General features: G+C 52.1%; 3 protein-coding genes across 12 annotated transcripts in view; 1 reads left to right on the top strand and 2 right to left on the bottom strand.

The window, feature by feature from the left end:
- Nucleotides 1–35,978: 35,978 nt before the first annotated feature.
- Mgat5b (alpha-1,6-mannosylglycoprotein 6-beta-N-acetylglucosaminyltransferase B) lies at nt 35,979–90,643 on the bottom strand. Its single transcript, XM_051181345.1, has 17 exons — nt 90,373–90,643; nt 86,698–86,810; nt 79,134–79,281; nt 68,759–68,874; nt 68,135–68,208; nt 67,173–67,343; nt 66,467–66,631; nt 65,727–65,896; nt 51,572–51,703; nt 50,254–50,387; nt 45,817–45,947; nt 43,098–43,253; nt 41,543–41,689; nt 41,284–41,400; nt 37,857–37,931; nt 36,512–36,768; nt 35,979–36,194 (listed from the first exon to the last, which is right to left on the bottom strand). The coding sequence occupies exons 1-17, from the start codon at nt 90,438–90,440 to the stop codon at nt 35,996–35,998; spliced, it is 2,373 nt and encodes a 790-aa protein (XP_051037302.1). The 5' UTR covers nt 90,441–90,643; the 3' UTR covers nt 35,979–35,995.
- Nucleotides 90,644–123,730: 33,087 nt separating this feature from the next.
- On the bottom strand, nt 123,731–142,461 carry Mfsd11 (major facilitator superfamily domain containing 11). Of its 5 annotated transcripts, none has more exons than XM_051181264.1 (14): nt 142,314–142,461; nt 141,003–141,176; nt 140,455–140,510; nt 137,773–137,880; nt 136,926–137,005; nt 136,716–136,812; nt 134,966–135,024; nt 134,368–134,512; nt 132,530–132,570; nt 130,431–130,496; nt 129,044–129,169; nt 126,884–127,058; nt 125,194–125,329; nt 123,731–124,674 (listed from the first exon to the last, which is right to left on the bottom strand). In XM_051181264.1, exons 2-14 carry the CDS (start codon nt 141,096–141,098, stop codon nt 124,510–124,512), a joined length of 1,350 nt encoding a protein of 449 aa, XP_051037221.1. In that variant the 5' UTR covers nt 141,099–141,176; nt 142,314–142,461; the 3' UTR covers nt 123,731–124,509. The 5 variants fall into 5 exon arrangements, with proteins under 5 accessions (XP_051037221.1, XP_051037227.1, XP_051037235.1 ...); XM_051181270.1 differs by lacking the exon at nt 142,314–142,461 and adding an exon at nt 141,254–141,349; XM_051181278.1 differs by lacking the exon at nt 140,455–140,510 and having other exon boundaries at nt 136,926–136,980.
- The window catches only part of Srsf2 (serine and arginine rich splicing factor 2), a 3,046-nt gene continuing 2,673 nt past the window's right edge, over nt 142,178–142,550 (top strand). For 4 of the 6 annotated variants that reach the window (XR_007834281.1, XR_007834278.1, XR_007834280.1 and 1 more), the window contains exon 1: nt 142,178–142,550. This exon is cut by the window's right edge and continues 56 nt beyond it. Coding sequence is in view for 2 of the 6 variants with exons in the window: in XM_051181315.1 (XP_051037272.1) it covers nt 142,245–142,550 (306 nt within the window). In the remaining 4 variants the exon portion in view is untranslated. The other 2 variants (XR_007834279.1, XM_051181307.1) reach the window with 1 other exon arrangement.

Genomic DNA, 142,550 nt, shown 5'->3' with positions numbered 1-142,550 from the left:
TCCTTAGTGGATAACGAGGCAGGAACTGACATACACTCCTTGCTGGGCTTTCTGTATAAGCAAATGGCTAAATAGAGACGACATCTTCGGGCAGAGCTTTGAAAATACAGTCACCTAGCAATGTTCCCATGTCAGCCTCTAAAACCAGCAATGAGAGCAGGCAGGCGGGCAGGCGGTAGGCGGTACATTGCTCTCCCTGAAAGCCTACTCTGCCCTGTGAATCACCCACTCCAACACACACACACACACACACACACACACACACACACACACACACACACACACACACGGGGCAGGGCACAGGAACACACAGTATCTTTTGTGACTTGGCCTGCATTCATCTGCTAGGGCGGCTGTAAACTCAGGGCAAGATGTCAGGAGGAGCCCACTGGGGCTTCCTGGAGGTGTCAATCTTCACCCACAAGTGAACCCCCTCCCTATCTCCTGCATGCTTTTCTAAGATGCTCTCTCTCTGTCTCTGTGTGTGTGTGTGCATGCGTGTGCGCACGTGCATGCGTGCATGTGTTCTTTCTTGCCTGAATACACAGGGATGGATTTTACAAACACACTATGCTCCTGCTGTTTTCTCTTGGGAGAACAGCTGCTGTTTATTTAACCAGTCCTCTACATGTTTTGTTTTCTTTTGTTTGAGACAAAATCTCACTATGCAGCTATGATTGTCCTGTAACTCACTATATACACCAGGCTGGCCTCAAACTCATAGAGATCTGCCTACTTCTGCCTCCATGAGTGTAGACAGGGTGGTGGTGGGGAAGGTAGCTCCTTTACCAGTCTCTACCTGACATCTATTCTTCCCTTCTATTGCAAACACAGTAAAACTGTCATCACCAAACAGCATGGGGTTCAGATCCCACCACAGCTACGGCAAAGATCTTGGCATGACATTTACACTCCCACTGTCATAGAATCACTGGCTCTGAGGCCATCCCTGGATCTCACTGGTTTATAGTTGGTTGTTAATAGTAGTTTTTCCTGCCGCCAGACCCACCGCGGCGCCAGCCCCAATGAACACACCGAGACTCTGTATTTGATATAATGCTGTTGGCCTGTTACTTGTTTCTTATCAGCTAGCTCTGTCTTAAGTATTAACCCATTTCTATTAATCTAAGGATTTCCACGTGGTCTTATCTTACCGGGGAGTTGTGCCAGCGTCTGGTCTCCCCAGTCTCTCCATCTTGACTCCTCCTTCCTACTTCCTTGAATCCTCCTTGTCTCCTAGTCCCACCTATCTTGCTTTCCTATTGGCCAACAGTGCTTTATTCATTAACCAGTATGAGAAACATATTTACAGAATGACATCTCCCATCAGTTAGTACCGAGGCACACACTTCTCTCTCTCTCTCTCTGTGTGTGTGTGTGGGGGTATGAAGTGTTCCTGTGGGTACATGTGTTTGAAAGGGTGGGTAGTTGTGTGTGCCCGTGGAGGCCAGAGGTTAATGTCAGGTACCTTCCTCAATTGCTTTCATCTTTTTTGAGACAGAGTCTCTCATGGAACCAGGAACTCTCCATTTCAGCTAGCTTGGCTGGCCAGTGAGAGCCTGGATTCTCCCACCTCTATCTCTTACTTAGGGGTAGGGGTTGCAGGTACAATTTCTATTTGGGTGCTGAGGACTTGAACTCAGGCCCTTGAGCTTAAGCAGAAGGCATTGCACCCACTGAGCCATCTCCCTAGCCTGAGTCCTGAAAGTCTTGTTATCTGCAGAGCTGGTGTGCCCGTGCCATATGCCTGGGCACTGGTAATGGGCAGTGCTCAGTGGAGGGAGCTTCCTGTGAGGCAATGTGGGAAGTGACCACAGGCAGGGAAAGCTGGGTCCAGGCAGACTTGTTTGGGCTTGGACTGGTGTTGAGTAAGTGTTGACTCCTGTCTGTAAGCATTATGGCAGCTCGGATCAGATGGACGGGGATTCTGGCACTCAGGAGCCACAGAATACTGAGTGTTACAGCTCAGATAGAAAGGGATTCTGGCAGTTGGGAGGAATACCACAGTCACAGTGAGCAGAGCAGCTTATAGCCCTGCTTCAGGGAAAGGCTTCCCCAGTGTATCAACTCTGCTCCGGCAGGGGAGGGCTTCCGGGAGAAGTTGTTACAGTTCTGCTCAGGTCCCCAGAGTGTAGTGTAACAACTCCACTTTGCTAGAGGAGGGTTTCCCCAAGTGCATCCCCCTCCTCTGCTCTGGCTCAGGTGAAAAGCCCGACAGCCACAGCTGAACAGGCACAGGGTTACATAGGGCTTCTTAGGGGCAGAGTTTTTCCAGGGAGATTTCCAGGGTGGGGATTGGTCAGATTTCAATCCCTGAGCTCAGATTGGCTAGATCTCCCGCTCAGGGATTGGTTGGTTTTCTGCACAGGTTCAGGGTCAGATTTGGCTCTGGTTTCAGGGCCAAAATGTGTTTCTTTCACGGGTCCTTTTTAGTCTTTTGGCTCTTATTTTAGGACCAGGGTGTATGTCTTTCACTGGCTCTGATTCCAGGGACAAAGTGTGTTTCTCTGGCACTGGTTTCAGGGTCAGGGTGCATTTCTTTGGTTCTGGTTGCAGGGCCAAAGCATGTTCTTTGGCTGGCCCTTTCTCCCTACACAGGGTATGTCCCTTCCATAAGAGTTGCATTCACATAGGATGGAAAGTCTGCAAACTGGCCCCTTCTATTCATTCTAGAAGCGGAAGACGTTTGACTAGATAGATAGACCCTGCCCTGTCATCTGATGGCTGTGTGCGGTTTAACCAGTCAACAGTCTGGAATTCAATCTTTCCCCTTAGGAACTCAGGAGCTCCGCCCCAATTAAGAGTTGAATATGGAGCCCACCTGCCGGCCCTGGTTCCTGCTTGGGAGACCACCTGGAGAGCCCATGGGAGGGTGCTGTCCCCTCTCCAGGTGTAGGCTCTTGAGGATGCTAGGACTCCGTGGAAAGCAAACTAACGACTAATGTCTCCAAGCTTGGCCGTCTCTTCATTTCTCTTTATCCCCTGCAAACTGTCAGGGACTCCAGATGCCAGGAACATGGTGACATCTTCTTTACACTTTATTTCTAGCTGACAGGGCTGCGAGTCCCTTCAGTGCTCAGTGGATGACCCCTCTGATACTCCCCCCTCCATCCTCAGCCCCCACCCCACCCCCTTGGTCTTCGAAGAGACGGAGTTTGATCTGAATGCTCAAGAACATGCTAGTTAATGGCCCTGAGCTGAGAGCTTGGGTTACGTCCTGGCTTCTGGCCCCTGTGGGCTGTGGGACCTTGAAAAACTGCCAGGGGCCTCAGTTTCCCCATCTGTAAAGTGTGGGTTACACTCATGTCACAAGGCTCATGTCACAAGGTAAGTGTAAACATCTGTTGGATCAATAAGGTGAATTTCAGGCCTGGGGGCAGAGCTCACTTGGTAGATCGCTTGCCTCGCACACCCAGTACTACACAGACCAGGCATGGTGGCACACGCTTGTAATCTCAGGAGGCAGAGGCAGGAGGACCAGACTGCAAAGGAAGCATTGACCACATAATGAGTTCAAGGGCAGCCTGAGCTATGTGAGATCCTGTCTCAGAACACACGTAACAGGGGCTGCACAGATGGATGGCTTGTCAGCTGAGAGCACTTGCCTCTCTTCTGCAAGACCCAAGTTCAGCTCGCAGCACTCAGGTCAGGCAGCTCATAATCACCTGGAAGTAACTCTAGCTCCACCGGATACGATGCCTTCTTCCGGCCTCCACAGGCATGGCGTGCATAGACACATAAGTAAAAATACTGAAATAAATCTTTAAAAAAAAGTATACACACACACACATATAATAAATGGTAAATTTCGTAGAGCAGTTCCTGGCCCCAGGAGCGCTGTACCTAGATGGTTGTTAGAGTTATTCATTATTCATCCCCTCATCGCTTAGTAACACGACCCCTTTCATTCACTCTTATTGCTTTCTTCACTTATTACGCATTCACCCCACTGGCACTGCACCTGTCACTGCCCCAACTGTGATTTCAATAACGGGAGCACGCAGGGAACAAGTAGTCATGGCTCCTGCCCAGAGGCTTTAGCGGGAATTGCGTGTGTGTGCGCGCGCGCGCACACACACACACACACACACACACACACACACACACACACACACACACACACGTCACTCCAGGCTCTTCACACTGAAGGCCTCTGAAGCTTCCTGCCTGGTGAGTGGCCCAGGCCTCCCAGCTGACCCAAGGGCAGAGCCTCGGTCAGTTCCTCAGGCCTCCTAGGGACATCTGAATGCCCTGTCGAGTGGCAGTCTGAAGGTGCCAGCCATCCTCGGACAGACAGATGGGGCTCACCCCATGCAGGGCCTGGCCTCTAGTTCCCATCTGGGCTGCCTAAGGCAGAGGTGGACACAAGAAGGCCTGTGTGAGCCAGTGCTCCAGGGGGCTGTGTGAAGTTTGTCACAAGGGAAGTCACAGCAGCAAACCCTGGACCAGCCATGGCCTGTGAGGGCGTGTTCACCACGGCCTGTTGGTATTCAACACTGTGATTGCTTAGCACTAGACAAGCATTCACCAGCATAACACACAGGCCCTCTGTATGGTGGAACCAAGGTCCAAGGGGATGGAATTGGGACAGGATACCCTGGGAGGTGACTAGGGCAAAGGCAGAACTCCAGGGGTAGAATGAGCACCCTTATAAAGGTCCCACTAGCTCCGGTGAGGACGTGGGGGGGGGGAACAGTCTGTGAGTATGGCTCTTACCATACAGAAACTACCAGGACGTCAGGCCGCCAGGCTGAGAACGTTGTCTTTCTGGTGTGTTTCACCACCTAGTCTGGGACTGTGGAGTGGCTTCTGCAATCCCTTGTCCCAGCTCCACCTCCCAGCAGCTCTGGCATGTGGCCAGAGAGGGACTTGTCCTCTAGTGCAGGGCATGGTGCTGAAGACTGAATTCATCGGGACAGACCGGGCCCACAGCACAGAGCACAGGGCTTGTGGGTAGGTAGAGGAGGGTTAGTCCGGTGTCTGGTCTCCTCTGGACATCACTGGGCCTCAGCACAGGGGACCCATCCCAGAGGGCCCTGGAGGTGAGGCTGTGAGTGGCAAACAGCAGTCAACTTCTGTGTGTTGAAGACAGGCTCAGCCTTGTTTGCATGCAGGGCCCACCTCCAGACTGTTCCCATAAATTCGATATTTATTTTCATTAACCAAGATAAGGACCTAATTAGCATTGATTGCTCGGCGCCTGTGATTTAGACCGATACGCATTTCCATACTCTAAAAATAAGTGACAAGGGTAGTTGCTAACCCCCCGGCATAAACAAGAGTATAGCAGATATTATTTAATCTAAATATCCCTGTGCTTGTTCATTTTCTGCATATTAGGTTTTGTGTTTGTGTGTGAGAGGTTCTCACGTAGCCCAGGCTAGCCTCAAATCCTCTATGAGCTAAGAATGAGCCTGAGTTCCTAATGCTTCTGTCTCCGCCTTCTGAGCACAGGAATTACAGGTGTGCTCCCTCCCTCGGCACATCTGGTTTATGCTGTGAGACTTGAACCCGGCCGGGGTCTTTCGCATGCTAGGAGGCACCATGTCAGCTGAGCTGCACTCTCACAGAATATTTCGGTTTTTAAAATCCTTGTCCTGCAATATCAGACTTTGCTTAGCTGGGGCTCAGGTTCTTTTTTCTCAGCTCGATCTGCATTTTCCAGAATGTTCATCCTAGAGGAGAATGCGTACTGCTATGAGGATGTGTGAGGAACTGGCCGAGGACTACCTTAATCAACTAGTGCCCAGACCGCCGCCCCATGAGAAACAGAACGTGGTTTCTGTGCACGTGGAGACTCGATTTCGATCCATCTGCACCCATGAGCTGGCGTCTGAACCCCCGAAAGCCTCCAGTCAGCCATGGTTAACCAACATTTGAGCAGCTAGCCTGGGGCCTCCAAGCACAGCCCACTAGAGGGCACCTCATCCTTCGCCAAACACGAGTGACCACAGGCTAGAGCAGACCAAAGCAGGCAAGTGTGGGTGTGGGTTGTCCCCAGGAAGACCTGGCTTCTGGTGTGCAACACCACCTGATCTGGGTGGAATTAGAGAAAATGTGTGCCAATGAATAACAAAGGCTGGCATGCAAGCTGTGAGCAGACAGTGTTATGTGAGCCTGGCTATGAATCAACGCTCTTGGAACAACCTTGCTCTGCAAGAGCTCCGGATGAGCAGGGCTGGCTTAAAAAGTCCCCCAGGCTCCTCCCATCTGTGGACCATCTTGGGCTGCTAGTTTGATACTAGCTCACAGGAGTAGCTTGTGTCTTGGGGTTTCTCTGAAGCCCACCAAGGGGCCAAAGCACCAACAGGTTTCCAGATGGCTCAGTTTCCATGGCCAGAGCCTCCCCTCTACTCACCCAGTCGACTCCTGGCCCAAAGACAACCAGCCTGACTTCTTGGTCCCAGTGACTGTCACCTAACAGATGGATCCAAGCCTGGGTTTTGTCAATCTTGCAGGAATGATTGCTTTGGTCTGTTGATGTCAAATAGACAACTCTTGTTCACACCTCCCCAGGGAAACCACACCAGCTGGGATCATGTGACAGAGGCTGCACACCTCAAGGCAGACAGGAACCAGAGATGTCACAATGAACTGTACAATCTTCAATGCTCCCAGCCCCACTTCCAAAAACGTCAACCACCTACCTTCCAAATCAGGAACGATCTGCTGGAGACTGAGCAATCTGCATGCCCTTGCGGAACATTTCGTATTAAAAGTCTAGCAGCGAGGCTGCTGAGCACAGTTAGGTTACAACTGGGACCTCTAAAGGTACCGGCTGAGTACCGGGCTTCACAACACAGCCGAGCATTTCCTCAGCAATGGAGGGAGGCTGGGTCCCAGTCCTGGGGAGATGGAAACCTAGGTGGGGGTAGAGCTCTTCCTGATTCAAAGTTTGGAGGAAGCACCTGCTGGCTCCAGGCAGCTCCTCCCACAGCAGCTGCTAGAGAGGCCACTTCGGGTCTGCCTGCTGATCCTGTGCTGTGCTGTGGGCAGCTAGCGAGCATCTAGCCCAGCACACATCTCCTGGTGGAGAATGGAACAGCTGGGCAGGTGCTTGAATAACCCAAAGCCATGGCTTCCAGAGGACTCCGTGGGGGCAAGGCTGCAGCTCAGAGGGAAGACGCTTGCCAAGTGTGTGCATGATGAGCTCCCTCTTCCAGCCTCAGCCTTCTGCCTGACAAAGCAGGTGATGGCTAGGAACCCAGGGCTCAGAGAGGCCTTGGGTACTAAAAGTAGGGTACACACAAAAGAATAAGCTCCTGCTTCTGGCACTTTAATTTCATCTCTGTCTCCCAAGTTTCCAGAAGGAGCAGCTGCTTACCAAAAAAAGGTAATTAAAACAAAAGGGGAGAGAGGGACACCCGCAGTGCAGCTGGATCAAGCACGTGAAAACTGGATGCTTTAACATCTGCCCCATGGCCGCAGATACCAGCCCAGACTCAACCACACGGCTGCTCAGCCCTTCCCCTGGGATATGATTCATAACCCCATATCCCACCCATAGCCTCCGAGCTCAGATCAGATCAAGCTCTACCCTGCCCTGGCCACTCTGGGGCCAGGAACAGGAAAACTGGGGTGCCCAGGTCACCATGATGCACACAGAAATGGTTTAGTCACTAGTATAAGCAGCCTTTCCCCCCCCCCCCCCCCGGCTTTATCTATCCTTCCTTCAGAAACCTCCGTAAGGGCTCTTAGCTGTGATTCTCTACTCTACCCCAGCCTGATGCCCCTGCTGCTTCCCTAGTGTGTACCCACTCCCACCCCATGGGGCGCATGCTCCCCCTCCATAAACTGTGGGTAAAAAACTGTCTTTCAATGGCGGTTACCTCCTGGGCCTGAGGCTGAGTACCAGGCTTGGGGGCAGGTGGGTCCTGACTTCAAATTTTACATTAATGCATTGTTTTATAGCAGTCACAAACAGTCAGTATTCCGCTGGACCAATGTGGTGGTTTTGAAAGATCTCCCCGAGCGCGAGCGGTTTGTCTACCTTCCCGGTTGTGCTGTCTCTTTGGTTAAACTACGTTTGTCTTGTTTCTGTACAATTGTGGTTTCTGAATCTTAATTCTCTATGTTGATGGTAATGAACCTCATCTCTTCTGAAAAGCTTTTAAATGCTTTCTAACATTTTCGCCTTTTCTTATGTATTTATTTTGTTTTATGGGTGGTTCTGTGTCCTTGTATACATTAATGCAGGAGTACCTGGTGGCAAGAAGAGGGCATTGGACCCCCTGGAACTGGAGTTATAGGCATTTATGAGCAGCTATGTGCATGCTGGGAGCTGAACCCAGGTCCTCTACGAGAGCGGTAAGCGTTCTTGACCTCTGAGCCATCTCTCCATCCCCTATGCATTTACACCTAAGGCAGGATCTCAGGAATCTCAGGTTGACCCGGCACTGGACTATGTAATCGAGGATGACCTCAAACTTCTGATCCTTCTGCTTCTACATCCCGAGTGGTGATATTATAGGCATAGGCCACTGTTCCTGCTTCCTGGGATGCTGAGGTCCATCCCAGGCCTTCCTTTACACATGCTAGGCGAGGAATCTACCAACTGAGCTACCTACCCCCAGCCTCAAGGCCTTTAATTCACCTGTGCCTTACATGCTAATGACCAGCTCCTCGTGGTCGGCTGCTCTGAACAATCACGTGGGCAGTATCTCCCTCACTTCCCCTGATTCTGAAACACTCAGGAAACAAAGACCTGGCTAAGAGAAACTCAGATTAAAGACGTGTGTGTCTGGGCTCTAGGTCTGAGACAGTCCTCACAGCCGGGGCCTGAGGCAGCAGTCAGGAAGGGAACAGAGTGAGCAGCTCTTTCTCCTTTAGACACAGCCCAGGACCCAAGCCCAGAGGATGGCACCACCCACAGTGGGCTGTGTTCCTTCCTCAGTAAACCTAACCAGGACAATTCTTTCCCAACAGGCAGGACCAGGGGCCCCGTCTACCAAGAGATTCTAGGACTCATCTAGTTGACTGTTGACATAAAGTATCACTCGGGGGAGTGGGAGGGGGATAGAATTCCAAAACATAAGAATTTGTCCTGGAACTTGAAGTCCTACCTCAGCCTCCCGACTCGCCTCCTCCTCCTCCCTGGTGCTTGCATCACAACACTCGGCTTGCTTTGAGGCTTTCCTGTGGTGAATTTCTGTAGCAGATAATTTGTTGTCAACTGTTTTTACATTTCTGGGTTATCTTTGGATTTGTGATGAAGTGTTTCCATGGAGACTTGGTGGGCGTGGTTTGTTCCTTTTTGACTTGGGATCTATGCCTCGGTGTTCGTATTTTCCTCTTGGATACATACTGTTCTTGCCTGCCTGCCTTTGGCATCTAAGTTCCTGCCACCCTTATAATGCAGTTGCTGCCCCCCTGCTCCCCAGGAAACTTTGATGGAACAGTTTGTACCTGGTGAGGAGCTGAGCTCCAGGGGTTGGATAAGATTGTCTTTGGCTATTACTGACAGACCTGGAGCTCCCCATATTTTGAGAGTTTACCAGTCCGTGTGTTAACAGCGTTAACGTTCTATGACTTGTGGAAATGCCTTTGTCAACTTCTTGTGCATACGTGTGTGGGCACAAGTGTATGGGAACATGTATTCCTGTGCATGTGGGAACCAGAGGACAACTTGGCGGTGGTTCTGTAGGCATTGCCCATCTTATTTACTGAGGCAGGGTCTCTCACTGGCCTGGAACTCAGCAAGCAGCCTGGCTGACCAGACACTTCCAAGGGAACCACTTATCTCCACCTCCCCAGAGCTGGGGTTGCAAGCCTACACCAACAGGCTGGCATGTTCTGTTTTTAAACTTGGGTTTTAGGGACTGGGTTCAGGTAAACACCTTATCCATGGAGCTCCCTCTTCAGCCATAATTGATTAAAGGTGTGTGCCGCCTAAAATTGTTTTATACCGAAGTGCTTACAATGTTTGAATTTTTCTGACGTCTTCTACTATGAGAGGCTGGGGTTACACATACTAGGCAAGCACTGAATATTTGTATCTCCTTGATAATTTTCACTCATGGTTTCCCTGTCCCCCATAATCTTTATTTCCCTGAGTGCTGGGATTAAAGGCATACGCCACCATCAACTGACTACTTTCTGTTGTTTTCTGCTTAGTCATTTCTCTCCTTTACATATAGTTTCTTTCTGTCATTGCTACATTTTTCCCCCCTCATTTCTGGTGATGAGAATTTTACTTATTTTCATTATCGATTGTTAGTGAGTGAGTGAGTGTATTAGTCAGGTTCTCTCTCTCTCTCTGGTGAGGCTGCACCTTCACCGGTGGCCTCTCCTGGCCTCTCACAGTGCCAAGCCCCAGCTGCTCTCCATACCCCTTCATGCCTTCCAAACCAGTACCACCTGAGTGAATTACAGGTTACCAACCCTGACTTCCAGCACCAGGTACAACCTTGGCCACCTCTGGAACACAGCTTCTCTGTGCCCTCAGGAAACATTTCCCACGAGATTTTGCTTCAATGATGCTAGTCTCTTCTTAGTCATTGCTAATTTCTTAGCTCTGACTGGCCAGAATCAAGTATCCCAGCACAGCAAAATTTCGCCTTAGTAGTTCTGGCATCTTGTTAATCACAGCAGATTCTTCAGCCCCAGCCAACCATAACCACAGGATCTTAGTTGTGTATAATAGTTTAGCTAGGTATAAAACTCTGGGCTGACAGATACATTCCCTCAGTACTTCAAAGCTTTGCCTTCTGGCAGCCATTGGTAATGCTGGGAATTCTGCCAACAAGTTTGTCATTTCTTTTTAGGGACTCTTAGCTCTTTGGTTGCATTTAAGATCTTGGCAATAGAGGTTTATCCAGTGTCTAGATGTACATATATTCTTTTATTTCTCGTGTTTGGATGATATAGTAACTTCACTCTGGTGAGTTATTTCTTCAGTTATAGAAAACTCTGGTCATATTTGCAGGTTGAATTTGCCCCTCCTACATTGACTTTGTTTTTAAATGAACTAATTTAGGTTGTGTGGGTGCAAACACATATGCCATAGGTCAGAGGACAGCTTGCTGCAGTCAGTTCTCTCCTTCATCACCCTGGCTGGCCCCAGACTTAGGTCATCAGACTTGGCAGGAAGCACCTTTATCTACTGAGCCACCCCACCATCCCGGATTGTCTTTACTCTCTTTTAAATCTATGTATGTTAAACTACGTAACCTGTCTTCAGATTTATCATACTTGTGTGTTTGCATATTTCCATTAAAAATATTCCGTGTGTGCAATTGTTTTGGCTGCATGTATGTCTACATACCACATTTGTGCCTGGTTTCCACTGAGTCCAGAAGAAGGCACTAGACGCCCCAGAACTGGAGTTACAGACAGTAGGCAGCCACCATGTGGGTGCTGGGAACTGAACCCAGGCCGTCTGGAAGAGCAGCCACCTCTCAAGCCCCACATTGTTTATCTTTTTTGTCTCTATGCTGCAGTTTGGATGATTTCTCCTATTTCTCTCATCCATTGATGTCTTATAAACTTAATTTATTTAATATTTCAATACTCATAAAAGCAGAGAGGGAATGCTTCCGCTCATCTTGCCTTCTCCTTTCTTTATTCTGGCCCCAAACCCAGTGGAAGGTTCTGTCCACATTTTGGCTGTGTCTTCCCATTTGCTGAATCAAGACAATACCCACAGACACACCCACAGCCCGCCCGATTGTAAGAGTCGCCACCAAATGGCAGCCTGAGTGGAAGAGAACCAGCTCCCACAAGCTGTCCTCTGACCCCGTCCTCGGCCCCCCGGCAAGCACATCAAGCTTGCGAACGCACACACAAATACATGAATGTTGTAAAGCCACGCTTGGATGTCCTGTTAGCTCCAATTATTAGGAGCCTGTTTTCCCTTCGGGTGTTTTGCCGGTCTCCTCTTTCACCGTGGCTTATGGATGTGCATGCCTTCGCTGTATTTCTGGTTGGGAGTCTATATTAAAAGTGTTTGCCCCTGCCCTGCAAGGGTGCCCCACATCTGCGTTTGTAAAACTATCTCGGTAGGGCAGTTTCGTACCCACTCCTGCCAAGGCTCAGGAGGATGAAGGCTCAGGACCAGTTTCCTGTTGTCTTCATGACTGGCCTTCTCAACCTCTCCAGGAAAATCACACGGTGCCCTGGTTCTAATTCTGGCACAGGACTGAGATTTTGATCTTCCTCCTCCTTCCCCTCCTTATCCCCCCTCCTTTTTGAGTCAGGATCTCTCTGCATGGCCCAGGCTGGCCTTGAGGATCCCTCCCTCATCCTCCAGCCAGCTCCCCACTGAGTCCTGCTTTACCCTTGCCTGATCTTCACAAAGGTTCTGTGAAAAGTGTATTTGTGTTGAGACAGCTGAGTGCCAGGGCAATCCTCCTGCCTCAGCATTCGGAATGAACAGTGGGTTTTACCAGCATGCACCACCGCATCCGGCCCCTTTCTTTCTTTGGAGTGTGACTATTTTGTCTAATGTTGTAGTTTGATTTGTTCATCTTTGAAGAGAGCTGAAGAAAGCCCGGGTCTGTCGGAGGCTGAGCGAGGCAGGCGCCCTCACAGAACAAACTGTTGTGTTAGGGCAGCTTCAAGGGGTCCTTTCCTTTGGCTGCAACTCAACCACTTTTGGGAAAAGAGACTAAATATTTCTAGAAGCATTCCTCCTCTACCTTTGCGAGAAAAGCATATGGGGAATGTTCTTCTCCACCGTTTTAACCCTTTAGACATGGCCTCTGTGACTCGGGCTAAGCATCACACATGTATCCACCATCTTTCCTTCATGGATCGAGCATGCTCAGTGATACACTTCTTAACTGAGCATGCTCGGGAATATGCCGCTTCCTAAACGGCTTTCCCATGTGGATATACGTAGGATCCCCAGATAAATCTCATGCTTCCTTTTCTCAATGATGGTGCAGCTGGGAAGGTAACCCCCGTGTTCTCCTACCCTAGTAACAAGTCTCTGTTTTCCCACCTCTCCGATGTGCTTGCTTCTAGCTGTGTGTACCGTAAGGTTCGAGTCCACTGTATTGAGTTGCTAGTAACTTTAGTGGCCGTCTTGGTGGGACCCTTCTCCTTCACAGGTGCTCAACTGTGTAACACAAATAGAGCTGGTGGTGGCCCATGCCGTTAGTTCCAGCACCCGGGAGGCAGAGGCAGGTGGATCTCTGTGAATTCAAGACCAAGCCTGGGTTACAAGACCTAGTTTCAGGACAGGCTCCAAAGCTACACAGTGAAACCCTATCTCGAAAAAATAAAAATGAAACAAATACAGACACGTTTTAAAGGACCCTTGTGAAGGGCGGGCCAAGCGTGAAGGACAGCAGGCTGGATGATGGCGGAGGGAATCACTGCTGAGTGGTCCTCAGGGTGGATTTCAGGAGATCCCGTTTGAGATCAGAGAATAACCAGCTTTTGTTGGCAGTGATTTGGTGGCCCCAGAGAGCCACAACACCTTAGGCACGACTCATTCATCTCTTGCCGCCCTGGAAACCACGGATCACAGCGTGGTCAGCCACGGGAAACCTCCCTCCCCTCTCAGAGTTCCGGGAAGTAACAAGGACCACATTACAGACAAGGACAGGATGAGGGTGCTGGACGACTGGGCTTCACAGAAAACCAACATGGAGGGAAAGGGGCTAGGGAGAAGACATCAGTCTGGGGGGAAATGGAAGCCGACCCAAGGCGATGAGCTGGAAGAGGCAGCTGCCAAGCTCTGAAGTCACCGATGAGTAATCGCTCAGTACTCCGCATTGGGGACCGGGGGCTCCTCAGGCCATATTTCATGCGAGAGATATTGAGCCCTCATCCCGAAGAAGAAATATGGCTGTTAAACAGGCGGCTAATGGCACACCATTTATCTGCTGGCAAGTCGAGGAGGCTCATTAAGCTGGCCAGCTCAGCTCGGCCTCCACAAGAAATGCAAAATTAGCCAGAAGGGCAGAAATAGGGGGGAAATGAAAGTGAGGAGGGTGAGCGTACAGAAATGGGATCGTCTGAGCCAGTGGCAGGGAGGAAACGGAAGACTGCTTTCTCCCCATTCTTGAAGATGTGTGTGGATTGCAGCCTGGCTTTTGGAACAGATCCCCATAAATGCAGCGCCTTCTGCTGGACTCTACCCCGCACTCAGAAAACTGGTGAGCAGCACCTCTTCAGGCCACCAGCTGCCTGGGTAATCAGAAAAAAAAAAACAAAAAAAAACCCATAATGGCTCCACCCCAGCAGGGAGAGCAGGCAGCTCCGCCCTGGGAAATCTATATGTAAATCTGGGTGATTGCAAGTCCCCAGCCTGCCCAGCATCCCACCAGCCCACCCTGTGGTTTCTGCTGGGGAGGGGCTAAGGAGGGCAACCCAGGCTGCTTCCCACAGTCACAAGCTACCAGCACAGCCTATGCCCCACGCTTCAGTGCTTTATGCTGTGGTCCACACTTGGGGTGGGTGGAGTCCACCGGTAGAGAAAATCAAGTTGTTTGAGAATGTCAAAAAGTAAAGCTTGGGGCTGGAGAGATGGCTCAGTGGTTAAGGACCCTCTGTGCTCTTTCAGAGGACCGGGGTTCAACTCCAGCACCTACGTGGTACCTCATAACCATCTGTATCTTCAGTTTCGTGGGATCTGACCCCTTCTGGCCACCAAGGGCACCACGTACACACAGGGTACAGAGACTTACATGCAGGCAAAACACCCATACACAGAAATACAAGTTTTTTTAAAGCAGAGCTTTCTGGGGCTGGGGAGATGATAAAGTTAGCACCCGGGTCTGGATCTTCAGTGCCCCATAAAAAGTCTGGGTCAGAGGTGGAAGCTAGCCAGCTCAGATATAACAGCAAACCCCAGGGTACAGAGAGAGAGAGAGAGAGACCTTCTCTCAAACAAGAAGATGGAGAAAGATTGACCCAAAGCCAACCCCTGTCCTATACACACATACACTCACACACTCACCCACACAGACACACACACACTCACACATACACAGAGACACACACAGACACACATACACACTCACCCACACAGACACACACACACTCACCCACACAGAGACACACACACACTCACACACAGACACATACACACACACTCACAGACACACACACTCAGACACACACACACAGAGACACACACACACTCACACACAGACACATACACACACAGAGACACACACACTCACACAGACACACACACTCACACACACTCACAGACACACATACACACACTCACAGACACATACTCAAGCACTTACCCACACAGAGACACACACACACACAGACACACACACACACTCATAGACACACACACTCACACACAGACACACACTCACACAGAGACACACACACTCACACACACTCACATCACAGCTGCACACCCCAGTTCTCACACACTGATTCTCAAAACAACGATGGTTCTCACCCATGTCTCTAGAAACCAGGGCTCCCAGGCTCCCTGATTTCATGCTCTCTCCATACTCATGAGCTCATGGGGGAAATAGAGAGGGGAACCCTATATGAGGTCACAAGTGTCCCCCTGCCCTCAGTTCACTTGGTCAAATGAAGCAGTGACTGGAGTGCTTGCCACCTAGGAAGCCCTAAGGTACGTGACAAGGCAGGTGGCCCGTTGTCTGGTTCTAATCTGTTCTCATATTTGGCCGAACTGGGGCCCCTTAATAGAATTGAAATGATCCCGCGCAGGCGTGCCTAGAGACACCTCCCACCCCTCCACCCCCCACCCGCTGTTTCCCCTTGCTGACAAGGGGCTGGCATGGCTGGCCGGGAGCTGGGGCTCATGTTCACTACCTCATTAGAGAGGCATCAAAGTAAGTACCACCAGCCCCAGAAAAGACTCAAGGGGTTTCTGTCTCACACCCCTGCAAAATTACATCTCAACCATCTGCATTCAGGTGGGGACTCGGATCTGCCCTTCTCATTCCTGGACCACGAGATTCCAAAACAAAAATCAAAGAGCTGTTGTGCTGTGGTTAGGAGGGCCAGCAAGGCCGTGCCGGCTACGCCTGGGCTGTGCTGTCCAGTGTGTGCGTCTCGGAGTTTCTTGTGTTCGGAGCTTGACCCCAGGGCAATATGAAGACGTAGCCTGGGGCCTTTCAGAGTCAGAGTCTAACGGGTCCGCAGGGTCTTGTCCTGTGGCTTGGAGTAAGGGGCATTCCAGCCTGAGAATAACCATTTCAGAGTCTCCTCCCCAAAGCTGTCCCCACAGGGCACTCGCCCTCTGCCTGGACAGCCTTTACCACCTGCCACGCTATTTACTTACAGCCTCCGGAATGTGTTTCAGACTTCAGTAGGCGGCTCGTTTTAGTAACACAAAACGAACTAATGTGCCCCCAAAGTGGCGGCAATTTGGAGTGAGCATAGGACTGTAATAGGCTTCATTGTGTTCCCTGGGATTTTATTTTTTAATTTTTCTAAATTGCCAGACAGTTTCATAGGTTTATATAATGAGTTTTAGTCATTCCCCCTTCCCCCTTTCTCGCTCCCCTCCCTCTCCCACTAGAACCCTTTATTCTCAACCCACCCCCCCACATACCATGTCTTCTATGTGGACCCAGAATTGTTCCTGCCAGTGAGTGGGTGGGAAGTTATTCAGTGGATCAAGGGCAAAGACTCAATGCTACATCACAAGAGAGTAACCGCCCCCCAACAACTCTTAACTTCCTCCCTCGGGAAGGGTGGGGCCTGGTGGAGCCTCCCTCCCCTGCCCAGTCTTGTACAGGTCAACTGCATTGAGCCACATCAAACTTTCCACAATTTCGAGGTCTACGTTACTTACTTATTTATTTATTTATTTGTTCTGTTCTGTTTTGGCAGGAATGGGGCTGACTGGAACGCGAACAAGTTTTCTTTTGAAAGACCCTCAGAATGAGGAGTCTCCCAGTTTCGGTCGGTACCCCAAGAACTCAATGTCCAGTCTAGTTGCTGCAACACGCAGGAGGCTTTAATGAACAGGAAACATTTGCACAAACGGGCCCCCTTAGTGCGCAGGCTAGAGGGAAGCCCCATTCCCTGGGCACAGGTATTTTTAAAGGCAAAACCCACAAACTTAGGGAGCCGGTGGGACCCTCTGTCCATTGAGTACTGACCCTTTGAGGCCAGATGGTCTCCCTATTAGGGTCAACAGACCTTAAGGCCTTGGGGTGTGCTTATTAATCTTGTCTGGGCAAACCAGAGGTGCAGCTATCTCTTTGTTTCCTAAGGACCCTATTCACCACCTGCTGACTCACAGAAAGGAGGGGCCGTGTGAATTCTTGGTATCCTGCTATCTCAGGGCTGGTGGTTAGCAAATTCCGCCCAGCATTCCAATTATTTGGGCTTCATTTCATTTCTTTGCTAGTTTAATTCTTTCACTTTTACAGTGGGTCCACTCACCCTGCTCCAAGCTGAGGACACCTGGTTCTTCTGTCCACCCTGAACCCCTTGACAGCAGCCTCCAGTTTGGGGGGGTCCTGGGTCTGCTGCTGTGGGTTAGGGTCCATTCTGCAGCCCTCAAAGACAGACAGAGCTGCAGAAAGACAAGTTGAAGTGAGACACGGGGAGTAAGGGAAAAAGAGAACCTCGTCGTTTCTGACATTTCTGGAAGGCTCTGGGTTGCTCACCGTGCCAGGGGCTGTGTGTGGGAACCGCTGTGCCAGGGCGACTTCTGCAGCCTTCCTTAATTAGCTGTCTTTTTCTGTGGTGGCTTCTGGGTCTCTCATGGGACTGACTGAACCCTTCTAAAAACAAAGACCCACTCAGAGGTGCTGAGGATTCTGGTAATTTCTCTCTGTTCCTCTTATCTGGAGTTCGCGAGGAAGCATTTCCGATCAATTCCATTTCATGCTCACAAAAAGCACAGGGGAGGGGAGAACCGTTGTCATAGCAACCACGGGTGGGCCACCCCATTAATTTGTACAAGAACAATGATGGATGTCTTTGACCCCAGCGGGAAGTCTGAGGTTGTAATGACCATTGTCTCTCACATTTAAATGGATAAGAGAGCTTATGCAAATGCAGTCAGTGCAAATGCAAAGTAAGAAAGTCACCCCAGACCCTCCCCCAAACTCCAGACCCTCCCCCAGACCCTCCCTCAAACTCCAGATCCTTCTCCAGATACTCCCCCAAACTCCAGACTCTCCCCCAAACTCTAGACCCTCCCCAACCCCAGATTCTTCCCCAAACCCCTCCCCCAGACCCTCCCCCGAACTCTAGACCCTCCCCAACCCCTCCCCCAGACCCTCCCCCAAACTCCAGACTCTCCCCCAAAACCCCAGACCTCTCTTAAGACCCACCCCTCAAAACCCAGACTCTCCACCAGACCCTCTCCCAACCCCAGACCCTTCCCCCAAACCCAGACCCTCCCCCAAAACCCCTGCTCTGTGGTGCTCAGGCTCCTTCCCAAATAGTTTGCAAGATGCAGCTGGGTCCCACACTCTCCTGAGGACGTGCCCTGTGAAGGCACATTCAAACCAATTGCTCAGTTGCAGAGTGCTGGTCTAGTGTTCACGGAGCCCTGGGTTCAAGCCTCAGCATCACATGAACCATGGAAGGCAGCACATGCCTGCAAGCTCACCCTTGGTCCCATGTCTAGATTGAGGTCAGCCTAGCCAGGGATCCGTGAGACTCTGGAAGAATAACTTTCCCAGGCTGTGGGCCTCAGTTTTGCAGGCAGGGACTGTTGTGTGGCTGAGTGCTGTGCAGGCTCTGCCTGCTTCTCACTTCTGCAACAGCCTGCACACTCAGGGCTAGCACTCGTGTCTCTGACATGGGGTAAACTGAGGCTTGGAGGGTGAACTATCTGCCAGGGCTAGACAGCCAGGACCTTGTATCTCAACGTGTGTTTCAACCAGGCGAGCCCTCCTCCCCCCCTCCCTCCCCCCCCCCCCCGGCACCCAGACACCTACCTTTCTTCACACATGTACCCTGTCTGGGTGTTATTCAGTAAAGAGGGTTTTTTTCTCTAGACAATGGCACAAGCTGGAGAGGCCTGATGTGAGCCCTGGTTATTGCTGAACAGCTGTATAATCTTGAATTCATCACTTAACCTTTCTGACTTTCCTTGTTTCTCACATCAAGGTTGTCGGGATAGCCTTTAGCTCTTCGGGTACCTGGGGCAGATTTGAAGAGGGTGCCCCCTATGGGCAGTCGAGGCACTGTGAGTGGGGCTCCCGAAGAAAGAACAGAGCTTGGCCTGGGTTGGTCCAGCACCAACTTGGCTTTGGTGCAGAAAAACCATGCACAACTTCAGGTGGCAGCTCGGGGACTCACCCAGAACAGAGCAGGAAATTGAGGTCGAAGGTGAGGGTCTGCCTCACCAGCATCCTGGTGGGAAGGATGGCCAGCACTTTTGTTCCGCACTTCAATCCATACAGGGCCTGTGTCTGGCCAGGTGCAGAGGGAAAAGCCTTGCGGATAGAGTCCTTTCCCAGATGCCCCAGAGTCTAGCTAATGACAACATTCCATCTCCTTAGGCAGCTCTGCCCACCCGGCTGATCCTGAGAACCGTGGCCTTTAACTTCCTGCCGCATAGTTTAATCCTCCTCCTGTCAAGCCAGGTGCTGGGGCTCAGCGTGCCAGCATTCCAAGGGGCACAGCCATTCTCTCCAGAACCATCGGTCAGGAAAGACACTGGGTACTGGGTGGTAAGAGGCCTAGGGTGTAGTGACAGTGGGGGGTGGTGGCAGTGGTGGTGAGGGGTGGGGGATGGGGTGTTGGGGGGTAGCAGTGGGGATATCAGCCCTGAAGAAACCCACACTTTAGCCCCTGTGAACACGCCACCTTCCCTCACAGAGAGGCTTTGCACAGACACGATGATTTAGGACCTCGCCCCATCTAATCACCGGGCTCTGGGGGAGGGAGAGGGTGTGCAGCCACGCCGGAAGGATGGGGGAAGTTCGCCTCTGGCCTCCCACTAACCTGGTTCTGGGAGGCCTTTAGACAAGGACAGGACTTCAGGGGTGTACATGAGGGCACCCTGAAACCCGCCACAGCCGCTCTGGACAAAATGGCGGAAAAGCACGTGGTTTTCCAACAGTCAGCAGTCGGGTCTTCCAGATGATACGGGCAGTTCTGCTTGACGAGAGCCAGACACCCTTGCCAGAGGTTAAAGGGGGTTCCCAGCGAATGGAAACCAGCTCGAGGGATGTGGAACTTAGACTCAGTTTACCCAGGAACAACCCTGTTGTTTTCCTGGTCTCTGCTTTGGGACATTGCCCCTTGCACTGCCATTTTAGGGGGGCACTTTGGACCTAACAAGGAAGTAACCCCAAATTGGTATCAGTTGATCAGAAAGGAGGGTAGTCTGGGAAACCCTCCTGCAGACACATACTTTACAGCTAGTATCTTTTTTTTTTAATTTTTAAAATCAATTTATTTTTTTATATTCCAATCCCAGTTTCCACTCTCTCCTCCCCTCCCCCTCCCATCTGCCCCATGGAGAGGGTGAGGCCTCTCCTAGGGAGTCTACTAAGTCTGTCCCATCATATCTAGTTGAGGCAGGACCAAGACACCCCTCAACCCCCCATCCCTGTGTCTAGGCTGGGCAAGGTGTCTCTCCATATAGAACGGGCTCCACTAAGTCAGTTTGTGCATTAGTGTTAGATCTTGGACCCACTGCCAGTGGCCTCATATACTGTCCCAGTCACACCATTGTCACCTATATTAAGGGAGTCTAGTTTTGTCTTATGCACACTCCCCATACAGCTCGTATCTTGAGAGCAGGCTTTGGTCCTCATTCTGTGGGACTCTGGTGTCCCTCTGCCTTGATCTATGGTAGTCCCGAGTTTTACAGGATGCCTGTGTTTGGGGTGGGGTGGCCCACTCTTGGATGGTAGAAGGGAAGGGACTAGGTGGGGGCATAGAAAAAGGAATCTGCTCAACCTAGTAAGGTCACATCTGTGAAGAAACGGGAGGTCTCAAAGCCTTTGCAGCTCTTCTGCATGAGGTAAAAGGGGGCTTTATTCTCTACAGGTGTTAGCGTTCAGGCATGTGTGCTGGACTGCCCTTGGGGGTCCTGACAGGACACGCCCTCAGCTGCAGCCACTAAGAGCACCACCTGTGCACATTCACTATGTTCCCTTTTAAAGGGCCCTGCCCACCTCCCATCATCCCCTTTCTCCCTCTCTGTTTCCCTCTTTCCCCTCTCTGCCTCTCTCCTCTCCCCTGATGCTCCTGTCTCTGGAGGCTGGTCTCCCCCCTCCTCTCTCCCCTTTTTATGATCTCTTCCCTTAATTAAAAAAAAAAAAAAAAAAAAAAAAAAAAAAAACCCTCTGCCTGAACCCTGTCATGTGGCATCTTTCTCTTGTGCGCTGCTTTTCTTATATTACAACGGATCCTTGTGGATCCAACAGTAAGCCTGGAACCAGAGCCGGTTTGAAGGTGGTGGTTTTCTCCAGTGAAGACCTCCCACAGGCTTCCCAGCCCTGGGCATCCTAAAAGTGAATCTGATTCACCAAAAGAGTAAAGGAAGGGGTAGGAGGCTTATTTGTATAATAATGACATTCTGCTACCCCTGGGGCACTAACTAGAAAGGGATTTCAGCTTCGAGGCCCCCCCAGGTTTCTCAGACCCCCCTCATCAGTACTGGATGACTCCACCCACACTTAGAAGGTCATCTTAGGAGGCACAGGCTGTTTCCATCTTCCCTGAGGCAGAGTCCCCAAGACAGACATCCTCATCCAATTCATAAAGCCCCAGGGGTTTTGACTATTAATATTAATGGGCATATATTTTTGCAGAATATTCTATTTCTGCTCATGAGATTTTATTCGTTTCAATAAAAAAGAGCAGTTAGATACAGGGAAGAGTGAATTTAATGTTTATATGCTCTGGCTCCGGAAGATGCTGTGTTTGCTCAATCCTTGGGCTGCTTGAAGAGAGAATCATGTGTAGACAACCAGAGGCAGGAGAGACAGACCCTTTGCTTGGGTCTAGAACAAGGCACAACAGACCTGGTTCTTGTCATTTTTATGAAGATTTTATTTTTAAATTTTTTTTTGAGACAGGGTCTAGGTCTATGTAGTATTTAAATTTTTTAATTATGTATATTTTATAATAAAGCTTGTCGGGGACGTTGGTGGATTCCATGGCGGGCAAGGGTGACCAAGGTGGGGGACAAAGATGCCAGGCAGACAGAGCTTAAGTGAGAAGTTTTATTAAAAAGGGGCACATGGGAGGCAGAGGCAGGAGGATCTCTGTGAGTTCGAGACCAGCCTGGTCTACAAGAGCAAGTTCCAGGACACAGAGAAACCCTGTCTCAAAAAAACAAAAAACAAAACCAAACAAAAAACTAAAAAATAAACCAACCAATCAAACAAACAACTAAAATGGCAGGGGAGGGGTGGGAAGGGAAGAGAAAAGAGGTAAAGAGATGCAGAGACAGAGACAGAGAGTGGCGAAGAGGGAAACAGGAACATCCTGTCTGTCCCAGGGATCAGTGGGAAAGAACAAAGTGGAAGGGATTGTTTCTTTTAAGGAGCCAGAGTACATACACCTGCCGTTCGCAGGTGAGTGAGAGGCGGGGCCAGGTTTGCCAGGATGACGACTGTGTGTGTGTGTGTGTGTGTGTGTGTGTGTGTGTGTGTGTGTGTGTGTGTGTGTAAGGGTGGGTATACGCATGAGTGCAGGTGCCCCAGGAGGCCAGAAGAGGGCGCCAGCACTCCTGGAGCAGGAATAAGAAGAGTTGTGAGCTGCCTGATGTGGGTGCTAGGGAAGCCGTTACAGATGATGTTGACCAGTTACAGGACGGTTCCATGAACATGCTTTCATGTTTTTTCTATGCTTGGAGAACAGATGGCATCAAAGTCTTTTGATACCCGGGCCTTTGGTGGAAGCAGTAACCCAGCATGCCAGCCTGTCCTTTGCTTCTCTGCTAATGGGTCACCCCTTTATTTGAGGGTCCCAAAAAATGGAGACCTGCCTGTAACAGGCTTGCTTTTGGGCCACCAACCAGCCCCCGAATCATGACACAAAGACTTCCTATTAGTTGGGAATGCTTGGCCTTATCTTACGCCCCTCCTACTAGCTCTTATAACGTAATCTGTTTCTTTTTGTCTACATTTTACCTTTCTTTCTTTTGTACATCTTACTTTCACTGCTTCTGTATCCGGCTGCCTGCCGGCTGCCTGGCTTCTGGTCCAGGCATGTCCTTTTCTTTCTCCCTCATTCTCTCCTCTTCCCTCTGGAGCCCAGATTTCTCCTCCTCCTCCTCCTCCTCCTCATTCTCTTTGCCCACCAGCCCTGCCTATCCATCTTCTGCCTAGCTATTGGCTATTCAGCTTTTTATTAGACCAAACAGGTGCCTTAGGCAGGCAAGATGAAACAAACGCAGCGCAACGTATCCTAACAAAATTAAACAAGTGCAGCATAAACAAATGTAACACATTTTTACATAGTTAAAGTGACATTCCTTAACATAAACGAATGTAACATACCTTTATATAGTTAAACATTCCACAACACCTGCCACTTAAGAGGGAGCAACTCCAGCAGGAATATGTCAACTGACTGGCAAAAGCCACAAGATAATAAGAAAACATAGGGAGCAAAACGTCCGTGTTCTGTAAAGGATCTCACTCAGCCACATCCAAATGGCAACAAGACCCGACTGTGGAGTACTCCTGTTAGGGCCCCTCAGCCCCCAGGCAGGAAGTGTCTCTCTTATTTGAGGATCAGCTTCAGTCTGTCTGTGTGAGCCTAGAAGTCTCTCTGACAAATGCATTTAACAAGGTCTTGAGTTAAATGGCACATAGTGGTGCAATCAAGAAAACAATAAAAAGCCAGCTGTTCAAAATCAGATTGACACATTTCCCCAGACAAAGCCTGTAAGAGTAGTTATTCGGGTTGTTAGCAGTAAGGTTTTTCCTGCCGGCTGGTCTGGTCCCACCGCCGCGCCAGCCCTAAGTAACACACAGAGACTCTGTATTTGATATAATGCTGTTGGCCAGTTACTAGTTTCTTATTGGCTAGCTCTGTCTTAATTATTAACCCATTTCTATTAATCTAAGTACTTCCACGTGGTCTTACCTTACCGGAGAGAGGGGCTGGCATTCTGCTCTCTCTGTTCTCCATCTTGGATCTCCTCCCTAACACTTCCTTTCTCCTCCTAGTCCCGCCTATCCTGCTTTCCTATTGGCCAACAGTGCTTTATTCATTAACCAATACGAGAAACACATTTACAGGACGACATCTCCCATCACCCAGTGGTTTCGTGCACCTTTAATCCCAGCACTAGGGAGACAGAGGCAGGCAGATCTCAGTGAGTTTGAGGCCAGCCTGGTCTATAAAATGAATTTTAGAACAGCCAGGAATGTTACACAGAGAAACCCTGTCTCAAAGTAACAACAACAGAGCAGTATATGCTCTTAACTGCTGAGCCACCTCTTCAGCCCCAATTTTAAAAAATAAAAATAAATTATATATTCTGCAAGGTTCTTGCTCCTTTCCCAAGAGATCTTCACACTGCAGGACAGGCTCCCAGAACCCAGCTTGCAGGGCAGCGGGCTTGCTTTTCCCTTCCTTAAAAGCAGGCTAAGTGCAGCCATTACCACAGCAGGGCTCCTTTGGAAAGGCAGCCAGGGGGTGGCAAGATCCTTGATCGGTGCTTGTCTTCATTCTGCTTGGTGGGGATGACCCACCTGGTGCAAATGAAACTGTGTAGAGCACTTAGACCAAAAGCAGCACCATCCCCGGCTTACCCTGCCCCGCCCCACTCGCCCCCTGCAGGGGAACCCCTTTCAACCACTCCTGACTTTTGTCTATCTGGTGGTTATACAGAAGTTTTAGATAATGTCCTATACTCTTACCTTTTCCATTGCAGTCGAAAGCTATTGGCTTCACACTGGGAGCCGAGGAGTTCACTCCTCGCCCCCCCTTCCACCCTGCTCTGCCTCTTTCTTAGCTTCTCTCAGTCCTCACGCTGTTGTTTGTGTCCTTATTTAACTCTAGCCCATGAGACCCTTTATTTCACGTTGCAGCAACTTCTGAAGCTGCTTCTCTGACACCAGGACATATGTGCCCACCCACACTTTCCAGACCAGCAGCGGGAAGAAAAACCTTACTCTTTACATAGGGCACCTACGTGGCTAATAAGAACTCCCACTAAAAATTTAACAAAAGCTTAAAAAAGGATGTCAGAAACAAAAGAACAGAGACAAGCAAGGCTTCTTGGTAGCAGCATTTTTCTCGGTTGGACTCCGATTTGTGAGAGACAAGCAGATATTTGCACGGCTCCTTTAAGGGACGATTCCTGACTCAGCATAAATGGCAAACAACCTCACGGCTTTTAAAAAGCACTGCTAACAATTTATTAGTGTGTATGAGAGATGGCAATGGCAGCAATTTCAGGGAGAGGGGAATTGCTGGGTTCAGGGTTCGGAGGGCACGGTGCATCGTAGCCTTGTTTGTGGAGGCAGGACAATTCCTTCACATCTTGATGGATTAAGACGAATAGAGCTTGGGTCACAAGCAGAAATAACAGTCAAGGCCCCACCCTCGGTGGCCCACCTCCCCCAGGGAGATCCCACAGCCTCCCCAGAACAGGACCTCCAGAGCGCGTAGGGTGCCTGCCAGGCCGGGCAGGTGTGTTGCTGCTCAGAGGCCTTGAAACTTTGGCTCCTTTTCCAAGAAGGCTCAGGGGCACAGCAGGAACGGCACACCACTCCTGTACAGTTGCTTTAGAAACAGATCGTTCATGAGTCCCATGAGCTTGGCAATCCCACGTGCTCTGGTGGAGGTCCATAGTGGCCCTGATGTGCGAATCAGTCGTCTGACCTGGGTTTAGGGGTGAAACACCATCTAGTAGTTGGTTCCCTCTGAAGTTTCCCTCAGAGCTCTGGGGGTTCTCAGTGCCATGGAAGGCTGCCCTGGGCCGCAGCGCTCTCCACTGTGTAACCCAACACCCTCCATCCTGGCCTCTTTTCCAGGGATGAGTAAATTCACCTAGAACCATCTTTATGCCCTGGGAGTGTTCCTCCTATGTGCATACTACTTTGTTTTAGCAGGAACTTGGAAGATGCCCTCTACATCTGGTTTGGACTTCTATAATAGAACAGCACAGATACATTATAAACAGTGGCTACTTATTTAGTGCTTAGTCTGGAGGCAGGGAAGTCCAGGTCTGCACCACGAGGAGGAGGAAGAGAGAGACAGAGAGAGAAAGAGGTCAGAGACAAAGGCAGAGAGGGAAGACAGAAAAAACTAGAGAAACACACAGAGTAGATGGATGGAGGTATGGTTGAACTTATTTATTTTGGTTTTTTTGAGACAGGGTTTCTCTGTGGTTTTGGAGGCTGTCCTGGAATTAGCTCTTGTAGACCAGGCTGGACTTGAACTCATAAGGATCGGCCTGCCTCTGCCCCCACCCCCACCCCAGTACTAGGATTAAAGGTGTGTGCTACCACTACCCAGCTTGAATTTATCCTTTTGCTAGTAACCCATTTCCATGGTAACTAACCCATTCACAGTGTAGCCTTCGTGACCTAAGGCCACTCCCATCCACATTGTTCCTCTAGAAATTAGATTGACAAGTGTCTGGAGAGAGGTGTATATTCCCTTTTGTGTGTTTGTTTTATTTTTCAAGACAGGGTTTCTTTTGTGTAATAGTGCTGGCTGTACTGGAATTCACTTTGTAGACCAGGCTGGCCTTGACTTCACAAAGATCCTCCTGTCTCTGCCTCCTGAGTTCTGGAATTAAAGTGTGTGCCACCACCATGCCTGGGTAGTATTTTTTTTTTAAGATTAAAAAAATAAATGTGTGTATGAAAGTTTGCCTGAATGTATGTGTGTCATATGTGTGTGGTACCCACAGAGGCCAGAAGAAGCTTTGGGTTCCCCTGGCACTGGGGTTACAGATGGCTGTAAGACCTTTGTGGGTTCTGGGAACCGAGCCTGGGACCCCCACAAGAGCAGCCAATGCCTGTAACCCCTGAGCCAGCTCTCTAACCCACCTCCCTGTGGTGTGCTCAAATTCAGAAGGAAGTTACCCCAAGAGTAATGTGAACTAGGCAGGCTTGGAGGCTCTGGTGATACAGACAAGACTGGACATTTATTGATGCTCAGACCAAGACAGGACCTGTCTGTCATTTGCTTGATTCCATTTGCTTCTCAGCATTATCACACCCATTTTACATGGAGAAACATGTTCCACAACTCATAGCTAATTACAAACAGACGAAAATTCTAAGCCCCACTTATTTGGCAAGAAATCCAGATACAAACCACCCAACAGCCTCCCTCAGCCCTCCAAACCACCACAGGCTCATCCCTCAGAAATCAACAAAGTCAACAACCAGGCAGCTGAGGTTGTCCCTGCAGGCCCTTGCCTGGCTTTCTGGGTGACAAAAGCATCTGACTCCAGGTCTCCCTCGAGGTAGAAGCCTGCACTGAAGAAGGAGACTAGCGTTTGGGTCAGAGAGGCCACGGGGAGGGGCAGAACCCAGTAGGTCTCCCTATGTGCATGGAGCCCTGGGCAGGGGCTGGAGCCAGAAAAAAACCCTGCTAAGGATACCCACCTAGAAGGATGGGCTTCTTGGGTTTCTCAAGATCTTCGGAAGGGGGCTTGGGGTCCTACTGGGTGGCTGGGGGTCTGGGGAATCTTGCAACAACAACAACAACAACAACAAAGAATGTTCTCTGGTCAGTGGTAAAATGCTCACCCTGGGTTCCATCCCCTCCACTACAGAAAAGCATTTCCCTTTCTTACCACAAGGGGTGGCCTTGAGCTTCATGATCAATATAGTCCTCTGGGGACCCTCCTCACCTAGACTGCCCTCACCATCCCACCTGAGAGAAGGAGCTGGCAGGGATGGAGATGTGTTTGGAAGGGGGTTCCCCGGCTCCAGGCCTCATGAATAAAACAGAGAGACCTTTTCCTCCGCAGCTAATCAAAACCTGGAGCCTAGAGATTGCAAGTGAGGCCCGCCAGTCATTACACTTGCAAATGAGGCCCTCTGCAGCTCCCTGCTAACCCTCATCAGCACAGCAGCCGGCTCACAACCGGGGCAGCCACTTGGCACACACATTTCAATGAGCCTGACTGGTACCCAAAAGTAGATGAGGCCAGGTGGACCCCTCTGAGCCCTGGTTCCCCAGCCCCGCAGAGCCCTGCCGAAACCTGGAGAGAGGAGATCCTGTTCCCACTGGCCCTGAGCAGACTTCCCACTCTGTTGCCCCTGAGTGCTGGCCTTACACAGAGTAGGCCTGTGGGTCCAGCTGTGCCTACCACCACAGCCTTCACAAGTCGGGGGGGGGGGGTGGAGGCAGCAGGCTGGAGTTGGGACACCCAGGGTCATAGCCGGGCCTGGTGGAAGTGTGTGTGCTTACAGAGCCAGGCTCCACATAAGACGGGAAGAAAATCTGGGCGAAGCCTCCACATGCCCAGTCTCCCCTGTGTGGTGGAGGGCAGTGACAGCACTGTCCTTGGGGGGGTGGTTTGAGGGGCCAAGGGATGAGTACACACTTGCTTCGCTGTGTGACAGTGCTCAGCCTGGACTGGGGGTGTGGCTGGGCCCCATCAGCTGCACTGAATCCCCCTGGCATGGTGGAACCTGTTAACTTTCTTACGGGGCCTCCCCCAGCTCTGATGCCCACAATGCCTCCACCTCCCTACACGGCCAACTGTTGTACAAAATTGTTGGTTCACGGGTGTGCTTGGGTGTGTTGTTTGACCTTGCGGGGTCTCCTGTTAGGCTCAGAGTTTCTACTGCCCTCTCTGTCCTGGAAGTCAGACTGTGCCCCTCCCCACAGACGGGGTGGGGGTGAAGCCATGCTGTGGCCTTGCACCCCCTTCCTTTAGCTGCTGCTTAGGTTGGGATACCCTATGGCCCCAACCTAGTGTCTGCCCCTGTAGGCTAGGCTAGGCCAGGCTAGGCCAGTCATTCGGTGTTTTACAATGGTGTTTTTTTTTTTTTTTTTTAAACAGTTTCATGAAGTTTTTACAGTAAGAAAACAAAAGAAAGCCAGATCCTAAGTTTCTGATGATTAGGAAGAGGATATACTTTGGAGAGTGTGGGATATTATCCTACCTCTCATGTTTACTAAAATGAGATTATTCTTTTTTTTTTTGTGAGGTTTAAGGCTTTATTTCTTTTATTTATATTTTTAATTTTACATGTCGATCCCAGTTCCCTCTCCCTCCCTCCCTCTTACTCTCTCTTCCCCCTCACATGCACCCTGACCACCCTCCCCTCCCATCCCCCCACCCCCATTCCACATGTAGGGCTATGCCACCCAGGTGGGGCCGTGTAAATCTGTCAAGTCATTTGAACAGTGGCGCCTTACATTGCTTCTGTTGTTATAATAAACATGAAGACCAAAGCAACTTGGGGAGGAAAGGGTCTATTTAATCTTATAGAGCACAGTTCTTCACTGAGGGAAGTCAGGGCAGGAATTCAAGGCTGGAACCTGGAGGCAGGAGCTGAGGCAGAGGCCATGGAGGGCGCTGCTCATTGGCTTGCTCCCCATGGCTTGCTCAGCCTGCTTTCCTAGAACCCAGGACCAGCAGCCCAGGCGTGGCACGGTCCTTGGGGGCTGGTGCCCTACAGACTCCCTTCAGTGCAGACTCCCTTCAGTACAGACTCCCTTCAGTACAGACTCCCTTCAGTGCAGACTCCCTTCAGTGCAGACTCCCTTCAGGCCAATCCGATGGAGGCGTGTTCTCAATTGGAGTACTTGCTATGAAGTCGAAGCTCGCCCACCTTCCTGAAGAGAACCCAAACGCTCTTTGTTCTCTGGAACTGAAATCTGTCTCCCCCTTCAGGATCTCCACCACGCTGGATATCTGTACATCATGACCATTTCTCCTAATCTCTCCCCCTCTTGGCCCCATTGGGACTGTCTGAGGTCATGTGTCTGTCTGTCCTAAAACGCTCCTCCTGAAGGGTCAGCTCATCTCAGTCCCTTCCTACGAGCTGTGGACCTTTCCTTTTCCTGACCCCGCCCTGCCTCACCTGTCATTAATGTGCCTAATTTACAGGATGGGCTTGGGCCTGCCTGAGAGGTCAGAGGTCACACACCTCCGTAGCAGCAGGGCAAGGTCAGCACCCTCCACATCCCAGACTTCAAACCCAGCCCTGCCTGGGTGGTTCAGTACCAGGTTCTCCACCCTTTCTGTGTCCTGCAACACGAGCCAGCCTTGTGGGTTCCCACCCTGAAGGCTGGAAGATGTTACCCGAGGGCCATTTTCATCAAGGTAAAATCGAGGTTCTTTCAAGTACAAAATGACAGGCCTCACAGGGTTTTTTGTTTTGTTTTGTTTTTATGTAACTCATTAATTTGATGGGGAACTGACAAGGTGCCAGAACCCAGCATTCAGAAGAGAATTCTGGGAACAGGTAAGGTGTCAGCTGGGGATGTCAAAAGAATTTGCAGGCACGCTGAGATGAAGCCACAGACAGCTGTGGGCCCAGCTGTTGGTCTGAACTCTAACATAGTCAGTCACATCCATCCCGTTGGTCAGAGGTGGTGCTGTGTGAACAGGCCTGGGCTGTGGGAACAGGTTTGTGCTGTGGGAACAGGCCTGGGCTGTGTGAATTGGTCTGTGCTGTGTGAACAGGCCTGGGCTGTGTGAACAGGTCTGTGCTATGTGAACAAGCCTGAGCTGTGTGAATAGGCCTGAGCTGTATGAATAGGTCTGTGCTGTGTGAACAGGTCTGTGTTGTGTGAACAGGCCTGTGCTGTGGGAACAGGCCTGGGCTGTGTGAATTGGTCTGTGCTATGTGAACAGGCCTGTGCTGTGTGAACAGGCCTAAGCTGTACGAATAGGCTTAAGTTCTGTGAACAGGCCTGGGCTGTGTGAACAGGCCTGGGCTGTGTGAACAGGCCTACGTTCTGTGAACAGGCCTGGGCTGTGTGAATAGGCCTGCCTTCACATTCCTGTTCCAGCTCTGCCAGCTCCCCTCAGTGATGGGCTGTGACTTGGAAGTCCTAGTAAACCCTTTCCCCGCTAAGATGCTTTTGCTTGTGGTATTTATTTGTTTGTTTGTTTATACCAAGACAGGGTTTCTCTGTGTAGCCCTGGCTACCCTGGAACTCTGTAGACCAGGCTGGCCTCAAACTCACAGGGATCTGCCTGCCTCTGCCTCCTATGTGCTGGGATTAAAGGCGAGCTCCGGCTGCCACCATCCAGCTCCCAGCTGCTTGTGGTATTTGTCATAGCAACAGGATTTCGTCCAGGAGCCACAGCCTGACACCTGCTGTGGCTTTATCCTTCTGTGGGGCCTCTGCTCCCTGAAGGCTGTGAGTTCTCTAAAGGTAAGGCTGGGTCCTCCCACCTCCCCAGCATCGGCAAGAGGCCTGATACAAACCGGTATATTTTCATCTCTTACCTTGGGAACACACCATGCTGTCTGGACTAAGGAGGGGCTGGGCCCAGTATTGTGCTCTGTCCTGTCCCCTACTTTGACTTCATCCCACCTCAGAGATTCCTCTTATATTTTCATTAATATTACTGAGTAATTAAAACAGGAGATTCTTTCTCTTTCACAGCTGCCCCGCCCCCGCCCCAGCACGAGAGTAAGGTCCTGCTCCGGGAGGAGAGGCCGAGAGCTCCTCTCCAGCTTCAGCACCGGGCCAGCTGGGCTTTGTGCTCAGAAATTGCTTTTTAATTGATGAATGGAGGAATGAATGGGCAGACAGAAACAGCACTTCAAAGGCCGAGGCAGCTGTTTGGAAGTTTCCAGAATTAGAGCTGACTCCGGTCCCTTCTCTGCATCGACTTTGGTCTTTTGGTTTTGGAGGCAGACCCTCATAGCCCAGGCTGGCTTCCAATTTTCTATGTAGCCAAGAATAACCTTGAACTCTTAATCCTCCTGCATCTGCTCGCTGAGCGCTGGGTTATAGGTAAGGGCCATCACAGCCCAGCATGGCTTCAGTTTGCGCCTTTTATAAAAATGAAATGGGAACTGCAGGGGCTCCAGGGGTTTAGATACTAGCCTTGAGCATGTAATCTCTTATTTCTTGCCCCTCCAGGCTGCCTGCCCCCCCCAGAGGTTACTTGCTGTCTTCTGGCCTGGTCCAAAAGGTGGGCTTCTGAGACAGGTTTTTTTCTCACTATGCTGTCCTGGAATTGGATTTGTAGACCAGGCTGGCCTTGAACTCAGAGATTTGCCTCTGCCTCCTGAGTGCTGGGATCAAAGGCCTACACCACTGTGCCAAGCTAGGATCCTTTTTTAAAATATATTTTTTAGTTTAAATTGTGTGTCTGTGTGTGTGTGTGCCTATGAGTGTGGGCACCTGCTGAGATTGGAAGAGGCCTCAGACCCTCTGACCTGGAGCTACAGGCGTTATGAGCAGCCAGATGTGGGGGCTGGAAATTGAACTTAGTTTTTGTTGTAGTTTGTTTCCAGACAGCTCTGGCTGTCCTGGAACTCTCTCTGTAGACCAGGCTGGCCTCGAACTCACAGAGATCCACCTGCCTCTGCCTCCTGAGTACTGGGAGTAAAGGCGTGTGCCACCAGGTTTCAACTGGGGTCATTTTAAGAGTGGTGTTTTTAACCATGGAGTCATCTCTCTAGTTTTTTTTTTTTTAATTTATTTATTTGCTTATTTATTTTATATGTGTGTGTGTGTGTGCACCTGACTGTGTGTGTGAGTGTGTGTGTGTGTGTGCACCTGACTGTGTGTGTGTGTACCTGACTGTGTGTGTGTGCACCTGACTGTGTGTGTGTGTGTGTGTGCACCTGACTGTGTGTGTGAGTGTGTGTGTGTGTGCACCTGACTGTGTGTGTGACTGTGTGTGTGAGTGTGTGTGTGTGCACCTGACTGTGTGTGTGAGTGTGTGTGTGCACCTGACTGTGTGTGTGTGTGTGTGCACCTGACTGTGTGTGTCCACTGAGGCCAGAAGAGGATATCAGACGGATCCCTGGAACTGGAGCTACAGACAGTTGTGAGCTGCCATGTGGATGCTGAGAATTGAACCTGGGTCCTCTGGGAGATTAGCACAGGGATCTCACAAGCTGAGGACAGGCTGAGTGACAGCCACCACCCTTTTTCCTCTAGGGTCAAGGTCAGGGTCTGATTTGGGCATGTTGGCTTTGGTGCGTTCCTTCATGAGGGAGGCTCTGGCCCTCAGCCTTTCCGGTTTCCCTCTGAGGGCTCAGTTGTGGCATCTCAGACTCAGAGGCCCATTCTGACACTGGGCCCCTCCACTAGAAACTTCCTGACCCTCCGGGGAAGGCCCCTCCCCAGGTTCCTCCACAAAACTGGAAGCCGAGAGGCTGTAGGGGCTGCTGGGCTGCAGAGTGCTGGCTTCTATTCCAAACCACAGCTGAAAAGAGGCCACTTCTAATTACACCGGGGTGCAAGGTGCCCTGAGGCCTTTTGTAGTAAATGGTCCTCAATAAAATCAGTTTTTCATTCATTATTATTATTTCCCTGAGCCAAGGCAAGTGGGAGGCAGGGCCCTGCTCAGCCCTGAGCACTTGTATTGCTGTCAAATGCTGGGACAAACATGGGACTCTGACTGACACTTGAGCTGCTACCCATATGGTCTCCATGGAGGCTGGCCGGCCATGGTCCTGGGGGGAGGGCAGGGGGTCAAGCAAAGAGGACCGGAGCCCTGCAGCTTCAGTGCTATACCATGCTCACTGTGGCCGGTGTGAAGATGCTGGCCATCTAACAAATGGTTTGCAAAATTCCTCCAACCTCACATCCACCCCCACGAGCACATGGGCTACACAGGGATTTTGAAGCTAGCCTGCACATGGAAAATATATATAAGTAAATAAGTAGGATAAACATTAGCATATTGGAAATACCTCCAGTGCTCACTTGGTCTAGACCAGGGCTTTTAAAACCTCAGGCCACAGCTTGGTGTCAGCGACAGCAGCAGCAGCAGCTCCTGGGAACTCAAGGATCAAAGCACCTCCTGTTACTCAGACCTGTCAGACTCCGGGAGGCTGAACTGTGAACTGAGGGCCGCTGGTGACATCTGGGAACCACTGCCCTGGTGCAGGGCTGTCTTGCCTAGGTGCTGCTGGTGCTGTGGGCCAGATTGTTCTCTGTGTGGGGGGTGGAGGCAAATGGGGGGGCATCTTGTGAGCTACAGGAAGCTGACCTAACCTGCATTACCTGATTACACCCACTGACTGCCATGTAAACAGCCATGTCCCAACTCTGGACATAACCTGTCTGGACACTTTTCAGGGAGTAAGACTGCCCCCATGGAGAGTCCCTGGCTTGAAGAAGGTTCCCTGACTTTAGAATGTCTCCATGTATTTAAGCCCAGCAAAAGCCCAGACCCAGGTCCTCATGGAAGCTTTGAAATGGACCTGATGCCACGAGCCATGTGACCTGGGGAGTTACTTAACTCTGCCTGTTTGTTCTTCTGTAACATACACCTAATAGAATGACGTCACCTGATGGGACACCTGAGGTCGAAGCGAGACCTTGGGCATAGCCCCAGCCCAGTGTTTGCTCACCTGTAACAGGAGCAGGAAGGCATACACCTGATACGATGGATGAACCTGGATATCACAGCCCCAGCCCGGAGTCCTACGCACAGTGAGCCCCAAAAGTCCCGGCACATCTCTGATGGGCGACCGCAAGCTCTCCCACAGCGGGCTGGTGCTCTCTGACCTCACAGCTCTGCAGCTCACAGCTGTGCTGACTTCTTTTGGGTGCTGGCAGCACCTCATTTTCCTGCCCAGTCCCATCAACACAGACAGCATCTGGGGACCCCAGCAAGTCCCCACTATGCTGAGCAAGCCCTGGAGGTCCCAGGAAAAGACACACACACACACACACACACACACACACACACACGCGCGCGCGCACACAGACACGCATGCACGCACACATGCACACGCACACACACGCACACACACACAATAGCAGATTTCTTTATCATCTCACATCCCAATAAAATATTTATTTCAAGAAATAAATCTTTAAAAAAAAGAGAGAGAGAAGAGTGTCTCTATTGCTTTCCTCTGATAGTCAGATCCTCAGAGTCACAGGTCTCTTGCTGCCCTGGGCTCTGCTGCCACAGGGGCCAACCAGGCCAGGGGGCACCAGCAAGTCCCAGAGAGGTTGGTCCTTCCTACAACCTCTGGGCCCAGGAAGCCAGCCTTGAGGCTGGGGGGTGGCCATACATGGGCAATGGCAGTGTTCCTGGAGGCCTGGCTGGACTCGGCAGGCCCTGGAGTTAGGGGAGGGAAGGGTTACCCTGGACTGGAGGTGGGCATGCCACACAGAGATGGGTACTGAATTCTGGAAGTGGCCTGAGCTGCAGGAAGCAGAAGATAGATGGGCGGGAGGCCATGGAAGGTCTGGTAGGTCTGTGCAACAGAGCCAAGTGTGCCACGGGGGGGGGGGAAGCGCCATCCTAGCCTGGCTGGCATGAGATGCCGGAAGGTTGAAGAGCGGTGTCAGAACCTGCAGAGGATGCCTTGCTGATCTGGGCCTCGTCAGAGGCCGCGGTGCAGGTGTCCCCGGAGGGGCAGAGTCGGAGGCTGTGGAGTCACAGATCATGCCAGAGCTGGGTCTCAGGAGAGGCCAAAGTGAAGCCCGCTGGAGGAAGCTGGAGTAAGGGACGGGGAGGTGGACGAGGAGAGGAGGAGGGCAGGGCCCCTCCCCAGCCTCCCCGAGTTCTCTGCCCTTTGTCCACCCCAAACAACTGCGGATGGACACACTGGCCCCTGCATGAACTGCTGCATCATCGTAGCAAGTGTGGCTGTGGCCTGTCCCCCAGTCCTTGACACCTCTGGTGAACTAGGGGGCAACGTGGTCATGCTCTTGTAGATCGGAAGGCCTATCCTGGGCCCAAGAATGACCAGGGTCATGTCTCCAGCTGATCCAGACCTCAGAAAGCAAGGGGTCTCCATTCACGTGCTCCTGGGCCCACCAGACAGGTGGGTCAGCCCATCTGCTCGGCCACGAGTCCTGTGGTTAGGGCCAGGAGCGCCCTAGGATGGAGCTGCAGGCTTGAAGCTGCTGCCTCCTCGGCCTCCTCCTCCTGCTCTCGGCCAGGAGACACACCGTGAGCATGGCTGCAACCGGAGAGCGCAGGTGCTTGCCAACCGGGGGTGGGCAGATGTGGGCAGGGTGGCCTCCGGCCTCACAGGCAGTCCTGGCACAGGGCCACCTGGCCCTTGAGGAAGTCTCGGCAGGGGCAGAGCCTCTGGTACTTGGTGCTGGCCCCAGCACAGCTGAAGAGCAGCGGCTCTTTCTGTAGGTAGCACTCTTGGCCGGGTTGGGCAAAGGCAGGGTATAAGTGATGCATCTCCCACTCTGTGCTGTCACAGGGCACCTGCAGCCTGCAAAGGAGCCGTCAGCATCATCACTCTTTGTTGAGTGGGACGACAGCTGCCTCCCAGCTTAGCACAGCCCACCCTGTCCCTGGACCAGGGAAAACACGAGCCACGGTTTTAAACCCATCTGTCGGAGCTCCGAGAAGCCAAGGGCGGGAGAGATGCCCGCCCAGGCTGGGCAGGGGTCAAAGGATGTGGGAAAGGGCAAGGCCAGAAGGGGTGTCCTCTATGGATCTGTCTTAGCGGATTAAAGAGCATTAGACCCCATCTACAGGGAAGCAGACAGGTGAGAAGGTAGGACACGGGCAGGGGCTTAGACTCACTTGAGAAATGCGTCTTGGCTGTTGAGATAGGGGAAGAAGGAAGGCTCGCAGACTAGCCCATGGTCCAGGCAGGCATCTGTGCAGGCTCTCCCAGGGGCTGCCAGCCAGGCCCGCAGAGAGCGGGTCGGGGGCCAGGCTCCCGCGATAGAGCTGATGTTCTGGGCCCACTCGAGATGAGTGGCATTGGGGGCTAAGACAAAGGGACTCTGGGCAGCGTGAGCACCTGGTGGGACCGGGCTTGGACCTGCACAGAAGTCCTGTCAGGAAGAGAGAGGTATTAGGGAAGGGGGTGGGTTCTGTCTAGAGTGCCTGGCACTACAATTTCAGTAAGAGCCACTACTGGAGACTTACTGAATGCCGAGCGGCCTCAAGCATTATTTCTGTAACACCAAGTTGCCCATAGAATGAATGCTAATTATTCTGCAGAGTAGAGGACGGAAGCCAGGGACTCACGCATGGACGGCAGAGGCGGGCTCTGAACTCTCACCTGTTTGGGAGTGGTCTACCCTGCATGACCTCACTTGTGGGGTCAGACTCAGGGCTTCAGCTTGAGGCCCACTAGCCCTGCTCAGCACGGGGACAGAGCCTTGGGCAGCCCTCTGAGGCTCCCCTCAGGGGGCCTCAGAGTCTTGTCTGTAGAGCAACAGTTCAGAACCAGTCTCCAGGTCCTAATGCTCCTACCGTGGCCAGCCAAAGTTCAGACACACAGGGCATCTGCCTAGATCTAAGGGCTGCAGCAGCTGTCCCAGGCTCCCGGTCCCATAGTCCTGCATCCTCTGGCTTTCTCTCACACCTGGAGTCTGACAGAGCACATCTGCAGCCATGGCAGCTCAGCTCACGGGGTCCAGGCAGGGCCCCTAACCTGTGCCTCACTGGATGGCTTCTGTGCATTCCGAGCTGGCTGAGAAGATGTCTGCCTGTCAGCTGCCTCCTCACTGGGGCTGTGTGGTATGGCTGAGCAGACACAGGAGCCGGCCTTCCCCCATTCCTCAGGGCAGACCCCCACTCCAGCCCCACCTTGAGGGTGGTGAGCAGGGGCTCCTGCCTGTTCCATTAGCTCAGCTGTCAAACTTGGAAATATTATATGTATGTATGTATGTATGTATGTATGTATGTATGCATGCATGCATATAGTTTCTATGTTTTCCAGGCCTGTGGGGTAGGGTGGGGCTGACATCATGCCTGCTGGATCCCAGCCCCCTGCACCCCCAGCATGGAGAGCAGAGCTTGCCTATAACTGCAGTCTACATAGACCCCAGTGTCAGCACGGGCCCCAACTCTGAAAGTGATAGGGTTTGGAGTGACAGCTCAAGTCCCTGGGGGCAGAGGACGCAGGGTGACCTACCTGGTGCTGGATGTAGGCGTGGATCCTTTCCAGCATCCCTGCACATGTATACTCGTAGGGCAGATAAGGGTCTACCTGTGGAAGGGATGGGCAGAGGGACTTGGCTGCTGGAGCCACACCCATGCGCAGCATCAGAGACCAGGTTGGCACTCTCGGCTCAGAAAGCCAGCCAACCGTCCACCTGGGCCCTCTCCCAGCTCACATTGCCTGTCCCCAGGCATATCCTCAGGGGTGTCAGGTTAGGGTTCATACAGCACACTCGCCCAGCCCCTCCCACCTCCAGGTCTCATCTCTTTACAAAGGCCAGCACTTCATACCCCGAGGCATCACCTACCCCTGAGCCACCCTGAGCCTAACCATCCTTGCATGCGGAATGTGTTCTCAGTGGCTCTGGGGACCATTGGGGACCCTAGCAGCCCTCTCCTAAGGTCTGCATTTCCTGTGAATGGGTGGAGCAGTTAGGAAGCCCGCAGAAAAGCCAGGCATGGGGGCATGCTCCTATAAGCCCAGCTTTGGTTTGGAGCAGGAGAGAGGGGATCCCTGCAGCTCACTGGCCAGCTAGCACCGTTGCTGGAGTGACATGGCAGCTGTATGTGGGCCCTGGTCCTGTCTCCTCCCGCTTTATACCCCCTCTCCACCCAGCCATATCACTCCTGTCTCCACCTCCCAAATACTGGGGTTAAGGGTGTGAGCCACCACGGATTGGCTCTGCTCCTCTTTTAGACTGAATCAATCTGAGTAGCCCAGGGTGGCCTTGAACTCAGAGCTCTGCCTGCCTCTGCCTCCCGAGTGTTGGGATTAAAGGTGTGCACCACCCCCGCCAGGCCTTTATGGCTACCTAGTAGCTAGTTCCGTACTCTGATCTTCAGGCAAGCTTTATTTGTTAAAGCACAAATAACAATCGCCACACCTGCCAGGTTCTGGTTCCCACAGTTGTCTGTCCCACCTGCTCTGGTTTCTGGGCTGATGGTTGGATGACCTGCAGCCAGCCGCTGCCCAAGCTGGAACCCCCACACCCAGAATACCACAGGACCCAGTGGGCTCTGGTGGGCTGGATGCCTCTGGGACTTGTGGGGGAAGGCTTGGAAACAGCTATAAATAAGTCTTGGGAGGGAGATTTCCCTCCACATGAAGCTCCTCTGTTGCAGAGTGACAGCAAATAGCCCCTGTCACAGACAATTCAAAGGTCCCCTGTGTGAGGTGCATTCCCAGCTTGAAGCTTCTGCTAGGAGGGGCAGCTGGAGATGACCCAGTTGGGTCAAACTGTAGGAGTCTGACAGCGACAGGGACTGGTCCTGTGGGAAATGGATGATGAGGGAGGTCATGCAGTCCCCCATCTGGACCATGAGTCCCAGGCAGGAGCCACAGTCCAAGCCCTGTGTTTTCTTCAGGGTGGGTGTACTGGCCTGGGAGGCTTCAGTCTCCTTTGCCAGACTCCTGGCTCCCTCTCCTCCCTCCCCGAAGTCTCAAAGGCCCACACTTGCAGAACAAGCCAGGACATTTGCTCACCGTGGCCACATTCCCTTGAGACCCAGCCAGCTGTTCCCAAGCTTATCTTCTGAAATAAGACTGTCATTACCCAGGGTGTCTGTTTGAAATGTGGCTGGCACAGGCCCTGGGCTGTAAATTCCCAGCATGCTCAGGCTGCCATATAGTGCAGGATACCCTAGAATCCCCAACCCTCCTGCCTTAGCTTCCAAGGGAGTGGGTCTTCGTGGCATTTGAGCCCCTCTGGGCTACAAGGGAAGAAGGAGGCTGAGAGCTGCAACCTCCGTCTGTTTTGGGGTCCCTCAAACTGTAGGATAATACCTATTGGATCCCTTCATCCTTTTGTTCTTGTTCATTTTTTTAGGGGGGCTGTCTCAGATGGATAATACCTGCTGGATTCCTTCTTGTTATTTTATTTTTTTAGATTAACAAAGTTGAACAGATGTTCAGGTTCCTTCCTTCCTTCTTTCTTTCTTTCTTTCTTCCTTCCTTCCTTCCTTCCTTCCTTCCTTCCTTCCTTTCTTTCTTTCTTTCTTTCTTTCTCTCAAGACTCAAAGGGTAAATACGACATTCTCTGCTACTGACACTGCCGATCACCTGGGAGTCACCAGCAGAAGTGGCTCCCTGTGCTGGGTCCTCCCACAATCCCCTGCTTCTAAGTGTGTGTAGGTGTCACCAGATGGGCAGGGCCCAGACGGAATGAAAGGGGACAAGGAGGGGCCAGCTAGCACAGGTAGATAGTCTCACTGATTCCTGTCTATCATGTGATCTGCCATGCCCTTCCCACAAAGATGGATGGAAACCTCTGAAACACTCAACCCAATAAATTTTTTTAATAAGTTCTCTTGGGGAAGCTTTAGAGATGGCTCAGCAGTAAAGAGCACTGGCTTAGTCTGCAGGGTTACATGCAAACAGAGCACTGCTTATATAATAAATAAATAAATCTATAAAAATGTGTTGAGAGAGAGAGAGAGAACTGGCTATTCTTGTAAGAGGTCCACAATGGTCTGTAACTTTAGTTTCAGAGGATGGATCCCTGTGGGCATCAGACACACACTTGGTACCGACATACATGCAGGCAAAACAGTGATATACATAAAATAAAAGGAAACAAATCTTTTAAAAAAGTGTTTGAAGCTCTTGCAGAGAACCTGAGTTTGGTTCCCAGCACCCACAGCTGACACCTGCCTATAAACTCCAGATCCACAGGATCTGACACCCTCTTCTGACCTCTAAGAGCATGCACACACATGTGTATACACACACACACACACACACACACACACACACCCTCGAAATAGAAACAATAAAATAAATACCTTAAAAAAGGGATAAGTTTCCTTGGGACAAAGTGCTGAGCACAAGGGGTGATTGGAAGCTATGAAGACCTCTGCTTCTCAGGCCTGGCCCCTTCTTCTCACCCTCGGCCCTCATGTGCACACACACCAGGCCTCCCACACTAAACTCTCTGCTCTCGGTATTCAATGGGCAGTCCTTGAACCAGTACTGTGAACGTACGCGCATGACACACAGCTTGCTGAGCTAGAGCGCGCATGTGAGCCGGCGTCCCAAGAACAGCTGTGTGCGATCACAATTACTGACGGCCCCTGGAAGGGCACAGACCAATGGCGGGTGCACCCTGAGGCACCTGCTAAGTTCTAACATGTGCCAAGAGTGCTTGCAGGGGCCGGGCCCTCCAAGGTACTTAGTAAATGATCTCTGACCTACAGTTGCCAGATAAGGGGGGCTTCAGGTTGCTCACAGCAGAGAGGCACTCTCTCCCTTACCTACACACCGTTTGGAAGTGGAGACCCTTATCTCCCTTTCTAGCCCAGGAGGCCAGATTCAGGGCTGGGCTAAGCAGGGGCGGGCGGGGCTGGACTCCCTTCCAAGCCTGGGCAAGCTCTCTGGAACTTCCTCCCTCCTGTCCCGGCCTCACCTGGGTATCCATGATGGCCTTGACAGCTGCTTCAAACTCCTCGGAATTGTTATAGTCAACAGTCCACACGTGAGGCTTGCCGATGAAGTTCTCTGCGTAGGGATGCTGGGAGAACACCTACCCCGGATCAACAGAGGCTGCTTCCACCTGCCGCCGGGCCGGGGCTCACGCACCCACCCAGGTCCCTTCCCTCTCCCACCCCAAGGCTCAGCACTCCCTTTTCAGACTCCCAAATCAGGAGCAGGGCCCTTCTGCTCACCTCCCTGGAAGTGGGCTTGCCCCGGAAGAACTCGTGGTTGAGGGAGCTGTGGGGAGGGCTGAAGCGAGCCTGAAGGAAGATGCAGCCATTGGCGATGGCCTCCAGTGGCGCTGGGCCCTCATAGGGAAATCCGAACCCTATAAAGAGCTGGAGGCAGAGGGCAGGCGAGAAGGGGTCAACCTCAACTGGTAAAGGCACATGCCACCAAACCTGATGACCTGAGCTCAACCTCCATGTGGGAAATGATCAGTGTTTTTGTTTTTGCTATCAGTGGGTTAAACGAGATGAAGAAAGTTCTACCCTTAAAGAAATTAGTGAAGACACCGGGCAACAAAAACCCCTCCCCCGTCAGCATTTCCCTAAGACAAAAGGGTGTGTGGAGGGGCCCATCCTGCCCTCCAAAGCTGTGCTTTGCTCCACATCACTGCGTTAGGCAATCAGCGAAAAGCATGAGGCTGAGCTCCGACCACTCTACTGAGGCACAGGACCCCTCTGCACTGACGTACAAACCCAGCATCCTCCTTACAGGGCTCTGCTCCCTCTGAAAAACCTTTTTACCTTTCATGAAGCACTTTGGATTGTGTGGCCATTTTCAGACCCAGTAATAACACCCAGAAGCCACATGATGGAAGGGGAGAGCAGTCTCCCAGAAGATGTTCTCTGACCTTGTAGTACACATCTGACTCCAATTCCCCACCCAAACCAATCAATGTTAAAACGAAAACTGGGCGAGGGAGGGTGAACCAATGGTTAGGGAGGTCGAGCCACCTCAGCCCAGGACTCCAGAAGCCGGAGGCAAGGATTGGTCTCAGCATTCATAGGAGGCTGCGGGGGCAGTATAGAGAGATCACTGAGGGCCATAAACACGCCTTTCCCCTCCCTGGGCCTCAGTTTCCCCATTGTGAAAGAAGCTGTCTGGTTTTATAAATGGCCTCCCCTTGCTCCGTCAGGCTATGCTTTTGGAAGGAAAGGAGAAGCCAGTGTTTCCACCCCAGATATCCCCGGCTCTCAAGGGCCCTTTGCTCCAGATGTAAAAGCATTCATCCTATAAGTCCCTTGCTCCAGATGTAAAAGCATTCATCCTATTAGTGACTATACCAGCTCCAGGAAGGTGTTAATGAGTGATTCTGAGTCCAGGGCCGCTGTGTGAGTTTACCTCATCCTGCTCCCAACACATACATTTATAAGAGACCCAAGGAGAGAGCAGACAGGGACTGGATGCCAGTGGGAGATGCTCTGGCCTCAGATGATGCTCCAGGACCAGCCACAGGGTCATTCCCAGTGTACCAACTACATGCACAGCTGTAGCTGCAGGGATCCAACTCGGGATTTATAGGAGCAGCTGCTGGGTCTAATGTCCCTGTGGAGACCCAGCCAGGGTTCCCTCAGCCTGTGGACAGCATAGCTCCACTGCCCAATGGAGGGTCTCCCAGCCTGCTGGATACCATGTCTGCCCAGGTTCTGGGAGGCCGAGCACATGGAGGCATCCAGCCTGGTGGATGCCTGTCATCCATGGCTGTGGCCCTCATGGGAAGGACATCAGCCAGAGCCTCACCTTGGCCTTACGCAGCAGCTGCTGGAACTCAGGCTGTGGCAGGAGGCCATGGTTCTTTACAAAAGCAGGGACCTCGGGGGGCCGCTGGCTCTCATAGTACACGGTACCATGGATCTCCATGTACTTGTTCAGGATGGCCAGGAACTTCTCCTTGCCCTGCATGAGGAGGAGGAGATGGTGGAGCCTCCCCTCACACTCAGAAGGCAGAGCTGGTGTATCAGGCACCCCTGCTCTGGGGTCAGAAGACAGGGGCTCATCTCGGAATGATCATTAACTTTCTGTGCAGACTTGGGCAAGGTCCCTCTCCCCTCTGACCCTTAAGGTTTTCATCTGTGAGTTTCAGGACTTGCTTGAACTAAAGCAGAGGCATTAGGGTTGGTTCTAGCCATGGAGAAGTCCAAGGAGACCCAGTACTTAAATCCCCGAGGGCCCGTGGAGCTCTCTGGAACTCTCTTACACACTCACCCATCCATCCACCAACCATTAATCTGTTTATATAACCCTGTCCATCTGTCTGTCCATCCATCTACATAACCATCCTTCTACCTACCTACCCACCTACCAAAAAGTACATCAACACACCTATCCCTCCACCCACCTTTCCACCATACACACACATCCGTCTACCCATCCAACAACCCACTCATCCCTCCATCCACCTACCCATCCATGTCTCTACCCATCCATCCATCATCCATCCATCCATCCTTCCATCTACTCATCCATTCATCCTTCCTTTCATCTAGGAAGAAAGAAGGTCCTGGAAGATACGGGATGTAGGGTATTAGCTAAAAGTGAACTACAGCTCCCTCACAGGAGAAACTTCTGACTTGAATTGTTTCAATTGTTATACATTATTGAGGAGTTATGGGACCATTAGGGCCCGAGCTACAAGCTAGGAATCAAAGCTAATCCTCTTCTGGAAGAAAACAGCATCAGTTTATTTCAAATTATTCTTATACTTTCTTTTCATATTCATTTCCAGGACACATTAAAAATTCAAGACAACCAAAGAAATCATACTAAAATCCCAGAAGGCTTTGTAGCAGAAACGAATTGGTAAGGCTAGACCCCGTAGAAATTCCGTGGACTTTAAGTGGATAGAACATCAGCAGGTGAAGCTACTGTGGCAGTCTTTCTGTGTACTGTGAAGACATGTCTCTGCCAAGGCACCTTCTGATTCGTTTAACAAAGAGCCGGATGGCCAATAGCTAGGTAGGAGAGGAAAGGTGGGACTTCTGGGCAGAGATAGGAACTCTGGGGTGAGGCAGGATTCGCCAGCCAGACATGAAGGAAATGAGACACAAGGTACTGAGCAGAGGTGGTGAGCCATGCGGCAGAACATAGATTCATATAGATGGGTTAATTTAAATTATAAGAACTAGTTGAGCGTAAGCCTAAGCTAAGGCCAGGCTTTCATACTTAGTAAGAAGTCTCTGTGCCATTGTTTGGGAGCTGGTGGTCCAAGGGAAGACTCACAGAGCACCTGACCCAGCCCTATGTGAGGCAGGGCCTAATCCTGCCCACCGGTCACAAGAGTTTTCAGAGAAGATAATCGTGTCACACGTTTGATGAAAGCACTAGCTATGTGCCCTAGGATGACCTTGAACTTGTCATCCTCCTGTTTCTACCTCCCAAATTCTGACATTACAGGCTTGTTCCTGAACTCTGGGCTTCGTGCACTTCAGGCAAGAACTCTACCAACTAAGTCACATTCCCCAGCCCAAACCTGCCTTCACACAATCTGCTTCCCGCCTGTCTTCTGTCCCTCCGGCCCTAAGCCTTGTCTGTGGCTGTGCCCAGGAACTTACCACTGCCCTCACAGGGACCCAGGGAAGACTGCTCCTCGGACCCTGCTCCCCCCACTCGCCCCTCCCGACCCTGGTACATCCATGGAGCTCATGTGAGAGTCAAGAACACATCCTCAGGGAGAGCCCACGATGTAGCCACTGCTGAAGTAAGTCAAAAGCATGCACATGGGGCTTCCGTTCCATACCTGGGGCTGCCTCATCGCCGCGGAGCACAGGGGACAGAGAGAGCAGGTTAGTGACCAGAAGCAGGTGTCATCCCTCACTCACAAGTTTCCCGGGGTGGGGGACCCAAGCTGGAAGGTAGGGTTCTAATCTGTAAGCCCCATCCCCACCTCTCACCCCACAACACTCCCATCTAGCCTAAGCCTGCCTATGGGGCTTATATCATTCATCAGTTCCTAGAGGTGGGGGTAGAGGGTTCCTTCCATAAAGAAACCATCCAGGTCTCTGGGAACAGTCCAGGGGGTGAGGGGGCCTGTCAACATCTTGTTGGGGTCGACCCTGAACCATTAGCAAGACACATAGTCCATCCTCTAGTGTGCTGTGCAGTAGGTGGAGCTGTGTTCCGGATACTCTGCACCCGGTGGACTGCCCAGGCGTGGGCTTTGCCCATACAGGGCTGGGGAAGTCCTGTGATTGTGTGGCCGAGCCTTTACAGTCATGGATGTGACTTGCAGCAGAGTGGCCAGCACTGGCATGGACATGACCCCGTGTGGCTGTGGCAGGCACTTAGTGCAGTGGACGTGGCTTGTGCCACAATGGGTGTGGCCTATACTTGAGTAGGCATGGCAAGCACAGTGGATATGTTCAGCACTGGCGTGGGTGTGGCCCTCACTCTGGAGGGTGGCTTTGCAGTGGGCGTGGCCGGCACTGGCGCTGGCACCGTTGGCAGGACCTGCCGGGCTCACCTTCCAGATGCTAGCCTCCTTGCCGTACACCACCGCCATGTTGCTGGCCTTGCTGTCTTTGATGAGCTGCTTCTCAGCCTCACTGAGTTCCTCGGACACGAAGCCCATGAAGGAGTTGTCTGGGGTGTGAGCTACAGCCCGGCCGCAGAGTGGGGAAGACGGGGTTATCAAACAAACATCCAAGCGGCAGCCCTCCTCCCTGGACCTGCCTCTCCCAGGAGTCCCCACTGAGCATGTGGGGACAGCACCCATGGGTGGTCTGGCCTGGAGCAGAGGCAGTCACAAAGCTCAGAGCAGAGAACCCGCAGGGCCACCTGGCTCCCAGCTTGTTTCCGATGGCGGACTTGAGTCTGGGTAACCCAGCCAGGACTCCCCTCTCTGCTCAGTCCCTTCTCTAGGGCACTGTCTCCATCTTGGCCCCCTCCACACATGTCACCGCAGAGGCTTCTCCTCTACCCAGCCTCACCCCCAGTCTCCAGCGCATTGGCAGCTGGCTCCCTGTTGCCAAAGTTCTTTTCTCTGGAACAATCCTTTCTGACTTGGGTCCTATCACGTTCCTAGACCTGCTTAAGACCCCACAGGCAGGCACGCTCCCTCTCACAATCTCCAGGCTCCCCCCACTCCTAATGGGGACATCCTTTATTTACTGGGAGCCTAGTCTTCAACATGGCGCTCCCTGACAGGACGTTCTAGCACGCACCTCACCGTTCAGTTATTCTTGTGGGAACAAGGTCAGGCTGCAGCAGGGTTAGCTCACCTCTTGTCCCCAGCCAAAGCAACTTCGTGTCACACCTCCCAACCTTTGTCCTGCCTGCACTAAGCTCCTCCCTTTTCTGACAGATCCCTTCCCCCATCGCCCACCCTCATGAGCCTCTCTGGGGTCCACCAGCTTCCCTTGGGGTCCTCTGGCCAGTTCTCTGTTGAGAACACAACAGAGAATTAAGATAAAGATCTCCTAATTCTCTTCCAGAGCCCCCGCCCCAGGCAGGGTCTTGCTTCCTCACTTATCCCTCAGGGGCAAAGTGAGTTTTAGCTCCTTTTAATAATTTATTTATTATTTGGTTAGATTTTCAGAAAAGCATCGTTATTGCATTATTGTTACAAGATTACCCAATACATACTTTTTGCCCAGCAGGTTATACAATCAAAAGGGCCCTCTCCTTATTTGAGTAATGCTTTTTAAAATGAAGTTAATGAAGAAATCCCTCGTCCTGCACCAGTCTGCGGTACTGAACGCAGCTGAGGCCCTGGGATCGGGTGTGGGTAACCCTGCCCGCCTTCAGAGACAGCCGCCAGTCTTCTCCCTGTGCAGGCCGCCCGCCGCTGCCCTGGGGGGCGCTAGGACCTGGAGTCAGCTGAATCCAGAGCCCACTCACTGCCTTCTGAATGGGTGGAACCCTGGAGAGAGCTGGCTGCAAGCAAAGCTTGCTCAGTCTCCCAGGACACCCCAAACTCCTGTCACCCCATTTCCTACTCCAGATGCTTATGAGCCACACCCTAGCTAGCCTCCCTCAGCAGGGAGAGGCATGCTAATCAGACAAGTGTGGCGTCCCCACCCACAGGACATTCCAACACACACCTGGGGCATTAGGCTGTCTTCAACGCCTCTCTTAAGTAACTGAGGGTGAACTTGTGATCCTCTTGCCTCCTCCTCCTAACTGCTGGGATTATAGGTGCGTAGGTGTATGTCTGCTATGTGATGCTGGAGAGGGGACCCAGGGTCTTCTTGTCCATGCCAGGCAAGCCGACTGAGCCACATGCCCAGCCCCGCCGCTTCCCACCACAATGCCTGGGAATGCTCAAGGCCCTTCCAGAAGAGACCCAGGCCTCCTGGGCTTCAGGAGGTGGGGTGGAGCCCTGCCCGAGGCCCAGAGCTCTCAGTGCGGTAACCAGGACAGGGGACACTTCCGATGACATCTAGATTCTTCTCAACTTTGGACACACCCACCCCCAGAAAGGCAGCCAGACCCTCCTGGACAGATGCCTGGCTACCTCCGTTCCCTCTGCCTCCAGCTGGGCTGGTGGCCTGAGGAGGACACATCAGGACTGCCCCGCACTCCACCAATTCTACCGGAAGGGACGGATTTAGAATATAATTAGCTGAATCAGTCAGGGAAACTGGACAGGGAAGCATGGTGACCAATTAAAATAACTGGGACAATTAAACAAAGAGCTCCGAGGGCAGGGAAAGGTTAGACCAGGAGAGGAAAAGAGAACCAGCCTGTGATATACAAGACCCTGTCTCAAAACGCTAAGACGAGCAGATTAGCTACAAGATAGAAGACTAGGGGGTCAGTGTAAGCATTGGGAGAAAGAAGAAACATTTGACTTGGGGTTCAGGAGGATGAGTAGGAGTTTTCTAAGCCTAGAACTCCATATTCAAAGAGCAGATTCTTGTAAAATGTTTTCTGGCATTAATCAATCAAGTGTGTATACGCATACACGTGTGCATTCGTGTCCTGTGGTGCATGTATGGAGGTCAGAGGGGTTTGTGGGAGTTGGTTCTCTCCTTCCACAGTGTGGGTCCCTGGGATAGAACTCAGGTCACCAGGCTTAGAGGCAAGCTCCTGTCCTTGGTGAGACATCTTGCTGGTCCCTTGTTAGTTTCTTGCAGAAGCCTCTTAGCTATATTCTGACCAAACACAGTGGCTCGTGCCCAATCCCCCAGGCCTCTCTCCCCATCATGTTTAAAACTCCTCTTCTAAGGGGATAATTACCCGATACTCAAATTCCACAGCCTTCCCTACCCAGGGGCCCCTGCAATCCCCTCCTTGTCTTCTCCTTCCAGACTGCATTCCACATTATACAGGGACCACACATCCCTCTGGGCCCCACAGAACTGCCAAATGGGCTCCCCCAGCGAGCGGTGTGTCCCCAGGCAGGGTGCAATACCTCCCTGAGCCTGTTTCCTAGTCTAGATTCCCTGGGCTGCAGAATTATGCCCCAGTTCTGGGAGCTAATGCAGCCATTACTCACTGACCATGGAAACTCGTGTCTGCCCAGTGCAATCGGAACCTAAGCTGTTGACAGAAATGCCTGAGTTTGACACCTTAAATTAAGATCATATCCTCTGCAAGTCCCCAGGAACTGCACAAAACCCAGTCTGCTCTTAATTTAGACACACCCGTAACGAGGCGGCTTATCTGGCCCAGAGCCTCTGAAGTATCGAAAATTAGGTGCTTATGATGTTACTCTGCTCACAGCAACAGAGGACTATACAATTAAGAGTGACAGCTGAGGGCCAGTAAGATGGCTCAGGATGGAGGAGGTGCCTGTTGCCAACCCTGACAACCTGAGCTCGATCCCAGGGAAGAAGGAAAGAACAGATTCCTGCAGGCTGTCCTCTGACCTCCACAGCATGTGTGGGCTCTACCTGTCACCATATACCCTGTATGCACAGATGAATAAATACATGGAATAAAAGGCATTCTAAGTGACACCAAATAGACCCTTAAGCAAGAGCCACACAGGACTTGAGATGCCAGCACTTGGGAGGCCGAGGCAGGAGTTCAAACCCTGAGCGGGGTACACATGGAGACCCTATCTCAAAGTTTTAAAAGGTGGGGAGGCTGGCAACACAGCTGGCCTAACATGCACAAGGCCCCACATGTGGTCGGCAGCGCCAGAAACAGAAAACAACACACAGGTGGCTGATACTCGGCTGGGCGGTGGTGGCGCACGCCTCTAACCCTGACACTCTGGAGGCAGAGGCAGGTGGATCTCTGTGAGGCCAGCCTGGTCTACAGAGCGAGTGCCAGGACAGCCAGGGCTACACAGAGAAACCCTGCCTTGAGAAACCAAACAGCAGCCAACCAAACGAACAAAACAAATGGCTGACACTGGTCCCCTAAGGCTCCCCCTCCTTCACCCCCTTCCTCCAGGCTCAGCTCAGGCCTGGGGCCTGAAGGAGCTTCCAAGTGTCCACAACCTTCAAACTCCTCCACCTGCTTCATTGCCTTCCCTTTGCCCCGCCCCCTCCACTTTCTCTGGTTGATTTGGGAAACCTCTGGAAGGAAGGCCACTGGGCCCCGTGCTCTGAGCTGCGTGCTTCCCAGAACTCCCAGCTTTGGGTCAGCGGCAGCCCTGGGCCCACCTTGTTGTGCCTCTGTGATTCCTGCTGCCTTTTACCCAAAGGGATGACAGGTGCTTGATGAGTCCATCCCACTGGCCAGAAAGGAAGGGTACACATCTGGGGAGACCCACCCCTTAGACACAAGGAAACCCACCCCTGCACATCTGGGGAGACCCACCCCTTAGACACAAGGAAACCCACCTTCTGCACATGTGGGGAGACCCACCCCTTAGACACAAGGAAACCCACCCTCTGCACATCTGGGGAGACCCACCCCTGCACATCTGGGGAGACCCACCCCTGCACACCTGGGGAGACCCACCCCTGCACACCTGGGGAGACCCTTCTCTCCCGGTAGCACTCACGGAACATGGTCATGAACTGCTTGGGGTTAAGGTTCCAGTAACCCCAGTTGGTCCGGTATCCGTGTAGCGTGGCATACTCCTCGTGGTTGTACGCTGGCTCCGTCCCAAAGGTGTCGATGACTCGGATTCTGCACCTGTCCTCCCCCAGGGGAACCAGGACTGAGGTCATACCTTTCTGTGTGTCCCTGGACTAGGGGTGCCCTGTGACAACGCTGTGGCTAGGTCAGGGAAGGGCAGTACTTGGCGAGGGCTTCACTTAGGCACTGCCTCATTGTGTGACCACAGCAGGTGCGTCACCATCTCTGGGACAGCTTCCCTGACAGGAACAGCGATGGTCCAGCTGCCTCGGGGTAGCTTGGTCATTCTTAACGTCTAGTCCCTGGTTGGTACCCAGAAGCCAGACTGTCACTTCCATTGGAGGAAGGCTAGGAAGTGCGGTGGTATCTGAGGAGGATGGGGCATCCCTTCATCGCCCAGGGTCATTTGTAAGCTCTGCTTTGTTGGGAAGAACAGTGGCCATGGGCATGGCCCCAGGGATCTGGGCTTGGGAGTCTGCTGCAAGCGTCCTCTGCAAGAGTGGTCCCTCCTAGGTCTCAGAAGAGGCTCTGCTCTGACCCTCTTCCCTATAGGATCAGCTAACCTAGTCAACTCTGAGGTCATGGCTCTAGAAACCCCACCCGCCCATCCTACCCTGAGTGGCCACGGAAGGACGGTGCTGACATTTAGACACCGCACACACAAAGCTGCCAGGGCCCAGCGTTCTTCCGGGTGACCCAGAATCTTTCAGACTGCTGAGGCCAGCAGAATTCTTGATTCCCAGGGAGAGGGGGTGGGGCGGGCAAGATGGCAATGCTCAGACAGCACACATTAATAATAAAAGCAATAACGCCGGCCATCACCTTCCTCTAATGAAATCACACTGGGTATTGATGACATTAGAGCACATAAAAAGTAGATCTCTCGGTGCTGAATGAACCCACAGTTGCCGGCTGCAGCCTGCTTGCCTCACCCTGGGGTCACTGAGGGAAGGGCATTGACCGACTCCCACTCCAGGCAGCGGTCATGACCCCAAGGGGATCTCTCCCACCCTCCTCACCCCCGGGATGCCTGGGGCCCCCTTCCAGCCCACCTCCCGCCTACTAGCTTCAGCCCCCTCCCACAGAGGGAAGGAAGGCGCCTGAGGGCTGACAGTGATCTGCTTGGGGTGGGAAGGTGAAGGCTGAGGCAGGTGAGGTGAGGCCCCGCCCTGGCCTAGCTGGCAGGAGGGAGGCATGGTGAAGAGCTGTGGTCCCACGGCCCCGGGGCCCCGGGCTCTCACCGGTACTTCTTGAAGGACAGCCCCATGTGCTGCTTCATCTGCTGCAGGCCGTGATAGTCCGTGTAGATGAGGTCAAAAGGCAGAGGCATGGTGAGTGGGCAGTTCCCCCGGCCTGGAGGCACCCCTAAGTTACTGAGAGAAGAGCCCATTAGAGTCGGAGCCCCGAGAAACCCACCTTCTCAGCCAGCCCTGCACCCACCCCATTGCCACAGCCCAGGCTGGAAAGCAAAGGGAGACAGTCAGCCCGAGAGAGGCAAGAGCGTGCTCTCAGAGATGAATCAAAGGCATGGCTCTATACAGTTGTATGGACTTTTCACTGCACGTGGGCATCTACCTACCTACACACACACACACACACACACACACACACACACACACACACACACGGCAGGACACACACACACACACGGCAGGACACACACACACACACACATGGCAGGACACACACACACACACACACACGGCAGGACACACACACACACACACACACACACACACGGCAGGACACACACACACACACACACACACACACGGCAGGACACACACACACACACGGCAGGACACACACACACACACACACACGGCAGGGGACACACACACACCCCAGTTACTTTGCCAAGCAGTGCACCTGGCCTAGTCCCCCTGCCCTGAGGAAGGGGGTTTCTGCAACTCCGACAAGGCTGTTTGCTCAGAGAACAAGTCTGGGGACAGAGTGCCATGAATGTGAGCCTAAGTCCCCAGAGTCCCTTCACTGCTCACTCAGTGCCAAGGTTCCAAATGCCATGGCTGACCCAGCTCCTACAGGCCTCTGGGACCCCCCTCCCTACTCCAGCCAACCATAGCCCTGAGTCCCCTGGGATCACCAGCCTGCCTGTACAAACGTAACGGTTTTTGCCAGGGACAGGGCTGCTTCCAGTAACCCAGAAGCCGTGGCTGGGTCTGCTGACAGGCAGGAGCCCGGCTGTCAGTCATCTCATTTCACTGAAGCCTGAAGGACATGGCCATGGCCTTGCGGCTTCTTCTAGAACAGCCATCTGCCCGGTGGTCTCCCTGGAGAAGGCTCTAAGCCTTGGCACAGCCACCACAGCTGCTGATTTCAGCATCGTTAAACAATCCACTCTCAGTCCGTAAAATCATCACCTCCCACTTGTGCCCCTGCAGAACTGACTGGGAAGCCCCCTGGTCTCTCCCCCTCTGGCCGGCCTCATACTCTAGCATTCAGTGAGCCTGCGCTGAGCCCCAGTGTGAGACCGAGAGTGAGCCACAGCTACCCATGACCTTCGCCTTATACAGAGCCAGAGCAGAAAGTCCTGGGCTGAAGTAACACCAAGCCTGGTGCTGTGCTGTTTCAGGCACAGCACCACCCCCTCAGGTGCTCCCTTTATTTTGTAATATTTTGTAAGATATTACAGGGTGCCAGGCCCTGAGCCCCGTGAGACTTGAGGTCCTCAGATTGTGAGATTTTCCAGGAAGAGTAAGTGACCTGGAGAGGGATGAGGAGATGCACAGATCAGGCATCAGGGCCAGGGGCTGAGTGTCGATTGGGTATTGAGAGCAAGGAGGACAATGGCCAAATAGGCCAAGGATGCTAAGAGCCCTTGTCTTCCCATCTCAGCTCCTGGGGGTGCAAAGTGGCCTTTTAGTGAGCGGGATGCCCCACGCTTTGCCTCTGCCAGGCCATTGGCTGCCTGTGGGGATCCCACACCATAAGCAACCTTGGGCCAGGGAGGTGATGGGTTCTGACAAGGACAGATTCATTAGAGACACAGGGCCACAGCTGATCCACTCTGAAATAATTCAAGCCAGGTGGAAAAGTACCAGCCCAGAGTCACCGCACCGTGTGCGCATTCCCGGCTGGGTAGGGGAGGGGCTGGCTCACACTGTCCTCCGGACAGACCATCCACAGTGGCCCCATTCTGGTGATGTAGATGGTACCCGCCCGCAAAGCAAAGACGCCAGGGTTGGGGTTAGGATGGATATGGTGGCATCAGGGGTGGATCTGTCCCTACAGGACATGGCCTCACGAAGGGTGAGGCCAGCAACCTGCCTTGCTGAGCTGTTCCCCAACCATGTGTCCCCCTAATGCCAGAAACTGTGCTGGCATGCCACTCAGTCTCTGCCCCGTCCCTCCTCCCCCCGGGGGCTACTTTCCCATGACACCCCCCCAGGTCGCGGCAAAGGGGTACAAAGTGGCCTTTCAGTGAGCGGAACACGGGCTTCTAAGACCAGGGTCTCCTGAGTAACTGGTGATGGGGAATGGGCTGAGAGCCACGAGCTGTGGTACTGAAAGATGGAGACTGACGTTTCTCAGTGTTGAACCTTCGTCTCTGCGGTGCCCTTCTCTTCACCCCCAAACTCCGGTAGCAAAACCACACCCCTCACAGAGCTTCCCTGCTGCTGCAGAGCCCGCCCTTCTCTTGGCCTCACCCAGCTGAGAATTACAGACAAAAGGACCCAGGCACCCTGCCCTGGGCTTCTCCTTCAGCTGCGAGAAAGGGGTGGCTACTCTCCTCTCGATGGGAATCTGGTTGGTAAAACGAAGGCAGTTCTAAACATATGAATCATGGGGGCATCCCTGTGGAATTACAGGCCTCCTCTCGTCTTTCTGGTTGCTTCCAGGCAACGTGTGTCACCCTGTTCTTTGATTTCCTTGGTTTGGTTTGGTTTGGTTTGAGACAGGGTCTCACTATGTAGCCCTGGCTGGCCTGGAACTCTCTATGTAGATCTGATTAGTTCTGAATCCATGGAGACCTCTGTCTCTCCAGGGCTCGTGTGACACCACACCAGACTTCCTCGGTTCGTCTTGACTGTCACCTTGACTGGATTTACAGCCACCATGGAAACACATCTCTGGGAGTGTGCCAAGTATTTTTTACATGGGTGTCGGGATCCGAACTCAGGTCCTCATGCTTGCTCCATTTAAACTAAGGCTCTGTGATCATTGTGATTCTAAACAGCATTCAGTAAGATCTGCCCATCCCTCTAGGCACACTTATGCACATAATTAGGTAGAGCTCCAAGCAGATGCCCAGACTTGGAACCAGAAGGTCCCTTGGTTCTCTGTCCCCTTTTGGTCACAATCGACAACTTCTAGCCAACCCTCCAGCTGTCTTTCCCTTTCATGTTATCTATACTGGCAGACATACCTAATGACTGCCCTAAGTCACCTTGTCTCAACTGTGGGCTCCTAGAAAGCAGGTCAGATCTGAAGCTTCAGGACCAAGTTCAGGATCTGACCCAATGACGTTAGCCAAAGGACTCTTTCCAGACCAGATGGATACGGAGGCAATGGGTGTGGTGGCCCTGAGAGGGTGGGTTTAGATGTGGGAGCTCCACCCAGCACCTGCTAGGTTAACCCAGGTGGAGAGCCCAGAGGCCCTCGGAAACCAGGGCCCTGCATGCTGGGAAGAAGGAGCAAGCTGATTGGTTCCTTGTGCCTTTTCCTGGGAGGAGGGAATAAGAAGCTGCAGCCCTTCCCCTCTCCCCCCCACCCAAAGGAGTGTGTGTGCCCCCCCCCCTTCTGCTGGTTTCCCGAGGGGAGGCAGGCAGAGCTTCGTTGCTCCCAAAGGCACCTGAGTTCCAGGGAACAGAAAGGTCAGCTACTCAGGGGGTTGTAGGTTTATGGCCTATAATTCAAGTGCACTTTTATGGGCAATTTTACTCTAAGTGGCTGGCTGGAGCTGGCACTTGAGAAAACGCCAGCCTGACAGTCCCAGCCAGAGGTGGCTCGGGAGGCTGCACACAGTCCCAGCCAGAGGACTCTCCTGATGCCTCAGCATCAGTAGCGCTGATCTTCATCCACCGCACCGACCCAGAGTCACAGAATAAAATCTCAGATCTTCCCAGGGAACGGCCACCCCACTGCAGGCCTTTAGAACTGCCAAACCTGGTGGCCAGAGAGATGTCCCCTGGTCCACCTGGGTGGCATCTACACACACAGAGGGGCCAGTGAGTTGGCTCATAGGGTGAAAGCACTTGTCGCCAAGGCTGATGACCTGGATTTGATCCTCAGAACACTCATGGTGTTAGAATACTGATGGGAGCAAATTGTCCTCTGATTCACACACACACACACACACACACACACACACACACACACACACACACACACGCGCGCGCACTTTAACACAGTGAATAGGGTGGTTGACCAAGGATATGGTCACCTGCCCCCCACCTGCAGGTGGCAGTGTGCGTATATAATCTCAGTGTTGGTGAAATGAGAGTGGCAGGTCCCCGAGGCCCTCTAGACAGATGGCCTAGCCACTCAGCTCCACGTCCCAGTGAGAGATACTTTCTCAAAAAACAAGGTGCAGGCTTGAGAGATGTCTCGGGGGATAAAGTATTTGCCGAGCAAGCATGAGGACCTGAGTTTGTTACCCCAGAACCTGTATAAAAGCTTCTCCTGGGACCTGGAGAAATGGTTCATGGTTAGAGTGCTTGTTGCTTTTTCAGAGGACTCCGGTTCAGTCCCAGCACCCAGCAGGTGGCTCACAGCTGTCTGTCACTCCAATTCTGGGAGATCCGATGCTTTCTTCTGGTTCTGTGAGCACCAGGCATGCACATGGTTCACAGACATAAATGCAAATGCCCATAAATATAAAATAAAACTAAACAAATCTCTTTTGAAAAACTGAGTGTGGCAACAAAAGTTTGACACCTCAGTTCTTGAGGGTGGAGGCAGGAGGATTCCAGGAGTCTAGGTAAATTGAGAGAGCTTGTCTCAAAAAGGAGAGGGCTAGAGAGATGGCTCAGCAGTTAAGAACATGCCCTGCTTTTGCAGACAACCTGAGTTTGGTTCCCAGCTCTCAACGGCCTGTAACTCCAGCTCCAGGGGATCACATGCAAGCACCTGAGTTCACATACACATACCTACACAGACACATACATAATAAATCTTTAAAGAATAAAATGGCATGAGAGAGGCAGACACTGAACATCGTTCTCTGGTCTCTGCACATACACACATGGACTAGCATGCATACACACATGCATGCAGCTAAATTACACACACACACACACACACACACACGTACATATAATGCTGGCTTCTGGGGGAAGGAGGAACAGACCTACAGTATAGTGGAGACAGTTTTAATTTTGCAAGAAGATCTGAAGCCATCAGACTGTACCCTGTAAAATGGCTAAGACAACACGTTTTATGTGATGTGAATTTTACAATAATTAAAACAGCCACCTCCTCCATATGCTCAGATCCCAGCATTCTGCCTCCCAGAGGCACTGGGGTGCCATCCTGCCTGGGAGTTCTAGCTGGTTGCAGACAGCACAGGGCAAAAAAATCAGCTCCCTTGCTTTCTGCTAAAACATCAGAGTAGGACGGGGCAGAGTAGGAAGCAATGTGCTGGGTTCTGGAACAAGGAAGAACTTCTGTGGACACGAGCTCTGCATACAAGGCTGCTGTGTGACCTTGCACAGAGCCTGCATCCCCTTGCTGTGGCCTCGGCTTCTGTATTCTTACTCAGACACGTCTCCTAAGCTACAGATCCTCCACTCCGCCTCTCCCTGTGCTCTTGTTCCGTGACTAGAAATAACCTCTCCAGGTGCTGCTCACATTTGGGGGTAAGCACAGCCCAGCTGCCAGGAAATGATGTTCCTATCGCCGTCTAAGCTGAAAACTTCCAGGACTTCCACAAGCTCCACCGGCTCGCTCTGTCCCTCCTGAGAGGCCAAGCAAGAAGACTGGGCCTTTTCGGGGTGACACTCCTTGGCTTCCCTAAGGAAGGGCTCTTGGCCCATCCCCTCCCTCCTCCTTCCCAGTCACCTCCTGACAGAACTGCCCCTGCCCTGTGTGTGATGGGGCCCACAAAGCGCGGACCTTTGTATACGAGCCCCCAGGCTCTGACCATCAAGGAAGGGAAGGGAGATGACTTCACACGGACGGACGCTTCTGTCCTAGGAAGAAGATGGAGAACTGGGACCAGGACTGCCCCATCCCAGCTCCTGGGGAAAGGCTGAGCGGGTCTGGCGGGTGGGACCCAGTGTCCAATCGGTGGTGCCAAAGCTTGGCTAGGTGGCCTAGGGGAATGCCCCAGTACGGTCACCCAGGGACCTAGCAGGCTTCACTAGAGGACCAGGATGGAGGGGAGAGCCTAAGCAATGAGGAAGAGAAGGGAGAGCTGGAGAGTGACAAGCTCAATTGGCCCAATCAGAGATAGCCATGTCTCCTCTTGGGGGCGGGGTACTGTGTAAAGAGGAATCGTCAAGTCCAAGCAGGCTTGCCCCTTCCTTTTCCTGCTCCTTGTACTTACGTATTAGAAAATATTTGAAGCGCCCAGACAATTATAGAAAATAATATAACAAGTTCACGAATACAGCACCTCCACTACCTAGCCTGACCTCATAGCGACCATATTTGGCTTAATTATTTTGCTTTACAGAATAACGTGCTGTGAGTATGGCCTCAGCCCAGTGTGGGTGGGGCCATCCCTGGACTGGTGGTCTTGGGTTCTGGAAGAAAGCAGGCTGAGCAAGCCATGGGGAGCAAGCCACCAAACAGCACCCTCCATGGCCTGTGCATCAGCTCCTGACTCCAGGTTCCCGCCTGGAGTTCCTGTCCTGACTTCCCCCAGTGACAGACTCTGATGTGAAAGTGTGAGCCAAGTGAATTCTTTCCTCCCCAAGTTTCTCTGGTCATGGCGTTTCATCCCAGCAATAGTGACCCCAACTAGGACAGTGTGTTTTCTTTTCCCTGATTATCTTTTGGCAAGGTGTTGGTAGGCAGTCCAGGTTGGCCCTGAATTATCTATCCTCCAACCTGATCTCCAAGAGGTGTGTTTAGAGGTGTACGTCCTACTGCTGGTTTCTTACTGACTGTGCATGCATGTGTGTGTGTGTGCACGCGTGTGCGCGCGCGCACGCACCAGTGTGCGTGTGGAGGAGACCAGAAAAGGATGATGCCAGGCATTGTACTCTACAACTTTGCCTTATTCCCTCGAGACACTCTTTCACTGGGCCTGGAACCAGGCTGGTGGCTAGCAAGCCCCAGTGGTCCTTCAGCCTCTGTCCCCCACAGCCCTGGTGTTAAAGAACATGGCCACGTCTGGCTTTTTTACATGGGAGCCACCTGGTGAGACAGCCACTGTGCTAGCTAACTCTGGCCTCTTTTCTTTTTCTTTCAGTCAATAACGCAGCCCCGGGGACCCACCTAACCTGATCACTTCCTTAAGACCTCACCTCCAAATGCCACTCACACTGTGACGAGCAAGTCTTCTACTCATGAGACTGGAGTCTTGGGGGACACCCTCCAATTTAGTCTCATTTCAGTGTGTGTAATAAAATATCCCAACAAAAGCAATTTAAGGGATTAAGAGTTTATCAGGCTTTCAAGCCCAGGTTACAGCCCATTACCATGGGGGAAGTCAAGGCAGGGACTTAAAGTAGTTACTTATCTCATCTATATTCCAGAGCAGAGAGCAATGACTCCATGAATGCATGCTGGTATACAGCGTGCTCCTGCACTGGTGTACACGGCAGGATCCTTTGCCTAGGGAATGACGCCACCCACAGTGGGTGGGCCTTCCCACCTCTACTAACATAAACAAAATAATCTCCCACGCCATGTCTGCAGGCTAACCTAATCTAGAGCTCCCTCATTGAGGTTCCCGTCACAGACGATTCTAGACGGTGTCAAGTGGACACACCACCTTCCACCGAGTCACTGTTGTCAATCACCCAGCTCTGGTTCTGTCCGCTGAACATTCCATGGGCTCAGAACAGTCCTAGATCTGGTTCAAACCCCAGGACCTGCTACAGTTGGTGCTGTGGGTTAATAGGAGGCGTCTCCCACGGCTCTGGTCTGAAGGCTGGTGGGATGTATAAGAGGCAGAGTGAAAGAAGGAAGTGGCTAGCAGCCATGTCTTCAACGGTGTCTCCTTCTCTCCCCTTCCCGTCATGTGTTATGTATGTGTGGTGTGAGCATGTAAACGTTTGCCTTTTCACACCTGTGGGCACACATTTGAGGGGGGGATGCATGCACGCACATGCACACACGCATACGTGTGTGTGTGTGTGTGTCTGTGTGTGTAAGCCAGAAGTTGATATTAGGTGCTTTCCTTCATTGCCTTCCACCTAATTTTTTATTTTGCATTTTTGTTTTTCAAGATGGAGTTTCTCTGTGTAGCCCTGGCTGTCCTTGAACTCAGAGATCCACCTGCCTTTGCCTCCTGAGTGCTGGGATTAAAGGCTTACCCTCCACTTCATATATTGAGGTAGAGCTTCTCCTTGAAGCTGGAGCTCATCCACACGGGCAGCCTAGGAGGCAGCTTGCCCCAGGATTGCACCCTCACCCTGAGCACTGGGCTCCAGGGACCCAACCCTGGTCCTCACACTTACTTACGCTGCAAGTACTTCACCAGCAGGCCCTTCCTGTCTTGCTCTGGTTCCCTAGGAGCCTTGATGTGAGCAGCTCAGCTGTACCCTTCCCGCTCTCTCTGCCTCACCTCATGCCCAAGCAAAGGATCCAGTGGACCCTGGACTGAACCTGAGTATATCATAAGCTAAAAACAAACCATCCCTCCTTTTAAAGTGTCATGGTAAAGAGAAGTCTGACAGGCACAGCTGACCAAGCCAGACTGCACAAGATGAACACGATGCGGTCCCTGCTTCTGACATTCCCACGGACCTGCGAGCAAACGTCCCTGGGTTGGAGTCCGATTCCCTGCCTGGCTGCACACTGACAGCCATGAGTCCTCCCTCCTCTGCTCCCTTGTTTAAATGCCCCCTCTCAAGCTTCCATCATTTGCCAGTTAAGTCAACTAATTTTCTCCTAAACCCAATTTCACTCATGGCTGGAGGAAGAGCCCCATCGTTTTTTCCCCATGCCATGTATTGTTAATGTTTGAAATTATGCAAATAAAATTGATGAGCACTGCCAATTCTCCACAGGGAGGAAGGGCAAGGCTTCCATTCCAAATATCCACTGTGGAGACAAGCCTTCGAGACGATGGCTCGGGATGCATCAGGGAACAGCGTCCCTGGCTTCACATCTCCGTCCCTGTGCACGCTCCACAGGAGCGAGGGGCGGGTGCCTGACACCCCCTCACTGAGTACTTATCACAGGGCATTGTCCTTGCACGGCACCTCCCTCATCTACAAATGCCTTGCTGCACCAGAGCCAAAAGTGGAGTCTGCACACTGCCCTAGACATCCCTCCGGTGAGCCGGTTAATTAAAATGCCAAAACACAAGGAGCAGAGAAAAGCTGGCTCATCCATCCAGACTTCTTGATAGTCAGCGGACGAGACACCTGGCAGGAACATCTGTGAATGAGCTACGACCAGTGTGCAAGCTGTGTCTTTGTCCCAGTGCCTGCCCCACGCAGGGCCTGGTTGCAGCCAAGGGAGCTTTCAGAATGCAATGGCCAGCACCTCCTCATTACCTGCTGCTGCAGGGCTAGCAAGGATGGCCATGCCTCCCGCCTCAGCCTCCCATGTTTCTGCCTGGCCCCGCCCAGGCTGGCTATACTGTTGTCACAGTTTGCCTTGTCCCCCACAAAGTTCACGTGTTGCATGTTGGCCCCCACGCCCCCGGCTTCTCAGCATGCAGCCTCATTTGGAGACAGTGTCTTTACAAAGAGGACAAAATGAGACCTGAAGAGATGGCCCTATGGTTTTAAGAGCACTGGCTGCTCTTACAGAGGACCCACATCCAGTTCTCAGCACCCACGTGGTGGCTCACAACCATCTGTAACCCCAGTTCCAGAGGAACCCAGTGATCTCTTCTTCTGGCCTCCACGGGCACCAGGAACACATCTGGAGCATGGGCATACATACAGGCAAAATACCCATACACATTAAAGAAACTTGGATCAGTGGGCTGCATCCTGCCTCATGTGACAATGACATGTCTCTAAATTTTGAGTCAGAGTCTCACTTCTGGTGCTGTGATAAAAAAAAAAAAAAAAAAAAAAAAAAAAAAAAAAAAATACCCTGGCAGAGAGCCGCTCAGGGGAGAAAGGGTCTATTTGGCTGCAACTCCAGTTATACAGTCAGGAGCAGAGAGAGTGGACGCACAAAAGCTTCATTCTCTGCTAGCTCTCTATTCTCACAGGACTCCTTGCCTAGGGTATGGTGCCGCCTGCTGTGGGCTGGGTCTTTTCACATCAGTTAAAGTAATCAAGACAATCCCATAGACATACCTACAGACAAGGCTTATCCAGACAACCCCTCATTGGGATTCACCATCGTCCAGCAACCCTGGGATAGTTTTAACCATCAACGTGACGCAACGCTAGAGAAAACCGGCACGTCCCACACTGTGCCCGACTGTCCTTTGCCATGAGAGGCCTGTGTTTCTATAGTGCCAGAGTGCGTACTGAGGACCACAGCTCAGCATCCACATGGTTTACACCTGTCAATCTTCCCTCCAGTTACAGCTGGAGAGAACAAAGGCATGTATATCTACAAGGCATGAGCCAGCAGGCCCCTTCCCGGTACTCTGGGAAGGACACCAGGGGCCTCCTAACCTAGGTCACCTCCAGTGTGGTCCAGCCTTTCCTGTTGCTGTGATAAACCATGACCAAAAGCAACGTGAGGGAGGAGAGGGCTCATCTCATCTTATACTTCCAGGTTACTCTCCATCGCTGAAAGACCCAGTCTGGGTAATTCCTCAACTGAGGCTCCTTCTTCTCAGGTGACTGTAGGTTGTATCAAATTGACAAAAACTAACCAAGTCAGTGTGTCCCTCCTTGTCCTAATTTTCCACCCTACTGTCTCAGCCCCTCACCCCAATGACTCAGCCCAAGGAGATCCTGAGAGCTTCCAGGCATGAATGGGCCTTAGGAGGAATCCTCACACTCCTACAAATGTGTCAAGGCTAAGCTCAACTTCAGGCCCTAACCCATCCCCTGTCCCTGTCCTAGGTACACCGAGGACATCCCTCTTGCACAAGCCAGGCAAAGCCAGCCCCATTCTCTGGTTTCCCAGCCTCACAGCTCAGAGACTGCATGGAGAGAAGCCACTGAGAGGCCACAGCTCTGAGCTTTGCAGCAACTTGACTGTAATGTTCATGAGGATGGCTAAGGGCCACTGAACCAGTGTGCCAAGAGTGGGGTCCTTGTGCTGGTGAATGCTCAAAGCAAGCAGGTACCTGCTGCAGCCAGGGCTGGAGCACTCACCCTGGGCACTAGCCCAACGTACGCGCTGTTGCTACTAACCCTGAGTGGGAATCCCCCAGGGAAGGCAGCTTTGTTTTTCTTTGGTTCTCGGTTGTTTTTCAATTGTATCTGGTAACAGGTCTTGAAAGCATCTTCCTGAGGATATCCCAGGAGGGGCTGGGCTATTTACACCCATCTACCCTGTCAGAGCAAGACATTCCATTCACACTCGCATCCCTCAGGGGACCAAGGCCAGGGCATTTGGGCACAGCTGGGCCTATCAACTTTCTGAGCAGCAATTCTGAGATGGGGCAATCCCTGAGCCCCTGCTGGAATTGAGGGAGTGAAGTCTGGGGTAAAAGACAGTTTCTGGTGAGGTACTGGGAGTGTGTGTGTGTGTGTGTGTGTTGCACATGCATAAGCATATAAATGCACATGATCATGCATGCGTGGATACATAACATACATGTGCATATGAGAGCAGAAGCTATATGGACATGTGTGTGTATGTGTGTGGGTAGGTGTGAGCATATACATAACCATATAAGTGGATATGCATGTGTCATGCATGCAGTGGTACATATGTGCATGGATGCAAATAATATGCACTGTGTGTGCAAAAATGGTCATACTTATTCATGTGGGTGTTACATAAGTTCATGTGTGTAAATGTGGATGTTGCATGCACACATTCACACATGTGCATTAATGTGGATGTTATACATTCACACACATATGGATTCATTTGTGTGCATGTGTTATACACATAAGTTCAGGGTATATGTATGTGAGTGTTACATGAGTTCATATGTATGAGTTCCTAAATTCATGTGTGTGCCTGCGGGGGTTACATGCACATAGTCATGATATACATGCATGTGAATATTCACAAATGTAAGTTCATGTGGGGGCATTGGGTGTATGTGCACAGACGGGTACATGTAACTCACAAGGGGATGGCTACATCTGGGCCTTGTTCCGTCATGTTACCTTTTATCAGGGCCTCCCAAGTCCAGGGACCCCACAGTCACTGCCTAGCCACGATGGGCAATGGACACCCGCCTCACGCTCAGCACCCCATTCTTGAGGTGGACAGAGGAGCTAGCAGTGATCTGGGCACGGAAGGACTTGGAGTGGGAGCTGGGAGAAGAGAGCCCTGGCATGGGCTGGAACAGAGCAACTGAATTAAATCCCGGCCTCCCAGAAGGATCTGCAGTCTCTCTGCTCCTTCCCAGCAGGACTGTGTACCGATGGGTCTGTGATGGGTGTGTGGAAGAAACGCTCCCATCCCCCAGGGAATAGGGTTAGGACAGCTCACTTCTGATAACTGACTCCAACTGGGCAGGGTGAGGCGTGAGTGAGCCTGATAGGGTGCCCCTGCTCCCAAGGGTCTTTGGAGGCCAGGGCCTGGGAGAACAGTCTCTGGGCACCCTCCATATTTGTTTGTCCCATTGTGCCTGAATATCCACAAGACTGCCCATGCCACTTGGTGTGAGACTCTGGCTCTGTGACGCTGGTCCTCCTCTTATTTCCATGAACACGTGGCTTTCCTATAGGAAGCCTCCTAGCCAGAGGATGGCCATTTCATTATCTGCAAAACTTGGTTGTCACCGAAGCACCCTCATCAGCACACGTCCTGAGCCCTGCCTGAGTGAGCGCGGTGGGTGTGGGGCAGGAAGGAGCCACTGGGGAGCAGGCATGTCTCAGCACCGAGGGGGCCTGTGCAACTGAACACACAGAACTGCCCTCTGATGCCCAAGCAGAAGCCTGCTGCCTGCCTCCCCGCGTGCAGAATCGGTCTGAGTTCAGCACCAGGACTCTGGGACAGCTCCCCGCCCGGTCCTTTTAGCTCCTGAGGTTTTTTGGCTACTGGAGGCAGAGGAGCGTTTCTCTGGCAGCAGCCCGCATGCAGGTGAGGTGCCTTTCTCCCTTCAAAGCCTGTCTACCTTGTCCCTGTCACTCTCTCTGGAGACACTTTTTCACTTTTTCTGTGCCCACTGGAGAGAAGAGCATTATCATACAGAATGCCTTTCAGGCCATGGGGATGAACACCCCAAACCACTGGCTCATTTTAGCGCCCCTCTCAACAATACAGCCCAGTCCTCACATCCCCCTCATTCAGTGATACTGGCCCGTGAGACAGAATTCAAGTTCCCTGTGGAAGAGGAAGAGGCAGCTGAGGGCAGGTCTGCCGGGTATTCTGTCTTAGGTGGATGGCCACAGCACTGTGGGTTACTTGATTCTGTGCATCATAGCTTCATTAGTACAGCTCCTAGAGGGACTTTTGTATGTATCCAACGCTTACAGAAATATAACAAAGCCAGAAATATAGCAAAGCCAACAGATGAGTGATAAAAAAACATATTACCCCAACAAGGCATCGGACAAGACACATACAAACAACATCAACACACACGCTCCTACCCTTCAGTATCCCTCTGTCTGTCTGTCTGTCTCATTCTCTCGCTCTTACACACACACACACACACACACACACACCAATCCCTTGGTATCCCACATATTCCTACTGCCCATACCCCCCCCAAATTCTCACACACAATCTTTTAGACCCTCTTCCCCAACAAGCACAGGGCAGGGGTGTATCTATGTTCGGGAGCCAGAAGCATTGGGAGGGTCAGCGTTACCCACCAATCCCAGCACCCTCATAGGCCCAGCAATGAGCCCAGCTCCAGAAGGGATGCCCTGAAGACTCTGCCCAGCTCACAAGGAAGGCAGGCGGAGTGGTCCCATGTGCAGGAGGGGCTCCCCTCTCCAGACACTAAGCATTAGCCTCTGAGCACAAACCCAGGCCCTAGTGGCAGCCCTAGCAGAGGTCAGGTGCCCGTGGATTGATGCTAACTAAACAAACGCACTTCCTCTATGCATTCTAACTGCAAAGGCGTCTGCTGGGAACAGGCAGTGGGAAGGAGGTGGCTGTGGCCAGGCTGAGGGCCCCCTGCAGGTGGAGCATCAGCTGGTTGGCCAGGCTCTCCTTCACCCACACCCACCCAGCCCCCAGGCTGTGAATGGCTCTCTGGGCACTCACCTCTGCAGCTCCTTCAGGGAGACTGTGATCCGCAGACTGTGGCCCAGCACGTAGAGAGCAGCCAGGATGTCAGCCCACTGTACCATCTCCCCCAGAGGCCCGCCCTTCAGCACCCTTGGGCTGAACACGTCCCCAGACTCCTCTGTCAGGAAGCCGATGTGCACGAGGATCTGGGTGAGCAGGACACTAGTCAGCAGCAGCAGCAGCTGCAGCAGCTCTTAGGTCCATCCACCCCCAGGAACATCCCACACAGCGTCTCCAGGCCAGTCCTGGTTGACTGTCTTTAGACAGGACACTGGGGCTGTAGGTCAATGAGGCGGTTATGTGATTGCCTCACGGAGCTTACTGTGCAGACAGACGGGATGGACAACAGTACACACAGACAAGACAGTTTGTGAAATGACAAGGACTCTGAAAGAAGCAGAGAGGGAGGTGACAAGTCTGGCATTCTCCATTGCATGGGTAGATGGAAGGGAAGACAGAGCGACAGAGGAATGGACGGGTGGGCCAACAAGCCCTCCTCAGTCCACCACACCCACACCCTGCTCCAGCCTGGGAAAGACCAGGGGCTCCACCAGCTATCCTGGCCCTGTCACCCGCAAGTCCTCTACCTGAATCTAATGCCGCTGGTCTGGGGACATGCGCCATGCCCAGTCAGAACCTTCCACACTCGTTCCCACTTAGAACTCTGTGCCCGGAGCCCTTTATCTATCCAAGCACTCCCCGAGAGGATGCCATACCTGTTTCTGGTCCCTCCGGATGTCCCCCAGCTTCTGTGCCAAGTGCTTGGCAGCCTTGGCCCACTGGGCAGTGAGCCGCCTGGTTCGCTTCTTCATGAAGATGAGGGACTCCTTCCCACTGCCCATCAACTCCAGGAGGTGAGACAGGTTGCTCCGGAACACTGCCTGTGTTGGGGGCACATGCCAGCTCTCTCAATCCCAGGCCATCCGCTCACCATCCTGTCCCCTGCTCTCCTAGGGTGGAGGCTGCTGCCGACTGGAAGGTGGTGCCTGCTGCAGCATCGGGGCAGGGGCTCTGCTCTCTCTTTCCAGTGCACACCCCAACCCCCCCACCCTACTCCCTCCCATTAACCACCTGCCCCGTGTCCTCCTGGGGAGCTGCTCAGCTCTGAGTCACCAGGAACTCGGTCAATGATGCCTTGAACCTGTTAACTTTCCAGTCCTGTGAGTCTTCATCCATTAAACATAAGCACAGAAGGACAAATACAGTGGCCCCTAGAGCAGAGAGCCCTCAGGACACGACAGCTGTTACTGCTGTTTTTCTAACCCAATAAGGGGCAACTCCAGGATGACTCCAGCAAGTTCCATAGAAGGTGAGCTGGAACTCTCAGCTGGCAGAGCTGAGAGCCCCATTCTATGGGTGGGGGACTGGCAAGCCTGGGACTCCCTCCCACTGTCCCATAGGATATCCACTTCCAAGGCCTACCTGAACTTTGGGGAGAGCCTTGGGGGCTGTCCGGGAAGCAGTCCGGTTCCTCCAGGGCAGTGGGGGGCAGAACCACTCAACCTCGCTGAGGTAGATGAGGAAGGAACACTCCGTGCCATCCACTCCAAAGAAGGCGTAGCAGGGGTCGGAGGTCCAGCGGGCACGCATCCACTATGAAGAAGGTCAGGCCTGGGCAGGCAGCCAGCAACCCACCCACAGACCACCTCATAGACTCCCCCAGCCACAGGGGCCCCAAGATCTTCCAGGCTGTGCAGGAGCTGTGAGCATGCCCCAACCTAAGGGATGAAGCAGAGGAGCGGAGAGAGACACAAGACTGGACCGGGGACCTGGCCCAAGATCAGCCCTCTGCCATGAGGAGCAGAAAAAGAGGTGGACCACCTTCCTGGGGCCTCACAGCAGGGGCCGAGACCTGGTGGACATAAAGGGCGAGCACCAGCGCAAAGATCCAGGAGGTTCCGTAGCTACACCCCGTATTCCCTTTGTCTTTACCACCTTAATTAGACACCAGTGCTCCCAAGCTCCCTAAGGACGGGGTTCAGGTTCAGAACCAGAGGGGAGCTGGCTTTAAGGCTGTGGATCGGCTCTCTGTATACAGGGACATTGTGCAGTCAGAAGTGGCCCCTGGAGGTAGGCAGGAGAAGCCCTCGGTCCAACCAACAAAAACGGAGTAACTGAAGCCCGTTCCTGTCAGAACGGGGCTCTAAGCGGCAACCCACATTTAGGTGTGAGAAAGTGCCAAAGCCTTGAAGGTGACTGGCCCCAAAGGGCTTTGGGTTGGTATCAGGGAATAGGCTCAGTGGAGAGGGTATTTCTCTGAGTTTGGTGGCCACCAGCTTGTGCTGGGCCAGGGACCTGGTCAACAAAGAGCCCAGCTGGGCAGAGCCCTGAGGAAAAGCCTCCAGCTGTCTGCATCCTGCCTCTGGGAGAGCTCTGGGCCTCACCTCCACTTTCCCTGAGCAGTCAGGGAACCTGGGGTCGCTGGGTGCTTCACACTGGTCCCTCCGACCTTCAGACACTGCACAACAAAATAAACAAGAGTATGGGTTACTGAAGCACCACGGGGCCTGGAAGCAGCCACACAGACAGGTCGGGGGTGCAACAGAGAGATCCGTGGCCGTCCCTGCCCCCGCCACCTGAGCCTTCTCCCACCCCACAGTCCTGGAATCTGAGCTACCCTCTTCCATGCACTCAGCCTCCTCCATCCCCAGAGCAGCAAGTTCTCGCCAACAGCTACAGAGAGGCTCCCTCAATGGGCACAGGCTCCCTGTCAAGTATACCCTTGCTTTTCCTGAGGATGGCAATTGAGCAGAAGCTTCCGGCTTTTCCCAAACCAAAAGGAATGGGGGCCTTACTCTTGGAACTGCAGTGACCCAGTCTGTCTGTCCTCCACACCCTCAGGCAGGCCGGGGTGGGGTGGACCAGGTCCCCCTGCTGAGAGCCTCAAGTAGGGCCCCCCAAGAACCAGGCTAGCATTACCAGAGGAATGTGACCTCCTGGAGGCTCTGCCCTATCCAGCAGGGCCTTGGCCTCTGGGGACACAGGGTGGTGTCCTGGCCACGACGCACCCTTGCTATGCAGAATCAGGCTATGGCGCAAGATCTGGTCCACCTTCACAGCGATGTCAGACACATTCTGGGCAATGGCCTGGATCCTCTCAATGAGGCCGGTCCCAGGGTTGAGCCTAGATGGGAGGGGAGAGCCAGAGGTAAGCCCCCACAAACAGCCACAGCCAGCCATGCGGCCTTCCCGTGGCCTAGGACCATCAGCAGAGGCCACAGCGGAAACCTTGGAAACCGGCTTGGGGAGGAGCTGAGCTTGCCTCCATCAATGCACACCTTGCAGGCATCAGGAAAGCCTCACCTCTGCAGGAGCCAGGTGTGCGTACAGTGTGAGTGTGTAAGACACTGCATCGGGGACCGAAGACAAAGAAACAGCTGTCTTCCTGCCAAGACCCTGAATGGACGAGCCCAGGAGCCCGGATGACAGAGGCCTCTTCCTGCCACGAGCCAGCTCACTAGTTTGTTCCCCCTGCATCACACCAAGACACATCCCACTCCAGCAGTCCTGGGGCCGGCCTGTGAACTAGCATTTGTTTCCTGGGGACACATTCTTGGGGCAGGAGCAGGGCGTAATTGACTGGTGTCTTCTTCTTTTGCTCTCCATCTTACATTTTGACAAAGTGTTGCTCATTGAACCTACAGCTTCCTGATTGGTTAAATGACTGGGAAGCAAGGTCTAGGGGTCCTCTTGTCTCTGCGTCCCCAGGGCTGGGACAGGTGTGTGACAGTATGTAAACACAGGAGCAAGAACAGCAAGTGCTCTTAACTGCCGAGCCACCACTCCAGCTCCACCCTCTTTGCTAATTTTTAAGATTTATTTTATTTGCTGGTGTGGTGGTGCATGCCTTTAATCCCAGCACTCAGAAGGCAGAGGCAGGCGGATGAGTCTAAGGTCACCCTGGTCTACGCCAGTGAGTTCCAGATTAGCGTGAGGCCACGTCTCAAAGAAGCAAGACAAACTAAGATTTATTTTTTGTGTGCGTATATGTCTGTGTGAGTGTACACACATATACATGTGCAGGTACCTGCAGAGACCAGAGGCATTAGACCCCAGGAACTGGAGTTAGTTATTTGTGAGCATCTCAGCCTGGGTGCAAAGGTCTGAACTCTAGTCCTCACCAGTGAGCCGCAAGCGCTCTTAAAACATGGTGCCATCTTCTCGGTCTCCTACCCCCAACTCCCTTTTATTATTCCCAAACAGTCTTATGCAGCCCAGGTTGGCCTCAAACTTACTATCTAGTGGAGGGTGACCTTGTACTTCTGCTGCTCCTGCCTTCCCCTCCTGAGTGCTGGGGTCACAGACACACACCCTGTCAGGTCTATGCAGGGCTGGGCATGGAACTCAGGGCCACCAGCCGAGCCACAACTCCAGCCCACTTCCCTAGACACTGAGAGCGTTGGGCTGCGGATGTTAAACCTCCTATTTCTCTCCATCAGCATGGGGCCGCTTTGATTTCTGGAGAATTTATTTCCTTGCTGATTACTGGCCAGTGCTCTGGGAATTGTATTAGTTGCTATACGCAGTATTTATCTCATTGTACAAGCTGCTACTGAGATGGATCCCACTCTGCTGGCCTGATCTTCCTGTCAAGCACAGCCCTGGGGCCTTCTCCAGGAAGATGCTTGCTTTCATTTCTTTTACTGCACTTGCTTTGAGTCTCACCTCACCTCCTGGTGCGCGTGCACACACACACACACACCCATACACACACAGAGACACACACACAGACACACACACACACAGACACACACACAGACACACACACAGACACACACACAGACACACACACAGACACACACACACACACCCATACACACACCCATACACACACAGAGACACACACACATACACACCCATACACACAGAGACACACACACAGACACATACACCCATACACACACACCCATACACACACACAGACACACACACCCATACACACACACACCCATACACACACACCCATACACACACACACCCATACACACACACCCATACACACACACACTGCTGATTAAACTCTGTTTATTCCTAGTCAGGTATTTGATTTGCACAAATACCTGGCATGGAACAGAGACACAGACACACACACACACAGACACACACACCCATACACACCCATACACACACACCCATACACACACAGACACACACAGACACACACACCCATACACACACACCCATACACTCACATAGACACACACACACACACACACACACACACACACACACACACACCCATACACACACACTGCTGATTAAACTCTGTTTATTCCTAGTCAGGTATTTGATTTGCACAGATACCTGGCATGGAAAGTCTATGAAGGGTTTTTCCAAGCTAGGCTCTGCCTGGGCATGCCAACCTCACCTCTCATAGGCTGGGTGACTTGCCTACTAGAGAAGGCACAATAGCAGACCTAGATAGCAAACCGCCATGTCTGACCACCTTCCTTTCTTCCCTTCATCCGAGTAGGAGCCTGTGCCTGTCCTCTACACCAACAAGGAACCGGACAGGATCTGTTCACATGATCGCTGCTCTCCCCTCCAAATGCCTGGCTTATATGATGCAGGGGGTTTAACCCAGGGCTGAAGGGCCTGGACAGAAAGCCTGGCTTCCCATTGCAGCAGCGTGACCTCAGGAGGGTTACATAACCCCTCGGAACTCAGGTATCAAAGCAAAGATGCTTGGAGAGTTCAAGCTGAGGCAGAATGTGGTGACACCTGGGTTCGGTGCACAGTGAGTACTTACTAAGGACTGAACCTTTGACCTCACACATGCTAGGCGACTGCTCTACCACTGTGCTACCTCCCCAGCTCTGCTGACAGGCTTCTCCCTAGTTAAACACACACCCTGTCCCTAAGAGGAAGTAGTGTAGGCTCAGCTGAGAAAAACTGAACTTTTTGAAGGATTCAGCAATTCCCCCACAATAAACGGTTTTTTGCATAAAGCATATCGACAGCATGGGCTTTAAATAGTGCCGTGGCATCTGTTGGACTTAACAAGTTCAAGTCGATCAAAACAAAATCACCCGGCGTCACTATTATTAAACTGGACTTACCATTCACACAGCATTTTCTATTTTCAAATAATAGACGATTTGGCTTCTCAGGCTGAGATACTTTTCCACAGATGGCAGTAAAAGATCTGAGTCTCGGGCCTCAGAGCCCAGGACTGCTGAGGTAGGTCGATAGAGTGCTGGGCTCATATACACAAAACCCGGGGTTTGACCCCCCAGCACCACATAAACTGGGCCCTGGGATAGTCCAGGGATATCCCTGTAACTAACGCTTAGGAGGTGGAGGCAGGAGATCTGAGAGAGAGAGAGAGAGAGAGAGAGAGAGAGAGAGAGAGAGAGAGAGAGAGAGAGCTTCTCATCCCTCCAAGAAGGAGGTGCTACAAGGTAGAACTGAGACAGGCAGGAAGGTGCCATGTCACTCAGGAGGGACCACACTCAGTAAGGCCAGGGCTGAAGAAAAGCTTGGGGGACACAGACTGAGCCCTTTGAGGTGCCACCACCCCAGCGCAGGTGGCAAAAGTCAAAACTGTTCTGAAGCGTTTCCTTGGCAACAACCATACTGTCCCCACAGGGCCATCAGCAGGACTTCCGGCTGGAGGAAGGACCTTGAGCCCTTTGATCCCATGCATTTCATTTCCTTCTTTTCCCCTCTTTAGTGTGAACCCTCCCCTACCTGCACAGCTGGGCTCCAGAAGAGCAGTGTAGGCAGGGGCCGGAGACCTCCACGGTAACCGTGGTGGGATTCCGCTGCCCGGGTGCCTTTTTTTAGGACCCATTTGGCCTGGCCTAGAATGACAGGGTCTTCTTCACACCCACCCCCAACAAACATGGCAGTTAACTGCTGCTCCAGCTGCTCCTGTGGAAGCAAAGCAGGCCTGGCTTGGCCCCTGCAGCTCCTTGACCAGGAGCGGTCCTTGCTCGCTCCATCTGAGCCCAGGTCCTTGTCTGTAGCCTAGGCATCTTCATTGCTGGGTGAAGATGAAGTTCACCAGAGTTCTAAGAAGGTCATCTTGCCTGTGCCCGCTCTGTCATTACCCCTCACTTTTTTTAATCAGCTCTAAAACAAAGTCTACAGCATGCTACTGGGACCCGGGGCCCTTGCATGTGGTCATGGCTGGAAAAGGCCAGATACCTCCAGACTTCTCTTCTAGTGATGGTGCCTGGTGGTGACCTGTGACAATGGCTCTGAGTAATGACGGAGAGAGGGGCCACAGATTCCCATACTGATAAGTATGCCAAACCTGTGGACACTGGGACCAAAATCCTGGGACAGGATCCTCCCCCCAATCTGCCAACTGATCCTTTATTTTACAGCTTGGACTGGGGTCACACAGCAGGCTAGGGATGGGGGAGTCAGGAGGATGGTGCCTTGGGCCTGAGCTTGGCTGCGCCACCCCTCTGCATCTGCCAGATGTGGTAGAGACTAAGGCCTGCTGCATCTTCCTCAGCTCCCACCTGCTGGTCCCCATACCAAACATCCTCACTGAGGAAGTAGAGAAAGATGAGCCAGGCCTCAGACACCAGCCTCCATGCCCACCGAAGCTCACGCTGACCCAACAGAGAGGCAACATCACAGGCCTGTCGCCTCCCGGGGCTCTGGGGACCCCAGTCTCTACAAGTTCCAGACCCAAGGACATGGCAGGACCCAGCAGGGAATTCTGACATCTGCTTCCTACCAGACCACTGTTCCAGTCCTCAACTCCTTCCAGGCCGGTCCCCAACAAAGCTCCCAAAAGCTCCACCCACAAGGTCACCATCAATCCCAGGCCAACCCCCTGGCCCCAGAGGTGGCCTCTAACTCTCTGGAGGAGGAGGTTTAATTCCCAGTCTCTCTGTGATTTATGAGGGTTACAATCAATTAGCAGCAGCATTGATTTCCCTGCAGCTGGCCAGCAAGCTCCCTGGGAATAATTGTATTACGAAACAAGGTGCTTTTAAAACACAGAAAGCTACATATCTGGGTGCCTGCAAAACTATACAGCAACACACACACGTGTTCTGTGCCTCCCTCATCTCACAGGCTGCACAGGGCGTGAAACATCCCTGTGTGGTGTGAACTTCCCTCCTGTGCAATTCTGTCCTCACTCACCCCAGCCTTATTCCCTGATTGGCAGGGGTGGGGGTGGGGTCTGGAGGTGGCAAACGGATGGTATGAGATTGACCTGCCCCTTTCTCAGTGGGAAGAGAATGGACAGTTCACCCCAGTGCCTCAAATGAGCACATCAGCTCGGCAGGCTCTAGAGTCACCTAGGAGACAATCTTCTGGGCGTGCCACGGGGAAGACAGGGTTAACTCAGGTGGGAGACCCACCTAATGTAGGAGGTACCACTTGCATGGGCTGAGGTCCTCTCTGAATAAAGGGGAGAGACCGGCTGGCTCTCTCCCTCTCCACCGTGGACTCAATGTGACCAGGGGCCTTACCCCCCTGAGGCCACACCTTTTCCTCCATGATGGATAGCGCCCTCAAACTGTGAGCCAAAATGAGCGCTTCCTGGCTTAAGCTGCTTCTGTGGGGTATTTTGTCACAGAGATGGGATGCTGATACCTGGATGAGTGTTGGCTATTGTCAGGTCTGTTTCACTATAAGGACTTCCTGATGGGCCTGGGGCACACAGCCTAGAAGACACAGCAGGAAGGACCCAGGGCCAGCTAAGCCTCCTGGCCCACCCCTCCTCTGTTGCCTACTGGGCCCAGGGCCTTGGTCATGGCCCTGCTGTCACCCCTGGTCCTCTCCTGACTTGGGCTCCTCGTCCTTGCACTGTCCTGTCCTGTCCTGATCCTGACCCACTGAAGACCTGTTTCTCAGGTGGTGTAGCTGGCCGCTGACATCACCACTCTCCCATAGCCCCTCCCTGACAGCCTGGTCCCTCTCCAGCCCTAAGGAAGACCAGCTGTAGGTGATTTACACCAGTGTCTTCCTGTCAGCCAGCCCTGTGTCAAACCCAGAGGTGCACCTAGCACAGGCCATGAGAAAAATGGGACCCGTCTTTGTAAAGTCCAGGTCGATGACACCCTAAGAGAGAAGCGTGCCCCAGCTTGCGCTCACACAGTCCCCAGGACGCTGACCCCCCTGTGGCTGCAGTCCCTGAACCACAGCCCCCAGAGCCACCAACAAAGAGCTAGGAAAACCCTTCATTTTTCCCAGACAAGAATAAGTCAGCTGCTGGTGGTGCACACCTTTGATCCCAGCACCCGGGAGACACCCAGTCGGATCTGTGAGTTCGAAGCCAGCCTAGTCTACAGAGTGATTCCAGGACTGCCAGAGCTGTTATACAGAGAAAAACAAGCAAAGAAGAAGAACGTTGACGTGTCTAGCTCCTGCACGTTATGCTGAGTTCTCCACACTTTATGCTACGGCTCTAGCTATACACCCGGAACCTTCTTTCCCACCTAACACTGAGATCCCAGCATCTAGGGCTGGCCATGGTGGAACACACCTACAACCCTTAAAACTGTCCTTTTCAAGTGCCAAGCAGGTAGCCCTTCCCCCAGGGTCATCTCAGGCAGGCGGCTGGCTCCAGCTCGGGTACCGCAGCCCACGGTCCATGGGCCGGACCAGGACAGAGATGGTCTGTCTGTAATTATTCCCAGCCAGTCCCTCTCCCACTCCAGAGCCCCTGCCCAGACTCTGCAGACCCAGGGAACAGTCAACAGACAGATGTACTTGAATGCAGCCAGCCACCGACTACAGAGCTGTCGCCACAGCCAAGAGGCCTGATGGGAAATTCAAAGATCTCAGCTATCTGGCTGCAGGATGCATAACTCAGTGGTGTTTGCCTCAAAGCTGCTTTCCTAATTATGTTTTCCTAGGCTAAAATAGCAAATTTGCTTTCCCCAAGGACATCCAGCCACAGTGGAAGGCAAGGCAGCTCAGAAGCTTCCAGAAGCTTCCAGAAGGACAGGAGGAGGACAGCCCAGACAATTCTGAAGTGGGGATCCAAGGGCAGGTGGCAACATTGGCTAGCGGAGGTGGGAGGCCCCTGTGGCTCTGGCTGGTTAATCCCAGGGTGACCGGGGTGGGATAGGGCTGGTGTGTGTGAATGCCCAGACACCCGTGAGCCCCGGCACACCTCCACCCCTCTCCCTGTGTCCCAAACCAGTGTCCCTGCAATTTATAGCTCTGCCTGTGGAGTTTGATGGGCTCCACTGGCCATGATGGATGACTGCTATTTCCCCGAGATAGAGCTTGGAGGTGGCGCGTGCTCCCCCACCCACAGGGCTCTCTCCTTCTCTGGGAGCAGATGAAGGGCAAGGAGTGGAGGGAGGGGCGAGTCAGCCCTGGGAGAAACCAGAGTCAGTGAATGTACGGCTTTCCACCCAGCTGGGTCCCTGGACCCTAAGCGTGCGCTTCATTGAGCAGGGGCCATGGGGGAGAGGGGGCTCTGTCCCCTGAACAGCACACCTGTGGCCTGAGGTCATTCTTGGGCCACAGGCAGGAACAGGGACTCGGCCTGAAGGGACCCAAGGGTAATGGCAATCCACACAGAAGAGAAAACCGTCTCCTGTTGACCAAAGGAAGCTTAGTCCCCTCGCCGTCTCTTTCCCAGCAGCCTCTCTGCTTCTGCTCTTGCCAATGAATAATCCATTTTTTACACAGCAGTCAGAGATATATTTTTAAATAAATCCATTCACCTCTGCATCTCTGCACACACACACACACACACACACACACACAATTAAATTTACATTTGAAAACCCAGGCTGGTGAGGTGGCTGGCTCAGCAAGCAAAGGTGTGGCTACCCCAGTCCTGACAGCCTGAATGAGAGCTTGAGCTGGACCTCAAGGAGGGAACTGACTCCTGCATGTCGTCCTCTGACCTCGACACACATGCCATGGCACCTGTATACACACACACACACACACACACACACACACACACACACACACACACACAGATAAATTAACAATAAATTTAAAGAAGAAAAATAAGTAAATCCAGTTGGGTGTGCTTACCCATAATCCCCGAACTCAGAAGACGGAGGCAGGGGGATCAGACGTTCAAGGTGACCGTCAGGTGAATATCAAGTTCAAGGCTACCCTGTCTCAAACACCTGAGCTGTGGGCTCAGTGAACACACTGCACAGTCAAGGGCCCAGAGGTTGGATCCCCAGAACATATGTAAAATCCGGGCAGGTGTGTCCACAGCCTGCAATCCCAGCACAGGGGAGGCAGAAAGGTATCACCGAGGTGAGCTGGCTCCAGTTCAGTGACACAGCCCTGCCTCAATAAATAAAGCAGAGAGCAACCAAAAGAGGCACATTCTGGCCTCCACATGTACTCATGCACTAATGCACCCGTACACACACGTGTGCACCCATACACATGCAAACATACACTCATGCGTGCACACCACACACACGAGCAAACGTCAAAGCAAAACACATAAGTAAGTAAACAAGTAAACTGGACAGCTACTCATGCCTCTCTAGAACAGTGTCCTGCGGCTAACACAGCCCCACATGACCTCTGCCTCTTTAGGCCTCCCCTGTCACCCACCACACTCTGCCATATCAACCGCCATATTGCCTCTCTCCTTCAACACACCAACCGCAGGGCCTTTGCACAGCCTGCTCTCGCTACCTCTCCTCCCTCCTCCTGGTTCCACATGGCTGCCTCCCTCATCACCTGTGTTACTTATCGCCGCTCTTACCCACCCACCCACCAATCCTCTGGAGTCTGTGCCGGTGTCCGAGATGACCTCATGTGTCCCTTACACAGCCTCCCTACACAGACCTTTACGTCCCAACACCCACCTCTCTCCCTTACTCTGCTTCATCCTAAATCCTAAGTGGCATCAGCTCTAACTAGGAAGCCAGTACCAAGGAGGCAGAGCTCCTGCAGTAGGAAAAGAGGGAAGAGATCCCTCTAGGATCACAGCTCTGTGGCAGGTACTGCACAGGGTGCCTGCCTGAAGCCCTGGTCCCAACACTGAAATGTTAGTTAATATAAACAGTTTCGAAACCGGAGCACATGCGCTAAGCCCTGGGTTCCACCCCCAGCACCACACAACCCAGGTGAGTGGTGCAGGTCTATAATCCCAGCACTCGGGAGATAGAGGCAGAAGGATCGTAGAAAGAAGTTCAGGGCCATTCTTTACTACAGAGTGAGTTAAAGCTTGCCTGGTTGCCTGGGCTACATGAGATCATGTAGGAAGGAAGGAAGGAAGGAAGGAAGGAAGGAAGGAAGGAAGGAAGGAAGGAAGGACAGAGAAAAGAAAACTCTCAAAACAGCACAAACTAACAAAAGATTTTCTTCCTGGGTTATAAATGCACAAATATGAAAAGCCCCACAAAGGGGGAAAGACGGCCCAGTGGGTAGAGCCACGTCTGTCAAGCCTGAGACCAGAGCTGGAGCCCAAGGCCCACGTGGGGGAGAGAACTGACTGACTCCTACAAGTCGTCCTCTGGCCTCCACACGAATGCGTGCATTCGTGCACACGCACACAACAAATGAGTAAAATGTTCAACAAGATACTCAGTGTTCTGTAGTTAAATGTCCCCTTAGCACGTGGCTGACGGTGTCCATCTGGATGCCCAGGGCGTTTGCTGAAATCCACAGAAGCACAGTGTGTCCCCCTTCACTCACGGGGGCGGGGGGGGGGCACTAACAACTCCCCTGCCCCAGCACTCAGTAGGCTGAAGGAGAAAGATTGTAGGTTCAAGGCCATCCTGAGCCAGATAGCAAATCAACACGCGCGCGCGCACACACACACACACACACACGCACACACACACTATACATTTGTAATGAGTGTGATAAGTGTGTAAAAGGTACAATGGGAAAACTTAGCCCTAAGTGTGAATCTGCTTGTCTCCGGGCAGAAGCAGTGGGACCCTTTAGTTTCCACCCACAGTATTTTATTTAATGAGGACAAAGGTCAGTTTACAGATGAGTCAAATGCTTGTTGAGTGTGGGAGGGAGATGCCTGCACTCTGACGTGTTTTTACTCTGGCGTGTTTTTTTTTTTAACCTTTTTTTGGGGGGGGGGAGGTTGAGAGAATGCACGCTGTACAGGTATGCAGAGGAGGAAGTCTGTGCCCGGTTCTACCATTCCCTGGAGACAGACTCTCACACAGCCTGGAGTTAGGCTGGAGCCCCAGTGGTCTTCCTGACTCACACAGCAGCACAGCTATACCCAGGTTTTACATGGGTGCTGGGGATTTGAACTCATGCCCTCATGCTTGAGCAGCAACGGTTTTTACACGCCGAACCATCTTCCCAGCTCTGTGTTGTGCAGTCTTGAAGATTTTCTAGTTTACCAGAAAGGGCACCTTGGCTGAGCTCTGTAGGTACATTTGAGGTTACGCTGGACCCCCAGGACCCCAGGGCACCCTTAGCTCTGTGCCCTACACCGCCTCTCCTCACCTGTCTGCAGCTAAGCGTGCAACGCTGGCTGTGCGGTGCAGCTCACTGCTGTTCTCCAGCCTGGCCAGCACGTCCATTCGCTTCACCATCAGCTCCAGAAGGTCACTCATCTTGCGGAGGGCGCCGCGGGATTCGGCGCCACCTGGCACTGTGGACAGAGTGAGGGCCACGGTCAGGGGCAGTCACACCCCCAGCCCCACCTCCATCTTCCCAGGCCACCTCACAGGAGGTGTCAGCAGAGTGTGCCTCCTACCCACTCACCCTGCAGGGACCCCTTTACCTTGCTCGTGGAAGCGATCCATCTGTTGGGCTAACCTGCCCCCTCCCCGCTGTGTAAGATGAAGGACTTCTGTCCCTCTGGCTTCTGGATTGTGAACTGTACCATAAAACTCTCGGCATAGCCTCTGAGGTGCTCTGGGCCTCGAGGGTCTGTGAATCCCAGGAAGGCCGCAGCAGAAGGGGAGGTCCGGAGCCTTCATGCCATGCATGAGCCGGGACTCCCCAGCCAGGGTTCTATAAGCACAGCCTTGTCCCCTGATTGAGGCTCTGGGCCTGGGGTTCTGGAACCTTCTCTGTGCTTGCCTCCTGTATGGCTCTGATACTGGGTCATCCTGTATTCTGGCGTCCTGTGTGCTGTTCCTTGTCCCACCCATGCCCGGCCTGAAGCCCTTCCTATCTAGTTGAACCTCTCTAGAAAATGACAGTGCTATTGTCCTGAGCCTCAGGCTCCTCCAGGACGAGTCCCTGACCCAATGCCAGGGAGACCCTGTGAAGAATGGACTGAAAGTGAGGCTCGCCCACTAAGATCCCCATAACCCTCCAAGTTCCGGCCCTTCACTGGCTGTGCGTGCCCCGTGCGAGACCGCCCCGCCTAGTGATGAACCAGCCCGTCTCCACCCCAGAAGCCATCTTACAGGAAAGACAAACCAGGCTCATGTCTGTTTATGATTAAATCCTGCCGTTCAAGGATCAGGCGATGTCCACCTGTAACCTTAGCGACAAATGGGTCTATGCTGCCTTGTCCAGGAAATAACAGCCATGACTCTGTTCCAAAAGTGTAAAGCCATGTTGTAACTCTACATTTGTTTCAGAGTGGCATTTTGGCCACCCGTGACTAACTATCTTATTGTGGCTGCTGTTCCACTACCCCGTCATGCCCACCTTGCAACCGCGGCTTTGTTTCAGGAGGTGTGGCTCATGTTCTGCTCCCGTAAGCCCGTCGGCTTTGCCCACCAAATGCCCCATTTGGAAACCCTTTAACCCTGAGCTATAAAAACCTTGTCTTCCTCATGCCCAGGGTTGACCTCCCAAACCCCGCCTTGCTGCGAGGGAGCCTGTGTACACACATTAAAACAACAGGGTCTGTCTGTGTCGCTTTGTAGACCAGGCTCATTTGTAGACTCATTCCCCTCTATTGTGCCAGGCCCAGGCTCTGCCTGCTCCCCCACACTGGCACAGGACCCCTCAGGCTGGGCTCCCCAGGCAGCAGAGCCTGCCCACAGTCAGAGGGAGGCCACAAGAGCCAGAGGGGATCTCTCACAGCATGGCCTGGGGACTAGCAGCCAGGCATCTGCTGCTAGATTCTGTCCTCACTAACTATCCATTCTCTTAAGGTCCCAGTCACAAACTGAGGCACGATTCCACCAAAGTTCACTGTGGAGCACAGGGGAGGGGTTACCTACAAGGGTGGGCCGAATAGGCCACCTCTGGAAAGCCTTTACCCAGCAGGGTGAGGACGTGCCAGGGCTAAACTCTTTACCCCCCCCACCTGCTGGGGTCCCCCCCCCAGGGCAGAGTCACACTTAACAGGTGGTAGGGAGGAATGGGCGCTCAGGTGAGGGTCTCGTGCCCCTCCTCACCCCTCTGTGAGGATGAAAACAGTCAACAAGCCGAGCGGGGGCGATTCTTCTGCAAGGGGACACAGCTGAACTCCCCAAGGTGATGATGGTTGCTTGGCTCAGGGCAGTCACTCAAGAAGCCTGAGAGCCAGAGGATCTGTGTGCTGTGCAGATGCATCCCTGGCTCTGAAGGGAAACCACGTGGAGGGACAAGGGACAAGGGAGAGGGAGAGGAAGGAGATGGAGATGCTCCAGGAGTCACGCGGGGCAGTGGAGATGGGTGGGGGAGGGGCAAGGAAAGGAAGGAAGGGAAGGGGCGGAGGAGGGGGGAGGAGATGGCTTCTCCAGCCCCACGGGAAGAGAAACAGCAGAAGGCCTTCCTGGTCCAAGAAAGTGACCGCTGTTTTTGTCTTGTTTCTTCTTGTAGTGGCAAGAGACTAAGCCCAAGCCAGCCAAGCCAGGTGGCGGCACACACACAGGAAGCAGAGGCAGGGGGATCTCTGTGAGTTTGAGGCCAGGCTGGTTCTACAGAGAGAGTTCCAGGACAGCCGAGGCTACACAGAGAAGCCCTGCCTCAGAGGGACAGAGAGAGAGAGAGAAAAGAGAGACCGATGGAGCCCAGCGTCTCAGGTATGCTGGGCAAATGCCCTACCACTGAGCTACACGCCCAGCCCTCAAGTGGGTTTCTCTAAAGATAACTCAGCCTGGGGAAATCTCACAACAGCCTCAGGTAAATCAACCCTGAGTTTCCCCATCACTGTGCCCATCCTCTGCCACTCATACAGAATCTGCCCCCACCAGACAGAAGCGGCAGCCATCACTTGAGCTCACAAGAGAGGAGGAGAACATGCCATTTTGACAGAGCCCCAGGGTACCACCTGTGTCAATGGATGCCCGAGGGGTGTTGAGCTGTGCAGTGCACGGCCTGTTCAGCCTTCCTGGGCAGCCCTGGTGGACCACAGACCATAGCTTCGTCTGTGGCAGCCCCTTTCCCAAGGGAGCAGGATGAGAAAGGAGAAGAAGACTACAGCTAATCACCCCAGATTGGGGCCTCCTTAGCCAAGCACCAGCCAGAGCACTCAAGCCGGAAGGGCCCCCAGAGCCTGGCCAGTGGCTCCGCGGGAGCACATCCATGCCTTCCTAGACCTCAAGGTGGTGGGGGCTGTGTTTCCTGGAGAGATTCACCAGCGTCGCTCCCCCCTCCCCTAGCCCAGCCCTTCCCGCCCCTCCTCATTGCCTTCACCCATCATCACGGGCTCTATCCATGCTCCATCCAGGGCTATTATCCAGGCCGCCTGCTGGGAGAGCACCAGGCAAAGCCAACAGTTTAACAGAGTCTGGGAGTAACAGGGGTGGGGGGACCTGGGGCAGGCTGCCGGAAGAATCAAAGCAGGGCTCCAGGCAGCCCAGCACCGGCTCCAGGCAGCCCTGATCTGCTATGGACCTAATAGGAACAGGTCACTTCCTTCTCCAGCCCAGTTTCTCCTTGGGTAAAATGGGCGTGTGTTTGTGTCTGGAGCTGTCAAAATTTGCAGTTCTATCTTCTTGTTACCTGCTTAGAGCTGATAGAAATTGGGGTCCCAGGAAAGGAAGGGGAGGGGGAGAGGAGGAAGAGGAAGGAAATAGAAAGGAAGGAAAGAGAGATGGGTCCTATAAAAGTAGAAATGGGAATGGATGAGTCTGGCACTGGGACCTCCCGAGGAGCATTTCACATGGTTCATCTGGCCCCTGGCGGGCCTAGGCACGGCCAGACAGGCATAAATGACTGCATATGCACACAGGAAGACGGACAGGTTCCTTGGACGGCCTGGGAGACTGGAGAAAGGGGATCTAGAGATAGGGTAGAGGGCCTAAGGAGGACACAGGGAAGACCCTCTGTAGGAACAATCATGGTGTGTGGGGGGTTGGGGGTCTTCTTGCCACTGTTGAAGGAGTTAGAATCTGTTTTCCATGCAACTGGCTACAATACACACGGGCTTTTGCACAAGGGACTTAAGAAGAATGGGGTCTCCTTCCCAACAAGTCAGGGTCAGAACGACAAAGGAATCAGGAGAGGAGATGTGAGCTGGTTCCGTTGCTGAAGCAAGAAATCAGAAGAAGAAGTGAACAGGGAAATATAGGTCACCCCCACACAAGAGACTCTGGAGACATTTGGGGGTCAGAGCCTACTCCTCGCTGTAGGAATTAATAAGAAGTCAGCAGGAGGTGTGACCCCAAAACCAGAGGACTTGGGGACATGCAAGCGGCCACCGTCCAGGTTTCATTATGCTTTGACTGAGGAGACAGACCCAGTTTGGATGGCTCTTGTGACATTCTCCTGTTCCTAAACCAAGGCAACAAGATTTCTCCCATTCCTGGGGCTCAGGAGTGGCCCTCTTCCTCTGCAAAAGCCCTAAGGGGTGGCTCCACCCTGCCTGAGAAGCTCATAGTTTTTGCTGAGGAGATACCTAAGGGTAAAGCCAGACACAGGTACCCAAGAGGGGATCAGGCCAGGAGGCAGTCCCTCCCCAAGTGAAGATGCCACCACTGGCCCCGGGACTATCAGAGAAGCAAGCTGATCATCCTCCCCTGAGTCACTTCCTGTTCTTGGCACTGACTGAACTGAAATGAAGTTATGAGGGCCCAAGAGCAAGTCTGGGAGCTACCGCAGGCTCCCCTCCAATTACCACATAAATGAGGGAGGCCGGGACACTGCAGATATGAACAGACCCCACATTAGGGATGGGTGTTTTTATTACCCCCTGAGGCCAGCTGGTCTATCTCCTCCCCCGACATCCTCTCTATGGCTGTTTCTGGCTGTTTCTCCCATTCTTTTGTGTGCATTCCCCCCATACCTTAATCAAGCCCCCACCTAGCAGAGAATAGAGCCCTCCCTGGCACTTGCAGAGGAAGCCAGGACTAGGTGTCTGGACAGCTGGGAAAATGTCCTGTGTAGGTCAACCCCTGCAAGCCGAGCTGAGGCAGTGGAGTGTGGGCTCTGGTCTGCAGAGACCAGGTCAGACTCACCACCCCCCAGGCCGAATGGGGCTCTTCTTCTACCTGTTACCCCTCCCTCCCCAAATCAATGGTCAGTCTCCAAGAGCCATCCGCAGAACCCGGTACTCTCTGTCGGGCCTGGGGCCTGCACAATTCAGCAGAGCCAGGACACAGCAATCATCTGAGGGCAGACAGCAGTGAGCAGGGACCTCCAGCCCCCACGTGCGTGCGCTGGAGAAGTTCCTGCCCACACCCGTAAGGAAACTCGCTCAGGAGTGATTCAGGGAGGAGAAAGCAAGGACCTCCTCAGGAGAAGAGCGAGGAGGAATTAGGCCCTAGGCCAGGACCAAAGGCAAGTCCCTCCCCAAACCAGAAATCCCACCTTCCCCCAAGAGATTCCCGGTCAGTGGCTTCTTTCTAAATCTCAGAAGGAGACATGTCACACTGTGTCCCCAAACCAGACCACTTTATTATCCTGAAGTATACACTGGCCCAGAGGAGGGGCCTCCCTCCCACAGCCACACTGGGGCCTACAAAAACTGGAAGGAAACAATGAGCCAGAGGCTGAGCATGTAGCTCTCGGATCTAGCTGCATGGACTCTGGGCATGCTCTGTATCTGTGAGACTTCAGTTTAGAAATGGGAAGCGCCTGCACACGCGCACGCACATACACACATACACACACACACACACACACACACACACACACACAGACAACTCTAGTGTAACTACATGTATAACCTGGAAGTTTCTCTCCCTCCCCTGGTACAAGATGTAGGGCTTGAGCTAGACCCTTCCCAAAGCACCGTCAGGGCAGGGCAGGGCAGGGACAATGAGTTGGAGGTGCTGTCTTGGCTCCAGCCCTTCGGGGGGAATAGGCAAAAACTAAACAAAACAAAACCAGAGCCTAGGCACAATTCCCATTCCTGAAATGTCTTTATTCTCACCCATCAGACTCCTGAACTTCTGGAACATTCCAGAGGTCTAGGTTCTTGAAGCCCACACAGGTATGCTAATGTCTAAGGAACTGAAGATCTTTCTCCATGCTGAGCCCCCAGCCACCCCAGGGAGCCTTCACGCTGCCCCTCTTCTCCAACCTCAACCCTTGAGCATCTCCTGTGTAGAGACCCACACACCTCATCGGTCCCCTGCTCCCCTCAGCCCCATCCCTGGAGCACCCCTTCCCATAATAGCATGTGCACTACACGTGTGTGGAAACTTCACTCCACAGCCGTTGCACGGAATCCCCTCTCCGAGCATGCTAACACAGGAGGTAGTGCCCCACCCTGCTTACCACAAGAGGCCCGAGCGAGGCTCAGATATTGAGGGGCCCCTGGAAGCAAGAGGCAGGGTGCCCTGCTTGTCCGGAATGGCTGATGATAAGTATGGGCTGGCTTTCTAAGAGCTTTTGCAAGTTTAAAGACTCGTGCTAAGCCAAGGAACGAGCCGGAGGACGGCTACCAGATGGCACAATAAGATCCACTCAGAGCCCACTTGAGCCGACAACCTGCGACACTCAGTACTCATCACGGGGAGGCAGGAGCTCGAGGGGGTGATCTCCAAGAGACTCTAGACAGGAAAATCTCACCACACCAACAGCTCCAGAAGCCCCACCTGCCTCAGTCTCCCTGCCCTGCCACTATTGACCCAAAGAGGCCCTGCAGTGTTATCTACTCCAGGCAGCCTATGTGGTGTGAGGAGCAGAGGCAGAGCCAAGGGCTAGTCTGTCACCTTGGAGCTGTGTGATAGCAGCACAGTGCCGGCCGGGGGTGGGGGGTGTGTGTGGAGGGGGGGTGGGGGGGTGTTCTGCTCAGCAGCCCGGTCAACCCGCACACCCAAGAGGGTCTTCACTCCCCCAACCCCTCCGCTCTCCTTTATTCTGCGACTTAAGAACTTGGCAACACTACAAAGCTAGTAACTAGAGATGCAGACTCCACACTCTGCATCTCCACTCCATACCTAGCCAGCATCATGCAGGCCAGGGACAAAGAAGGACCAGGTAAGACCAACATTACAAGAGCTCAGACAGGAAACAAGTAAGCCCTTTGCAGGCCTGTTCCCTACCACCTCTCTGCTGGGGTTGGAGACACAGAAATACACCGTGGAACAATCTTTTTGAACCCTGTGAATATCTGTCGTTCTCACTGGTTTAATAAAAAGGCTAGATGGCTAATAGCTAGGCAGATAGAGATTAGGCAGGACTTGCAAGCTCGGGGGAAGAAGGGCAGAGTCACAGGGAGTCTCAAGCCAGATGCAGAGGAATCAGGGGATGAACGTGCCATACTGAACAAAGGTACTGCCACGCGGTAGGGCGTAGATAAAATACACGGGTTAATTTAACTTGTGAGAGCTAGTTAGTGACAAGCCTAAGACATTGGCTAAGCACTTATAATTACTAAGAAGTCTCCATGTTGGTTATTTGGGAATGGGCAGATGGGACAGAAAACCATACCTACAAACATGGGTCTCAAAGCGTGTTGTATTCAAAGACACGATCCCCAACACTCCAGGAAAAGAAGTGACACAGAGGTCCCTCCTGGTCCTCCTTCTAAGCCTGGGAATCCTGGTGGCAGTGGCCAGAGCCCAAGCAGCATGCATGTCACAGCACAAGCTCAGCCCCCCCCCTACACATTTACATATTCAGAGGCCAAGGTCCCAGAAAGCCTGTTTCAGGGCTGAGCTCAGAGGCATCTCCCCTGTGGCTTAAGAGCGCTCATATTTCTTGTTGGCTCTCCTTGCCCACAAGATACCTTCCGTGCGCATGGTGAAGGGCGAGTCCCCCAGGCGCCGGGCAGAGAACTGGCCTCCCAAAGATGTCATCAGGAAGCAGAGGGTGAAGAAGCCGATGCCCAGGACAAACAGCCTGCAGGAGAGAGGAACAAGATGGGTCAGCAGGGCACCCCAACAATCCAGTGCCCCACTCCCAGCTGGGAAGGCGCTCATGGGGGAGAGCAGCGGGCGAAGTGGCTGCAGTGGGTCAGGAGTTCAAGACCATCCTCAGCTACATAGCAGGTTCCAGTCCACCTTCTGCTAAATGAGCGAGCTCTCAAGCCAACAAAGAGCCAGCAAGCGAGAGAAGGGAGCTCGGGCATGCGTGGGAGAATTAGATCTGGGGGTTGTGCTCCCAGACCCAGGAGAATCCCACCTCAACTGGGTCAAACAAATTGACCACATGGGGGAAAATAACATAAACAAGAAGATGTGTGTACAGGAAGAAACCTGAACAAGGGCAGCCTTAGGTAAGGCATGTCCGCCTGGAGTACTGAGTCCCCAAAGTGCAGGACATGGACCGGCTCCCAGGAACTCTAGCTGATCTGGGGCTAGAGACGTAGCTCAACAGTGGAGTGCTCGCCTGGCATACACTAGACCCTAGGTTCAATTCCAGCACATGAGATAAGCATGGGGTGGGGGGCAAGAGGGAGGGTATTATAAATCCCCCTTCCTAGATGGGACCCTGGGACAGGGCAGGCCATCTGTTTGAACCCGATGCCCAGTGATTCTGGCCCACACTAACGTGAAAGCCACTGTTACAGATGGAACCGCGAGACCCACCTGGTTCCCATCAATCACCTGGGCCACACACGGCACCGTGTACACAACCTCCACCATCTGTCATGAGCTCACTTATCTGTGTCCTCACGGGGTGCCACATGTCCCCATCACTCTTAGGTGATAATATCTCAAGGCAGGACACACCCCCTCCGCGCCCACTGTGCCCACCACACACATACTTCTCTATCAGTCATGCACACCCTGGCTTGTAAACCTGCACCACCGAGAGTCAGGCATGGAGTGTCACACAAGTGTGCCTGCAGTCATGTAGGAAGGGAGAGCAGGCCAAAGCATGACATCATTCATTCTTCCAATACATGCTCATTGTCTAAGAGGTGTCAGACACTGGAGGAACCCAAAGTGACAAGCAGGAATCTAGGCTAAGAGTCCTTGCCTCACGCTTAGCAAGAACCAGTGCTCCATGCTGGGCACACACAGGACTGAGCCGGCAGCCCAGCCCCGAGGGATGGTAGAGGCAAAGAAAGTTTGAGGCCCCAAATTCATCAGAGGACTTGAAGAGCTGGCAGAGCTGAAAGGGTTTCCCTCCCTTCCCCCAGGTCAGAGTGAGGGCTCTATATCCCCACCCGACACAGGGCCAGGATGGCCAAGAAGAGTCCCCCAAAAGTTATTCCAGATGCCCCCGCCTCCACCCTGTCTGCAACCCTGGTGCCTGCTTGTGTCTTTCTGCAAGACTTGCTTTATACATTTTAATCTTCACTATTTCAAAACTGGCAGTGTCCTGTTTAATTAAAATTTGGTCCATTAAAGAAAACACACAATTGTAAAAGAAAAGGAGAAACACAACAAATTCCAAGCCCACATTTAAAGGGAGCTGTTATAGAGATCGCGTAAGAAAAGGGGAGGGCCTATACTCAGAGGTCCCCGGAGAACAGCCCCAGAAGGAACAGTCATGCGTCTGGTTTGTGGGAGAGCTTGGTGGGCTACCGTAGGACATGTGGCACAGGGGGCACCTCTTACGTCAGAGGGACCTCACTGAATCCCCCTAAGACTTGAATGGGGTTCAAACACACCGGGGAGATGGCGTGGGAGCTCACTGTCCTTTCATCCTGCAGACAAAGAGGGCTGGAGATAGGAATGCTTGCCATGGGAAAGGTGTCACATCTTCTGCCTGGGCTTTGAGGCCCCAACCTACTGCCTTGGCATCTCTCTCTCTCTCTCTCTCTCTCTCTCTCTCTCTCTCTCTCTCTCTCTCTCTCCCCCAGTTACCACAGCTGGGGCCCAGGGCTCCCAAAAGCAGTTGATGGTCATTTATAGTGTGTTCAATGGCCTCATCCATTCATATATTCATCCAAGTGACATCTCGGGGCCATGAACAATATAAAGGCCCTGCCTGAGCTCTGCTCTATACAGCGTCCCCAGACCTCCCTTGGGGATTAAACCAAGTTAGGGTGATATAATCAGAGGTTTGCCCCTGGCATCCAGTTTAAAGATCTGAGGGGGAAGACTGGTAGCTGTGGGACCCCACCACCCTAGAAAGATCAGGAGGTGAAGTTGCAGGGCTGGAAGGAGGTTGTGACTGCACTGGGAATCCCGCCTCAAGTAAGGGCACACACACAGAGGGAAACCCAGCTCAGGGAAGAGGGTGCTGTCCGTGGTGCTGGAGACCGCCGCCTGCAACCATCACACGGGGAACCTTCAGAAGCCTGCAGGAGGATACAGAGCTGATTTGGGATTTGAGACCAGCAAGAAACCTCTCAAATTGCCCGGCAGGGCAGTATTCCAGGGTCTCTGGAGAGCCAGAGTCTTTCCAGAGATTAATCTTGGTGACCTGGTTCCCTTGGGGCAACTTAGGCCAGGGATTTCTGAGACACTCTCCAAATAATACTCTGAAAGCCTTGTTGCAACTCTGGCTCTAGAGACCTTTGCACTCACATAGACAACTGTCCCCAAAGGTTGTCATCCCAGCCCCAAACCACCCTGGTTTGCTGATGGCAACAATTAGGTGGGCCACGTCTCCCCACCGCCAGCCCAGCTGTCTGGAGGCACCCGGGGATCAGCCCAGAGCCTGGAGGCAAAGCCTGCACATGCCTCAAGGTTTGTGACCAGACTCCACTTGTGGTTCCACTACTGTGACTGTCTCTCTCTGTCATCTGGGGCCCAGTTGCAAAGCAAGGCGACACTCCAGCGCCCCACCACCACCACCACAACACACACACACACAACAGGTCCTAGTGAGTCCCTCACAAACTGCGCCCCTGCCTGGCTAAGACTGTCCACGGTAGGGAAATAGAGGTGTCTCTGACTCAGACAATATTCCTGTTTAGCTTGTTGAAGATCTGCATTTGGGAGCAAATATCCAGCAGAATGGGTCTCTGCCCCGTTCTTGGGGACCCTCCTGGCAGACCTAGGCTCCTGCCCAGCCAGAAGTATAGGAAAACAACAAGGGCGGGAAAAGGGGTTGGACTAGGCAGAAAGGATGGGCGGGCCAACCTAGAAGGCACAGGCGGGACACCAAGGTGCCTCCTTGGCACCCCGCAGTAGCTTTACATCTCAGATGGGACTGAAGTAATGGGCAGGGAAGGGACTAGCTGGTTGGGACCACTTTGGAACCCAGGACCTCCTTGATTTGGGTGTTTTCTGACCCCATTTTGACTTCTCCATACCTGATATCGCCCCAATCTTGATCAACTCAAGACAGGTCCAGACCTGCACACACACACACACACACACACACACACACAATCCCATCTCCATCCGTCTCCCATTCCCATGGCCAACATGGAGAATAGACTCGTGAACCTCCCTGGCCACCCGGACTTGCGACCCCAGCGGGGACGCACCTCGCCTAGTTCCACCACGCTCCCGCTTGGGGAGGTCTTGACCTCCCCGCTCCAACCAGTAGAGAACTTTACCGAAAGGGTCTCAGGGTGACCAGGCATCTTCTGACCATTATCTTCCCATCGGGGTTGACTGTGATCATTGTTCAAACTTGTCTGGACGAGAAGCCGCGGGCGAGGCCGGACGCACCGTCCTGGGCCCGGTTCCGGCCACCTCGGGAAACACGAAGCCGCTGCGGGCCGAAGCCGGGCGGGGGTCGCAGCGCCGAGGGCGCGCGGAGCGCGATGGCTTTGCTGCTCTGCAACCGCGCAGGGGGCGGGAGGGGGTGGTGGCGCGGCCTGGGCGCGTAGGTAGGGCAGGGGGTTTCGGTCTCTGCGTCTCCGCCCTCCCCGCTTCACATTTTGAGGACGGCGAGGCGGCGCGCCCCCAGATCGCCGGCCGCGCGTCTGCCTGCTCAGGCTCGCTGGCTGGGCGGGACGGCGCCGCGGCGCGCAGACCGGCTTCCCGCGGCGGGCGCCCTCATCCCCGGGGCCCGCGCCCTCCGAGCCGGCTAGAGGCGGCCCCAGGCCCGCGCCCCCGCCCCTCGCACCTCCGGGCCGCGCCGCTCGGCAGCCGCGCGCCCCGCCGCGCCCATGGCTCCCGGGGAGGGATGGCTGCGCGCACGCCTGCCCTCTCCTGCTCGCCCGCTCGCTCGATCTCTCGGCCGCCGGCGCTCCGGGCTCCGGGCTCGGGGTCCCGCGCGGCGCTAGAGCCCGAGGCGCCGCATTGTTCCCAACGAGGAGGCGGCCCGGGAGCCGCCTCGCGCTTCCTCGGCGCGTGTGCGCCACCTCGTGGCCGCGGCCCCGACGCGCACCCTCTCGGGGCTGGGCGCGGAGGAAGGGGACAGCAGCGCCGCCGGAGACACCGGCCGTGCGTGGCCCTGCGCCTCTCCCGAGGCCATGCAACTTCCTAGGGAATCCAGCATCCCGGAGAGGCGAGGCTGCTCCGGTGTCTGCAAAGCGTAGGCGAGATGGGCGCGGAGAGGGGAAGGTTGTCCGTCCTGCAGGCACGAGCCGCCCCCCAAGAGCTTCTTTCTGTACCTGCCGGTGTTCTCTCAGCAGCGCCCACCCACCCTCAGAAATAACCCCCGAGTCTTCCCACTTCTCACTGGTCTATAATAAGCTGGGTCTGTGGCATTCATGCGGGGAGCCAAGTCGGATCGTCATCTGTGTGTCTGGGGTCTAGCCTCAGACCCTCTTCATCAGTGAGTAATGAAGGGCTGGAGTTAACAGGGCTTTCTACTACTGTACAACTAGTAACCAAAAAGCTCGCCAAGGCTCTTTCAACTCCCAAGCCCTGAGTACACCCTCCCTGAATTTATGTGTGGTGGGTGCTGGGGATTCAGACTCGGGTTATCTGGCTTAACTACCCATTCATTCCTTTACCCTCTTAGCCATTCTTACTGGCCCGTCAAGTAATTCGTTGGCTTTGATGTGGCTTTAGCATTGACAGCCAGGAATGACACCCAAGCTTGTGTCAGCTGGAAGCACCCAGACAAAATGCATGATTTAGAGGCTTAGCAGCGACCCCATGGCCCTCAGACAACATTTCCTTAGCCAGCCTGCTGGAGTGCCCAAATCTCCCTCCACCATCAGTCACTCTTTCTGACTGAGGCACGGTCAGACTGCCCTTGTCCAATGCAAATGTGTTACCTAGCTGAGGTAACGCATCAACCCGCCAACACCAATTTATCACTCCTTTTCACATTGGCGGGAGTAAGGCAATGATGTAATGGGAAGAAGCAGGGAAAGCAGGCAGCTTGAGTCACCGCTGGTGAGAAAAGGCTCCCAGAGGGGCAGGGCAGCCTGCAAAGGGGCTGGGAATGGAAGAGAATGAGGATTCTCTAATTAGATAAACACCACGACTAAAAGCAACCTGCAGGGAGAGGCTTTATTGGTTCACATCACAAAGGGAAGTCAGGGCAGGAACTCAGCAGCGAACCAGGAGGCAGGAACTCAAGTGGAGGGATGCTGCCCGCTGGCTTGCTCAGTCTCTTTCCTGTACCACCCAGGGCCACCTGCCCAGGGATGGCCCCATCACAGTGGGCTGGACCCACCTATATTATTAATCAAGAAACCCCAGGGACTGGAGAGATGGCCTAGGGGTTAAGAGCACTGGCTGCTCTCCCAGAGGACCTAGGTTCAATTCCCACATGGTAGCTCACAACTGTCTGTAATCCAGCTCTAAGTGATTCGACACCCTCATACAGATGTACAAGGAAGCAAAGCACCAATGCACAAAAGTCTACAGGTCACTTTAAAAGAAAAGGAAAGGAAATGCCCACAGGCTTGCCTACAGGCCAATCTGATGGAGGCATTTCCTATTCTCAGATAACTTTAACCTGTGTCAACAAAAACAAAACAAAACAAAAAAACTAACCAGGCCACAGGGCTTTCTCCTGAGCTAGGGAGGGGGCACCCCTCACAGACCATCTTTGTGCTCAGTGTGTAAGGCTTTGGGACTCTTACTAGTGAGAGTAGGGTGTCATGTCTGTGCGTGGTAGAGGTTTGGTCTTGGGTAGTGCGGATCCAGCCTGAGTACTTTCTAGAAGCCATGCAGGCTTCGCTAGCTCTTCAAGGTCAAGAAATTTGAATGGGGTCTGGGGAGGTGGCCACCAAGCCTGACAACCTGAGTCCCATCCTCAGGACCCTCATGGTAGACGGAGAGAACCGACTCCCTCAAATTGTCCTCTGACCTCCACACACACGCATCATGGCAAACATGCACTCAAAATAAATAAAATGTGCCAGGCAGTGGCGGCGCACACCTTTAACCCCGACACTCAGCTGTTTAAAGTGCAGCCAGTGAGGTAAAACAGCACTCACCTGCCTCTACCTCCCAGCCACAGTAGTGTTCCACAACAGGAGGATCTCCGTAAGTTTGAGGCCAGCCAGGACTACAGAGTTCCAGGACAGCCAGAACTGTTACACAGAGAAACCCTGTCCGGAAAATAAATACATAAATAAAATGTAATAACAACGAAAAACGATGTCTATTCCGAGCAGACACCTTCCATTCCCCCAAGCTGAAGGGGTTAGTTTACACCAGGTTTATACTTACCTAGGGTGGGACCTGACACCTCCCTAGTAGGTATGACTGCAGCGTGCCATCTGGGGAGGTGGCCTTCCCTCCATCAGGATTTACAAGATGGAAAAGGACCCTCCTAGCTGCACGATGATGTACATCTCGCATCCTGGCCCTTGGGAGGTAGAGGCAGAAGGATTCAAATGTAGCCTTGGGCTACACAGTGAATTTGAGTGCAACCTAGGCTACATGAGACTCTGTCTCAGAAAGAGGCAGCCCCCCACTGCCCACTCCCTCTGGCCCTTGCTCTATTGGGTCTGTCCATATGGGTAGCAGAGGGATTGTCCCCTCTGAGCAGCAGGCTCAGAGCCAGCAAGAGGCCGAGGGAGAAGAGCGAGGAGTATTTGATATGACAGGTTGTCTAGCCGCCTGCTCTTTTGCAAGCCTGCTGCCTTTTGCCAGCGTCGTCTCTCCAGTGAAGTTCGGAGCACATGCCCCACCCCACCCCCCACATCCCTCACCCCCGCTGTACATATCAGGAGAGAAATTATGAACCTTGCATTATGCAGCCTTGAGCACAGCGGCTCTGTGCCTCAGTTCCCCCATTGTGAATCAGGCTGCTTATAGCACTGGATTCAGGAGGTCGCTGTGAGAATGAAGCCTGTGGACGCATGCCCTCGTTCCTGTCTGCCGTGCCCGGCGCTGCCGGTGCCCGGCCCGTATCTCCTCTACATTCCCCTCTATGCACTAAAATGCAAGCTGCTGAGACCCCCCTTCAACTCTGTGTGATGGCTGTAGAGATGTGGCAATGTACCAGGAGAGGCCTGAAGTGCCCAGAAGCACCCACAGCACCCTAAGTGTGACACTGAGACACACCCCGCACGCGCTCCTGATAGGACCATGCTCTGTGGTGCCAGCTGCCTTGTCTGCCTGTGTCATTCCTCGGTCATCGCTCTTGGGTCAGCTCCTGGACAAACTCCTGCAGCTGAGACCCAGTCTCAGAGCGCCTAAACCAGAGCCTTGCCATATGTACCAGGGTTAACACCGCTAGGCCACGGCAGGCTCAGCTGTGGAACTTAGCAAGACAGAAGCCCTGCTCTAATTAGGTCCCCGAGGTCACACTGGGGGCTCGTCCTGGGCTTTTATTACTGTGCTTTGTTTTAAGGCAGGGATAAACCTATGCCTTAGTTACTATTCTATTACACCATGACGGGGCAGCTTGGAAGATTTAACTGGGGGCTGGCTTGCAGTTTCAGGGGGTCAGTCCATTACCATCACTGTGGGAGCATGGTGACACACGGGCAGGCCTGGTGCTGGGGAAGTAGCTGAGAGAGGGAGGCACTGCGCCTGGCCAGGACTTCTGAAACCTCAGGGTCCACCCTCAGTGAGTGACATGCGTCCTCCAACAAGGCCACACCTCCTAGTCCTTCCCAAACAGTTCACTGCAAACATATGAGCCTACGGAGGCCACTCTCCTTCAAGCCACCACGCCCAAACTTGCTATATGTTGGGGTTGACTGTAAATTCCTAATCCTCTGGCCTCTACCTCCCCTGGTACTGGAACTACAGCCCTAAGATACCACACCCACCATACTTTTATTTTATTTTTATTTATTTATTTTATTTTATTTTTGAGACAGGTCTCCCTATAGCCCTAGCTGGCCTGAAATTCACCAGGTAGGCCAGGCTTACCGTAAACACGCAGATATCGCCTGCCTCTGCCTCTCTGCCTCTGCCTGCCTCTGCCTCCCAAGAACCAGAATTAAAGGTGTGCACCGCCGTTCTGTCTCCTTTTCTTTTTTAAAATGGTAACAGGGAGTATCCGTATGCCAGCGGTCTTGGAGCGGGTGGTAGAAAGTGAGGCAGGCCTGTTGCAGGGCACAGCTAAGAAGTATCAGGCCCTAGAGGATTCCTGACCCGAGCCTCCTTCCTCTTCATTCTTTTGTGGGGGCGCTGGCTTTACCGCAGCCCCTCCCTCTCACTGGCATCCTGTGTTGGACCTGCCTGCCAGGAGGAACCCAGAGCCAGCAGCCGGCCTGAGTGACAGTGTGTTCCTCTGCTAAATGCGGTAGAGGAGGACCCCTGGGAAAGATTAGGGAGTGAGGGAGGCACCCCTGTGCAGGATCTTGAACTCAATGGGAAAACCCTAGTAAAACCACTGAAGCTGTTTCCTAGGTTACCATAGCATATCACCATGAAAAGAACAGCTTCCATATACTCTCTGGACTCTGGAAGCGCAATGTCTGAATGTAGGGCATCAGAGGGGCTGGGTCCTTCCGGGAGCTCTGATGGAGGCGGTGCTGTCCCTGCCCTTGCCCAGCTGATAGCGACAGCTGCAGAGTGTCCTGTCTCTGGGCTTGCGGCTGCATCACACCACTCACTCTCCGCTGTCTTCATGTGGCCTCCATACGTCTTTCTATGTTCAAATGCCCTCTGTGTGAGGACACCTGTCCTAGCATACAGGACCCACTCTAGTCCGGGACGACATCGCTCTATCTCAGGACATGGTCGTAGACCCTATTTCTAAACCAGATGGTGATCTGTTGCTCTGTGAGCACACAGAGCTCGAGACACTGTTCTGCCCTCCACAGGGACCTCTTGCAACAGGACAGAGTGCCTAGAGATTGCAGAGGACCTGAGTGCCCTGAGGACTCTACAGGCAATCACTACTTTGCACGGCCATGGGCCCAGCTACTTACTTCAAACGAAGCTGAAAATCTGGGCTTCTACTGTGAAGTTGCATAATTTAAAAATACAGGCTCAATATTTTTAGAATGTTGTGCAAGGCCAGTAAAATCCACTCGATGGCCTGCCTTACAGCTAGCTCTCTGTGGATGTCATCCATCCAGGGGCAGAATGGGGTCTGTGGCCCCACCCACTCAGCAAGACCAGCTTCCTGGGGTCAAGAAACTAGACCCCAGACTTGCCCAGGAGCGGGCGAGCACTGGGTTTGACCTGGGAGCGGGAGGGGAAACTGTTCCCTGGAGCTTTCTTCCCCCCACATCCTCCCTCCCCTCCCGTTCCTTCAGGGCCTCTCTATCCATCAGCTTTGACTCCTCTCCTGCCTTTCCAGGGCTTCAAGAAGCTTCGGCAGCTCATAGACCTGGGGCAGGAGGAAACAAGCACTTTACCGTGTTTGAAATCCCCATTTCGTGTGCTCACGATGCTGCAGCAGACAGCACATTACGAGGAAATAGGCCATTGTCCTTTGCTGGAGTGCAAAACATTAATAATGTCATAACAGCATTTACCGACACCGAACACAAATCATCGGCCGTGCCAGGCGGGAAAACCAGCCCACACCCTGTGCCTAGAGCTACACAGGAGGCCACTAGTCGGGCAGGGCCGCTTCTCCAATGCATATTTCATGCTTTCTGTTTCACAACATTTAGGCTAATCCTCCGATTGAAAAGCAGCGTCTGGGGCTTATTTTTATTTATGCCAGAGAGCCATTCTGCTGCACAGCTTGTGGGAGCTGAGAACAGAGCTGCTCTACCTTGGCAATTCTGTTGGGGAGGGTAGCAGCTGTGTGTGTGTGTGTGTGTGTGTGTGTGTGTGTGTGTGTGTGTGTGTGTGAGGGGGCAGGTAGCAGCTGTGTGTGTGTACTTACGTGACTGTGTGTGTATGTGAGACTGTGTGTATATGTGTACATTATGAATGCATCCATGAGTGTGTGTGTGTGTGTGTGTGTGTGTGATGGAGAGGGGGTAGATAGGGGAACCAGGGAACCAAACAGACAGCCCTTCCCAGGTGAACCCTGGAGGACCCTGCAAACTCAGCAGGCACTTCACTTATTATGGTCTGAGTCGAATTTACTTCCTCCCTGCTGCATGCCAGGAAATGACCAGGGACTCCAAATGTGTTACCAGACTTACATTTTTACCAGACTTACATTTTTGCTGTAGTAGTTACACACATATCATCACAGCAACTTAAAAAAAAAATCAAAAAACCAGTCCTTTACTTGTGAACAATCCCCAGTTGCCTCATGGGACCTACAGGGCAGCCGGGAGGGGGATCAGCTGCAGGAGGGCCAGGTACTAATCCCCAGCACCCCAGCAAGGTATTACACAGGACAAGATCACAGCAAGGCTGTCCTGGGATGTCAGTTGCTAATCAACTGTGCTTAAAATACAGAGGTGTGAGGCTGGAGAGATGGCTCAGCAGTTAAGAGCATTGTCTGCTCTTGCAGAGGACCCAGGTTCAATTCCCAGTGCTCTGTATCACAGACATCTGTAACCCTAGTTCCAGGGGATCTGACACCCTCTTCTGGTGTGCAGGCACCAGGCACACACGAGGTGCGGGCTCCACCCACCCAGGCCCCCAGGCTCCACCCACCCAGGTCCCCAGACTCCACCCACCCAGGCCCCCAGGCTCCACCCACCCAGGCCCCAAGGCTCCACCCATCCAGGCCCCCAGGCTCCACCCACCCAGGCCCCCAGACCCTCTGGCTCCTCTGCTCTTTTGTTTGTGCAGAGGGATCCTTGGGTCATTAAAACTGAATAAAATCTGCATCTCTGGCTGGCAGTTTACAGGAGAGAGCCAGCCATCTTCCCCACACCAGGCTCCCTCGCCCTGCAGTGGCCTCACACCCACCTGAGGCCCTGGGGTGCTCTTTGAGGAACTAAGCCCTTTCTTTCTTCTCATCTCTAGGTGATGAAAAAGAATCTTAATTAAGTGCTCCTCGGCTGCAGGCCTAATTTGATAAGTATAAAATTGAAGCATGCTAACACAGCCATCCATCATGAGGGATCTCAGTGGGTCTTTCAGCTGAGACTTATACTTCTTTTTTTTTTTTTTTTCTAAATCAATTTTTAGGCTGATAATGAATCAGGTCTTGTTCAGGAATAGCAGAGAAAGTGACAGCCTTGCGAGGTGACACTGAGATGGGGCTTCTGGGGACCTAGGAAGAAGACACATATCACTTACTGAACCCCAGGTGCCCTCCAGCCTCCCTTCTTCCCAAACCCCCACGGATGGCCCTCGCCCACCTTCAAACAGCCATTCCTTCTTCCCGCTCCCTCCAGGCTTGGCTGCAGGCCTCTCCCACCTCCTGGCAAAGCCCCGCTGTCCATTCACAGAGCAGGAGGCATTTTACATAACTTGCCAATAACACATTGAGGAAGTCCTCCATTTGGGTTCCCCAGGCAGCACTTGACTCTCAAGTGTGGCCACTCCGCCATGGGCAGCCCTCAGATACCGTGATTTTCCTACTATGTCTTGGCCGCTGTTAACCTGAAGAGATAGTTAAGCCTGTGCAGGTAGGGGCCAACCAGACACGTACGGGCCATTCCCTAAGCTCCTCTCGTACCTTGTCCAGGCTTCCTTTGTCTCATGGCAGAGTCTATCTAGGGACCTCCATGTGGCTCAGACTCGCTCGCTTCCAACAGGGCCTTGCTGACAACCCCACATGCGGACTGAGAACCACACAGAATGCTTGTCTGAAGGGGCTGAGAGACAAGCTGCTCTGACAGACCTCCAGAGACCTGGACTCCTCGCCCCTGTAGAAGTTGAAACCAAAGGTCAAGATGGCAGCTCATCTCCAGCCTCTCAATACCAGGCCACGCAGGGAACCACAGCGTGGACTTACTTATTCACGGGGGTAGAAAATTCTAACATTCAGGCCATGGCCTTGGACATGCCCGACGCAGCCCAGCATTGAAACCACTCTATAAGCACAGACTTTGAATGAGACCTGGGTTCAAGACCCAGCAAACACAGGTAGATGGGTGAGTCTTGGCCAACGTCACACCATAGACCATGTTGTTACAGGACCATTTCTTCAGTTGTGGGAGGAGTCACTGGCAATAGGTGTACTTGCACTCACACAAGCGCGTGCGCACACACACACACACACACACACACACACAAGCTTGAAGCTGGCTGCCCCCCCCAGGAGACCAGACACTTCCCTCAACACAGTCTATCTGGAGACTGTACACCCTTGAGACTCCAACACCAGAGGTTAATAGCAGACTGTTGGCTTCACGTTCTGAAAACACAGTTATTTGTCAGGCATTGTCTGGAGTTTGCCCCAAGTGCTATTTTGGTTGATTGCCGGTTAGGTGTATGCCATCACATTTAATTTGCACAGTGGCGGTGTATGTTGTTGACAGCCCCCCACAGTCTCTGGAATCCAGGAAGGCTAGGTGCTGACAGAGGAGAATGAAGGTAGGCAGCTATATGCACATGGCAGGAGGGCCAGAGCCGCTGTCCCTGCAGACGAGCCCACTGTAGCAGGCTGTGCGCCTTCTGCTGAGCCGGGACCCTCCCCACAGATCCTCTTCTCATCTCTGCCCCTCACTGAGGTCCAACCAACCATGCTAACCAGTATCTATGGGATATGAACTCTGACTCTGTCATGCATCTACCCACTCTGTTTTCAGATCAGTGCTGGCGACCAAGCTCAGGGCTTGGTGCACAATTAAAGCAAGCAGCCCACCAGCTCAGCGCGTCCCTGTCCCCAAATGCTTTTCTCTGGGGGAGTTCTGGACTGCTGTTCGGTGGAGGTGACCATCTCCAGCGGGGTCCTGGAATGCCGAGTCTCCAGTGCGTGGTTCTGGACAGTCATACTGCGCCCAACCCAAGAACACTGTTCCCACTCACAGAACGAAGGGACACCCAAAACCCACCACCTCATCCAGACCACATTAGCAAGTCGACAAAATGGCCCAGGCTACCTTAGAGCCTTCCCAAAGCAAGGGCCCAGTGACGACCTGAAAACGGCTGGCTTGGGTTTGAGAACTACAGGTGGGTGCTGTGCTTACGTAGGAGTTGCTTTGACTGGACACAGTCCCAAAACTTAGGGCACCCCTGGGCCCAAAAGAACAGTCTGAAAGAGTGGAAGCTGCCGACGCGGGAGGAGTATAAAGAGATGGCGCACAGGAGGCCCAGGGAGGCACTGCTGGCCACATCCTCATCAATCTGCTCCATACACCAGGGAGGGAGAGCCAGGCTTGGCAGTGTGCCTGGTGGCCGGGCACCCATGACACTGAGTGGGACCTAGCCAATCCCCTCTCCATTCCTCTGTGGCTTGGTGACCCGGCCTGTTTCCAAGCCATAGATCCCACCCAGGCCTTTTGTGGTGAGGTGCCCACATCGCCACCTCACCTGGTCTGCAAAGTATATTTGGTGTTCTCCCTTCCAGGCACCAGCCGTTTGCTGTGCATGGTCAATGGGGTGCCTCATCGGCTTGTAAGTCTTTCCAAGATCTCTCAGGTCCTCTTTGCTCCCCCTCCCCTTTTATTTAAGATGAGGTCTCATTCTGTGGTCCAGAGCGGCCTGCAGAGTGCTGGGCTTAAAAGCATGAGCCACCATGCCCAGCTCCACACCCCTTCTTTTTATATTGTAGTTTGTGGGGAGAAGAGAGTGTGCACATGCCCTGGCCAGAGAACAGAATTCAGGTCACCAGGCTTGATGGCAGCCACCTGTGACCACCTAGATGCTGCTCCTCTTCTAATAACATCTCGGTCCGACCCTCAAGACCTAGGGTTAACTCTGTCACCTCTTTAAAGACCTTGTCTCCAAATATGGTCACACTCAGGTCCTGGGAGGTAAGGCTTCAATGTATATTATGGTGAGTGGGGGCATATCCAATCAAAGCAGGTAGAAGCTTCCCCCTCTCCCCCCCCCCACTCCCCGCAGCAGGAGGGTGGACAGGGCTGGACTGGGGGAGTGTCTGAATTAAGCAGATTATGGGGAAGTGCTGCTCCAGGCCTCCGTTATAATTAGTGGAATTACAGTCAGACTGAAAAGAACAGCCTCTCCCCTGCCTGGCAATTAGAGAAGGACCCTGCTGACTTCTCAGGGTGATCTGCGTCCAGCTACCAGGATCTATGTCTAAGGGCGGGGCAGCGTGAGCTGTGGCGGGGCAGCGCGAGGGGCGGGGCAGCAGAAGTGGGGAACTCGGGCCCCGGTGCACGATGATTGGCTAAGAATAGACCCAATGGAGGCCTGTGGGCAATCCGGGTTGGGGCTGGTCAGGAAGGTAAGGGATCTGGGCAGGGGTCCTCTGCCAGGCTACAGCAGGAGCAGCCATCCAGCTGGGGACGTGGCCACATGATGCCAACCTCTTGTCTTCAGGAATTCTACCTTTCACCTTCCTTTGTCCTTCCATCAAAAATAAATAAATATATTTTTTAAAAAACTCAGAAGATAAAAAGGGAGCCGTGAGAGTACAGGCAAAGATGGAGTCATGTCCGGCTCAGAGGAGCAGCGGGGGCGGGGACTAGGAGGGAAGAGTGGAGAGAGATGATAATGGGCGGCACTTGACTCAGGGCCGCCAACAAATCTTTTCTGGGAACACAACAGTGATGTGCAAGACGGGGCCCAGAGCCAGCTGCGGGGGCTCACGCCTGTGATCCCAGCATTCTGGAGGATGAGAAGCGGTTGCCGTGAGTTTGGGGCCATCCTGGGCTACATGGCCAGATCTAGGTCATCCTGGGCTACAGAATAAGACTCTGCCTCAAAAAACCATATCAAATAAAAAAAGACAGGGCCCGAGACCAGAGGGGCTCATCTTCCATGCGGGGAGTGGGATCCACGTCTTAGGGACTGCATGACCCCCTAAAGAAAACTCCAGAGCCAGGTGAAGTGGCACACTTAGGAGGATCAGGAGTTTTAGGTCAGCATCAGCAACGCGGAGAGTTGGAGCTACATGAGGCCTTGTGTTGGGGTCAGGAGGGACAACCACTATGGGCTCTGCTAAGGACTGGAGAGTGAAAATCACGGTGTGGGAGGGAGGAAGAGACTCCATATAAGGGTGTGGAGGAACAGCCTAGGTGACTTAGAAATCTGGACTGGAGAGCCAGAGCATCGGGAGCTCGGGGAAAGAGGTGGGAGCAGAGGGATGGCTCAGTGGTTAGGAGCCAGTACTGCTCTTACAGAGGAACTGGGTCTGGTTGCCAGCACCCACATGCAGCAGCTCAGAACCACGTGTATCTCCAGCTCCAGAGAGATCCTATGCCTCTGTGGGCATTTACACTCACAGACAAACATGTGTAATTAAAAAATAAAATAGCTGGGCAGTGGTGGCGCACACCTTTAGTCCCAGCACTTAGGAGACAGAGGCAGGCTGATGTCTGTGAGTTTGAGGCCAGCCTGGTCTACAGAGCGAGTTCCAGGACAGGCTCTAAAGCTACTCAGAGAAACCCTGTCTTGAAAAACAAAACAAAACAGAGGTCAGAACCAAGGAAAGACATCCTGCCCCTAACCTACTCAGGAACTGAAATCCAACCAATCCCTGGGCATGAAAACGAACAGTTCCGGTTCATGAGGCCAACCAATCCCTGAGCATGAAAACTAACCAGTTCCTGTTCATGAGGCCAACCAATGCCTGAGCACAAAATCCATCCAATCGCTGAGCTTGTCCCAAGCTCAGGAATTGAAATCCTACCAATCCCCACCCTGAAAATTTCACCTTGGAAAGCTCCACCCCTAAGAAACCTTAAGCTCTGTACCTGTTTAGTTTGAAACAGCCCTTTTTCACCCTGGCAGAGGCAGCCACTCTCCAGGATTCCTCCCTCCCAATAAACCTCTTAAGTGAAGTTTGTTGGAATGGCTTTCTTTTGCTAGAACAGAATGGAGCAGAGATGTAACAGTTTTCACAGGAGCTGAGCAGAGTTGTAGTGGCTCTCACTAGAGCAGAGCAGGTGCAGAGCAGAACTTAACACTCCTACAAGCTGAGCAGAGCTGAGCAGAGCTGTAACATTTTTTCCGGAGCAGAGTGGAGCTGTAACAACCCCTGCTGGACCAGAATTGTTAAACTCCCATTAGCGAAACCTTTCCCAGAGCAAGGACTGTAACACTTTGCTAGGGAAGCCTTCTCTCCCACCAGAACAGAGCTGTAACACTTCTGTTGAGATACCTTTCTCTTCAGAGCTGTGGATATTCCCTGGCTTCCAACTGCCAGAATACCTTTCCCTTCAGAGCTTAACACTTGCATCAGGGAGACCCTGGGGATCTCATTCCCAGCACTCCAAACAAACTAACCAAATGTCTCAACCTCAGTAAGAACACAGGCTGGATCGGAGCACACTTTCTACGTAACCCTCTTGTAAGGCTCTGCCTCAGTATTCATCGCAGATCTCCAGAGGAGTGAAACCAGTGCATCACCCCCCAAGCCCTTGGGACCCTATGGATCCAGGGTTCAGACAGCACCTTTCCCTGGGTTGGGGTGCCCTGGCCTGGGTATGACAGTGAGACAGTGGCGGTCCTGGTGGCAAACTCAGCAACCCAGGGCAGGACTCCTCCCTAAAGCTAGAGACAAAGGCTTCAAGATCTGAGGCAGCAGTAGCAGTGGCCACAGAAGACAGACTTGACCTAGAAAAGCAAACTGCGATTTGCCAAAAATATCCCCAAGTTCGGGAAGGCTCTCCCAGCAGTGCCCCTCCCCCATTCAGATCCATGAAGAGACATGTAGGGCGCCAAGCCAGGACTGAGACCAGACAATCAGGCCATTTAAGATGCACTTTCAAAGCTCTGACGTTTTGTTTGAGCCACACAAAGAAAATGTGCACTTTGTAGATACACCGCGAGGAAAGCATCCCCCCAACCCTGTCTCTCTTCTCCATCCCTGCTTTGTAACAGACAATAGAGGCAAATAAGCCTAATTCAGTGCACAGACAAGAGGAAAATAAATTCAACAAAGAGGACATCTTGCGTTGGCATACCCCGGAGCACGGCTTGTGGGCGTGCCTGAACCCTGGTGTAGTGCCCCTGGATGGCAAGGGCAGGGTACCACAGACCCTAATCTGGGATACAGAGGGAGACCTAGCTCTCCAGGGGGCCTTGTCGGGGCTGCAGGGACCAGGGACAAGGACCGCAGGATCCCTTCTTCCATCAGAGAGAGGTGGCTGCTCTCCCAACAGAAGATGATGGCAGGTGTGGCTGAGAAGACAGGACCTCGGCTGGCCGGGAAAACTGTCCCAATGAGTCAGCTCCAGCTGCCGTGGCAAAGCCTGGGGCTCAAACAGCAGACTCACACCAAAGCCAAGACTGAAGTTCATGGTGAGGCTTCTTGGTTTGCAGATGGCCACCTGGCTGCTGGGCGCTCATGTGATAGGTAGAGTAGGAATAAGGTCACCAATCCTAGAGTGAGGTCCAGCCTCAGGACCTCTAACCCTGACTACCTCCCAAAAGCCTGTGTGTGTGTGTGTGTGTGTGTGTGTGTGCACGCGCACGCACGTGTGTGCACGCACGCGTGTGCATGCGTGCATACAGACACCTGCCATGATACGTGTGTGGAGGTCAGAGGACAGTTTGTGGAAGCTGCTTTTCTTCTGCTACTGTGTAGGTCCTAGGAATGAGGCCCAGGTCATCAGGCTTGACAGCAAGCACCTTTGCACAGAAAGCCATCTCAAGGCCCTTCTAAACTAGAGCTCACCAATTGGCAAGACCGGCAGCTCGGTGAGTCCCTGGAATCTGTCTCCCAGGGCTGGGATTACAGGTGCACACCACAAAGCCTAGCTTTTTGTTGTTGTTGTTGTTGTTTTGTTTTGTTTTTCAAGACAGGGTTTCTCTGTGTAGCTTTGGAGCCTATCTTGGCACTGGCTCTGTAGATCAGGCTGGCCTCGAACTCACAGAGATCTGCCTGCCTCTGCCTCCTGAGTGCTGGGACTAAAGGCGTGCGCCACCACTGCCCAGCCCAAGGCTTTGTACCTGGCTGCTAAGATGAACACTCAGGTCTTCATGTTTGCCCAGCACACTTTTTACAGACTGATCCCTCGCCCCAGACCCTGGAGTTGGATTTATACATATGAATTTAAAAGGGACACAATCTATGGTGGTCTGCAAGGCTCCTTCCCATTACACACACACACACACACACACACACACACACACACACACACCACACACGAGAGAGAGAGAGAGAGAGAGGGAGAGAGAGAGAGAGAGAGAGAGAGAGAGAGGAACAAAGGAAGCCAGCTGCTGGGCAGAGAAGCTCCTTGCAGAGGAATGGATTGGAACTGTCACTGGGGAAGGGTTGGATCAATGGCGTGGCTTCTCCTGCTACAGATGCCCTAGCAGTCAATGACTCCACTGTTGCTGACCCCAGAGTGAAGAGTCAAGCAGAGAGACTTCTGCTCTCCTCCGAGCCTGCATCTCAGCCCATTGTCTCCTATGATCTTCCCCTGTCACATGCATGGAAAGGAACACCCATCTGCAACAAGACCCATCCGGAAAGACTCTTCATGAGAAAGGAAAGTTGGGTTTGGGCCTGAGGTGGGAAGGAGGGCGGGGAGGTACCGCGCATTATCTGCTACAATGCTAGGCTCTACAGGAGTTAGCCACCCTCACACAGTCCCGTGAGCAGCAGCTGACAGAGGGGGGAACTGAGGGTCCCTTCCCCCAGGCTGAGTGGGGTGCCGCAAGGGGCAGGAACTTCTGGGGGGGGGAGGGGGGAAGAGATCAAGACCGATGTAATGGCAGTCTGATGACAGACCTGACCAAAAGTGATTTCCCTGAAGATGTCCACAGGCAGATGGGGACCCTAGGGCTCAGAGTCCCAGGTCCAAGGGTCCTTTTCACTCACATTCTCTCACTTACTTGTTTCACACAGGGTCTCATGTAGCTCAGGCTAGCCTCCATCTCACTTCAGAGGCTGAAGATAGCCCACCCCCCAGCCTCCCAAGGGCTGGATTACAGCTGTGCATAACCACAGTCTCAGCAGTAGTAGATCACAGAGCCTCATGCGTGTCAACCGGGCTGGATCCTTACCCCCACTTAAAAACAAAAAAGCAAGCAAGCAAGCAACAGGGGCTGGACAGGTGGCTCAGAGGTTAAGAGCACTGGCTGTTCTTCCAGAGGTCCTGAGTTCAATTCCTAGCAACGGTGGCTCACAACTGTCGGTAATGAGATCTGGCGCCCTCTTCTGGCATGCAGAAACACATGCCAGCAGAACACTGTATACATAAAAAATAAAATCTTAAAAAACAAACAACAAAACAGGACCTCACTCCATAGTCCTGGCTAGCCTTGGCCTCACAGCAACCTTCCTGCGTCAGCCTTCCAAGTGTGAGGAGTACAGAGACGAGCCACCACACATGGCACAAAGTATGATCTTGTTCAGGAAGGACATGCTCTGCCTCATGGGTTGTCACTCTAGCCAGAACTCCAGCTAACCATGTCATTTTCACACAGAGGAGTCTCCCCACCCCCACCTAAGGACACAGGGGTCGAAGGGCAAGCGGGAAGGTGTAAATTCCTTAGTTCAAATCTGGCCCAGCTGCGGGGGTGGGGGGTGGGGGGTGGGGGGGTGGGGTGACAGAGCCTCACCCACCGTTAAGGCTGAGTCCCCATCTGCAAACTCACAGCCGTTGGCAAAACATCTTTGCATGCTGGCATTTTATAGCTGGCATTTTCATATGTAGGCCGCCGCCTGCTGTTATAGGAACCTGTAATTTGTGGATTTCGACAGGGTGCTCCATCAGAGGCAGAAGCAAGTGTTTGCAAAATGTACAAGTCAAGAAAATTAATGAACCATTAAAGGGGGCTCTCCCTTCCAGATAGCCAAAAGGAGAATGTGCCTGGTGTAAAAATCTATGAGTTCACAGCTCCCACAAAACCCGAAATACAATTTAACACACAGGCCTATATAGACAGAAGACCGCAGCAGCCTCGGAGATCATCCAAAGCGTCTCGACTCCTGGCCCACACCCTTGTAGAATGCCCTTCCCTTCCTTACTGTGGCTGGATTTGGAGATTTGCTTCTGACCATGGACCACAGGAGTAGAGAGCTATTGCCCTCAGGATTAAGCTGCTGCTGCTGCTGCTTCTCCTCCTCTTCCTTTTTCAAGACAGGGTTTCTCTGTGTATCTCTGGCTGTCCTGGAACTCTCTCTATAGACCAGGCTGGCCTAGAACTCACAGAGAAATCTACCTGCCTCTGCCTCCCCAGTGCTGGGATTAAAGTTGTGTGCCACCACCGCCCTGTGGGATTAAGTTTCTTAAAAACTGTGCAGAAGCTGTACTTGATGGCTCACAGATGCAATCCCAGCGATTGGGAGGCTTGGGCCAGCCTGGCCTATAGCGTGAGTTCTGGGCCATCATGGTACCCATAAATGAGGTTCACAAAAAGGAGAGTGGGCTGTAAGGAGTAGGGTTGGGCGCCATATATAATGAGTAAGGTTTTTCCTCCCGCTGCTGGTCTTGTCCCACTGCCGCACCAGCCCCAATTAACACACTGAGACTCTGTATTTGATATAATGCTGTTGGCCCGTTACTAGTTTCTTATCGGCTAGCTCTGTCTTAAGTATTAACCCATTTCTATGTATTTCCACGTGGTCTTACCAGGGAGAGGCAGCTGGCGGTTCTGCCTTCTCCAGACTCTCCATCTTGACTTCTCCTTCCTATTTCCTCTTTCCTCCTTGTCTCCTAGTCCCTCCTATCTTCCTTTCCTATTGGGCAACAGTGCTTTATTCATTAACCAGTATGAGAAACATAAACAGAATGACATCTCCCATCAGTGGGCATAGCCTCTGAGCACTAGGGAAAGGAAACTAAATCTTCACATATGAAGTGTTCTCTCTTCCATGAAAATAGCTTGGTCCTTGGGGTGGGGGATTGGGAGGGGAGGTCAGGATGCATGTGAGGGGGCAGAGAGGGTAAAAGAGAGGGAGGGAAGGAGGGAGGGAGGGAGAGGGAACTGGGATCGATCGACATGGAAAATAATAAATTACATTTAAAAAATTAAATATAAAAAAAGAAAAAGAAAATAGTTTGTCTGGAGAAACATTCGGTAACAACTGGAGAGCTCCACCCTGCTTGTTGCGGGCTACTTTCTCTCTCTAAGGTGTCCTTTGGTTGAGTTGGGCATCATGTAGCCCCAGTTGGCTTTACTTTTATTTTTAGATTTATTTAATGCGTGCATGCACCTGTGTCGCCCCATGAGTGTGAGAGCCAGAGGACAACTTGTGGGAGTCCCTTCATTCCTCCTATCCGGTGGGTCTCCAGAAATCAAACTTGGTTGGGTATTGTCTTACTTAGGAATTCCATTGCTGCGCAGAAATCCCCATGACCAAAATGCAAGTTGGGGAGGACAGAGTTAATTTGGCTTACATTTCCATATTGCTCCTGAAAGACCCACAGAGCATGAACCTTCACACTCTCACTCAGGAAAGGCGACACCCCAGATCACTCACCAGAAGCGGTCTTGATGTAAAAGCATGAGGCCTTTTATATTCCAAATGCACTGGGTCCACAGTCATGCGACACACAGGGGTAGAGGATTGAGGACCTCAAGGGCAAAATTGAGACAGTTTTATAGGGTTTATAACAAAGCCCACACATAGGTCATTGAGGTGGGGGTTTCACAAGCAGTTCATGAAGTCAGATAAGCGGTTAGTCAGCTCATTTTCTGTTATCTCAGTAGGCCAGGATTACTTAGTCAAGGGCCTGTCTGTCGTAAGCAGCAAGGAGTGTGACCTTGCCTATTTACTGGCAGAGGACAGGGTCTGGAGTTTGAGGTTTTTAGATAGTATTTTTAAACTTTTAGCTTTCTGGGGTCATTGGAGAGTTATGCTGTATTTTCCCATCCTTACACTACTCATCACACAAAAAGCCAGGACAGGAACTCAAATAGGGCAGGTACCTGGGGGGCAGGGGCTGATACAGAGCCATGGAGGAGTGCTGTTTAATGGCTTGCCCTTCCTGGCTTGCTCAGCTTGATTTTTTTAAAAAATAGAACCCAGGACCACCAGCCGAGGGATGGGCTGAGTTCCCCCATCAATCACTAATTGAGAAAATGCCTAGAGCTGGATCTAATGGAGGCGTGACCTCAGCTGAGGCTCCCTCCTTTCAGATGACTCTTGCTTGTATCACCTTGACCTAAGCCCAGCCAGCACAGGTCTTTGGGCAAGCAACCCTACCCACTAAGCATCCTGCTGAGCAGCCAGCTCATTCCCAAAAAGCTGACTTGAACTATGTAGCTGAACATGACTTTAAACTCTTGCTGCGTCTATCTCCCAAATGCTGGGGTTCCAGATGTGTGCCACCACGCCTGGGATCTGTTTCTCAGTCATGCTTTTCAGAATCTTGGCTTGTCTTCTCTTTCATTTTTTAAAATTTATTATTATTATTTGATTTATTTTTTGGTTTTTTTTTTTTTTTTTTTTTTTTTTTTTTTGAAGCAGGGTTTCTCTGTGGCTTCGGAGATTGTCCTAGAACTAGCTCTGTAGACCAGGCTGGCCTCGAACTCACAGAGATCTGCCTGCCTCTGCCTCCCGAGTGCTGGGATTAAAGGCCTGTGCCACCAGTGCCCAGCTTTGTCTTTCTTTCTTTCTTTCTTTCTTTCTTTCTTTCTTCCTTCCTTCCTTTCTTTCTTTCCTTTTTTGATTTGTTTCTGACACAGGGTCTTGAAGTTGCTGATTCTCCTGCTCCCACCTGAGTCCTGGGATTCTAGGCATGCATCCACACACCTGATTTATTCAGGACTGGGATCAGAGTAAATCTTGGCTCATGCTAGGCAAGCAGTCTCATGACCGAGCTACATCCAAGCCTCCTTAAGAATCATTTCAGCAGGGCATGGGGTGCACGCCTTCAATCCCAGCACTCGGGAGGCAGAGGCAGGAGGATCTCTGTGAGTTCCAGCCAGTCAGGGCTGTCAAAAATAAACAAAGGATACCATTCATCATTTAATCGGAGTGCCTTAAAAACATGCAAAGAATCTACCCACAGGTCGGGGTTTCATTAAAGCCGGCTCCCAGCCACATTACCCAGCATGGTGCCTGCTTTCTCTCAGTCTCAGGGCACAAGTGTCAGCAGGAGGCCTGGTCACATTTGCTCTTCCCCAGGTGGGAAGTGATTACTGCTGGCCCTAAGAACCAACCCCTCCCTGGGGTAAGACCTGCTGGCTAGCCTCTCTGCTGGAAACAGATGAATATTTATTACCCTGAAAGTGCTTTTTAGAAAGGGAGGCATGTGATCTCTGGCTTGGCCTCCTCATAGCAACATGACTTAAATGCACCAAGAAGGTTGGGACGTGGGTAAATCCAGGGCCTAAGACTTGTCTTTCTGCAGAGAACGAAGGAAGTCAGCCAGCATACCAAGTACACTTAACTCTTTCTTTGGTCGAACCCAGATGGAAAGGTCGCTGTTGGCATCTGCGGTTCCTGAATTAAAAACAGTGGCTGGTGGAGCCTGGACCTGCAACATCACTCCCTTGTCAGAGACAAGATGGCCACTGGACTAAAGGAACGCTCTGTAGACCAGGCTGGCCTCGAACTCACAGAGATCCTCCTGCCTCTGCCTCCTGAGCGCTGGGATTAAAGGCGTGCCCATGCCCAGTTTAGCGCTGCCATTTCATGGATCCTTAGCCTACAAAGAAGGGGTACCCTGACCATTCAGACCAGCATTCATGATGGTTGCAGAAGGGTTCCTCAAACCCTGTCTGAGTGGCAGCAGAAACACAGGGATCAGTGTACTTACACCCCAGATCTGCCCCAACAGGCCCCAAGCCTGGAGCATGTCTGGTATGGGAAACCTATCTCTCCTGGGACCTTCTCTGGGATGAATCAGGGAGAAAAATTAAAGATGTGGTTCCGGCTTCTCTGCGGGTAGAACTTTCTAAAACATTCTGCAGCTGGCTTCCTGCAGGATGGGCTTCCTGAAATGAAAGCCCTGGAAGGAAGGCCCCCCTCCCTTCCCCAGCCTTGGAGCCTGCCCCACCCCCCACCCCCACCAAGGAGAGGCACACGCATTTGTAACCAGACTCCACTGCAGTTGTTTGGTCTCCTTCAAGTGGTAAATAATTCAGGAGAGATGCTCGCCACTGTTTTAATTAATCCACATAGAATTTCCGCGGCAGAGATGCGCAGTCTTTCCAATCAGGCTTCAGCAGGTACAAGGACTTCCTTAACCAGTGTCTCACTGGCAGGCCGAGAAATGTCTGCTAATAGAGATTTCAGAGGAAGAAGCCGGAATCCTAAAAAAGATGAGGCCTGAGAAAACCCGGGCTGAGGAAGGCTCAAACCTCAGGCCCTGCTCAACACCCCCGCCCCACTTCAGAGAGGAGCATGGAGAGAAGGAACATCCTGCTCCCCTGAAAGATGAAAGGTGGCACAGCTCACCATGGACCAGGAAGAGCCACACAATGGGACCGGAGCACTGGCTGTTCTTCCAGAGGACCCAGGTTCAAATCCCAGCACCCACTTAGTGGCTCATAAGTGTCTGGAACTCAAGATTCAGGGGATCTGATGCCCTCTTCTTGCAGACCCATATTCACAGTAAAATTAAAAACAACTAACAGCCACACAAAGCAGGTACCTGAGGCCTGGGGTTGGGAGGAAGAAATGGTCACCCTCATCCTGCAACTAAGCCCCAACGGATGCTCTGTGCTCACAACCTTCCCTAACCCTGTAATGCCCTCAAAGAGCAGCAAAGGACCCAGAAAAGGGGAGCCTGGCTCAATCAGACACCTCCCTGGGGCTGTGCCTGTGTGTTCCAGATGGGTATCTGTCCCGGGGCGAGAGGGAAAGACTGTCCCGTCTAACAGACGGAAGTCGGGGAAGGACAGCTGCACAGACGAATGTGGGGAGGGACATTTGCTCATGATAAAAGTAGCTTTCTACAGCGCCAAAGGGCCAAGCCACCCTTACGAAGACATGCTCGGTCACCAGCAGCCCACAGTGTAGGGGGACCTCAGGCAGACCAGTCAAGGGACAGGATTACTCTAACAGGCAGTCCTAGAGCGAATGGGGTGAGTGGGTGGAGTTTGTGGTCGGTCAATGTCCTCTGCTCAGCCCTGAAAGGCCAGGCCCCACGCATGCCTGACATCAAGTGGCAGTAAGAGGCGTCTCTGGCTCTCCCATTGCAGAAGATCTCGAAGCTGTGGGAAGTCAGGGGCTGCTGGGCCCAGGACAAGACGGGAGGGCTGTGTAGGCCACACAGGCAGCATGGCTAGCAGGAGGAAAATCAGGAGGAGGCAAGGAGGGCCTGAGCCAGGCAAGAACAAGAGGATGTGCTGACCACACCCTCTGGAGACTTGTCTCCAATTCAGTCACAGTGTTGCTTTGCCGCAGAGAAATTCTGAAAATTGAGTGTTTTCTTCACATCTGTGAAACTAATATCTATGAAGAGTAAGGATCCACTAAAGCCGACAGCACAGAGGAGTGGACCTGGAATTAGCAGTCCTGGGCCCTCAGAGAAGCCTGGCCTCTCACGCCTCCTCACTTACTTCCCGTTGTGCACATTCACTTTCCTTTATCCTGGGTGCCACTGGGGGAAGGGCGGCTTGAGATGGTGAAGCCAGAGATGCACATGTCCCAGCAAGGCCTGCAGCAAGAGTCCTGAAAGCCCTCTTCACCTTCTGCCTCGTTCTAACCTAGACCCACACCCCAGGGAAGCAAGGCCCTCAGCCCCACCCTCCTCTCCCTACCTTAGACCTCCATTTACACCCTGCAGAATCGGGAGATGAAGCAGACGATTTCATCTCATGGAATTGCTTGGCTGGGCCTTGTGGAAATGCGTCCTGCATGGGGGACACGAGGACCCTGTCACCAAACCATTTCTCCCATGTCCTAGCCCAAATGAAAGTGGGTCCCAGGACAGTTGGAACTGTCATCCAGGGTGACATCTGAGGAGTGGCAGGCTATAACTTGAACCTGAGTTTGTCTGTTCAAAAGTCCCCTCTCCTGCCAGAGCGGCCAGGGAGAGCATCATCATATCTACAGTTCTGAGTGTGTGCCATCTTTGCATCTAGACAAGGGGCCAAGACCTCAGCTCCCAACAGCAGCCAAGGCCCAGGAGTGGTGGGTGACTGGCTGATCTGGGCACCTGGGGTTAACAGCGAATGGTTGTAGAGTCGCTTCAGAAGGTCAGTGAGAGAGCACCAACTCAGAGGGTTGTCTCCCTCCTGGCTCCCAATCACTGTGCCCTCAGGAATGACCAAAGAGCTGGTGGCTGGGAAGGGATGCTGTGAGATGCTGCTATCTTCTGGGCAGGGTGTGGTGTCTGCAGTCGGAGCTCAAGAGCAGCTCTGCTCACTTCATGTGGTGTCAATATTCCATTATGGACGGGATGCTCACAAGGCCCCACCCCGCCTCAGGAGTTATTGGCACTTAGTGGTTGCTGGAGAAGGGGGAGGAAGGAGGAAGGGGAGTTAGTTTCTTCAATGGTATAGCCACTGGAAAGATGCCCAGGCTCCACTAAACGACTCATAACTCATGCAAGCAATTCTAAACTCAGGGGGTTTATATCTTCTGTGTCTGTCTGTCTGTCTGTCTGTCTGTCTGTCTCTCTCTCACACACACACACAGGTATACTGTTGTTTGTTTGTTTATCTTTACTCTTTTGACTTTTTTACTCTTTGTACTCCTTTGGGGGTCTGCCAGACCCCCAGCACCTAAATTAATCACACATGGAGTCTTATTCTTACTTATGAACGTCTGGTCTCAGTTTGGCTCGTTTCTAGCCAACTTTCCTTAACTGAAATTATCTACCTTTTGCCTCTGGTTTTTTCCTTTTCTCACTTCTGTAATCTTACTTCCATTCTTACTCTGTGGCTGGGTGGCTGGGTGGGTGGGGTGGGTGGGTGGGGTGGGTGGCTGGGTGACTGGGTGGGTGGCTGGGTGGCTAGGTGGGTGGCTGGCTGGGTGGGTGGGGTGGGTGGTTGGGTAGGTGGGGTGGGTGGCTAGGTGGCTGGGTGGGTGACTGGGTGGGTGGCTGGGTGGCTGGGTGGGGTGGGTGGCTGGGTGTGGTGGGTGGGTGGGGTGGCTGGGTAGGTGGCTGGGTGGGTGACTGGGTGGGTGACTGGGTGGGTGGGGTGGGTGACTGGGTGGGTGGGGTGGGTGACTGGGTGGGTGACTGGGTGGGTGGGGTGGGTGACTGGGTGGGTGACTGGGTAGGTGGGGTGGGTGGCTGGGTGGGTGGGAGGGTGGGTAGGTGGGGTGGGTGGCTGGGTGGGGTGGCTGGGTGGGGTGGCTGGGTAGGTGGGTGTGGTGGGTGTGGTGGGTGGCTGGGTGGGTGGGGTGGGTGGCTGGGTGGGTGGGGTGGCTGGGTGGGTGGCTGGGTGGGTGGCTAGGTGGGTGGGGTGGGTGGCTGGGTGGGTGGGGTGGGTGGCTGGGTGGGTGGGGTGGGTGGGTGGGTGGCCCCTGAAGTCTTCCTCCCCTTGCTTCCTCGTTTCTCCTAGGTATCCTCTCTGCCTGCCAGCCTGCCTGACCTTTCTCCTGCCTCGCTATTGGCCGTTCAGCTCTTTATCAGACCATCAGGTGTTTTAGACAGGCAAAGAATCACAGCTTCACTGAGTTAAACAAATGCAGCATAAACAAAAGTCACACACCTTAACATTCTACCACAGTGCACACACATGCAAGTGCTCGCACAGAGACACACATGTGTATAGACACATGCATATGCACAGGTGCACACACCCATACCACATACTCACACACAGACACACACAGAGACACAGGTGCACACACACACATACACACACACCACACAGGAACATTCATGTGCGCACACACGAATGTGCACGAGCCCATATGAACACGCACGCACTCACACACAGAGGAAGGAAAGGGAGGCTGTGTTGTGACAAAGTTGTCCAGCAAGCAGGAGAAAGATGATAGCATGACGGGGGAGAAGACCAAATACATTATATGATATATTATATACACAGATGAAACTGTCAATAATTCCTTTTTGGCTTGAAATTTGCTATGCAGATCAGGCCAACCTTGAACTCAGAGATCTGCCATCCTCTGACTCCCAAGCACTGGAATTAAAGGTGTGTGCCACCATGCCCAGCAATTACAAGAAGGAAGAAAGAAAAAGGAGGCACCTGGGGAGTGTGGCTCGGTGGCAGAGTGCTCATTTAGTAGGCACAAGGCTCTGGGTTCAACCCCGAGCACCACCAGTACCTTCATAAACACAGTCCCAGCCCACACAGGCTGGAGAAAGCCTCTCGCAGGGAAGAACTGGAACTACTGAGCCTTGCTGCCCGCCTGAACCTTGTCAGCCTGGGACGGTGCTCAGTGTTACAGAGGTGGCTGGATCTGAGTAACCACCCCTCCCCTGCATCTCCCACCGTGTGCTCCCCCGGGAACAGAAACTGCAAAGCCAGACAGCTGGCAAGGGATCCCACTCACCCGCAGAGCACCCCTGAGGCCTCCCGTTCCTTAGCAACGAGCACCACCTGCTGAGGCCAGCCAAGATCTTAGTATCCGCTTTCCAGAGGCTCGGGCACCTGCCCCACCCCCACCCCACCCTCACGCCCGCCCGCCCGTCCGCGCACCACAGAGGTGATAGTGCAGGAGCAGGAAAGGCTTTGGGAGCAGCAGGATCCCTGGAGAGTGGCACCCTGGTCAGGGTGAAGAAGTCTAAGTCTCTTTTCAGACGGGGTCTCACCAGAGCAGAGGACACCAGGGACACACACACGCACGCACGCGCGCGCGCGCGCACTCACACACAAACACACACACACTCGGGCTTCGGGACAGTCTCCTCCTTCGGAAAGAATTCCGAAGAACAACCTATACTCAGGGATTCACATCAAGGACATCAGAACACAAGCCACGGCACCCGGAGACCTAGCAGTGGGAGACGGAAGTACAAGAGCAGCTTCCTTTGCGCAGAGCTGAGTTTTGGTTTATATTTCAATTTACTATGCAGGCTCACCGCCTCTTCCATCCCTAGGTCTTGAGTTTAGTCTCATCCCGGGCAAACCCACAAAAACGGATCACAAGGGTAGGCTGCCCTCTGCAGGGCATGGAAGGATATGCACCCAGCCTCTGTATCAAGAACCGGTTTCTGCACACTGAGGATTCCAGGATCCAAGAGCTGGAGAGCCGTGGCTGCGACTTTCCCCCAGGCATTTGGAATAAATTTGGTCTGGTTTAGCTCGGTGTAGTTTTGAGTCTATAACCCAGGCTGGCCTCAAATACTGCCTCTGACTCCGGAGTGCTGGGACTACAATCGTGTGCCACCATATCCAGTTTTTATAGTCCCAGAGCACGTACCCGGGGTTCATTCATAAGGCCCTGAATTCAATAGCTCCCCTCCCCCCACAAAAGGGGGTGAGTGCATGTATGTGAGGTCAGGACACATACGAACACAGAGAACCTGGACTGCTGTACCAACTCCCTGAAACAACACAAAATACCTAAGGGATGTGTGTGTGTGTGTGTGTGTGTGTGTGTGTGTGTGTGTGTGCACGCAAGGGGTGGTGTGTGCTTGTCTGTAATACCAGCATTTAGGAGACTGAGCCAGGAGGATTCCTGAAAGTCAAGGCTACATTGAACTACACAGAACTCCAGGCCAAGCAGGGCTACAGAGCAACATCTTGTGTAAAAAATTATATACTTTCTGACATTTCTACCTCCCAGATATCCAGGGTAGGTCTCACTGCACTAAACTGACTCTGATTCACTTTCTCCTTTTTATAAAGACCCTGGGAAGGTTGGGGCTGGTCTGGGGCTAGGCTGGGCTGGGCTCAGTAAGTAGTGTTTTCCTAGCATGCATGAAGCACTAGATCCTCACACACACACACACCGGCAGTGCATAAAGCATGCATGATGGAACATGCCTGTAATTGCAGCAGAAGGATCAGAAGTTCAGTGTCCTCCCAGACTACAAAGAGAATTCAAGGCCAGCCTGGGCTACCTGAGACCCTGTCTTTAAAAAATAAAACAATTTTAAAAAGCCAAATGTGGTGGTGTATAGCTTTAATCTAAGAACTCAGGAGGAGAGTTCAAGGCCAGCCTGGTCTACAAAGCAAGTTCTAGGCCAGATACATATACAGATATAGGTATCCTGTCTTAAAGGGCGGGGGGGGGGGGTTGCTGGAGCGACAGCTCAGCAGTTAAGAGCACTTGTTGCTCTTGCAGAGGACTGTCTCTGTGGGCAATGAACACACATGGTGCATCTACATACTCACATACATAAGCGAAATGCACCTAACAAAAAATAACATTTCAACAAGGCGGTGTAGGCACAAGTCTTTATTTAGTCCAAGCACTAGGGAGGCAGAGAGGTGGATCTCTGAATTAGAGGGCAGCCCTGTCTGCAGAGCGAGTTCCATGATGACTATTGCTACATAGTAACACCCTGTCTCAAAATACTGAGTGAAAAGTAAATAAAATTTCAAAAAGATATTTTTCAAAATAAACAATACATAAAAATTAACAAAAATGGGCTGGAGAGATGGCTCAGTGCTTAGGAGCACTGGCTGTTCTTCCAGAGGACCTGGGTTCAGTTCCCAGCACCCACAGGATGACTCACAACTGTCTGTAGCTCCAATTCCTCTGGATCCAAATCCTCCTTCTGGCCTCTGAGGGCACAAGATGACATGTACATTTGCACTGGCATACACACATGCATGCACATGTGCATGCACGCATGCGCACGCATACACACACACACACACATCACATAAAAATAAATTAATAAAAGCCAGGCATAGTGATGGCCACTAGCAATCTCAGTGCTGGGAAGGCAGAGGCAGACTAGCCTGGCTCACTGGTCAGTCAGGATAGAGTAACTGTCAAGCTTCAGGCCGATAGGATACCCTGTCTCAAAAAACACAAAACCAAGAACAGCCAGCCAACCAACTGACCAAAGAGACTGAAACACAAGACACTTAATCCTATAAGATAATGGGATGGATCAAAATGGCCCCTGAGTAAAGACTTCGCCAGAGCCCAGAGGATGTCGTCCTTCAGCCTAAATATGACCTGACCGCAAATGAACTGTGTCTTGCAAGCTTGCACACATACATACACACACGCTTGCACACACACAGTGAGCCCTGGTATAGTTTACTGCAAGAGCAGGGCCGACCCTGACACACAGTGTAACCCCCTTCATAACAGAGACCCTGTGTCTGAGAAGAGACATCATGACCATGGCAACTCTTACAAAGCAAACATTTAATTGAGGTGATAGCTACAGTTTCAGAGGCTCAGTCCATCATCCCCAGGGCAGAGAGCATGGTGGGCAGTGTGTACCAAGACACAGTGCTGGCTTCATTTTGATGAGAAGGTACAGGAAGTAGAGTGCACACACACACACACACACACACACACACACACACACACTTCCTCCAACAAAGCCTAATAGTGCCATTCCCTATGAGATTATGGGGGCCAGTTACATTCACACCACCACAGCTGGTGAACCTCTCCTGACACCCGAGCTTGACAGTTACATTTTCAGCCTTACCGAATTAATAAACACCCCGGGCATTTATTTCTTTATGAAGAGACTTAAGAGAAGATGACCATGTGGGCAGCACGGTCCCGTGGGCTGGGGGCTGGCCTGGATGGGAAAGGAGGGAAGAGCCAGCAGAGGACACATGCCTCCCACTCACTGCCTTCTGAGCCACCTGGATGTCACCATAGCCAAGAAGCCAAGAGCGCCTCCCAACTACATGGTGGGCTGTCCCCCTAGAAAGTGAGCCAAAATGAAGCCTTGCCCCCTTGAGTTATTTGGTCACTGAGAGGAGAAACCAAGTGAGAACACTTGTGGCATACATTACACACACACACACACACACAGGTGTCCTGTTTCAACTCAATATGCTCCCCCCCATCAACGATGAGTCATGCACACTTGGCTTTCAGCTGGTGTAACAACTGTCCCAGCAGAGCCCTTGCAAATGCAAAACACAGAGAGCTAATCCAATAAAAAAGAAAAAGGCAATCAAGCTCAGAATGTAAACAAAAAAAGACTGAAGGATAAGGCGGGAGCGGATGCTATTTGCAGGAGGAAAACGGACCTCTAAATCGTTATGAAGACTAAACAAGAAAGGCACAGATGGGCCTCGGCAGCATTAATCTACCGGATTGCAATCGGCTCTTCAAATTCCCAGGCTTGATTCACACAGAGCTGGGCAGAACTACTTCTGACAAGGGCATCACACTTTCCAGACTTCAACCAGCTCAGGCAAAGGAGGAGGCCACCACCAGATGCGAGTGCACTTAATCACACCACCTGCAGAGGGCTGAAGAGGGTGCTGCGGGACAGCAGCCAGATGGCAGCTTCTCCACAAACTGCCACCATCAAAGGGCGTGGGGAGTGGGTGCTGAGAGATGGCTCAGTGACTAAGAGGCTAAGAGCATTGTTGTTCTTCCAAAGGACCAAGGACCTGAGTTCAATCCCCAGCACCCACGTGGCCGGCTCACACAGAGGATCTTCTGACCTCAGCAGGTTAAAACGAAGAATAAAACTTAAGGGCCCGTGAGACTGCTCAGTAGGCGAATGACGGCCAGCCTAGCTGCATCCCTGGGTCCCACTGGGCACGAGAGAAGCAATTCCTACAAGTCCTCGGCCTCCAGCCATACACTGTGGCATGTGCCTTCCACATAAATAAATTTAATTCATTATCCCTGCTGGCTAGGGATATTGTTCAGTGGTACATTTTTTTTAAAAGCATGTCTAAGGTCCTGGATTTCATCCCCAGTATTAATAACAACAATACCATAAGTAACAAAAAGGTATTTCTAAGAGACATGTTTCAATATTTTTTTTGTTTTGTTTTGGAGACAGGGTTTTTCTGGGTAGCTCTGGTTGTCCTGGAACTTCCTATAGACCAGGCTGGCCTTGAACTCAGAACTCTCTCTCTCATGCTTGGATTAAAGGCGTGTACCACCAGCCTGACTTCAATATTTATCTTTAAGCATGTAATTTTTAGTTACCTTGTGTCACTTGAGTGTAGCAGGTGTGGTGGGTTGAGTAAGAATGGCCATCAGAAGCTTATAGATTTGAGTGCTTGGCCACCAGTGAGTGGCACTATTAGGCGCTGTGTGTGGCTGGGCCTTGTTGGAGGAAGTGTAGGCTCTGAGGTTTCGAGGGCTCGAGCCAGGCCGGTGCCTCCCTCTTCCTGCTGCCTTCGGATCCAGATGCAGAGATCATCTCAGCCGCCTCTCCAGCACCGTGTCTTCCTGCACGCTGCCATGTTTCCTGCAATGACGATAATGGACTAATCCCTAAACTGTAAGCCAGTCCTGATGAAATGTTTTCCTTTATGAGAGTTGCCATGGTCATGGTGTCTCTCCACAGCAATAGAGCACTGAGACAGACAGAAAGCTAGCGTTACAGGACACTGTGAGTTGCCCAGTATGGATGCTAAGAACCAAACTTAGGGCCTCTGGAAGAGCAGTGAGCACGCTTGAGTGCTGGAAAACTTCGTTTGTTTGTTTGCTTGCCATGCCCTAACAAAGAAGCCACAGCAGTTATGTTATACCCCAGGGGTCTCGCTCTGTGGTCCAGACTAACCTGGAACTCATGACTATAGTCCAATTCCTCTGCCTCAACCTCCCAAGCACTGGGGTTTACAGATTTGAGCCACGTAGCTGTCTAATTCTTCTCAATCAGGTTCCAGGATCCTCATCAATCGTCGCCTCACTATTGATTAACCAGCCCAGGGCCCTCAGGAGGGCATTGACCCTGAGGCCAGAGCTGCTCTTGCTCTACTCGGCCCAATGCTTGCATTTTCTCAAAGAAATACCCAGTTTAAAAAAGAGGCTAAATGTGCTTCTCTTTTTGTTGAGACAGGTCTCATGTAGCCCAGGTTAGCTTTGCACCCCTGATCTGCTTACCGCCACCTCCCAAGTGCTGGACAGGTGTGTGTCACACCACGGAGCTCAAATATGTGTAGCCACTCAAATCCTTGCTGTCTGATCTTGGACATGAAGTCCTGGAAACAGGGTTTAGGGGATGGCAACATCTTTTTCTTTATTTGAGACAGGGTCTCACTGTGTAGCCCGGGCTGTCCTGGAACTTGCTATGTAGCCCAGGCTGGCCTCCAACTCACATACGTCCACCTGCCTGTCTCCTGAGTGCTGAGATAAAAGGCATTTGCTGCCCTTTTTTGAGGCACTTTTTAAATACACCAGTGGAAATATGAGGTGGGTGGGTTAAGGCAAAGCCAAGAATGTCCGTTACAGACCTCAGATGCTCCTGAACCTTCAGTTGATGGCAGGCAGGTTTCTGTACATACCAAAGGGTTTACTTAATGGTCAAGGTCACAGACAGGATAGCTGACATCCAGAGAAGGGCAAAGAAATGGCTGAGAGGGAGGCTCGAGATGGCTCAAGATATCAGACCCTGGGCCTGCGACGCTCCAGAGTCACCTGTCAATCAGCCTTGTTCAGTGAAGCTGTTCTTTCCAGAGACTTCTGTCCCCAGCATCTGAGAGCATCTCCATGTGCCGGGACTGCCAGTGCAAACAATGGAGTTTATGATAAACACACACACCTGCCTTCCTTCGGGGAGTGTGGCGGCGGCCGGGACGGAGGCTGCCGGGATCAGACCCCAGTGAGACCCTTCTGTGCCAGGTGTGACCTAGTGGGCATTCCTGGTCGGCACACAGCCCAGGTGGCTGTGGAGTGTGACCTGGGTGTGGCTGTGAGGTGTGACATGCCTGTGGCCCGGAGGTACAGACCAACATATGTAACTCTACTCACAGCACGCCCAGACTCGGGCCTGGTCCTTACAATCTGGGAATGGACATGTAACACTGGAATAAGCCTTAGCTCAGTCCGGCCAATCATTCTGGCAGATGTCCTGTTCAGGGATGGTCCTTGAGCTTTACTGTGCACCTGGAATCGGACTGGCTATTGCCTGGAAACCTTTCCCCGGATTGCACTGTTTTAAACATGCTGACAATGACTCGTCTGCCTTTAGACTTGCCAGTCAGTGTGCACTGGGTAGGAAGGGACCCCCTCACAAGACACCATTTTCAATGAAGACTCATACGCCTTTCATCCTTTGTGTCCACCGCGTTGTGTAGCGCCCCCCCCCCCCCAACTCCACCTATCTCCTTTTACTTGGCGAACTCATTAAGTCTCCCTTGCTCCACCTCCTACAGCCACCATTCTGTCCTCTCTGAGCTTTGACTGGCAGGTCCCTCCTGTAAGATGAGTCCTATAGCAGTTAACTCTTCACTGGCTGGCTTACCCACCCGGGCTGAAGGATGTGTCACAACAGACTCCCCTTTTAAAGGATAAATACTATCCACTCTGTGCAGTAATCGCATTTCCTGTTTGTTTTCTGGTCTTGGTTTTTTTGTTTTTGTTTTTTTTTTGTTTTGTTTTGTTTTGTTTTTTTGGAAACAGGGTCTCTCCATATTGATTTGAATGGCCTACAATTCCCTATGCTGGCTTTGAATTCTCACAGCTTACAATGGGGAACATGGCACAGCTGTCAGGAAACAGACCAGAAGTTGGGTTCCCAACCTTCCGCTCATGTCCTTTCCCGGTTGACAGTATTCACCACGAGTCCTACAAGCTCTGAAAAGATACGGCTTCCTCTTATGAAGACACTGGCTGTTAGGGATGGGCTGCTCAGCCACCTTCCACCCACACAGCCTCATGGCCTGTCTTCAGCAAGCTTGGGAATGCAGGACTGGTTTCTTTTCATCCCGAGTCTCTGTGCATTATTTGGGGCTGGCAGCATGGCGGCAGGACAAGACCAGGTGGTGGGAAGAAAAACCGTACTCGTTACAAGCACCAGCTGCTCTTCCAGAGGTTCTGAGTTCAATTCTTAGCACAACCACCTATAACTGTGGTTCCATGGGATCCGATGCCCTCTTCTGGTGTGCATACATGTAAATAAAACATCTACATACATCAAATAAATAAATAAATCTCTAAAGCCCAAGGCATTCCCAGTTAGCTCTTGTCTGCCTCCTACTTGTCCTCCACTATCACAACTCCATGCATGTCTGCTGCCGCTGCCATGACTCACCATCTGGGACTTTAAGCCCCAGTAAACCCTTAAATTCACTGCCTTGGTCATGGTGTCTCTACATAGCAAGAAAAAAGTAACTAAGACACTGCAAACTACTAAGACACTGCAAACTCATCAGACGGTTCCCAACTGCCTGGAACTGCAGTTTATGAGGATCCATTGTCCTTCCAACTCCCATGAGCTCTGCAAACATACAGACAAGCATGCAAACACACGGTAACACACAAACAGGCAAACACAGACAAGCACACAGGGAAACACACAGACAAGCACACAAACACACGGTAACAGACAAGCACACAGTAACACACAGACAAGCATGCAAACACACGGTAACACACAGACAAGCAGGCAAACACATATACACATAAATAAATTTATAGAAAGAACTAAAAGATGAAATGTTGTCATTATATAAGGTGATGGTTATTCACGCTTATGCGCATCACATACACACACATCCCACCGGGGAGTCTGAGCCAAGTGTTTAGACCGGAAGAGCAAGAGCTGGAGGTCAACCTGGAGTACATAGTCATAACGGACTATCTCAATAGTGAAAGTGTGAGCTCCTTCGGGAGACAGCCCGCAGGACTTAGGCATTCTCTCAGACAGGAGAGCTGCACAGAGCCCACTTGGAGGATGGAGGTTTTCTTTACTGTAACTGTCAGGAAAACCACAGCAAAAGTCCCGGAGTAAACATTCTTTACTTCTCTAAATAAGCTTTTATTAATCGACAAATGGCAGTCTTTACTTCATTTCATGACATGTAACTGGCTACTCCTCGCCAGGAAGGGTAAGAGGACTTGTTCAACAAAGCATTTCAAGAGAAGCTAAGGTCTCGTGCCGAGTGTGCGTGGTGGCGTATTCTCATCATCCCAGCATTCTAGAGGCAAAGGCAGGAGCATTTTCTGGCATACAAAGTCCAGGCCAGTCAAGGCTGCATATCAAGCTCCTACCTCAAAAAAGACTGGGCATTTTAAATTGTGTGTTGGGCACACTCTACAACCCAACCCCGGAGGCAGGGGGAGGGCTGCAAGTCCCAGGCCAGCCTGGGCTACACAGTGAGGCCCTATCTCAAAACAACTGTGTCTCAGCGCCCTCACCATTTATTTGAAAGTCCTTCCCAGAGCCACGCGTGGAGTGGCATCTGCTTCCTGGTCCTAAGTAGTGAAACATACTCCACAGCTCGCAAGAATCCTGAGTGACACATGGCATTCCAGGCAGGGTCTTTCCGTGAGAAGGAGGACGAGACATGATTGTGGGAAGCTGAGGAAGGTGGGTGGACAAACGAGGGCTGGAGCTGACAACAGGGTTCCCTAACTCTCCTGCTTTAAACCGTGAGGCTCCGTGAGCTCAACGCCAGAGTCTCCGCCAGACTCAACGTCATCGTTCATCGGTTATGCAGGCAGCTGCTTGAACTAGCTCTGTAATGTGACCGTCTGTTTCTTGGAGACTTGGGCCTCATCAAATACTTCGGTAGTCAGAGCCTCGGGCCACGATGGCAGCAGCATCCCACTCCACAGTGAAGAATGAAACGGTTCCAAGAAACCCAAATATCACCATGACCAGGAGCTGCCAGTGGAGGAGGAGGTAGTTGCTGTAGAAAAAAGCCACAGCTGCGCAGATCGACTAGAATAAACCAGACAGATCACCTAGTGAGCACAGAGCCTCAGCAACTCCAGCCAGCCTGCTCCTTTCTGCCCCAAAGGACACCTGTGACTGGCAGTGCCCATGGAGACAGGCTTCACTGGTCACCCGCCCACCGCTACCCCAAGCTTGCCCAACAGCAACAATCGGGTAAGCTGTGGGCTAACACAATAGAGTGCTGAGTGGGAGGGCGAGCCTGTGTGGTGAGAGAATGGATCCTGGCACCCGATGACAAGCCCTTTCACCTGAGTGCACAGACCAGAGTTAAACTCTCTCACCCAGCCAGGCACGAGGCAGGTGGATCTCTGAGTTGGAGGCCAGCCTGATCTACAAAGTGAGTTCCAAGTTAGCCAGCGTTACACAGAGAAACCCTGTCTCGAAAAACAAAAACACTCTCAACCAACCAAGGCCACCTGGTTCTACTTACTTCACAGGAACCCGACCTTCATCTAAAACCAATGGGGGCAAGAAGGGGAAGGACGGCAGGGTAACCCAGTTTACCTGAACAAACTTGAAGACTGCAAAAGCTGGCGCACTGTCCTCTGAGTAGAGAAAGCCCAAAATGCTAAGCAGCTGGGTGTTGAAGCAGCTGTCTCCCAGGCCCAGCAGAAAACTGCAGAGAATGGCAACTTCTTTGCTGAAGAAAAGAAAACACACGCAAGACTAGAAAGGTGAGCCCAGCCGTGGTGGCGCACGCCTTTGATCCCAGCACTCTGGAGGCAGAGGCAGGCGGATCTCTGTGAGTTGAGGCCAGACTGGTCTATAGAGTGAGTTCCAGGACAGCTAGGGGCTGTTACACAGAGAAACCCTGTCTCAAAACACAAAAACAAAACCAAAAAAAAAAAAAAAGAGAGAGAGAGAGAGAAAAGGCCTGGAAAGGTGGGTCAGTGGTGGGGGGGGGGTAGGCCTGGAAAGGTGGGTCAGTGGTGGTGGGGGGGTAGGCCTGGAAAGGTGGGTCAGTGGTGGGGGGGGTAGGCCTGGAAAGGTGGGTCAATGGTGGGGGGGTAGGGCAAAGGTGGTCTAGTGGTTAGGGGCATGTGCTGCTTCTGCAATGGACCTGAGCTTAGCTCTCAGAACCCACTTCCAATGGCCCACAGCCATGTGACTCCAGCATCAGCTGACCTGATACCCTCTTCTGAACTCAAACATCCATAACCCCACAAACACACATATATAATTTAAATAAAATGTACGACAGGCACACACTTTTAATCCCAGGACTGGGGAGGCAGAGTCAAGTAGACCTCTGTGAGTTCCAGGACAGCCAGGGTTATGGAGGGTCTCTACCCTGTCTCAAAAAAAACAAAAATAAAATACAAATGAACCTTTAAAATAAATTTAACGTGTAGCAACAATATTATTACCACCAGAATATAGAAACAAGATTCCCAACAAAAGCACAGTACACTTGTTTTGTTTGGTGAAGGGGCTGCTGGGAACTGAGCCCTGGGACTTCCGAATGCTGGGCAACCCCTGGCACTGTACAACTTCACAGTCCTGCTTTGAGACGGCTCCAACATAGAACCCAGGCTGGACTGGAATGCATGACCCCCCAGCCTCAGCCTCCTCAGAGCTAGAGTCACAAGTGTGCGCATACATCCCAAACAAGAACAAATAAACACTAATGTTTCTGCCGCCTTGTCTGCGGTATTGGGATTAAACCTAGGACCTTGCAAAGACTGTGAGGCCAACATTTCACTCACAGTGTCACGAATCCAGCCCACGTCCTAGAATTTGTGCAGTGAGAAATTATGCTCAAACTCACAGACCTTTGTGTTCTAGCAAACCCTGGTCTACTCTCTGGAAAGCGAATACTGTCTTTGGGCTCCCTTGGGTTGTGGGTTTATCCACAGACACTGCACCTATAATGAACCAACATCCTTATGCTGTGACACAGACATGTCATTCCTCTTTGTCCCTCCTCTAACAATGGAACAGTTCCCTGCTCAAAAAGCAGAGGATGAAACTCTGATCAGACACTTCTGATAAATCAAGCGAAGACCGGTAGGGGAAAGGTTAAAAGCAACCATTGCAAAAACTGCCTTGGGACACTCTGGGTCCCCAGTCAACTCCTCCTAGCTCCATCTCTACTTGACAGAAGACTGAAAGCTGACAGGCCTGAGGAGGACTCCGTGCTCCATTTCCCTCCTCCTGCCCACCCCAAACCACTCAGAAGCAGCAGCCACTGTACCTGGGCCTGATGTACGCAACACTGTCAGTCCCTTCCACGGGGGCGATGGGCGCATCTCCGGGCATGTTGAGGAAGATCAGGTAGAAGGCTATTAAATGCACCAGGGAGCCCAGCAGCACCACTGGGTTCCTGCCGAATCGATTATTCTTGCTCAGCAGGCCGAAGAGGCTTCCACCTGAGGGTCACGACAAACACGTCAAAGGTCCCAGCCATCACTAAGCCAGTCACAGGGAGAACGCTCAGACGTCCACTACCTGCCCTCAAACAGGCCCCCAAAGTCAAGCAGCGGGGTGACTCCGGTATTGACAAGCGGTCTCTTCTAGACGGCACCCTTCTTGCTCTTGCTGTTGCTTTCTGGGAGTTACGGCATGGGAGCAACTCCCTTCGCAGTCTAGCTACTCAGAGAGCTAAAAAGGCGCAGCTCAGCAGCTACTACTGTTGTTCTGAGACTGGGTCTCAGGTAGCCCAGCCCTGGGACTGCGGGTCATGCCTCCACTTCCCCGGTGGTGGGATCACGGATGTAGTCACACACCCTGAGCTTCTGTTATAATCACAGCTTGTCCAGGAATCATGACCGGAAGTAATCACTGGGGACCTGCAGACTGCCATAAGCTCAGAGTGGCAACGAAGACTGTCAGGACGGTTCACCCGTGATAGCTTAGTGCCACGGCAGCCGGCATGTCCTTTAGTCCTAGTGACTGAGAAGGCTAAGGAGGAGGGGAGCAAAAGTTCAAGGCCTGCCCCAACTACAGTGAGTTCAAAGCCAGTCTGGGTAACTTGGTGAGATCCTGTCTCAGAATTTTAAAGACAGAGTGGGGGTAGCAGCTGGCTCGGTGGTACAGTGCTTGGTCTTTTATGTACAAGGTTCCAGGATTAATTCTGACCGTGAAAAATAAAAAAAGTTAACAGTTAGAAACCTTCCGATGTGAGCCGGGCAGTGGTGGTGCGCACCTTGAATCCCAGCACGTGGGAGGCAGAGGCAGGCAGATCTCTGTGAGTTAGAGGCCACATAGTGAGTTCCAGGACTACACAGAGAAATCCTGTCTCAAAAGACAAAAACAAAAAGCCTTCTAATGTTGGGCTGGAGAGATGGCTCAGTGGTTGGTTAAGAGCTCAAATTGCTCTTCCTGAGGACCTGAGTTCAATTCTCAGCACCCACATCAGATGGCTTACGATTGCCTACAACCCCAGTCCCAGGGGAATCTGACACTTCTGACCTCTGTGAGTACTTGAATTCATGCGCACAAACCTTCCCACACACAACTAAAATAATAAAATTAAATTAAAAAAATAAAAAAAGCTTCTAATGTACACAGGGCTTGGCGGTACACACCTGCAACAAAATTTGAGGTTAGCTTATTCTATTATAGTGAGTTCCAGGTCAGCCAAGAGCTACACAGCAAGACCATCTCAAAAACAACAGCAACAACAACACAAAACCCGCCATTCTATAGCACCGAATGCTAACTATGGTTAATGACAATTATCTGTAGGTTGCAAAGTAGCTGGCAGGAGGGATTTGGAAATCCCTAGAGAAATGATACAGACTCAGGTGCTGATGTGCACAGTACCCTGCTCTGGGACCCTGGCGTCACACGTCCCCCTGTGCTTGTGGTACGGTCCCTCTGGAAACAGGGTGGGGTCCCTCACAGTCTGTCTGTCACCCTGCATTCTCAGCTCCCTGAGATCTTTCTAGCCCTGAATGTGAAGCCAAGTGAGATAGGGTGGCTTGGGGACCCCCGGGCTCGCGGCTAGTCTGAGGGAGGGGTGAGCTGCAGGCCTGTCACAGGCCCTTAGACACAGCTTCTACAGTGCGGACCCGCCTGTGCCCATAGGAACTGAAGGCAGGGGAGAGCCCGGTTCCGCCTTTTCTTTCCGGCCCTCTCTGCTGCCTGCGCACACACGGGTCACCACGGGTCTGTGAAACTGACGGCATCCAATCTTTCTCCATCCAACTTTGACACTGAAAGCACAACGCTACTAGTCCCAGGGGACATTACCGTCTCTGTCCTATCCCCAGGCCCCACAAAGGTGCCAGCGGGTCTCTAGCCCCCCATCTCCCTGCCTCTGCCTCTCAAAGGTGGGATTAAAGATGAGGGCCACCACCTCCCAGAGAATAAAATGTTTTTAAACTAAAAAACAAAATGCAAACCAACCTACCTAAAATTTCTCCAGTGCCGATGAAAATTCCAGAGAGTCCGATGAGGCTTTTCTCTTCTGTCCCAAATTTGTTTACGGCCCCAATACAGGTCCCATACACCCCAGAGAAGAAAGTGAGCTCCAGACCTCGGGGAGAGAAATCAGCTTTTAACCATTACACAGTCCTTTCCCGACTTCCGCTTGTGTCCAGCAGCCAGCTAAGCTTGAGACATATGACATGAACACAAAAACCAAAAAACTCAGAGACTAAAATGCTTTGCAGGTGAACAGCTTTACACTGTGTAAATAACCAGATGGTCCTCTCCAAAAGCCTACAAGCAACTTAACTCTCTCCACACTGTGGCTTTGCAGGCACAGCCTTCAGGTGATGGGCCCACAGGATGGGTCCCTCATGACAGGGTCGGCAGTCTTACAGGACACACCAGGTGGCTTGCTTCCTGCTCCCTGCCAGCCCTGTGACCACACAGCAGGATGACAGCTAAAAGAACCTTCCCCAGAACCTGACTGTGATGACACTGGCTCTGATTTCTTAGGCTCTAAAACCATGGGAAATCAATGTGGTTAGTAGCTGTTGGTGTTTTTGAGACAAAGTCTCACTGTGCAGGCTAAGGTTAGCCTCGAACTTGCATCTTTCTGCCAGTATGTGCCATAACATCAGATTCAGACTGGTTTTGATTTTTGTTTGTTTGGGCTTTCTTTTTTTAAGATCTATTTTATTTTTATATATATGGTGTTTTGCCTCTAGGTATGTCTATGCACCACTGCGTGCAGTGCCCAAAGAGGCCAGAAGACAACGCTGGATCCTTTGGAACTGGGGTTACACAGGAGCCACCGCGTGGGAGCTGGGAATCAAACCGCCCCCCGCCCCAAGAACAACAAATGCTCTTAACCCCTGGACCATCCCTCCAGCCTGACTCCCACCCCAAAGGCAGAGGTTCAACCCATTGCCCTGCATTTGCTGGGTGAATGCTCTGCTGCTCGACCACACTGAATTGGGGCTAGCACTGTGCCTGGCTGTCACCAACAGATCCGAGTAGAGGTGATACAAGGCACCAGGACAGCCTCTCAGGAAAGGTTGCTCAGCCACCGTGAGGTCTGGCTTTCCTGTCAATCACACGGAGAGAGGAGGTGGCTCAAATGGCTGTGCAGAGCCCTGAAGCCACACGAAGGTGAAGGCTAAGTAAAAGAATATGACTCAATCTTCCATCAGATACCAGGAAGGTGCTGGACACACGAACAAAACTGTCCCGGAGGCTCTGGCTACAGATGCCCTCTGGGAGCAGCCTCGGGAGGTGGTGTAGGATAGACAGCATTGGTCAGTCAGAGCAGAGCGTGAGGAGCGATGCCGAGCTACTGTTTAGTCTCCTCATCATCACCCAGCTCGTACCTGTATAGGCAGTCGTAACACTTAGAAGGAGCATCTCCTTGGTGACACATAACTTCAGAGACTTTTCTGGAAGGAGAAAAATTGGACAGTCTTAGCTAGATTTTAATTGGCAACCAAAAGTTCTAAAAACAATTTCCTTCATCCAGAGTATTCTTCTCATCACCGAAGCCAGTAGGTAAACAAAGAACCTAACTTTCCAGATTAAAATGCATGAGGCATGAACTGACTCTGCCCTGTAAATGAGTGTTTATTCTGGAGACACACTGTCCTCATGCACGTTTAGCTCTCAATAACCAGAGGGGAGGGGAAAGAAGCCAGAATAGCACAAGACAATGAAACACTTGACTCAACAGACAGGCTGCCCAGGGAGTCAGTCAGGTCAGGTTGGAACCACCTGGGGATTCCTGACCCACAGAGTCTGGTCTGCAGTCAGCTTGCCATCTGCCTCTGCACTGAGCAGGGTGAGATCTGCTGGGGAGAATGCAATTCTAACCCACCCCCCACCCAGAAGACAGGGTCTCACGCTGGCTCAGACTACACTGAAACTCACTATGCAGTCCAATATAGTCTGGGACAAGTTGAGCTTCCTGTCACTGCCTTGAGTGTTAGGATTCAGACCTAAATTACCATGCATGCAACATTTCATCTGAATTTGTCTGTCTTCCTTCCTTCCTTCCTTTCTTTCTTTCTTTCTTTTTTTTTTTAAGACAGAATTTCCTGCTCCCTAGGCTAGTCCTGAATTCCTCAGTAGCTGAGGTTCCTGACCCTCTTGGCCCCCAAGTACTGGAATTACAAGGCTGAAATGGAAGGGTCTATAGGTTTCAGGCCATACTGGGCTACACAGTGAAAATCAGTCTAAAAAAAGTTGCTAAGTTACTGTTTCTGCAAGTTTCTCTTCAATCCTCTGACCCCCTGACCACAAATGGATCTTCTGGCAGACGAGTTTCTAGACTAGAAGCTGGAAAGACAGAGTTCGAATGGAGGTGACCTCCCATTTTAGTCGGGAAACTTGGCTATAACCTATTTACTTATAACCAAACCCCAATTTGTAATTATGAATGCATCCCTGCAACACAGGAAGTGTATAAAAGCCAGATTAAACAACTCTAATGACAGGGCATCCACATCCTAGGTCCTTTCTAAAAACAGGCCTTGTACCATCTGAGCCAGGCCACAGCTGATGAGATCAAGAATTTCCACTCTAGCAAAAGGGACCTAGCAACTCATACTGGGAAGTTCTGAGATCTGGTGGCCTATAGCAGGCTACTCCTATGAATAGTAGCTGCTTCAGCAAGGGCCTTTCCTGGGAAGCAAAGAAGCTGAGAGGCTGTGGGCAGATGCTGGAGTCAGAAGCCCACCTGTGTCCAAGGGAATGCTTGACTCCCGTGTGAGTCCCTGACTCTGCCTGCTAAGTCAATCCAAGCTCAAATCCACTTCAGCCACCGCCCAACCATCTGTGCCCTTTGGTGGCACTTCCTGTCAGCCTGTTGTCCAGTCAGTAAGATGGTGCTCACTTGTTTGTAAAAGTTCCAGCCTGGACACTGATAATCGCATTTGCCCAGCTGCTAACCACTAGGCTGCCCGCTCCCAACCTCAGGAGCAAGGAGCGCTCTCCATCTCCACTCTATGGCCATTGGGTAAAATTTTCTCCATGCTCCTGTTTGGCTGTTTGGCTATTTGTGAACAGCTCTAGTGGACCCATACATGTCCCAGAAGGCTCAGCTTTCTTCTCTGGAATGGGAGTGTCAATCACTGCCTACAACAGAACCCTCAGAACCACCCATGAGCATGGCAGCAAGGAACCATACAGAAAGTTTTCTGGAGTCTGTGAGCAAGTGTGACTGCTCTTACTAGCGCCCAGCTCACTGGAGCCATGGCTCTGCTCCAAGGGGCAGCCTATGGCTTGCTCTCAACTCCCTGCCCCCACCCTCCTTAGGTGGGCAGCGTTCATTCATCCCTCACACCCTCACGTTGGAGAGGCATTGGCGCATTGCATTTAGGAGGCTAAAAACACTGGGGGATCACCAATCCAAAGTTACCAGGGGAAGGGGGAGGCAACTTCCCGCATAGCTCTTGCATTTCAGACAGAGAATACTTACTAAACGCATCTACTGCCTTCGTCACATTGTTCTGGGCAGACCTGGAAAGGTAAAGAAGACCGTTTGCCCCCAGCAAAGCGAACAAAAGCAACACGCGACTAATGGCCACCCCACTCCCGTCTACATTTGTAAAATCTATGGCCTCAGTCAGGTTTGATGGCACAGTCCCTTAATTAAGTCACCTCTTCAGAGTCACAGGCAGGTGGACCTGGGGAGTTCAAGGCCAGCTCGGTCTACACAGTGAGTTCCAGGCCAGCCAGTTACTTGGTGAGACCCTGTCTCAAACCAAGCCATACCTTTGGCTCTATGTGGCCTGCCAAATAATCATAACGATTCTAGTGTTCTCTGATGTGATGGAACAGTCTTGGTCCTGGTCTTCAGGGTGCTTAACGTGCTTCCCAGAACCTCCTCATTCTGAACAACGGGACAGGACTTTCTCCTAATGCACTTATTACACACACTCACTCATCTGCCTCCTTTTCTAAAAGGACACAGTAAAACAGAAAACTTTGTTGCTTTTGTATATACAAGTGTTGTTCACCCTTAAAAGCTCAAACTCAAACCTAGGATCAAATCCAGGCTTTGCACACATACTCTAACCTGCCCTCTCCCCCCAGATGCATATTCTTTTTTTGTTGTTGTTTGTTTTTGTTTTTTTTTTTTTTGTTTTTCGAGAAAGGTTTCTTGGAGCCTGTCCTGTAACTAGCGCTTGTAGACCAGGCTAGCCTCGAACTCACAGAGATCCGCCTGCCCCTGCCTCCCGAGTGCTGGGATCAAAGGCGTGCACCACCACCACCCAGCTGTTTTCAAACTGTCAGAGAGGATCTGGTTGCTCCATCTCCCACTGTTCTTCTCATGAAGACAGGAACCTTCCAGTGATCAAATTCTTTAAAACTGTGACTGTCTGGGGCTGACAAGATGGCTCAATGGGTAACAGCCTTGATACCAAATCTGATGACCTGAACCTGTGGGACCCACAATAGTGGAAAGAGCTGACTCCTAGGTGTCCTCTGACCCAAGTCTCCTATGTCACAACACAAGAATGCCTACACAAGTACACATACACACAATTACATACATGTATTAAAAATTAAAAGGGGCTAGACAGACTACTTAGTGGCTAAGACCAGTGGCTGCTCTTCCAGAGGACCCAGGCTCTATTCCCTGGACTCACATGGTGACTCACAACCATCCATAATTCCAGGAGAACCAATGCCCTGTCTGGCCTCGGGGCACACACAGAACAGATACACATGTAGGTAAAACATCCATACACATGAAATACAACAGTTTTTTTTAATTTAAAAATTAATCAATAAAGATCTCCTGACATAAAGACAAAAATATGACTACCCTGAGTCCCACAGTTAGGACACTCTGGTGTTCTCTGCAATATTTGCAAAACAAAGGCCCAGAAGTCTCCTGTGTAGGAGACAGTTCAAGACGAGAGCAGGCTAAGCAGGCTGAGCAACGTTCCTAAGAACTACAATTTGCCAGGGATGCACCACACCCGTCTCCAATTTCTGCTAGCTAACGCTAGAACATAAGAGTGCTGAGAATCCAATCCCAGACATCACTTTTATGGCTTGACTGTCATCAGCAGTCTGCCACTATCAGAAACCCTACATGTATAACTGTATGTATGTAACATACAGACTGTATGTAACATATACTCAACCCAAGGCCCTCCTTTCCTTCACTTTAAACACTTTCAGTGCATGTCCGTCTGTCTGTCTGAGAGTATCACATGTCAGCTGTGGTAAACAGTCTAGTAATCCCTGGACCGCGACTCCTCAAAATCTATTCAAACACGAAGAAGAATGCTCCAGGCATCTTACTCAGGGGCTTCCATGTCCTGGTCATCGCAAGACTCTTCTTCTCCAAGGACATTCTCAGAGTCCGGTTTCCGAATAAGAAAGAACAGAACAGTTCCCACGAGACTTATCACCGTCAGGGCAATGAACACTGTCCTTCGGTCCTTCTCTAGGGACAAAAGCAGAGAGTGGACGGCGCTGGTGAAACAATGCCAGTTAGTGCCATGCCCACTGGTCATTTCTAGGCAGCAAAACACACTACCTCATTACATTTTTATTATTCAAGGCATCAGTAATGACTTAGGAAGAAATAGCCTCTTCTATGTTGCTCTTCCAGCCAGAGGAAGGCCAAAGAAGCAACAGCGCAGGACAGAGCCTCTCCCCTAACTACGGGAGGCCCAGATCCAACAACCCAACACTCCCAGAGCCTCAGGGGCCTGGCGAGCCTGTGCACGCTCAGCACGGCCTTCTCACTTACTGGGAGGTGCCCTGCAAAGCACAACCATGAACCCTGACCTTCACTTAAGGAACGAGAGGCAAAAGCTTATGAAAAAGCAAGTGTCTGAAGGAACTTCAGGGTGCTAAAGCTCACAGGAGTGACAGGACAGTGAAGAAGACCAACCTGAAATTTGAGTTTTCCCTTGCCAGGCAAAATATATGTAGAGATTTCCAAAGAACAAGCTGTGGGGGAGAAAGGGAGAAGATGCTGGGGAAATCACTGGAATCCTTGGCAGGGGTGGGGTGTGTGTGTGTGTGTTACGTTTACTTATGTATTTACTCGTAACAGGGTCTCTGGCTGGCCTGGAACTCAGATCTATCTGCCTCTGCCTCTGCCTCCAAGTGCTGGGATTAAGACGTGGGCCACTGTGCCCAGCTCATGCTTAAAGCTTTTAAAATGTCACTCCCAGTATTTCAAGAGGGGGAAGAGGAAAGCGACAAGGGGGGGAGGGGTGATTTTAAAGAACCTGCCTGTCCTAGGTTACAAGTATCAAAGCCATGTGACTTTTATGAGACGTTAATCAACCCAGAAGCATGTGACAGTAAGCTGATTCAGCACCGCCCTAGAGGACTTGACTCACTTTGTTTGATACATGTGACTTAATGGGACTCTCCAAGTAAACTGGAAACAAACTTATGCTACTTGTAAAATCCTAAAATTTATGGACTCTGTGAACAAGCTTGTGATTTAGATATCCACCTCTAACTGGCAGACTGTCCTGAGGAATGGCCACTTCACTGATTGTCCAGTTTCTTCATCTCTAAACCGGTAAGACTAAACTGCACCAGGCATGGTAAGATGCACCTACAGTCCCAGCTACTTGGGAGGCTTGAAGCAAAATGGTGAGGAGTTCAAGACCAGCCTAGTGAGACTCCCAATCAGCTTCTACCAAAACACACGCGCAGGCACGCACATACACGCACGCAGGCACGCACATACACGCACGCAGGCACGCACATACATGCACGCAGGCACGCACATACACGCACGCAGGCGCCCCCACCACCATCAACTAAACATTCAATTTTATTACATTTAGTTGTTTGCATATGGGAGGTGTGTCAGTGTTACAGTATAAAAGTGAAGAACAGCTGTTCTCTCCTCCTACAGTGTGGGTCTAGGATAGAACTCAAGTCCTCAGCTCTGGTAGGAAGCTCTTTTATCTGAGGAGCCACCCCCGAGTGCTCCAGGCTAGCCCTGAACTCACTGCAATCTCCCTGGCTCTATCTGAGTGCTGCAATTACAGGTCCATGCCATGCTCCAAGCTCTTCAGGACACACAGTGAAACCCAAGAGTCCTAAGCAGAGTGACTGTTGCTGCTGCTGTACCCTCCCTTCCTTCCTCTCTCTCTTTTTTGTTTTTCCAGACTGGGTTTCTCTGTAGCTTTGGAGGCTGTCCTAGAACTAGTTCTTGCAGACCAGGCTGGTCTCGAACTCACTCTGTCTCTCTAGTGCTGGGATTAAAGGCATGTGCTACCTGCTCTTTTCTGGGGAACATCTACTATGCTGTGCTGTTAGGAAGAAGTTCTGCTGCTCTCCCTTCTGAATTTGGTGTGTTTATTAATAGATGTCCGACAGCCCAGCTAGGCGGAAGGGCATGGCTAAAGGACTCCTGATAACCATATTTACATGGGTTAACTTTCAGTCTCCATTTTCTCATCTGTAGCACACAGATAACGCCTCCTAAGTTTGTGTGAAGGCCTAAAATACAGAGGATGCTAAATACATGGAGGTTAATATTTTGTTCCCTAACTTTAAATTTTAGTAAAAGTCGCATCAATTTGTAAATTATGAATCTGTACCCCACACAATAAAGTGCTAGTAAATGATGCCATAAAGAAACCCCTGGACAGACTGAGCTCCAAAGAGATTACCTAGACTGTAAGAGTGCCCAGAAAATGCCGCTGTTTCTCCCGATTGTGTGCTCATCGGAATTTATTGTCAGGCAGTTTCCTTGTGCTGTCCAAAGCACTAAAATTCAAACCAAAAACTCATCAAAGAGAGGATATCAGGCTGTTTCCCGTGCATCATGTAATCAGCACCTGTACCCCGGGGAAAGCAGGTAAAAGGCGATCGATGCTCACCAGCAGCTGCAATTCCAATGAAAACAGACGCCGTGTAGAAGGACCATGGGAAAGGCTGGATAAAAACGGCAATGTACATGCTAAAATACAACAGGTCAGTGCATTACAGTCAAACAGTATGTGAAACAGAATGATGAGCACGCTGCCAGGGGCCAGCTCAGAGGTTCTCAGCCTCAACTTCCACCTGGAAAGCACTTTCACGGTTTGGGTTTTTGGAAAGGGATGAATGAGAACTGGTTTTGAATTTCTTTTCTTTTTCTTTCTTTCTTTCTTTTTTTGTCCCCAGAATAGAGATCAAGCTCAGACCTCTGTGTGTGCCAGGCGAATGCTCTGCCATGGAGCCTTCTGTATCCCAATCCACTTATTGCTGTTTACCATCTCAAGCTTGTAAATACAGATTTCACAGGTTTGCAACAGCTTCTGCCATGAGCTCGATGCAGGATGAAGCTTAAATCTGCTCACCAACTTAACAGAAAAAAACCTTATTTCATAGAAGGTTCTTTTCAACCCTAACAGAAAAAGAGTTTTTGCATTCTAACTATTAATAGTGAGACAAAAGCTGATATCCGCCAGACAGACTTGCAGGAGCCTGATGATAATACCAAATGATGATAATACCATACTCTGAAGGCTAAGCCAGGAGGATTGCCAGTTCAGGGCCAACCTGAGTCTGGGCTATAGTGAGACCCTGTGTCAAACACAAATCCAACTTGACACACATTCATCAGTTAGAAATACAGTGTTCCTGAACAGAAAGCACCAAATTCCCAAAACTACTTTCTGCTGTGCTTGAAAAATGTGTGTTCTAAATTAAACACGGAGGGGGGGAAAAGAACTAAGTACTCACCTGTAAAACAAGCCGCTGACAAACATAGAGATTTGAGGTCCTACGATGGTGACCACGGAGGGAGTGATCAAATTTGAAGCAGAGAACACGCCATAAATAATTGCCAAGCTGCTCACACAATGTACAGAAGGGAAAAAGAACAAAGCCCTTAAGTAACATCTCAAAAGTTCACTTTTAAAATTCCAATTAGGACCAGCCTGACAGTTCATCGGGTAAAGGCACCTGGTGTCATGCCTGACGACCTGGCGTTCAGTCCCCAGAACCTACACTGTGGAAGGGGAGAGCCAACTCCTGAAAGGTTGTTCTCTGACCTCCATGCTCCCATGTGTTAGGTGGGCACTCATATATACATGCACAAAATAAGATAATGTAAAATTCTATTCATAATACGTACATCTTATAATTTTACAAAAAACTCCATAGACTTTAGTCAGAATTTATATGTATATCCTTGAAGACCACATTGAAGTTCTCACTTGTGTGGCATACAGAAATACATATTTACTTTGTAAATGTATTAGTTATTGGTAGATGGGTAGAGTTTGTATGGAGACAGGGTCCTAATATGTAGCCCTGGCTGGCTTGAGACCGCACAGCCCAGACTGAGTCTGAACCCATGGCAATCCTGCCGCAGTCTCCGAAGTGCTAGGGTCACAGGCATACAACCCAACACTGGCTGGTTTTTGTTTGCTATCACAGGGTCTGGTCTCAAACCTGCAGCAACACTCCTGGCTGTCTTCCTAGGACACTGCTGGGATTACAGGCAAGCACTACCATGACTGCCTTGTATTAAATATGCGCATCATGTTTCCTTCAGCAAGTTTGCCTGTAACATGATTCCAGGTACCGCCTTTAATAACAGTGAACATTAGCGAGCAGCGTGCCGAGGAATACAGGTACTTCCTCTCTTCAATCTAGATGCTACAGAGAAGGCTTTACATACTTCATAAAAATAGAAATTGTTGTGAATAAGTTGCCTTGGTTCAACCAGTGTGAGGTAAGTGTGGATCCAGCCCTGGAGAGCTGATCCAGGGGTCTAGGTCTAGCAGTCTGCTCCACTACAACTCCTGGTAGCTGACTGGGTTTCTTTGCTACAAATGACAAGCGGAGTTAGAATTTATTTTATCCATCTAGACATTTTTCAGTTACACCTCAGCCCTATTACATATACACAATTTGGTTATATGTATTACACACATACACACATATTATCTATATAGATAGTTGTTATAGCACTATATAGCCAGGGCTGGCTTTAATCCACAATTTTCCTGCTTGAGCCTCCCATGTTCTGGGATTACAAATATACACGGCATGCCTAAAAACCGTACTACATATATCGATCCCGCACCTCTGCCTCCGAAATCCTGAGATTAAAGGCTACACCAATTTTCCTTGCTTACACTCATCTTGAACAGAGTGGCACTAAAGCCATCTTGAGGGTCCCGAGTTCATTTATTAGGCAGTGCTTAAATCTGTAAATTCAAAGTAAATGTTGCTTTGGCTTCCATAAGCTGCTCAGACAGTAAATGTATTCTTTTGTTTGTTCTTTAAAATACACAAGAGACACAGCACTCCAAGCTCCAACAGCACTCACCACCTACAAATGGACACTAACTTCTTCCCCTCACATACCATATACTAGATTCAGGTAATAATACATACATTTTGGGCTGGGTGGTGGTGGCACACGCCTTTAATTGCAGCACTCAGAAGAGAGGCAGACAGACACATTTCTGAGTTCAAGGCAAGCCTGATCTACAGAGCGAGTTCCAGGGCAGGTAGAGCTACACAGAGAAACCCTGTCTCAAACAAAACAAAACAAAACAAAAAAAAAAAAAAAAAAAAAAAACTCTTGAAACTGGGGGACAGGGTAACAGCAAACATATAAGCACAGAGAAATTAAGAAAAGTGGCCAGGCATGGTAATGCATGCTGTGATCCCAGTACGGGTTCCAGGCCAGACTGGGCTATGGGGTAAGATCTTATTTCTCTTTCTAAAGTTTTTAAATCTATAGAATGTGTATAACTCAATTTCACAATACCAAAATGTATACATACTAGAGATAAACATGTACAATTCTTGTCAACTAAAAAAAGTCCTGCTTTTGCCAGGCAATTGTCACACACACACATACACCTTTGATCCAAGCACTCGGGAGGCAGAGGCAGTCGGATCTCTGTGAGTTTGAGGCCATCCTGGTCTACAGATCGAGTTCCAGGACAATATCCAAAGCACAGAGGAACTCTGAAGGCAGGCTTTTCATCCCAAAGTCTAATTCTACAGAAAACGTGATGTCATTGTCCTAAAAAAAAAATAAAACAAACAAAAAGAAAAACCAAAAACAAACAAATAAACAAAAAACCCTACCATCACAGTTACTTATTTTGGGGGATAGAGGCATTCCTGGCTTATCAAATTTTATGGTCATATTTTAAAATTTATGTATATGTAAGCATGTGTTCCTGTGTGGAAGTCACATGACTTCTGCAGGAATTGGTTGTCTGGTTGTCTCCTGCCTTGTAGGCTCTGGGGATTAATTCTCGGGGTTTCGAATAAAATCAAATGTAAGTACAAGAGGATTTACTACAGCTCAGTTATAACCCTTTATTGCTGGCTTTCCTGAAGAGATGTATGGAATGATAACATGCGAAGTAAAATCATGCACAGTAAGTACAATACCTGGTATATCCACTGCCATGAAAATCTGTGCTATTTAAGCTTCTGATGACAGTTTGCTGTGTGGAAGATAAAACTAATCAACGAAAACGCCTTGACTTCTCCCTCCCCGTTGGAAAGCCTAAGTACTCGGAAATACTTATGATTCACTACCTACCACCCAAGCCCATCACGAGAGGAGAAAAAGAACACTCAATTTCGGAACAAAACCCTGAGACGGGGAATCCGCAACCACACGTACCCACACTGGGTTCTAGTGCCTCAACCACTCAAACACTAAACGGAGAGTTTAATGTAGACAAGAACTAAAGTAACTATGGCCAATAACCAAACTCCAAGCCGCATCTGAGTAATAAACGCCAGTGTCCAACACCCCGTAAAGGAGAAACGTCTGACATATGAAATCAAACTAAATCGCAGAAAACAAGGAAGGGTAGATTGAAAATCAGGAGATGCAATCTTGGCGTGGTAGCGGACATCCATGTTTATTGTCACTTTTAGAGAGCACTCTGCTAGGCATTTCAAAGGAGGGAGGACAAATTCCAACTCACCGCCACATTTCCACAAGTTTGAAAGGCGGTGAACATAAACATAAAGGCAACTCCTAGAATGATGATGTTGAAAAGCTTTTTAGATTCCGGGGACATTCTGGCTCCTCTTGGTCGGAGGGCAGCAGCGGCCCAGGGCAGTCACCTCTCCTCCTCCAGCCGAAGCCCCTGACAACCCTGAGGGAAGAAAGGACATGAGAGCCAGGCAGCCAGAGTGCCGATTTCCAGTCCTCGAACGGGAAACGCGGGCTTACGAGAAAGTTCTCCCCACCCGCACGGTTCCGACACTCCCGGGACGCGGCCGGGTGGGCAGGGGAGCCGGAGCCCGCACGCAGCAACTAGTTACTAGGAGGTGGATCCGGGCAAGGACAATTAGCAGCAGCCACCGGGGCCGCCCTCCCGGCCTGACTCACAGCGGATCACGAGACCGGTCAGCTGACCGCAATGGAGGCGCAGGGCCCGCCGGGAAATGTAGTCCCGGGTGGGTGGCCGCGGGGTGGGGCGGGGCGTTACGTCTGCGCAAGACGGCGAGCGCGTGCCTCAGTCCCCGTCCCTGGGGCGGGGGGGGGGATGAGCCCGTGTGCAGCGAGCTGAAGACGGGAACGGCGGGGAGGGGGGACTGCGAGGTGGCCGGGGACGCAGAGTGGAGTGGCGGATGGGGGCCTGCGACAGAGGCGGGGCAGGGGGCTGGGCAGGAAGGTGCGTGGAGCTCGGGTATTGGCGTGGGGAAGGAGGCGGGGTCCGGAGGGGAGCGGCTGCCCCCTCCCCCCTCGGCGGGCGTCGCCGGCGGGAAGAGCATTTGGCGGGCTTTCTAACTGCCTTCCCGGGCCGCTGCCCCTCCCCGCCGCAGTGACTGCGCGCTTTCTGCCCGCCCGCCGCGCTCTGCGCAGGCGCGCGCGGGCGGGGCGGGGCGCGCGGCGGCGACGTTACGGAGCGGGGCAGGATGAGCCAATCAGGAGATTCATTTCCGGGTGGCGCGGGCGCCATTTTGTGAGGCTGGGTATAAATAGGCGGCGGGGCCGGCCCGCCCGTTCAGTTGCTGCGGGGAGCCTGTGCGGCGGGCTCGCACCGTGACGGCCTTGCGGCTCCCGGCTCTTCCACGCGGACGGCCACTGCCGAGAGAGGCGCGGCTTCCCGCCGCCGCGGCCAGGGGAGTCCGCGGTTCCTGCCGAGGGCCGGGGCCGGCTCAGGGCGTTCGGGTCTCGGCGCCAGCTCACTCGCGGGGCCCCGGGCCGCCTCACAGCCATGAGCTACGGCCGCCCCCCTCCCGACGTGGAGGGCATGACCTCCCTCAAGGTGGACAACCTCACCTACCGCACCTCGCCCGACACGCTGAGGCGCGTCTTCGAGAAGTACGGCCGCGTCGGGGACGTGTACATCCCGCGGGACCGCTACACCAAGGAGTCCCGCGGCTTCGCCTTCGTCCGCTTCCACGACAAGCGCGACGCCGAGGACGCCATGGACGCCATGGACGGGGCCGTGCTGGACGGACGCGAGCTGCGGGTGCAGATGGCGCGCTACGGCCGCCCGCCCGACTCGCACCACAGCCGC

This window comes from Phodopus roborovskii, unplaced genomic scaffold (assembly GCF_943737965.1).
Source record: "Phodopus roborovskii unplaced genomic scaffold, PHOROB, whole genome shotgun sequence".
Classification (NCBI taxonomy): domain Eukaryota; kingdom Metazoa; phylum Chordata; class Mammalia; order Rodentia; family Cricetidae; genus Phodopus; species Phodopus roborovskii.
The sequence above is the reverse complement of the archived record's forward strand: the minus strand, read 5'-3'. Positions and strand labels throughout refer to the sequence as shown.

Bases quoted from the DNA above. Each gene is read 5' to 3' on its own strand.
- Mgat5b (XM_051181345.1), bottom strand. From the start codon at position 90,440: ATGATCACAGTCAACCCCGATGGGAAGATAATGGTCAGAAGATGCCTG. The intron at 67,344-68,134 runs GTGAGGCCCAGA...CCTTCTTCATAG, and splicing joins ACTGCTCAGGGAAAGTGGAG to TGGATGCGTGCCCGCTGGAC. The intron at 36,195-36,511 runs GTGAGTCTAAGC...GCTCCTTTGCAG, and splicing joins AGCCAAGACGCATTTCTCAA to GCTGCAGGTGCCCTGTGACA.
- Mfsd11 (XM_051181264.1), bottom strand. From the start codon at position 141,098: ATGTCCCCGGAATCTAAAAAGCTTTTCAACATCATCATTCTAGGAGTT. The intron at 129,170-130,430 runs GTACGAGCTGGG...TCTCTCCCCGAG, and splicing joins TGTTACGACTGCCTATACAG to GTCTGGAGCTCACTTTCTTC. The intron at 127,059-129,043 runs GTAGGTTGGTTT...CGTGACCCTCAG, and splicing joins CGGCACTGGAGAAATTTTAG to GTGGAAGCCTCTTCGGCCTG.